Below are 144,179 nucleotides of genomic sequence, written 5' to 3'. Positions count from 1 at the left end.
TAAATATAAAAATTGATAAACATAAATTATATTAAAATAAATAAAATAAAGATAAATTATATTTATTAATTTATATTTCATTTTAATATTTTTTCAATTATTTTTGAAAGTAAATTTATTAATTTATTAATTTTTTATTCATGTATGTTTGAAATATTATTTTGTCAACTTATATATTTAAAATTTTAAAAATTACATTATAAAAAATAATATCAATAAGTTTATTTATATTTAATATTATGTTTTCTAAATTATATATTATAATTATCGTTTGTAAGCTTGGATGATTATTAAATAACATTAATGTTAAAGAGGGGTATTTTAGTCCAAAATATCTAATTTAATGGTTAATTAACTGTTAGATAGAAATGGAATCTTTGAAATAGCGGGGAAGTATGTGTTATGTAAATTTTTATTTAAAAAAAGGTTTATATAAGTTTTAAAAATAAAAGGGAGGTTTCTATAGTTAAGGTAAAATAAAGAGGAGGTTAGTATATTGTTTAACAGTTACAAGGAAAAGCTTTAAACATATCAATTTACATTAATTACGCGAAACTTTCCCACCTAATCAAGTGAACAAGAAATAAAAAGCCATCCATTAAAATGATTTTCAAATTGCAAAATTTATTCACAGCATGTGAACCCTACAAAATAATGACTTGTTTAATATTTGTCCACATTACAGCGAAGGCTTTGAAGTCAAGTAAGAAAGAGCCACCTAGTTTCGTTAATTTTTTCTGTCATTATTTTCCTTAACGTCATTTCTGAGTCATTCATATGTGAAGAAAATTCAACATGACCCTTCTTCAGAAAAGAAAAAAAAAATCCGTCTTCAAATATTTAGTTATATGAATGCTTCCATCCTTACTTTTCTTTGTTCTTCAAACACACAAGCGTGCATTTTAGAAATAGAAAAGAAGTTTAATTCTATAACAATTAATTTTAATAAAATTGAAAAAAGGTCAATATATATATATATATATGTCATTCATATTTAATAACAGTAAGTCAATAACATAAATATATATATATATATATATATCATTCATATTTAATTACAGTAAGTCAATAACATAATAGATAATCAAATCATTGATTAAGTTGATGATAAAAAAAATCTGATCAGGAGCATCTTTTAACAAATTGCAGACAAAACATAGCCACCATTAATTTGCTCAACTTAATTAAAAAAACAGTAATCATATTATAAGGAGCAATCTTCCTTTAAACATGGATTACGCGCACCAAATTAAATATTTTCCCAGTCAACTAAAAAAGAAATTGAAGTCATTCATTTTATGTATTTGATATTTATGTTAATAGAGAGTAAAAAAGAACCAATCACCCAGTTTCGTTCATTATTTTTTCTCCAGCAATTATTTTCTTTTATGGGTCAAGTTAATTATATTGCATGGGGTCCAAACTGAGCACATGCACGTTATTTCCGCATATGTACGTTATTTCCCTTCATGCGTGTTTGTCGGACGCTCGGACCCAAGGAGACAAGTTTTTATCACCATTTACCAAACGTCTTGTTGGCAAAAAAAATAAAAAATAAAAAGAAATCTACCCAACGTCTTGCCAGTTTTCTAATAAAAAGAAGAATATTTCAAAAAATCCATATTCGAAATTTAGTAAATTATATGGTGTATGAACATCAACTGACAATTAACATGTATGTGTTTGTTTTATATATATATATATATATATTTACTTTGATGTGAATTATCAATTGGCAAGGAGTTAACAAAATTAAGAAGCATAATAAATCAAAATTTTAATTAAAAAATTAGTTTCCCTTGAGCCACAGATATGTCAGAATTTCTGGGTGTTTTGTTATGAACCTCAAATGTGAATCCTAAGTTAAATCACTTTATTGCCACATTTTGGCTTAAAAACATGACTGACATATACAAGAACTTGCTTTAGATTATGTAAATATGTCTTTTATTTCATCAAGATCCTAGTCTTTACTCTTTTTTTTTAATGTAAAGTTCATTTTTTTATTTAAAACAATGTCACATGATACCCAAAGTCTCATTAAATTCTGATGAATTCAAGTTAATTCTTTAATATTGGCAAAAAAAAGTTAATTGTTTGATGGTAACGATGGTTGGTAACTTTCAGAAATAGCTTGTTATTAGAACAAATACCTATTTATTTTAAACACATTTTTGTATTGATACCAACTTAAACTCATATCATTGCTGGTAAACTTAAACTTGTATCATTGTTTTTAAATGAAAGGTAATTTCTTGTTCTCTTCAAAACACGATATATATAGAGAATCTTCTAAAAATTCAGTTTGGCCTAAAACATTGGACATTTTGTAGTTTTTATAATTTTTTTCATATATATTTTTAATTCATTCATTTTTTTAAAAAACATGAATTAGATTTTCAATTATCATTACCTAAACATTAACATAAGATATTTAATGAGATGAAATTTTGTAAGTGATTAAGGTTTCGCTTGATTTTTTCAAGACCGTGAAATAGTTATCAATACCTTATTAATGAAACATTTTACAATACTTTTTTTTTCTTTTTTTTTTTTTGCGTTTGATTCAAATTGAAAGACCTTGGCTTAATTATAAAGTCACATTATAAATGGAACCTTCGTCTATGCATAAAAAATATGAAAATATTTCATTTTTTTGTCTATTTAATGAATATATATATATATATATATATAGGGGAGGAGAGAGAGAATTATAAATGACTTAACATCCAACCTTGCTCTTAAAGCAGTGAGTGTATCCATCGGTCTAAGGCACTATGAAAATACGTGCTCATTATCAACCACCATCATATTGTGTAACTTGGTGGATGATGAGAAGAAGTCATTTTTTGATCTTGTTTTGATGTAATCTTTTTAAGATTTTGAATTCATTTTTCATTCAAAAAAATTTAAAAATAAAGGTCAATAACAGCTAGGTCTCAAAAATTGAATAAATGACTCTAAAAAAATTAATTGTGAGTATTAGTTCAAATAATTACAAATAAAAATCTTATTTTAATTTAAGAGTTACATTTAATACTTAAATCCTTATCTATAATTGATATTCCTATATTTATAATTATCTAGATTGATATTTTTAACTTCTTTTTTAAAAAAATTTGTCCAAAACTTAACTGTCATTAATTTAATATTTTGAGACCTGCTTCCTCCATCTCCATATATAAGAAATCTTTTAAAAGATTTTTATCCCTAAATATAAGAGGTTGATTGCATATTTTTTAATAAATGGATTATTATACTCTTATTAAATTAAAAAAAGATAAGTACTTAATATTAACTTACCTTAAAAAAAGAGATTCATTTTTTATTTATAATAATTAGGGACAAAATTAAAATATTTTTATACTTTTAATTAGATAACTAATTGTTATTAATTTATGTGATTCAGTTAAAAACATGTTATATATAAGGACGGAGGAAGTAATTGTCAATTACCCTGAAAATAAAGTTAAAAATGCTTCATTGTATGGAGACTATAGTAATATATTTGCTTTAATGGTATCGTTAGTAATTAATTTATGATACCTCACCTTCCATTATACTCTCTCTGTTTTTATTTATAAAAGAAAAAAAATTATATTATGTAGTTTAAAAAAATTAGTTAAACATATTAATTATGTCTGAAAATAAAAAATTAGACTAAAATACCTTTAATTAATTATGTTAATTAAGTTTTTTTAATTATTTTTTATGACTGTAGATGATAAAATTATGAGGGGGTAATTTAGAAAAATTTATAATAAATGCTTATTAAAAATTGTGATTTTACTTATTTAAAAAAATAAATTAAAAGTGATAATTTTTTTTTATAAACAAAAACTGAGGCAGTGCCTTATATTACAATCACACAGATATGAAAGCTCAAATCTCCCTCCCTCCCTATATAATTATACTATATATGATATGACTCTTGAATACTCCCAAAAGCGGGATTTCTCGAGCATTGATAAAGTATACTCTTTTTTATTTTATTTATAAGGTTGAGAAAAAATTTTTTGTTATATTTATAAATTATATCATTAAATTTTTATTATAAATTTTTTTTAATCTTTATTAAATATTAGAGAGAAAAAATATATTATTAAAATGTGTATTTTTAATGAGGACAACGTTAAAAACTTATTAAATTTTAAAATAAAATTAATAAATTTTAAAATTTTTATTTAATATTTATAAATTATGTTAAAAGTGATTTATAAATAAAATGAGAAGAGTAATAAATATTTTTCTCTGGCTCGATTCATTGGCGGCCAGAAACCGGCGGTTTCAACAATCAATCAAAGGGAGCTCTCAATTCTCAGTCCTTTTATTTCATTGAAACTTTAAAATGAAAATAGAAACCTTTCGAATTCCGAGTACATTCATCATTAGATAGTACTCATGAAGTGGAAGCCCGATCAACGTAAAGTTCCCAATACGCATACTCCCAGGAATCGATGAGCGTAAGATTACATTACACTAAATACTAATTAATAGAGATTGACAAATGGATCCCTGTGCCCTCCTTTAGGATGCATAACATACCTTATAAATATGACAAAGAAATCATTCTTTTTACCTTGTAATTAGAACTGGAACGGTATAGGAAATGTTAGTGTAGTTGACTACTTTCTCAGGTACTAATTACAAGGCAAAATTAACTAATTTCACGGTTCTTAAGAAATATTAGAGTTATTAATATCCCTAAACTTATAATAAAATATGTCTACTATTTAAGAATTAAATGTTTGCCAACAACTTGACTCAATTAAGGAGCGGCAAATTGTGAAAAAATATTAACAACTATATTTTTGTCCTGTAATTACTACCAAAAAGTAGGATTTTAAAACTTCACCTATAGGTAGGAATGGCAGGACATGTGTATATAACTTCACCTATAGGAATGGTAGGAGTATAAACTAATTCTCATTTTTTTATTTTTTATTGCTGGTTGTAGTTGGCCTTTCTCGGCCTGTCTATATTTGAGAGAATTATATATTGTCAAGTCCCTTATAATGATTTCAAATATCATAAAATCTCACTAAATGCACAAATTATTGTCAAGTCCCAAACCTCTTAATTGTTAATAAGTTTACGGATTTATTAATATTTTGAACAGGCGGTAGTAATAAAAAAGTCATCAAGTAGTGTCAGTTGAAGCACATGAATAACAGGATGGAAGTAATAAAAATGACAAGGACCGACAGAATATTTTAATCAAATAAAGTTCATTATTAGAAAAACTGAGTAATTATATTGATGAAGGAAACATATGCAAAGCCGAGTATTAAACTTAAAATTATAATTTTTAAAAAATAAATTATAAATATAAAATGCATTGATAAATAAAAAACCTTAAGATTTAAAAAGACAGAATTAAATAATAAAATTGAAAATATTCAATTATAAAAAGCTAAAATAAATTCGTAAGTCTTGATAGTACTCATCTCCCAATATTTTTTTTTTCCCGAATGAACCCAATATTAAATTTTTATTGCAATTCTTCGTAGGAGCACTTTACGTTCCGGGCATTTATCTCAACCCACCTATTTATCTATCCATCTATCTCTGTCTCTGACTTTACTCGCAGCCCTTTCCATGTGCTTTGCAATGAGCTATTTGAGTTTGAACCCCAAACATAGCTTTGGCCATATCTCCGTCAAGCTCTCCGTCAACTTCGACGGAACAAACAGTGGCAGCAACCCCAGACGGTGTTGTATTAATTTTTATCCATCATGATATTAATGGGACAATGGACTTCTTACCTTCCAAGTTAGGTTTAGACCACCCCAAGTAAACCAAACAGGGCCATGTATAATCAATTAGCATGTGGAGGTGCAGAAAAAATTAAGAGAAAATTACATATAAGTCTGGTGGAGTAGACTTATTTATAAATAAATTCCATGAAATTCAGAAACTACAACTAAACCTCTTGAAACCTGAGTGTAATTTGAAACTAAAATAAAAAGACAATAATGCCTCTATTAAATATATATACATTACATCAATCAAATAATTTATAACTACTTCATCAATAATTTACAATTATAACTTCAACTTTTTATAATTGTAACTTCATATATCTAATAATTAAATTGATTATTTTAAATATGAAATATGTGAAGTTACAGTTGTAAAAAGTTAAAATTATAATTGTAAATTACTGATGAAATAGTTGTAAACATTTTAAAAAGATGTTAAACTTTGTTAATAATACATGATTGTTTAACTATTGAATATGTTAAGTTACAATTATATTAAATGGGAGAGGATCCATTATATTTATAAATCCTATTCTATTTGTAAGGTTTCTCGACATGAGACTTATAATGCCATCTCATTCAAGAGCTAACGTCTCTGACAATATTCTATGACACTTCACCCATCATTCTCATACTAGTTAATAGGCTGGTTTTTTTTTTTTTCTCTTTTCAGATAAGCTCTCATTTTAGATTTGTGCTCATAATAACAGTGTGAATGAGTTGTGAATATGAAATTCATTCCTTCCAAGAAAAAAATGAACACGGATTTACACAATCTTCTTATTTGTGCGCAGAATGAAAACTTACAGATTGAACTCAATTATATTGGCACTCATAATATACGAGAAAGTTATCTGAATCTGATCTCTCCAATCACATGATGGTGCAACTACCATTGTCAACAGGGTATTCACAAATAACGTAGGGGGGGCAAGGGGGACATGGAGGCCAATAATAACAGCAAGGCAATTCTTGAGGCTTCTCTTCTTTCCTTTCTTCTTTCTTCTCTTTCACTTCTTCCACACTTTCAATGGTGGCATGGCCGAACTTCTTCCTCAAATCCTTAGCCAAACACACCGAATCCACATCTTCTCCGACCACCACCACTCGATCCCTATCTGCTCCTTCTAGCGCCACCGAATTCACCCGACCTGCATGCATAATGTTCACAAATGATTCTAAACAATAAGTCTGTCCAGCTGAATATACATACCAGATATACAAGTACAATGTTTATGAAAACTCAAAAAGAACTAGATTTTTCCTACCATGTCATGCATGAATTATTATATGCCAATTGATAATCCTAGATCGAACTGAAAAGAATTTACTTCATCCATGCAAGAATCACCTGTAGCCTTTGACGCGATTTTCAGGGCCTTGCTTCTGCAACTCTCACAGCTCAGGGGCACCTGTATAACTATCTTCCGCTGCAATGTATTAAAACTCAAAGTTCAGTTATTTATGCACCTCTCGTTTGACGAATACAAAACTATAAACACACATACACAAAATTATCATTGGTCTCACCTTCATGCTTGATAAAGCGTTGATGCTGCTTGGCACAAGCAAAACTTATAATCAAGCCCGTCTTGGTTGGGCTTTGTGCTTGACTATAAAGTGTTCGATGGGTTTCACACACACACACACACTATATTTATACGTGCGCCGTGCGCGGTTGGAATATAAATTTGTCATTTAATTGGTCCACAGTTGGTAAATTAATGTGGACGTGCCAGCCCGCCAGACACGGAAGCCATGTATTTATTATAAGACTCATTGAATCAAGCTACTTGCTCTGTTTAAAAAAAAAATCAAGCTAAACTTGCTAGTGTATATATATTTATCAACGTCAACCACGATAAAAACTTCCATGTATTTATACATTAATAATTAATAATAACCAGTTCCCAGGAATTAAAAGGAGTTTAAAAATGAGTTAATCCATTTATCTACGACTTAATTAGAGTTAATTTTGTCATAATATGTGTTTCAATATATATATATAATGTGTCGGTTGATAAACTATCCTTTTAAGTTTTGTCAACTTCTTTAGGGGAGAGTCAATGAATTACTCTTCCTAAACACTATTAATTAGATTTAGATCCGTCTTGCAATTTCAAGTACAAACACTTAAAGTCAGTAACTTGAGGCTAGATCATATAGTAAGGATGAGGTGTGGTATGGATAGAAAGAAAACAAAATTAGCCTTTCAATTATAATTTTTCAAAGTAACTAAAGTTATAAAATTAAAAGAAAAATTAAAATTTGAATATTTTAAATAAAATATTATTGTTTATGAATATTTTACATTAAATATTAAAAATCTAAATTCTTACTTCTTAATTTTTTGACAATACATTTTACCTATTCAGTTATATTAATTTGTTATAATATAAAGTAGACTTGCTAATATCCTAACACAACTTGTCTCGTGAATTTATTAATGGAACTTGTTAACAATATCTTTTACATATTTAATATTGTTAGCTTGTTAAAACATGAAATGTATTTGTTAAAATTCTAACATAACTTGCTAAAAAAGGGAAGGGTATTTTAGTCATTTCCTATCAAAATATATTTTCAATGAATTTCTTCGTTTAAAATTAAATCCTTACATAACTCCATTATTGAAATTCTCTGTTTTATTTACTTTTCGTGTACCAGGACGTGCGAGAAATATTTCATGAAAAAACTAAACCCATACGCTTCAGGTTTAATAGACGCACACATATATCATAATTGATTTATTTGAAAAATCAAATTTTGCACTCTAGTGGTAAGAAAGATCCCCTCAAGGTCTGGTCAAATTTGTGGTGCGTTATTGTATATATACAGTTCACTAGTCTACTAGCTAGCCATAAGACATTTGAAACAAGTTCGTAGAATTAATATAATATATATTGGAAAATCAGCATTCACAAACGGTGTGATTTGTTTTATATTTTATATTTCAAATTAAATATTACTAATATTAATATTAAGATTAATATAATTTGGTCAAAAGGGAAAGGCCCATAATTTAATGGCATGTGGGTACTTATTGCCAGTCTCAAGCTCCATATTGCTCACCTGGTAATTTCTAGGCTTCATCATAGCATGGAAAAAATGTCAAAATGATTAAAATATATTCCTTCCCATCGTATTACAAGCTAGTCAGGTCTAATTAATCACCTTACTATAATTATATAAAAGTGGATAATTTATTAATTGGAAAAATAATAATAATTTTTTGAATTATATAAATGACATTTTGGTCCCTCAAAATACTATAAATTCTTAAGAATTTTTGTGTCATTAAAGAATTAATTTAAATGACCAAATTTTTCTTAATTCAAATATCAATTGCTATTTTCAATTTTTGTTCTAAGATCTACTATTTTTTTTATTAAAATCACAAGAATTCAATAGCAATTCACAAGTTTACACTTGAAATTTTGATATTCTTAAGTATTGCAAATATCAATTAGCATTCACAAGTTTTGTTTTAAAATTCATGACTTTTCTTTTTAAAACCGTAAGAATTCAACAGCAATTCATAAATTTAAATTAAGAGCAATTTGGTCATTTATATTAATTTTTTAATGACAAAAAAGTTTTTAAAAACTTCACGGGAATTATGATATTTTGAGATACTAAAATGTCATTTACATAATTTAAAGAGATTTTATTATTATTTTTTCTTATTAATTTTGTCCTGAAAATAAATTTTTTATTTCACCCATATTCAAATGGAAAAAATTTAAATTTGCTTAACATTTTCTAATTAATGACTTTAAACAAGTGTAATATTAAAAAAAATACTTAATTATAATAAATGTCATCTAACTCTTCTAGAAAAGAGAAATTCTTAGATAAACTCGGTGCATCACGTCACTTATAGGCAGGTGGTGAGAGGGCTTATGAAGAATAGCAGAGAAATGGTGAGTGAAGGCAGAGAAATTCATGTGACATACCAAACTTCATATCCATTCTGTGTGAGGAAAATAGAGGAGATAGCCGCGGAAGTTGGATTTGTGTTTGGTTAAGGAAGTGCCATCCTATGAACGGGATTATCAAGCTTACTCTAAATAAGAAAGCCTCTGGAACTAACTGCGATGATACCTTCTTGCTTCCTCCAGGTTATTAATTAATTATAAACACTGGATTTTACACTTGAAATTTGAAATTTACGAAAAAGCTAATTAACAACTTAATGTTTTCTTTTTGTTGTTACCCGAGAAGACTGAGAATTGTCTGCAGATCCAGGATCTTCTAGTCTTGGCATAAATGTCTGGTTTGCATCAGTAGATGGCCAACCCTTATGAAGATTTAAATAATTATTTACTCACAGGGCTTTGTTGAATGAATGTTCTGGCTTGTTAACCAGTTGTAATTATAATAGCTAATAAATAATAATGAATGTATTTTCCAGTTTACGTTGCTGGCCTCAATAGTAGTCTTCCATTGATATCTTAATGCAACCAATAGTCTTGATATCAGAGTTTTTAATAAGCCACCGATGAGACTTTGCCCAATTTGTTTGAAATCGTATGACTTTTACAGTGGCCTTATTTATTCCGAAAAAAAAAAATGCAAGCAAGCGTTTAAAGGGGCACCTTAATGGATAAAAATTTAGGGTAATTAAATAATTGAGTAGTTATTCTTTCATATAATAAAATTCATGTAATTTATTTTATTTTAATAAAGCCCTTATAGTTTGATGTACTAAATATGTTAATCATTACAGTTAAAAACTAATAATAAATTATTAAATTTTAAAATAAAAATAATCTTAGAGTTTTAAAAAAATTTAATTTAATAATTTTATTAAAAATAAAAAATATTTATTCCATGTGTTGTTTGAATTTTTATTAATTTTTTATGAAAATTCTATTAATATAAAAAATATTTAAAAAAATTTAATTGTATAAATTTTAAGTTATAAAGATTATGTAATTAATTATAAAGTTATAAAATCATTTAATAAAAATATGAGGTTGGTAATTTTTTTAAAAATAATAAGTGAGGATTTTAATTTTTAGGGATTGAAAAATTTAACAGATCAAAATATAAGGACTCAATTAAAATAAAATAAATCACAAAAACTTAATAATTGAAGAAAACAATAAGAACTTGCAGATATATTTTTCTTAATATTTACTCCTATCGCTCTTCAAAATAAAGTGAAGTTAATCAACTTTGTGTTGATTAATAAATATTATTTTTTCATTTTACTAAAAATATATTATATTTTTTATTATTCAACCTTAAGAAATGCATTATATTTTAACACGAGTTAAGTGGCAAGTAATAATAGGTTTTCTTATCACGTTAAATATTAATTTTTTTCTTATTAAGATGCAACCAAGAGGAGTTGGGAACAAGGAGAAACTCTGTCAATTGTCAACCTCAAGCTCTAGTGTTTTATCATGGTGTAATAATTAGATTGCCAAAACACCCCTCTTTCAATCGGGATTCCATATATAATAGTAGTTTAAAAAAATTATCTTTTAAATATTATAAATATTTTAACCCCTCTCATTATTTTTAATAAGGTAATTAAAATTAAAGTAAATTAATGAGTTAAAGTGTTTTTTTTCATGTACTTTCCTTTTAGGATTGATGGGCACCCTATACCAATATAAGTAAGACATTTCTCCCATCTTTTAGTGATAGATATGTTAACGGAGTCTGAAAAATAGTTTAGAAAAAAAAATGCGCCTCACTCATTTGTACAAGTTATCTAGCGCTTCTCAAGGAATGTACATGAAAAAAAATGCATTTAACCTTAAGCCAAAAATAGACCGATCATTAAAGATATATGATCATGTTCCCAATAAAACCAACCCTAGCGAATACATTCCAAAAGAATATATCATGGCAATTTGTCTTTTAAAACTAGAGTTTTAAAGGAAAAACATTACTAAGACAATAAAAGTAATTTTTCTACCCTATAAAAAAGAAGACGTGTGAAATTTTATTTTAACAAATTCCAAAAAAGACAAAGTATTATGAGTTACTTTTGATAGCTACAAAATCCATCACGATTATTCATAAAGAAAAAAATGAAATTGTTTATAGCCAAATAAAAATTCACAAAATATTAACTACAACTATTTGAAGTTATTCTCTGTACACAACCAAAAGTTTTTCATAGATTATTATGGCCACATATACAATTATTTTGATTTCAAAGAAGTTTAGTATACTACTCAGTTTTATAAAAATTATGAACATTCTTAGTTTATCTAATTCAATTGATAATGCTCAAATGATTTTTTAAAATAATTTTTTCAATGGTTTTATATCTCCAAACTAAAGAAAATATATACTGCCACTAGCAATTGCTAAGAGGTACGGATCTTTTTAAAGAAAAAGTCAATTTTAAGGATACCAAATAATCATTTGATTTCTTTTATGGGTAAAGTGCATTTTTTCTCCAAACATTTATTCAAAGAGTGCTGGATACCCTGTACTAATAAATGAAAAATTTTCTTCCTAAACTATTTTTCAGATGAGTAAAAATATCTCTCCATTAATGATCCGTTAAAGGAGAAAGATTTTTGCTCTTTTAAAAAATAGTTTAAAGGAAAAAATATCTTATTATTAATATAGGATGCTCAAAGCACTCCTTGAAAGAAAGTATAGGAAGATAAATACATATTAACACCAACTTAAATATATAAAAGGAGGGACTACTTTGACTCAACTTAATAGAAAGGGTAGAAACCATGTTAGAACTAAGGTCCCGTTTAGTATGATGGAATAATTTTTAATAAAATTGAAATTGAAATTGAAATATAATTGAGTTATAAAAATATGTTTAGTATGAAAATGGAATCTTAATATAATTTTAATAGGTGCATATATTGAAAATAAAAAAGACCTCCTCTATCCCTTTCAGCATCCCTCTCATTTCTAATCATTGAACACCATGCAAAACCAATCCTCCTCGTTTGTTGAACAAAATCAATTATGGCCATTAAACCCACCACAACCTTCTTTCATTATCACACAAAACTAGCATCAACCATTCAAATAAATTAATTATGCCTCTAATGTTTCACAAAGCCACTTCAAATTTTAATACAAGCCACTTCCAATTTTAATACTTTAACCTACTTGCTGTGCAGGATAAATATCGAAGTAATGGCTAAAAGAGACTGACAATGGAGATTGGAGATAAATCATTGCCTAGCACTTGATCCCACGGCAACCCATGACAAATAAAATAGAAGAAGAAGAAGAAGACAAAAGAGAGGAGTTGCAGAAAAATCAAAACCTGTCACCCATGAAATGCCTTGTTGATGGCATGGAAGAGATGAGGTGATGGTGGGCAACAAAAGTGGAGGCAATAGTTGTAGATCGCACAACAATGGTTGCAAATCAATTGTGGAGTCTGATGACAATGGATCATGAGGTGCTTTCATCCTTTACCTTTGTCACCAACAAAGCGGTGAAATTGGGGAGCCAGTGTAGTTTGATAGCAGTTGATCAAAGAGCTGAAGGGTAAAAGAGAAATAAGGTTGAATTCTAAGGAGTCTAGCTCAATTCCATAGAAGTAAGGGGAGAATCTGATTTTGCCTTTTTTCTTAAAATCAGAATTTTTGAGATACCAAATATCACTCTATCTAAATTCCTATCCCTAATTCTATTTTCATGTTTAGGATTCTAGCCTATCAAACATGACCTTATTATATTTGAAGTTTGAAACTTAAATATAAAAAAATATATTTGCCTATCCTATTTAGTCATTTGTATAATTGAATTCAGCAATGTGATTTTTTTTTTTAATTTCTTATGAACTTAACGTTCCACGTACAAACTCATCATTGGTGCCTACCACTCATCTTTGGTGCCGTACGTTTAATAACTTACAAGGATGACGATGACGACTGCTAGCTTCGACATGCATGACATCGTAGAAAAAGAACACAATTACTTTAATAGAAAAAATATATTTTTTGTTGCTGGTCAATGAAAACAATTAGACTCGGTCTTTCCCAGTCTGGCCGGAGAGAAAATAAAAAACTTATGATTTTATTTTCTGGAAAACATCGTCATTGGTGCCTATAATTTTATTTTTAATTCCTGTAATTTTTTAAATTTTCATAGTTATTGTAATTTAATATTATTAAGGATTTGAGAAATAAACATTACCTAATTTAATTTATTGAAATTATAGGAATTAAAAACACTGAAAAAATTATAAAGACTAAAAGTAAAGTCCAATAAAACTAAAGGGACTAATAATTATATTTTTCTTACATTTATAAACTACATAAGCTTAACGCACCAACTCACCATTCGGCATTGGGTAATGAACAATGAAGATGATTATAATACGACAATGAACTTTGAACAAATTTCCATTCTAATATTTTATGCCATTGCTTTACATTTTAATATATATTATTGAGAATGAAACATTTTTTATTTAATTTAATTTTTTGAATTCTTATGTATCTTTTTATTCAATGCAATTGTGGATCTATGGAGATATATAAAATTTTGTTATATTTTTTTTATTTAGGGCTTGTTTGGTTTTTATTTTCAAAAATAATTTTCATTTTAAATATAAAAATAAAAATAAAAAATCTTATTTCGATAAATATTTTGAATAAAATTATTTCCAAATATGTTATCATTTTTTAAAAAAACAAAAAAATTAAAATATCTTAAAGTTGTTTTCATTTTCTTTTTCTTATTTTCAAAATACATAAAGATAATTATAATAAGATGCCAACATTAATCATCAGTGACCATCATTATTAGCCAATTTTTTAATTTTAAAACTGTTTTCAAATTAATGCAATTAAACATATTTTTTATTTTATTTTTAAAAAATAATTTTAAAACTATATTAAAGAAAAAATTTAAAAATTAAAATTAAAAATAGAAATTAAACATGCCCTTAATTTTCTTACGTGATTTCTATTTTAATTCTAATTCTAAATTTTAAATGTCATTTTTCCTTGTCTCCAACTCGCGGTAGATGTTTTGTCCTCTTTTTTTTTTTTTGGAGGGGGTGAAAGATGGTATTGTTACTTAATCTCAACTTTTGGGCCCTATTAGCCCAACAAAAGCACAAGCCCAATAAACTGGTGTAACATTATTTTATTAAAATATCTTTATTTATCAGCAAAGGTTGGTCCAATTGGTAAAAATTTAACTAATAACTCATAAAGTTATATAATCAAATCGTGCTGCTAATGTGAGGGCTTTATTGATGAAAAATTTATAAATATATTTGTAAGCATTCTTTAAGTCTGAAAACATATCCTGAACCTTGGTTAGCTTTTGGGACATAATTCACTTAACTTTTTTGTAACAAATATATATATATATGTATATATATGTGTCGTTATTTACTAGGGTGATGGGTAAATACTTCACATTTGTTGAAGGATAAAATTGTCAAAAAATTAATTAATGCTTTCTTGAAAACCAAAGTGACAATTTGTTTAAAAAAAGTAAAATCTCCAAAGTGATGATAATTACTAGTATTCGAGAACAGAGTACTATTATATCATCATGAAATTCCTTCCAAGCATTTTTTTTTTTAAATATAGCTGCATCCAAGGTGCAATAGACATGGAATTTAAAATAAAAATAATATTTTGACTATTACTTTTATAAAAAATAAATTTATCATTTTAAAAATCTTTAAAAGAACATAATTGCTTTTTAATTAGAAGGTATTTGTTTTTTGGTTGCCAATTGAATTGGGTGATTGCTTGAACGAGAGAATAATGAATAATATGAATATCCAAATATATTAAAAATCTTTTAATTTCGACCATACCGTTCCAATTAGATAAACAGTACACTCGAGCTTTACAATGTCAATGTCAAATCTTCCTAAACCCTGTGCTTGAGAAGCAGTGGAGGCACAGCGCACCACAATTTTTTAATCTTTACTGGACCTAAATCATGGTAACAACATTGACAAGTTAAAAAAAATAAATTAACTTAATTTAAATACTAAATAAGAAATCAAGTTGTACCTTGTGTATTCCAAGTATATTTATCAAATTAATTATGAAGCGGAAGCGCCACAGTTCCCAAAATACATCCAATTGAACTTACCCAAAAATTAATTAAATAATTATCTAATCGATCGCAGCGCGCTTCCATGTCTCTGTGTGTGTGTGTGTCATTTTCCCTCGTTCTGCAATTACAGTGAGTTTAGTTTTTTAATTTAATAAAACCCAGTGCTTGAGAAGCAGACGAGGCACAACGGACCAAATTAAACTTTTCACCTAGACATCCGTAAATCATAACAATGATATGTTAAAACAAAAACTATAAATAAGTAATCAAAATATGCCTAGTTCCAATAATATTTATCATCAAATTAATCATGAAAAGAAAGCACCACAGTTCCCAAAATGCATCCAATTGAACTTATCCAAAACTCAAATTGCTGAGTATGATGCACTAAATAATTATCCAATCGATCCCGGTGCCCTTTCATGTCTCTGGGCGTGTGTGTATATACATGCATGCATATCATCTTCCTTGACAGTTTGATTCTACAATTACAGTAAGTTTAATTTAATGTTAAGTGTGGAAGCATAAATGGAGGAGAAAACGATAAAGCATTACAGCAGCAAGCATAAGATACTGCTGGTGGGAGAGGGAGATTTCTCATTCTCACTGTGCTTGGCTAAGGCCTTCGGCTCTGCCTCTAACATGGTCGCCACATCTCTCGACTCTAAAGGTGTATTATATATATTCCTCTCATTAGTATTGTATTTTTAGATTCTTGAATAGTATTGAAATACTTATAAACCAGACAATTGTTGTGGATTATTTGTATCAGGTGAGTTGATCATGAACTACTATTCAAGAGCCCTTGACAACTTGCTTGAGCTGAAGAAGCTGGGCTGCACCATTCTACACAATGGGGATGCACACACAATGAACAAACATCCTTCTCCAGCAGACCAGCTTTTTGATCGAATCGTCTTCAACTTTCCCCACGCCGTGGAAGTTGGATTGTGTTTGGCTAAGGAAGTGCCATTCTATAGATGCGATTATCAAGGTTACTCTAATAAGAAAGGTTCTGGAAGTAACTGCAATGATACCTTCCCTGTTGGACGGTGCAGCACTTTCATTTTCATCAAACACCACCCTTCTAGCTGCCTCCTCCAGGTTATTAACAAGAACCTGATCATAATTTGAAATTTGAAAAGCTAATTACTATTTAATGTTTTCTTTTTGTTACAGGAGAAGACTGAGAATTATTGTCTGCAGACCCAGGATCTAGTCTCATCATGAATGTCCTAAGGTCTGATTACTGCAGAAAGTTTGTGTGCATGGCCCGTTAACTAGTTATAATTGTTAATGAATAAAGAATGTATTTTCCGGTTTTCATTGTTGGCCTCAACATTAGTTCAATTGACGTCTCAATGGAAGCAAGCGTTCAGAGGGATTACAACATTAATACTACGGTGAATAATTGAGCGTGGTTATTCTTGTGTTAATTTTTAGAATATATCAGTTTAAATTTTACTTATCATATTAAATGGAAAAAAAAAGTCCGTTATATTAATGTCAAAAAAAATGAATCACAAAAATTACCGTATAGTCACATGCAAAAAAGGTATATAGAATGATTTCCATGTTGCTTTTGCCTGTTAATCATCTCGTGCATCATAATTTGTACGTTAGCATTGCTCTCGCTAGCGCACATTTACACTCAGGCATATATATTACACAGGTGAAAAAGTTGTTGAAACCATCGATGAAATGGATGAGTGATAATTAATAATCAAGTTTAGGGTCAACGTCGATCTTAATTTTTTCACTGTGGAAATTCTCATGTTCATGTGACCACAAACACATTATCTAAAGTCTTACATTACGATCTTTCATGTTTTGTAAATCTATCTTGATGCACCATATACAGTTGATTTTCTAAAGTTAACACTCCATTTATGGGTGGATGAGCTTTACAGCCATGTCCATGTGCCAATGATTCTATTCTCTTAGAAAAGCTATTTGATTGAATCGTCGTCAAGTAAATATATACATCATCAGGCTGCTGGTTTCAATAATCAAATGGAGTTCACTTTCAGTCATTTTATTTCATTGAACTTTAAATAAATGAAAATACCTTTTGAATTTCCAGAATAATCATCATTAGATTGTAGTAATAGAGTGGAAATTAAACTAGAGATCCACAATATAGTTCCCAAAATAGTACATGCATATGAAATTAGACTTACAATATTTAGAAATTAGGGAGGATCTTGATTATATAAGCGAATACGTCTTAATAGGTTAACCTTAGCTTCTTTGCATGAGTTTCAACATTTGTTTGCTTATTAGCATCATCAAATTAATTGAGCATTCCGGCATTGACGAGAAAAGGAAGCAACGCAAATGACATAAAAGTTACCTATTTCAGCTGTTCTTTAGCAGGAATTATGTCAGGAAAATTTGCTTACCTCTGCTTCTTTGCATCATCGAGAGATGCTTCATCAAGAGTTTCAACATTTGTCTGCTTATTTGCATCATCAAATTGATTGAGCACTCTAACATTGACCAGAAAAGGATAAGGAGGAGGCTGGTGTCGTGGATGAGGGTGAGGGTAAGCTTGGATGATCGGAGAACAAGAAAAGAAGCAACCAGCGGGACATCCAGAAATCTTGCCGGTGAGGTGGTCGGACGACAAAAATTCTCTTCTCGTAGGGATAGAGGCAGGGATTTTCTTTGAAAGCTCCCATCACCAGAGAGTATGCTGGAGTGTACGAAGGGGGATAGTTGGAAATGAGGCACCAAGCCACTAACGCTTTTCTGTTTCTTTCTCTCTTTTGATAACCGAGGAGAACTTTCTACTGTGAGTGATAAGATTTAGACCATTCAGATTTTTATTTGAAAATTTAGATTGTCCATTTTTAAAGTATTATTTTATTTTATATTTTTATTAAATAAAATAAAATAAAAATGTACTTCTTAATTGCTGAAAGGCTAATTAATTGCGGAAAAGCTAATTAACATTTAATGTTTTTCTTTTTGTTGCAGGAGAAGACTGAGAATTACGGTCTACAGATCCAGGATCTAGTCTCAGCATGAATGTCCTATGGTCTGATTATTGCAGAAAGTTTACTTGCACGGCCAATCGTTATGAAGATTTACATCTGTGGTCATGTACAAGACGGTTAACTAGTTATAACAGTTAATAAATAAAGAATGTATTTTCCATTTTTCGTTGCTGGCCTCAACAGTAGTTCAATTGCTATCTCAATGGAAGCAAAGCGACATATATGACAACATTAATAGAACAAATCTACGGTGAATAATTGAGCGTGGTTATTCTTGATTTCTTGTGCTAATTTGTAAAATATATCAGTTTAAATTTTATACTTATCATATCAAGTGAAAAAAAAAACTCCATTATATTAATGTCAAAAAAATGAAACACAAAAACATTACCGTATATAGTTGCATACAAAAAGATATTCTCTCTGTTCAAAATGTAAAGTATTTTTATCTGAATTTTACCTTTCAATAAAGTAATTACTTATATTTAAATTAACTTTATCTTTTTATATGTACCTCTACTTAGTAAGATATTTTATCCTAAAATAAATATAAAGTAATTCATTCAATAGGTATTTTTAAAAAAATAAAAAAATAATAATTACATCCCTAACCTAAAAAATTTAAAAATATTTTAAATTTTTTAATATTTAACTCTTTAAAAAATGACTTATATTTTTTTTACAGAGGGAGTATATAAGAATGATTTCCATGGTGCTTTTGCCTGTTAATCATCTCGTGCATCATAATTTGTACGTTAGCATTGTCCTAGCGCACATTTACACGCGCGCGCGTGTTACACTGGTGAAAAAGTTGTTGAAACCATCGACGAAATGGGTGGGTGATTATAATCAAGTATAGGGTGAACGTTGATCTTAATTCTTTTTTCCCCGCCGTGGAAATTGTCAGTTTCATTTGAACACAAACACATTATGTTAAGTCTTTATGTTATGATCTCTCATGTTTTGTAAATCTACCTTAATGGCGCCACATACGGTTGATTTTGTGAAGTTGACACTCCATTTTGTCAGAGTCACAAAATGAATGCAAGAAAGTAATGGATTCAAAAGTAGTCGAGTCTTATTATTGGTTACAGCTCTTCTGCATAACGGAAAACGCAGCATAACAGAAAAGGAAAAGCATGATAACAGAAATATGCTCAGAAGGAGAGAGAGTGTCAGACGAAGATTTCTCAAATCAGTAACATAACGTCTCCATCCTCCAGCCATTGCCTTTTAAGCTTCTTCAAGTGCCAAGTCGCGAATCTTCCTTGTGGATCGTCTTCTACGTGTGGTCCTCCTTGGCCCAACTATCGTGCTGGCTGCGGGCACTGGGCCTCTAGAATTGGAGCCCAATAGATCATTGTGCATTTCTGTGGACTGAACACTAACGTTGCCCGCCTCTTTAGAATTGACCTTGTGCTTGAGGTCAAAATGAGAAATTATTATGGTAATTTTATTTTGAGGTTAAGTGTATGCTAATTATATATTTAAGTATAAGGGATATTATACATATAATGACCTATACGTAATTTTTTATTTTTTTATTATAACAAAACATAAAGTAATATGGGAGAATTTTATTAAATTTTTACATAAAAAAATTAATTATTATCAGGTTTATTGACAATTGATTGTGTTGTTAATATAGTTTAGTTCAATTATTAATTTATTTTATAATAATTAATTTTTTTGTGTGAGATATGGTAGTAATTCTCCCAAATAATATTCTCTTTTTACAAAATATCTACAAAATATTTTTTCATACACCGTATGCGTAACATATGTTCTGCAAATGCACCGTGCTACCGTCCGAGTCGACTTACATATCTTGTCCAAATACAAAATATTAATAATAAATAAATGCTTACTCTGGCGTCGCAAATCTAGTTCATGCGATCACTACGTCTTTAATTAAAATTGATTGCGACACAATCGCACTTGATGAGGACAAAATTGATTTATTTTTTTGAAAGGAAAAACATATTTTTTAATTTCTATACTTTACTTATATTTTACTTTTAGTTCTTGTATTTTTTTACAATATGTTAAGTCTATATATTTTTATTTTTTATTATTTTAGATCCTTACACTTTATTTATAAAAAAACTTAAAGTAATAAAAATTAAAAGTGTAGGAACTTAAAACATAAAAAAAAATATAAAAACTAAAAATTTATATTTATTTTTTTTAAAAAAATTAATTTTGTTTTTATAATAAAAAATACGATAGCAAAAACATAAAACTCTTCTTTTAATTTTCGTATTTTGGTAATTATTCCACAAAAGAAATCTGACAGCACACAGAACAGTTGTTTCTCTTTTTAAAAAAAAAATAAAAGTTTTTGTTGTCAAGTAAAAGAGAAATGATTGAGACCAACCGTTGGCTGAGAAATAAGAGTCAGCCTCATAGGGTTTTTTTTTTTTTTTAATCGTGTAATTGCTTTTAACTTTCCCGTACATATTATATAGTATATAGTTTTATTTAATGAAATTTCTTTCCACTAAAAAAAAAAAGAAATAAAGTCAGCCCAATCAACATATTAGCTCTAATAGATATAGTAAACATACAATTTAAATTAAAATTAATAATTTAAGTCAAACTTGCTGAGGATCCAACCCAATCCAATCAAAAAAAGTTAGAGGCATGTCCAAAAATATTATTATTTAACACCTATTCAAATAAGCCCAAATACCAAATAAAAAATAATATTTTAAAAAAATATATATAATATAATAAATATTAATTAAATCTTTATGTTTTATGTCATTCTATAATAAAATGCCATATATTTGATTGCATTATTATAGTTATTTTTTTAAAAAAATTTAAAATATTTATATCTTCATTTTTTATTATTTTTAATTTATAAAATATCTCAAAATAATATTAAAAATATATTTTAATATTAATTTTTATATTTTAAGACCCAATTATTGTTTTAAAATTTTTTTTTGAGTTTTATACATCATTTGAGTATCCAAAAAAATATATTTTATATTTTTTATAAAACAAGATAATTAATTTTAAAGTAAAAATTAAATTTAAAATGTTTTTAAAAATAAAATTCAGGCATATATAAATTCTCAGTTCTATTACTAGATAAACATAATAAATAGAATAATATTTATAGATAATTATTTGATTCTCATCCATGCCAAACTTGATTAAAAATTAAAAATAAATTAGAGTAAATACTCCTTACATATAGGGGTTAAACAATACAACAAGTTAAAGAAGAACAATTATAAAAAATAGTATTTTACTTATAATTAAATAATATTATTTTATGTAATATAATAATAGTTATTTTATGTAATATAATGATAGAAATAAAAAATTAGGTCATATCAGAAAACATTAGGTCTCTGCATCCTAAGAAAGGGTTATCGTCGATGATAATATCAAAATTATTTCTAGATGCCTAATAAATAAGGAGAACCAGTCAGATTTTTAAAATGTTAGTTTTTATTATTGGATACTTTAAAAAAATATTGATTCTTGTCATAAATTATTTGATGCGGTATTAATTAATTTTTTTTTCATATTACCTCTCTTTAAAGTCATTAACTACAAGAAATAATATGAAATAATTAGAAAAATTTTCAATCAAAAAATTTGGAAAAAAAATATTTCACTTTGAGACAAAATTTAATGATTTTTATCATGTTTAATGGTTTTAATGAGATAGCTAGAGTTTCCTTGTAATATGAATTAAAAATAATCATTTTCAATTTTTAGAATACTATTGAAATGCATAGAATAGATTGAACAAAAATAAAACAAAAAATACTCCATTTAATTCTTATTATAAGATACTTGGCCTTCAACTATTTTACTAAAATGAGGATGAAGAGAAATATATAATGAGCTATGAAATTAAATTTATAGAGTAATGAAGATAAAATTAACAAATAATGATAAATAACCTTGCACGTACATTATATTAAAAACTAAAAATTCCTTAATCTAGAAAGTGCCTGGACTAGGGGGAATGGCTATTAACTCAAGTGAGAATAAGAAGATAAACCCTCTTTGTCTTAACGGTTATAAGAAACAGTAAATATAACCCCTAACATGTCACAGTACTTTTTACATAAGCCTATCCTCTCTGCCACCTTCTCGTCTTGGCCTTTCCCGCACTACACCCTATCGCTAATGATGTTGGTAATCACACCATAGCCTAGCACTCTACGTGCAGACGTGTCAACAGCAGAATGCATCCACCTGTTGATGATCACGTCGTGGCATGATAGCTTATGTGCATTGGAAATCCCCTTTCATTTATGTCTCTCTATGTCAATTAATCTTCATGATTCTTCTTATGTGAATTTTAAAATATGCAATTTCCCATGACATTTTCCAATAACATTTTCCCATTTTCCCATTACAGTATATCTCATAATTTTTCTGGCCCCTTATGAGATTTTCAACATTTATATTTACATCAACGAAAATTCCCTTTCATTTATGTTTTTGTGTATCAATTAATCTTTGTAATTCTTCCCATCTAATTTTTTCTGTATGCAATTTCCCATGACAATTTTCCATTTCCCATTACAGCATATCTCATAATTTTCTTGGTACCTTACCAGATTACATCAATTTCAATTACTTCCTTCCAATGCATTTTCATTTCCAATACCAATTTTTTCTTAAAATATTAATAAAAAAGAAATAAGAAAGTTCACGAATTATCTGACTCTTGACTTCCTATAATTCCTACAATTCTATCCTAATATAAAAGTAACCTATTCACATGTTGGAAGTATGTGTTTTGGTAAAAAATATTTTTTGATCTGTATTCTACCTTTCTTGGCTATATCTGTCTTAATGGCATCTGATATGACATTTGATGAATATGACTTGGTAGAAAATATCAACGACTCTTAAGAAACTTGGTGCATTGCAGTGAGGGTACTTAGGAAGTGGCCTTTATTCCAAAGAAAACCTCCACACAGCACTTGGAACATGTCCTTCATATTGATTGATGAGAAGGTATTCTGTATTACTTTTCCTTTTGTTGGTGCATAGTTACTTGAGTAATCAACAATACAGACACTCATGTTCCATAGTGATATTTATTGTATTATTTTCCTGATCTGTATAGGGAAGCTAGATTCAAGCTTTATTACAATCCAAATATCTTCTTAAACAATTTGAAAGTGAACTTGCTGAAGGAAGTGTTTACTTCATTGAGAATTTTAGGGTTGTTCCAAATACAAAAAACAAGGCTGTCACTCATCCTTGGAAGATTAACTTTCATGCAAACACATTTGTCCAAAAGCATCAGGCTAACATTCCTACCTATGGCTTCAACTTTATCCCTATTCATGAGATTATTAGTAAAGCTGACACTAAAAAATCCAAAACAAATATTGATCATTTAGTTGGTATTTCCCACTTTAATCATGTTCTACATTTGATGAATGTTGATATGGTACTATTATTGACTTTCATAATTTTCAATCACATTTTTTGTTACTGTTTCAGATGTTATTGGTTTTTTACAAGGATTTGGACACATTCAAGAACATAAGTTTGGACTAGAACAGAAGTCTAGGATTTTATTCACAATTGCTGATGAATAGTAATTTTTAGTACTTTTATTATATAATTTTAGAATTTCATTCACAATTATATTAATAATTTTAATAGTCATATTATCATCTGTATCACATCAAAGGTTCTTTTTTTTTAACTACTAATTCCCCAGGGAGAGGTCTATCAATGTTACATTATTTGGTGATTGTGCATATAAAGCTTATGAAGCAAGAACATCTGCTATTGAATCTCTAATAGTTGTTGTTATTCAACTTTATGCTGTTGGTTTCTATAAAGGTGAACTTAATTATGGCTTTTCAAAATTTGCCACCGAATTTATCTATACATTGCAAAGTAACTAGATTTATTGTTTTTTTCATTTATTCAGCTCAACTTCAACTCAGTAATAGTGGTCATGCTACTCGTGTCCTTTTCAATCCTCCTATTATGGAGGTTGATAAACTCTTGAAAATGTAGTCCCTCAACTGCTTTAATTCTATTAAACATCTTTTTTCACTTCATGCAATTATGATATTCTCTTTAATTTTTATTAGTGTTAGTAATTCTAAGGAACTTTCACAAGCCTTCTCCAATGTTTCTACTAAGAAAGTTGATTATTTCAGTCCTAATTATCTCCTTACCTTTCTAATAAGGATTCCTATATGCAACTTAGGCTTACTTGAAAAGGTTGTTGTTTTATTGTAATATCTTTTACACTGTCATGTATTTTTTATATTCAACTTTGAAACTTAATTCAATATCATCTAATTCTTTATTTCTCTGCTATAATGGGAAAAAAAGCAAAGCGAAGTTGTTATAAAGTGCAAAATTTTAAAGATGGAGACTGTAGATAGATGGTATTATGATGGTTGTCGTCCTTGTGATGTAAAACCAAGAAAAGATGAGAATGACCAATCTTTCTGTTGCACCTGTAAATTAAAGAACCCAATTTTAGAACCAAAGTAAGAAGAAGTGAACAGACTGACATATACCATTATTCCTTCATTTTGAAGTTTATTTGTGTACAAACTAATTAGATGACTGGTGCTTCTTCACATTTGTTAGGTTTAAAGTTCATTACACTGTAAGTGACTTCTCTGGACATTGCTCAGTAGAATTTTTCAATCGTCTTGCTGTGGAGCATTTTGAAAAAACTGCTTCTGATCTCCTTACTATGCAAAAAAAGGTTAGAACATAGAAGTATATGTGTTTACTTGTAATTGATAAAATTTTTATCCCAAACATTATAATGGAGTAGAATTATTAGACCTCCTTTATTTCCAACAAATTTGTTAGTTGTAGGTGATGCTGGAGATATGATATTGTGTCTTAAAATTGGAAATGTTGAAGGAATCATAGTTTTGTCTTATGTGTAGACCATCTTAATCTTTATGCAATAATAAAAAATGAATTTTAATATTACAGGAAAGACCATCTTCATTTCCAAGAATTCTCAACAAGTTAGTTGGCAAGGAAATGGTATTAATGCTTAAGGTCACTGATTACAATATTCGAAACCATTTTACTGGTATTAGTATCTCCCAACAGTCTGTAGATGAAGAAATTGTTAATAGTTTTACATATACACAAACTCAGGTACATTTCTATCAGTTTTAAGATTATATTTTATGAATATTACTTTCATCAAATTAATTACTGATTACTCTATTATGTGATATCCATGTATTAAAAAGTTGGTTAATCTAAGTGAAGATGACCAAATTCAGGTTAGTCAATTTGTTACATTTGTTCTCATTCTAAATTTTTATGAGTTCAATTGTAATCTCTCAAGGATCTTATGATTTCTTTTCATTAAATTACAGCTTACTCCTTCTCCATATCCTATATCTAATGGCATCATCTTTACTCCTTCTGAGTCATCTAGATCGAAGAAACTTCTTTAGCATTCTAAGCTGGATAATGAAGAAGAGTTTTCAACTCCTGAGATAGCCAATCCTTTTGACACCAAAATGCAAAAAAAAGGTTGAACATCGTGCATATGTCCTCAGAAGAAGTTGGTGTAAGGATTGGTGCCATATCCACACCCAATTTTAGCTCCACTAAAAATCCTCATTTATCAAGAAAGAAAAGTGACTTATTCTGTAGTTTGATAGGATTTATCTCCTGTCATCATTTTGTTTTATTTTGATGTCCTTAATTTCATTTAGTTTGTCATTTCAGTTATGTTGTTCTCACTTAAGACTTTATTCCTTTGTTAGAACCATCAATTTGCTTGGTCTTTTCAATTATGTGCTTTCAGTTTAGTCTTTGTTCCTTTGACAGAACCATATGTGTGTTCAACAGATACACCTTGTCCATCTTTCAACCTCCTTTGCCATATTTTGAATGTTATATGTTGCCGTTATTACTTAAATGCTCTTTCAGTTGAAGTTTTAAATTCCATAACATACACTCATTACAAAAATCATACAATTGGAATGTTCCATGAGATGAGATGTTTGACAGATTACCCAACACCAAATAAGAAACAAAAATCATTCCATTTAACAATTTGCATTATTTTAAACATTAATTTGCTTACATAGAATTAAACATGCAAGATAATCACACGTTAATATAAAAAGATTATTCATTTTAAGGACAAGACTTTTAAAGTCCATACTTTTTAAATTATTATGTTTCTTATTAATAAAATTAATTAATAAAAGTAAGTCATAGAGCATGGATTACAACTCCTGGTACAACAATGAAAAAAAAAATCATTCATATATCAGATTTTGTATAAAGGATTTCTTTACATTCACTTTTTTAATTCCTTAAACTTTAATTCCTTGCTAATATCCAGGATTCGTAATTTAATTTATTTTAAAGGATTTCTGTACATTCATTTTTTAATTCCTTGATTATTTATATTTGTAATTTGTAATTTAAACAAAAACATTCATATATCAGATTTTGTATAAAGGATTTCTTTACATTGATTTTTTAAATTCCTTTAACTTTAATTCCTTACTAATATCCAAGATTCATAATTTAATTCATTTTAAAGGATTTCTTTACATTCATTTTTTAATTTTTTTAATTCCTTGATTGTTTATATTTGTAATTTGTAATTTAATTTTTTTACATTAGTTTTTAAACGATAACCAATTCCCTATGCTGTTTGTTGTAGTGGTTAATTAATACTATCACAGTTAATCATGATAGTTGTTAAGATGCTTTAAGGTATAATTAGAAAATAGGTTAGATAATTCGAAAACTAATGCTACATTCTTTTTCAATAAAATGTTGTGATTTATATTATATATTATTTTCAATACCTCTCACATTCCCTAGATCATTTATCTAATGCAGCAAGTCCATTTAGTGTATTGAAATTATATTATCTCTTAATATCTCACATGTATTAGGTATATGTTTTTAATGTCTTACATTAATGATATTAGAAAAAGCGTGCTCTTTGGTAATCTGATTTAAAGTCAACCAATTATTTAAAAAATTTAATGATTAAATATATAGAATTAAAGGGAAAATAGAACAAATCCTTGCACAAACCAGCTTTCTGTTAAGTGAATAGTTTGTTTATTACATTCCATACATCTGGATGATGAACAAAAGCCATAAACAACTCTCTTTGTGGCATTCATCTGTTCTATCATTCAAACAATCTTCTCTTGATCAAATCTCATATTCTTCCTTCTTCTCACAATGAGTAGCAAACAAGAATGGAACAATTCAGGTGGTTTTTATCCCTTTCTCTTTTGTCTCCTCTGTTTCCTTATATACTTTCATTCAGATTTATGCTTCACTTTGAAACTTATAATTTAGTATTATATTTAGTCTACTATCATAATATCATGATGATTATTTTTTATCTCTTCCTTGACTGAATGAATTTTATCATTTTATTTGATATGAAAGTCTGTAAATCCTTCCAAGAGAGCAGTTAGGTTGTCATCAGCATGTGTTGATATGAATGATGTGCACAAACCTTCTCACAGTAAAATTTTAAGTTTTCAACTATAGTTCATTCAGATAGTAATATATGATATCTTTAAACTACAAGATGTATTAATTACATCCAATATTCTTCAATTTTTGCCTTAAGTTGATAAAAGTGATGAGAATGAATCAAATATGGAGTCAATCCTTCAAAAGAGGAAAGCAGGGGTTATTTCAAAAACTATTAAAGCAAATGTTAGTCATCAGAATATTGCTACTGACAATGGTAACATATCTATTTGAGAAATAGATGTTATACTTATTTTTCAAGCCTTATGATTGTATTATTTTTTATTCATGTCATGGTTTATGCCTTCTTCAAGACCTCTCACTATAAGGAAGGGTTATGCAGAAAATCAATTTACAAGTCCCTTTGTCTCAACACTGACATTCCAGACACCTTATGCAGCTTCTACTCAAGAAATGACAAAATATTTGATTAGAACTCCATTTAAAGAGATACCAAATGGTGATAATATTTTTCTTATAAATTACTTGATAACTTCTCAATAACATAAAGATTAAATCCACTAGATGTTAAGTTTAAATTTTAATTACATAAAATTAAATATTTTTGTATTCAGCTACTGCACAACTAATGAAAGTTAAAGGTAGAAACTCAGTCATTCAAATGAGGAAAGCAGTTAGGTTGATGAAATCTTTAGATTAAAGAATTATTTATAAGCAACTTAATGATGCTGACGAAGGTAAAACATCCTCAACTAATATTAGTATTGTCCTTAATTCCATAGCCTAAATATTTTTTTATTCTAAGTTCTTAACAAGATTTCTTTGTCTTTTAGATTCTCAGTCTACTAAGAACCAATATGCAGAAGTTCTAAATGTCATAAGATCAGATCCATTTGTTAATCAACTTGCAAGTTCGATCAGCTTAACAATATCATTCCATAGTCCTACTGTCCCTTTCCACTTTCTGTCACCAATAATGAGTAGAATACCATTAAAAGTGATACATAATGGTTAATATTCTGTCCATATATCTATTTTATATGGAATGATATTTTTACAAATCATGAAATTAATATCAATATCAATATTAATCATATATCTTGTATTTGTCTTTGTCCACATAGAATCTGATTGCAATACAAGTAAGAGCAAATCAAATTTCCAACATTCAGTAGGGTCTTCCTTCAAATTAAAACACATTAATCCTAATACTTTCCATTATCCAATTACTTCATATCCACATAAAGAGAATTCAAATCCTATTGTTCAGAACCGTGTCATCAGTAAAAATACTATCATTAATCAAAATCTGCAATCCACGTATAACTCCAGAGCACATATTCCATGCCCAGTTAGAGCTATTTCAACTAATCTTAATGAAAGTTTAAATATTGCCTACTTACTAGGTTTGGATTTCGTTTATTTCTTTTCTTTTACATACTTTAATATCCAAGAAAATGATATTTATCCTTGATAAATATAATAATGGATGTTAAACAATGCTATAATATTTTTAGTATTCTTATCAATTCCATTTTGATAGTGAATTCTTTTGCAGTTACTGAAGACATTACTGTTGTTGAAGAATTGTATGAACAAAATCCTGACCCTCGCACAAATCAGATTTCAAGCAATTATATATTCAATTTTTACCCATTTTAGATTGTCATAATTATGTAGGGTATTTTAAGATGATTTCTATCTCACTAATCCAAATTCCACTTGTGTTAGTATACTTGGATGACGGAGATGCTATATATCAATATGAACATTGCAAAGCAAAAATATGGTTTCCTGAGCGACTAAAGCGTGCATCAACTAAATCCAATTCTATCTTTTCAATGTGCTACTGTCATGGTAAAGTTCAAGTTCAAAACTTTAAAGACACACCAATAGAGCTACAGAAGCTTTGGTTTAACAAAGATTTTCCATATTTCAAATCCTTTCATAAGAATATCAGATCATATAACAATATGTTTTGTTTCACTTCAATGAGGGGTCAGATTAATCATGATTTAAACAATGGTGGAGGACCTTACACTTTTGTTCTTACTGGCCAAAATTACCATCGTCTAGGAAGTCTTGTACCCTTACTTGGTGCTTCTCCAGTTTATTCACAGCTGTATATCTATGATACAGATAATGAAATTACAAATAGAATTAATACTGTGAGGTATTATGCTATACAATTATTTCTTACTCATTAATCTCTTTAACTTACAAACTCTTCTTAATTAAATGCATTGTTTCCTGCAGTAAAAATTCAAGACAGGATAAACTCGATCCATTCATAGTTTCTTACATCAAACAAATTTTAGATTCAAAAAATGCTTTGGTTAAGAAGTACAGAATGGCAAGAGATGTATTGAAAGATTTTCTGGAAGCTGAAGTTAAAATAGCATTAATAAGACAAGACAATATACAAGCAAGGAATTACTCATTGCCAGTTACTTCAAAAGTTGCAGCTCTTGTAGTTGGAGACTTTGATGAGAACAACAAGAAACATGATATAATAGTTGAAAAATATGGGCAATTGAAAAGAATAGATGAGATTCATAAGTCCTATCTCCCTTTATTGTTTCCTTTTGGAGATAATGGCTATAGTCCTCACATTCAACGTAGTGAAGAAAACGTAGCAAACACTTTAAAGAAAAAGACTCTCTCAATAAGAGAGTATTTGTGCTATAGACTGATGGACAGAGACAATGAAATTTCACTGCTACTTCATGGTGGGAAGCTCTTACAATAGTTTATAGTTGATGGATATGCTATGATGGAGAGTCAACGTTTAGATTTTATTCGTATGCATCAACATGAACTAAGGGTTGACTTGTATCAAGGTCTTTTAGATGCACTAATTAGAGGGGAAATTGCAGCTGCTGCAACTGGTAAAAGAATTATTCTTCCCTCCTCTTTTACAGGAGGAGCTAGATACATGATAAACAACTATCATGATGCAATGGCAATATGTAGATGGGTTGGATATCTAGATATTTTCATCACATTTACTTGTAATCTAGTATGGCCAGAAATTAAAAGATATTGTGAGAAGGAGAATTTATCGCCAAGTGATCGTCCAGATTTGTTGAGCAGAATCTTCCAATTCAAATTGAACAAACTAATAAAGGTTATTAAGGACAAAAAGATTTTTGGTTCTATCAAAGCAAGTAGTTTAACTATCTTAAGTTATTAGGAAACTTAATGTTTTGTCTCATTATTTTTTTTACTATGGTAATCATTTGATTCTAATTTCATCCTCATTTATTTCTAAATGATATAAAAGTTTATACAATTGAGTTTTAAAAGTATAGACTACCATATGCTCATATCATTTTATTTTTGGAAGATAAGGACAAATTAAAGAATCCTGAAGAGGTAGATAAATTAATCTCAATAGAAATTCCAGATAAGGATCAAGATCCAATGTTATATGAATTAGTATGCAACTACATGACTCATGGACCATATGGTCGATCAAATCCAACATCTGCATGTATGAAAGATGGTAAATGTACAAAGTACTTTCCTATAAAATTTGTTGATGAACTGTTATTGATGAGAAAGGTTATCCAACTTATTGTAAGAGGAATGATAGAAGGAGGATCATTAAGAAAGGGGTAGTTTTAAACAATCATTTTATTATACCTTACAATCCTAAGTTATTACTTCTGTTTCAAGCCCATATAAATGTTGAGAAGACCAATCAGTCTACATCAATAAAGTATTTATTCAAGTATGTTAGCAAGGGGGATGATAGGGTTATAGTAGGATTGTACAATAATAATAACGATAGCAATTCTGAGATAGTTTTTGATAAGATTGCAAATTATTTAAATTGCAAATATATATCTGTATGTGAAGGTTCTTGGAGGATTTTTGGATTTGATATCCATCATAGGTTTCCATTAGTTGAAAGATTAAGTTACCATCTTCCTAATAGACAATCAATAATATACAAAGCAAAAGATAATGTGTCAAGCTTGATGGATAGAGCTACTATAAAAGAATCCATGTTTACAGCTTGGATGAAAAGAATGTTGATGAAAAAGATGATGTTACAAGAACTCTCACATATGCAGAATTTCCTACTCATTATGTTTTTGACAAGAAAACTAAGATCTGGAAATCACGTAAGAGAGGGTTCTCAATTGGAAGAATTGCACATGCATTCCCTTCTCAGGGAGAAAGTTACTATCTGAGATGTTTATTAACTAAGGTAAAGGGTCCGAAGTCATATGAAGAGTTGAAGACTGTTAATAACGTTGCCTTTCCAACTTTTAGATCAGCATGCTATGCTCTAGGACTTTTAGATGATGATCAAGAGTATATAGATGCCATTAAAGAGGCTTCCGTTTGGGCATCTGGCTTATACGTTAGAAGATTCTTTTCAATCATGTTGATGAATAACTATCTTAGCCAGCCTGAACATGTTTGGAGTGAAGTATTAAGTCTAATTTATGAAGATATTTTTTATAGTCCACATGTAGACCAGCATACTTCTAGTATGTGTCTTTTTAATGAAATAACTTATATTTCCACGCATATTGATATTGTTGTTTGTTTTCTTATAACCACATGCAAATTAGTTTCTATTTTTCATAGTTGACCTTATCTTTATTGCAGGTAATATTTTTTTAGACAAAGATAAGGAAAATGCTTCTCTTACAGAGATTAATAAAATGTTAATGCAAAATAGAAGGTCACTTGATGATTTCCGAATGATGCCAAAGCCTGAATGTAGCATTAACTATGATAATGTCAACAACTTGATGATGGAAGAATTAAGTTTTGATACTGAGTTGTACATTTTTGAGAGATACAGATTTGAGTGATAGTTAACAGTAGAACAAATAGAGATTTATGAAAAAATCCTGTCTACAATGAACTCAAAAGAAGGTTCATTCTTTTTTGTTTATGGTTTTGGAGGGACTGGGAAGACTTTTTTATGGAATGCTCTCACTGCATTCATAAGGTCCCAAAAAAGGATTGTCTTGAATGTTGCTCCCAGTGGGATTGCAGCAACATTACTACCTTCTGAAAGAACAGCCCACTCTTAGTTTTGTATTCCCATAAATGTAACTAAAGACTCTACTTGCAATATTGTGCATGGATCAGCTATTGCAATACTTATACAAAATACTGATTTAATTGTGTGGGATGAAGCTCCTATGGTCAAGAAGCATTGTGTTGAAGCATTTGATAGAACTATAAAAGATATAATGTGTGATGACAGAATTTTTGGAGGAAAGGTTGTGGTCTTTGGAGGTGATTTCCGCCAAATACTCCCTATACTGCCTGGGGGTGACAGAGAAGATGTTGTTAATGCATCTTTAAACTCATCATATCTTTGGTATCAATGCAAGATATTTAAGCTCACAAAAAATATGAGGTTATATACTACAACATCAAGTTGTGAAATGGATAAAATAACTAAGTTTTCAAAATGGCTTCTTAGTGTTGGGGATAGAGATCACAGTAGTTCATCTAATGGTAAATATGATATCACTATTCCAGAAGAGTTGTTAATTACTAACTTCTTTAATCCATTGCAGGCTATTGTTGACTCCATTTATCCAAAGCTATGTGAAAAATACAATAAGCCATAATTCTTCACAGAAAGAGCAATTCTTGCTCCAACTTGGAAATAGTAGATCAGTTAAATAATTTCTTTTACTCACAGTTCCTAGGTGAGGCTATTACATACTTCAGTTCAGATTCAATATGTAAGACTGACTACAGCTCAAATTCATTTGATGACATCTATGACACTGAATTCCTCAACACAATTGAACCTTCAGGATTGGCTCCTCACAAATTGACTTTTAAAGTAGGAGTTCCTATCATGCTAATATGAAATATTAATCAAGCTAATGGACTATGTAATGGAACAAGGCTTCGTGTTACTTTGTTGGGAGACCACTTTATAAAAGGAATCATACTTAATGGATCAAAGTCTGGGGAAGAAGCCTACATTCATCAAATGGATTTGAATCTTTCTGAATGCAATCTACCATTTCAAATGAAAAGGAGACAGTTTCTATGCGTTCTATCATTTGCAATGACAATAAATAAGAGTTAAGGATAATCTTTGTCAAATGTTGGTATTTATTTACCTAAGCCTGTTTTCTCTTATGGCCAGCTTTATGTTGCTTTTTCCAGGCTCAGATCAATGGATGGACTTAAAATACTTATACATGATGAAGATTTCAAACCGAAGACTGTCACAATAAATGTTATTTTTAAGGAAGTTTTCTAAAATCTCCAGTGAATTCATTTTTTTTTGAAAGAATCAAATGAGATTGTATTTATACTGAGACTGTCATTGCCTATTCAGTGGTAATATACATTTCAATGATTATAGAATTCTTTAGTCTACCATGGTTTGTTTATTGTCATTATAATCTATTGCTTCAATAGGAGTTGCAATCCTCATTAATTAGAATCTCCTACTTTGACTTGATGTTTCATTGCCTTAACAACATCTTTCACATTAAATTAAATTAAATTTATATTAAAACCTGTGTAAGAATTAAAATTTTAAAAGTTTATATTTTCTAACATCTATTTATATAAATAATTTATATAGGTCATGCCCGTACAATGCACGGGATTAGAGACTAGTTGTATTTGTAGTTACGAAAACAAGTCAAAGTGGACCAAGTCAACTTCACAGTTGCGGCAATTGGAGTGATCCCTTTAGTTAACGGTGAGTACTCCTTCTCATTCTTAATATAAAAATTCAAGCGCTTGATATTATTTTCATTTTATTATTCGTGTTTTATAGAATATATTTTCACAAAAAATTTTTTACATTTTTTATTCTCTAAAATAATAATCCAGTTAAAAGATATTTTTTTTTGTTTTTATTTTTAAAAATAATGTTTAATTTTTTTCAAAACATTTGTAAAAAATATTATTAAACATATTTTTTTAATTTTTTTATTTTGGAAAACATAAAACTATTTCTGGAATATGGTGTAAAATACTCCTTCCAATTTCATTTATGAGATAGGTTCTATAAGATTTATTTGATGTCATTTATAAGTCATAGTGCAATTTATTAGATAATATTTAAAATGTATTTTTAAAATTATCCTTCACAAGAGAGAAAAAATAACATAACATTATTTTTTAAATTTATTATATAAGAACATATTAAAATTTTATACACTTTTATTTTTTTATCTTTTTTTACATTAATATTAATAAAATCAATAGAAATGACTTGTAAAAATTACTAGATGAGTACACCCTAACCTTTCCCTTATAATAAGGACCATAGTCCTTACTGTGTGAGTTGAATGGGTCCTTGGCTGGAGTACTTTTTATTAGCAGCACAGGGCCATTCTCGAGGGTCACAATAAGCATTTGTTTTGTCTCATTCAGTCATAAAGCAATAACCCCAAGCATATGGACCATTTAGTGCTTTTAGCCACCCTCCTCCTCCTAAACACAACACACCAATTTAATTATATATATCCATACACGAATATCAAACACAGACCACGTATTATACATATTTACATATACATGAATTTGTAGTTTTGTGAGACGTCTGAGCCAAGAAAGCAGTGAACTCCCTCTTGCAAAGTGGTATTGTTGCTGGTTGTGCCGAAGCCATCGAAGGATCAAGCTACGGTGATGAAAGCGTCGTAGGTGTAGAAGCCTTTGTGGGAGCAGCGAGGCTGTGAGGATAGACAGCTTTAACACTTCCCCTGCTCTTACAATATCTTCTATAAGGGAAAGAGACATGGAAGAGAGTTTCACCAAGTCTCCTTTTCTATGCACTCCTTTTGCTTGCCTTACTCGGGCACTCAACCTTAGGGCAAGCGGGTGAACTCTGATCCCAACTCAATGATAGATATATCAGATAAGGGAGAAATCCTCGTCTGGCCTAACTAGTTGAACCTATAGGAATACAAGTTAAAGAGGAACTTGATGGACTAAGGGTCTTATGGCCAATTTTAGGCCAAGCCCAAAATACCCATGTCTCTTTGATTTACAGTTCAATATTCAATTTGTTATGCTAATAACATATCATTAAAGTTTCTAATTCATGGCTGTGACAATATATGTGTATGTAATTAGTGATATTTGTAACCTAATTTATCATATTGTATTACATATTACTTTATAAACTATAGCTTTGACTCATCTTTCTTGATATTCTAAACATACCAAATCATCAATAGTGTGACGTAGTAGGTAAATAATTTCAAATGCAAATCATAGAAAATGTATCTATAAGATATTTTCATAAAATAAATTTAAAAATGCAATATTTACTAGCGCTTTAACAACGATGACAAATGAAAATGACAAGGAGGATTTCAAAGCCAAATAAGAATGGAATAATGTTATATGCTTGATTAGCTATTATGGTCGGTGTCACGAGTCCCATATTGGGGAACCTCACAAGTATTGTAGGATTTATAAGTGTGAGGGGCTCTCCCACCCAACAGGCTAGTCTTTTGGGATGGGCTCTTCCTTTAAACTTGTACTCATCACATTGGTACTTTCATTGAAAGTCTGGTGTCACAAAAAGGGCTATCCACGGAGGGTTTTGACCAACAAAAGGCTGAGCCTAACAAGTTAGTCTTTTCGAATGGGTTTTCCCTTTGGGCTTGTGCTCGTCACATTGGTGCTTTCATTAAGAGTCTAGTGTCACAGAAAGGGTTACCCATAAAGGGTTTTGACCGGCAGAAAGCCAAGTGAAGTGCCATGGAGTGAAGCCGTCAGGGATATCGGCTCTTAACGGGGTGGCATTATCACCATTCACATTGGAAGCCTCACAAGTATTGTGGGGTTTATAAGTGTAAGGGGCTCTCCCATCCAACAGGCTAGTATTTTGGGATGGGCTCTCCCTTTGGACTTGTGCTCGTCACACTGGTGCTTTCCTTGAGAGTTTGGTGTCATAGAAAGAGCTACCCACAGAGGGTTCTGATCCGCAAAAGGCTAGTGAAGTGCCATGGAGTGAAGCCGTCAAGGATGTTGGCTCTCGATGGGGTGACATTGTCACGAGTCCTACATCGAGGAGCCTCATAAATATTGTGGGATTTATAAGTGTGAGGGGTTCTCCTGCCCAACAAGCTAGTCTTTTAGGATGGGTTCTCTTTTTAGGATTGTGCCTATCACATTGATGCTTTCATTGATAGTTTAGTATTATGGAAAGGGCTACCTATGAAAGGTTCTGACCGGTAGAAGGCTGAGTGAAGTGCCATGAAGTGAAGCCATCGAGGACATCAGCTCTTGATGGGGTGGCATTGTCACGAGTCCCACATCAAAAAGCCTAATAAGTATTGTGGGGTTTATAAGTGTCAGGGACTCTCTCACCTAACATGCTAGTATTTTGAGATAGGCTCTTCCTTTAGACTTGTGCTCATCATAGTCGACTTGATTGAAAACCAAACTAGTATTGTCTTTAGGTCATCCTTTTTTAAACCATCAGTTCGTCATAATCCATTCCTTGCCAATATTCTAAGAATATAATATTTATGAAATTATAATGACGAGAAAGCTCCACAGTTTCAAAGATACAATACATCGAATTTGAATTTGTACCTGCCCAAAAAATTGGTGAGTACTACAAGTATTATGCATCATTTAAGTAGATACAAGTAATATTTAATCGATCCCAGTACCCTCCCATGTCTATTTATGTCCTTTGCCCTTTTCTTTTTCATTATAACCCTTACCAAGCTTTGAAATTTAATTACAGTTAACTCATTAGAGCGTTGAAAATGGGAGAGAGAATGATAACCCACTACAGCAACAAACATAAGATATTGCTAGTTAGAGAAGGTGATTTCTCCTTCTCACTATGTTTGGCTAGCTAAGGCTTTTGGCTCTACTTTCAACATGGTTGCCACCTCTCTTGAGTCTAAAGGTATGTTATTAGTTTAATGCCTAAAGCTAAAAACCAATTTTGAGATACAGGGTCATGATCAGTCTATTGAAAATATGATATGATTAATATTGATTTCAGATCAGTTGAGCTTTACATACTAAACAAGAGCATTAGTTAACTTGGAAGAGCTCCAAGACCTTGGTTGCACCTTATTACATGGAGTGGACACTTTCACCATGAGCCGACATTCTTTTCTTCAAGAAATGCATTTTGGTCGAATAGTCTTTAATTTCCCTCAGGCTTGCCCTCTCGAATCAGGTGCATCTCACAAGCAAATCAAGCATATATGTTCAATCCTAATCCCTTGGTTTCATTTAAAACTTGGCTTATGATGATATATATATATATATATTGTAAGAGGAACCAAAAGCTTTATCTAAAGTTAAAAGTTCAGCTTCAAGCATAGATATCCAGACAGTTACTTTTCGTAACCATCAAGAAACCATCCATTCTTATCGAGCACCACAAAGGCAAATTGATGCCCATTTGCGTGATTCTACAAAATGCAGAGTCTCGAGTTGATTTTAATGACATTCCCACTAGGGGCCTGCCATTTTCCAATTACAATTTTCAATACAAATAACTTTATTCATTCGAACCATGCCTTTTCCCAGTCACACAGCTCCTACCTAAGAAAAGTAATAGCAGTCCTTTTATTTAAAGAATGATACAGGAATTATTATGAAAAATTATGAATTATAATAATCAAAATACATTCATTCCCTATTCCCAAAATATTCATCATCAAATTAATTATAGAGAGAAAGCTCTATGGTTTCCAAAATATGCATTTATGAAATTAGAATTATCTGGAAAATAGATGTGTACGAAGCAATTAATGAACATCAGCATCAGCTTTCATGCCTATAGAATTATTACCTCAGACTCATTTTCCTGTGTCATTCTTCTCTTGAATCTGAGATAATTAAAATGGAAGAGAAAATGATAAAGCACTATAGTAGTAAACACAAGATACTACTGGTGGGAGAGGGAGATTTCTCCTTCTCACTCTACTTGGCCAACTGTGAATATTGTATTCTGTCCGGGCATATAAAAATAATAATAAATTTAATTCAATATATATATATATATATATGTATGTATGTATGTATGTATTTATTTATTTATTTAAAAATACAAAAATAAAATATTTCTTAAGATTATATTTTCAAAATTTTTTTTAATAGAACTTAACCTTATAACTAGGATTTTATCTCTTCTAGTTTACTAAAATAACTAAATATATATATATATATATAAAGGCAAAAATGAAATTTGCCCCTTTTTTTAGGATTATACTCCTTTCAAAAAAAATTAATTTAATTAAATTTGTGAGAGTTAACTTAAGAAGAAGAGGGGTTCTTGTTTAATTCAAAATTAAATTCTTTTTCTTTTCTCAATCTTAAATTAAAAGAATAATAATAAATAAATAAATAAAGAATATAAGGGGAGTAAAATGCTGCACTCTGCAGCATTTCACCCCCTTTTATCTCTGCATTCAGTCTGGCCGAGGAGAACAGAGAAAATGTGACTTCGATCAGCGCATACGGAGAGAGGAGGGAAATGAGAGAGAGAGCGGGAGAGAGAGCCATTTTAGATTAGGCTTTTCAGCCAAGAGCATAATAGAGCTAGCTACACACGAAAGAAAAACTCAGGACGAAAAGCTAGAGCAGAGCAGAATAAGCAGCACACGGCAGAAACGTACATGCATGACAATCACGCACGAAGAAAGGAAGAGGAAATTGAAGCAAAGACTAAAAGAGAGGGAATCGGATGCAGAGCACTTCAACTACCCTTGAGCACTTTCGGCCAAATGCAGAAGAAAAGCACGAACACGGATGAAAACTTGGCAAAAGGGACAGAGATGATAATTTGATAGGGAAATGTGTAACGGTAAGTGATCGTTTATCCTCTATATAAAGTCTAAGATTGAGGGCTGAGGGAACGAGGTTGAATTTCTAAAAAAAGGAGAGAGACCGATAGTTTAAACTAAACTGTTGAGAGGATTTCTAGGACGAGGCTAGATGAACTTCTGAAAAGAGGAAATTAGGCAAGAAGGAACTGAACCTCTGTCTATTTTTCTAGAGAAAGGGGACCGAAAAGAACTGAAAGAGACCACGGTTGAATCTGGAAATGATTTGAGTCTCTAAAGGTGGGAGGAGTTTGGAAATTCTCATCTGCTGTAATAGGTTTGAAATTCATGAATCCAAATTACTCTAACTTTGATCAAGTAGCTTATGTTGTCTGATTGATTATTCACCTCTTATTCTTTCTAACTGTGATTTGGTGTTGGGAATCTGGAGCTGAAATTAGAAAGATTTTTTTCTTTTATGTGTTCTCTTTATTTGGTTAATTGGCAGGAAGATCTGGGTTTAGCACCATATATGTGTATGTTGAACTAATGAATCTAGGATTAGCTCAATGTATGCATATATTGGATGAATGATATGGGCTCATCTCAATACATTTAAGTGTTAAACGAATGATCCTAGTTTAGCTCCATATATGTATGTGCTAGATGAATGTTTGAAATTATCTTTGCATCTATATGGTTAGACGAGTATATAAGAGTGTGGTTATGGGTTTGAAGCATATTTTTTTATTTTTTTCATGCCCGTTAGTGATCAAATCATGTTTGCTTATTAATTATGAAAATTTATTAATTAATTATGAGATTTTATGGTGACCCTTCTAGGTATGGTTGGATCATACTATTAATCCTTATTTTTTTGATTTATTGGTCATGTGAGATTTTTAAGAAATCTGCATAGGTATTTAAAATGATAATCTATCACGAAAATTAATAAGGTTTCACAGGTGGATAGATCCAACTTGTATATATAATGATATGGATTTCAATGATCCTCCATAATAATTAATTTTACTTATTTATTATTTTTTTAACTTAAATCAATAAAATATCTAAATTTGTTTTTGTGTAAAAATTCAAGGAATTTTTAGAGAGATTTAAAATAATTGCATTATCATAATAAATCCTCACAGACAATGTGATTATCAATTTATATATAAATTTGTGTAAATAAAATAAAATAATAAATGTTTTGTTATAAAATAAATTAATTAAATTAATATATTTATGAAACGACCTCCAAATCTTTTGGCTATATGAGATTTTTGAATCTCTATAAATTACTAAAATAATCATTTTGTCACGGGTTGATAAGACTCTATTGTTATGATGATTATGAGTTTTTACCATATTATGTGAGTGATAAAAGCTCCCATTGGCATATCAAATAAATTTTTAATATATAAAAGAACATATATGAAACAAAATATTTTATAAATAATCTAAGGTTGCATACAGTGACAATATGGAATTTTAAAAGGTAATAAGGTCATTTGAATTATTTGAATGTTCATGAGTAACAATAAATCTTTGTAGACATATTAGGGTTGTTTAAAAAAAAGAAATATATTTAACAATAATACTTTCCTATATTAACAAATTGAATTTTCAAAGAATAAAGAAAAAGTATAATAGAGAAAATAGTTTCAAACATAAAAATTGGAATAAGAAAATTATCTTTACAAATTAAATCTTGTCAATTCGTAGGTTATAAAAATTGTTTTGTTTGCGATTGATAAGTTATTGTTATTTCTCTTTTATGAAAATTTTAAATAAAGAAAACCATAGATAAAATTCTAAGCTTGAACTACATGGATTTTGATCCCTATCACACGGTACATAGGCCTCAGCGTCTAATTCTAAGTGAAATCCTTCCTCGTAAATAAATAAATATTTTTCACTTAATTCTTATCATTTTTATATCAAACACATGAATATAAAAGGGATAATTAAAATAATTTTAAAACCATATTTATATACAAACGGGCGTTATGGGGTGCTTAATACCTTCCCCACACTCAATCGACTCCCAAACCTATTTTCTATTTTCGCAAACCACCTTTATTCTCCTTAAATCAGTTTTTCAAGATTTTTCTCAAAATTTTGGTGGCGACTCCCATTTCTTTAGTCTTCTTTTCAAAGGCCGAAACCTCCATTCTCGTGCCATCTGCGTCGCATTTTTCAGGTGCAACACCAATGCTTTTGGCTCTACCTCTAACATGGTTGCCACATCTCTTGAATCCAAACATACCTCTTTTCTCTTATGTATGTCTCAGTACGCAATAAATCGTTGCCTCTTAATGATGCATGAAAGTGAAAAGGAGCGAGAATTGTTTCAGGTTCATTGAAGAGGAATTATTCAAGGGCAATGATGAACTTAAAAGAGCTGAAAAACCTAGGATGCACTCTCATTCATGGACTCGATGCTCTAACTATGAACCAACATCCTCTATTTTGCAAAATGATTTTCCCTGTGCTGGATTCATCGGTCCCGAGACTGAATTCAATCAAATTAAGTAAGTTCAATCAATCCTAGTCCTTTTGCATCACTGAGAATTTACTTACTCGTTTAGTTACGTTACATTATATGCAGGAGGCACCAGAAGGTGGTGAGAGGGTTTTTGAGAAATACAAGAGAAATGTTGGAAGAAGATGGAGAGATTCACGTGATTCACAAGACAAGTTACCCTTACAGTGAGTAGGAAATAAAGATAATAGCAAGAAGATCAGCTAGACTGTGTTTGAAAGAAAGAGCGCCATTTTCTGATTGGGACTATATAGGTTGTGACAACAAGAGAGGACATAGAGATAGATGCAACCAAAGCTTCTATGTGGGAGAGTGCTCCACTTTAAAGTTCATTAAAGACGATGCTAACATAAAACTCTCACTCGCAACATAAGATCTCATACATAAGGGTGAGACTTGCATCCATTATTTTAAAGGGTACATGTACGTACTTTGCAAGTGGGCATATAGCAGAAGTTTAATCTAGCAAAGCTGAGAGACCTGCCTTCCTCATAGCAAAGGGCAGTACCTTGCTAATGCACGCAAAGATTTGATCTCTCTTGGATTTTTATTGTGAGGGTAATTAGTACCCACATAGTGGGCACAATACAATTTAATAATTTTCTCTTTTCATCATTACGTAAATCAAGCTTTTAATTTGGGGTTAGATTATGTCATTTCATTTTGTTTTGCACTGTTTTGACGTCTTAGTGGTTTAGTTCGTCTCTAGTGTTTGGTTATCGCGCACTTGTATTGCTACTCTCAAGAAATATTTGAATTTTAACTATGACTTTTTTAGGGTTTAGAACTTTCTATGTTTCATATATCACTTGAAACAACTGTGTTACAAATGAGTATTAGAAATAAATAAATAATTGTTGGGACTAATAAATTAACTACTAGTTTGAACTTTGATGAAGTCCAATTAAACAACCAGAAGGTGAAATGATTTCACCATTCACAATCTAATTATATCACTCTGATAAGAAGTTTCACCCTAAGCAATTACATTTATCATATTTTTATTTTTTTAATTAATAAATGGACTTGTTAGACTTGGAGGAAAATTATACAAAAAAATTGGGGGCCGACATAATGAAAATATTTTGCTGATAGTTAGAAAAAAGAAAAGGATATCTATTCTTCGGTCATCTAAGATTTCAAGCCAAGCCCATTGGACCTAGATATTTAAACGCCTAATTAATTATTTGAAATAAATTAACAAGATTTTTATTTGGGTTGAATAGATTAATGACATTGAGATCCTTAAGCTTGTGGTGTATTTTCCTCATGAGAAAGTAACTTTGTTTTGTTTAATTACTTTGGGATATTGGCATTTTGACAGTAATTTATTTACTAGATTTGGGCTCTAAATTTCTTCATCGTCTGTTCGTACATTGAACCTTTTTATGTTCCCTCAGTGAACTTTTAAATTAATAGCTTTTCACTTTATAACATTACTGGTCATTGGTAAACTTTTTTTTATGACCGCTCTAGTTATTGCTCAACTTACAAGCTTAAGTTAGTGCCCGGTTGGTTCACTGAATTATAGGGAATGGAATGGAATGTAATGATGATTACATGTGTTTGTTTGGTATGTTATAAGATGAATATATTTTTTTAAGAAAAAAATACCAAAAGAATGATGAAATGTCTTTTCTACCTCTAACTATAAAAACAATTCCACCCATTTTCCTCCTTTTCCTGGTGATGGCTATCTGACAATATCACCTTCAATCTAGAAAATCAATACCTCATACTAGTACAGACCACATAAAGAAATATAATCAAACCTAAAAACCCACCATCTAGAAAATTAACTCAAAGATAATGAGGAATGGTAGAAGATGCAAATGAGGAGATGAGATTTAAGAATGGTGGCGTGAGAGGGTGGCGGCGAGGTAGGCTTCGGACTAGCAGCGCCAAGGTGGGCTTGGGATAGATGATCTATCTTTAACGCAGCAATCGTTAACGATGGCAGGCCTAAGTCGTAGCGGCAATGATGAAGTGATGCAATTTGAAGGTGGACGACAGTAATAACGTGGATGATTAGGAAGGTCTTGCTGGTGGTGAAGGAAAGGAGCATGGCAGCATATCTGATAGTAGATGATAGAGGCTAAGGTTTCTTCTTCCTCTTGCTTCTTGTTTGAGAAGTTTATTCAACAAAGGGAGATGGCAAGCGATCGTGTATTTTTCAAGGGCGATAGTGTCTTTTCTCTATCCTATAATCCTCATTCATATGGTCCAGTGATGTAATCTAAATGCTGTCATTTAAGGGAATCAGGATTACATGATATAATCCCTTTTACATTACCAAGTCCAACCAAACACTTGAAATAGGCTAGCTGCATCATGATTACATGTAATTGATATCCATGGAATTGAGCCAAACGAGCCATTAGCATTTTAAACACATCTAAATATCACATGCATGTAGAATATACATACATACATGTGTGTGTATTTGTAATTATTTATTTTTATATAAAATTTAGGAAAAATAACAATTAGAGAGTCATATGAACATTAATGATAATTACAAACCTTGAAGTATTATTGAAATCTTAATAACGGATCATAATTCTTACTTGCAATTAAACAATGTAAACGGTCAGTTGATAAATCAACAAAAAATACTTGGATTATTTGTAATGTTAATTAAAAATTTAGAAAAATTAGTTGTAAATCTTGAATTTTTGTTATCAATGTACAAATAAACCACTTGAAAAATCAATAAAATACACTTGTAGTGTGTGTGGATTAATGAGGATTTAGAGTTCAATCAAATCACTCAATTGAATACACAAAAAATTATGAATTTAGAGTTCAAATTTAAATTCATTTTAAATTATACTTCTTCCGTTCAAAAATATAAGGCATTTTTAACTGAATCTCACTTTCAATAAAGCAGCTACCTACTTTTAAACTAACCCTATCTTTTTATATTTATCCCTATTAAACACCTTATAAAGTCATTCATCAAAAGACTAAAAATGCCTTATATTTTTAAACATTTAACTCATCAAAAAATATCTTATATTTTTAAATAGAAGGAGTAATTCCTTTATAATTTCAAATCCCTCTACTCCCTAGTCCTTAGAAATTCTAATTATTTCAAATATTTTATTTTTTCATATTTTTACTATTGATACGCTTATGACTCTAGTATCTTTCCCCCTCTCTTGTCAATTTTAAAATATAAATAAACTTGTTATTTTTAATTTTTAATTTTCATTTCAAATCTCAGTTTATATCTCCTTTTCACTTGAAATTTTGTAAGCAACTCAAATAGAGAATTTTAAATATATGGATTTGAATTGTGAGAGTTGAAATGAAAGATTTTAATTCTAAAATTTAAATCTAAATGTTACCTTCAGATTATTTGTAACGGTAGTTAAAAATTTACGATAGTCAATTGTGAATTGCAAGTCTATCACTTATGATTTTTTTCTATCAATAAATTGATAAATCACTTATAATTTTTCTTGAAACTATTTATAATATTAGTCAATAATTTATGAGAGTCAGTTGTGATTTTTTATCATTGCTTGAGAAATCGATAAAAAGATATTTGAAAATTTTTGCTGCGTTAGTTGACAATATATGAAAGTTCATTGTAAATCTCAAGTCAATCAAAAAAAATAATAATTTATTGTAAGTAAGGATGATAATGTGTTATTAAGATTTCAATAATTCATGATCTGCAATTATCATTTTTCCAAAAATTTATATTATATATAAAATTTTATTTTGTATAATATAGATACACAGATGTCAACTTATCATATTACTTTTTTGTGACTAACTAAAATAGTCATGTTGTATATACTTTTTCCATTAAAAAATATAAGACATTTTTTGCGGAGTTGAATGTTAAAAAATGTAAAATATTTTTAGTCTTTTGATATGTAATTATTATTTTTTTTAAAGTGCCCCTATTGATAGTGACTTCATATTTATTATAGAATATTTAATAAAGATAAATATGAAAAAATAGAATTAGTTTAAAAGTAATAACTATTTTATTGAGAGGTGAGATTTAATTAAAAATATTTTATATTTTAAAATTGAGGGAGTATAAGTCATCATGAGTTTTGTTTTTTCAATCTATTTACTATGAGTTTTGTCTTAAATATGGCTGCTATAATATAATTTTTACACTGGAGTGATTAAAATAAATTTGAAACGGTGCAAAGTCCATAAATGTCCATTCATGTGAAGAATACGTGTCGAGCATTGGTTACTCGAGGGCACATGCGCGCATGGGGTCGTCGGTGGATCAATATAGCGTGTGTTTGGATTGAGGAGAAACGTGCGTTTTCAGCCTCATAATTGATTTTTTGAACAAAATATCCAAACAACAGAAAAATACAAAAATCAATTAAAAACACAAAACGCGCGTTTTTTGTTAAGCTCCTTCCACCAGATTTTTGCAAAAAATTTATCAAAAATGTTAGGAAAAATTACAAAGAAAGGCCCAAGAAAAAATTAAAAAAAAGCACATAATTTAATAAAAATAAAATTAAACTATCTTCTTTTCCCTTTTTTTTTCTTAACAAAATTTAAACTTTGTATATTCAAAAAATTAATATTTGATATTTAAAAATTAAATTATATAATAATTTATATAGTTAAAAATTAATTCTGATTAAATTATTCAAACAACTTCAATTCTGTTAAAATCAATTTTAAAAAAACAGTATACAAACAGATTGCATTATAATATAATCAATTATGATTAAATCTACTACTTAATCAATTATTTTCATAATCTATTATACCAAACTGAAATCCAAACGGATCCATAACTGGCAGTTTTGGAATTATATATGACTATGAATGATGATTGATAAGACTTTGATTTTATTGGCTTAGTTTTGTATGTACGTTGTGGAAGGGTCACGCGAGTGCCTTTTATTAATCATGTTGTCAAATCCATACATGAGGCTGAAAGGGACGTGAATTAAATTGCTGGAAGAGCAAGAAAATATCAGAGTTTCTTAGCATTGAACCCAGGCAATGTGTTAGATGGGAGGATGTGAAAGGGTGAAGCTGATGTTGGAGGACAAAGAAAAGAAGATGCAATTTGGTACGGGATATTGGGGATAGGGCTTACGTATGTCTAATGATATAATCTGCAATATATATCATTTCATGTATTTCACCTTTAAAAAATAAAAATTTTTAATTAAATCTTATTTTATAATAAAATAATTATTTATTTTTAAATTAATTTTAATTTTTTATATTTATTTTTATTAAACATCTTATAATAAATATAAATTTATTTAAAATAATAATAATAATTACATTTTAAAAAATTAAAATATTTTATATTTTTTAATATTTAATTTTTTAAAAAATATATTTAATTTTTAAATGAAGGGAGTAATTTCTTTTACATTACAGTAGACCAATCAATTAGTTATTAATTTGAATGTGAAAAATGTATCAGGATCATGTGACTCTCTTATAGATAATCGAACTGAACGACCCATTAAATGGTCAGTCTGGAAAAATGAAATGGGGATCAGTACACATTAATAATTATTTTTAATTTAAAAAGTTGTTTGTTAAAGATTAAGAATTTTATTAATGTTTCTCAAAATCATTCCTGGTGCATGATGATGTTATATATATATATATATATATATATATATTTACCATATAAATGATAATTTATTTTTTAAAAAATGATAATAATTGAAATTTATAAAAAATATTTATATACGATATTACATTTATATATATATATATATACATATATATAAAACAAAGAAAAACAATAAGTGCATGCGAATGAGCAACAGTGAGATACACACACACAATCTACCGTTAAGAATATTTCATTTAAGATTCAAAAATATTTTATTGTACTAATTAAAATCTGTGAAAAAATTTAAATAATTAATTTGCCCTCATAATCTAACATCTTCTTTTCCTCCTATTTTAAAGAATATTATAGTTATATTTATATTAATGTTTTTAAAAAATATAAAAATTGATAAACACAAATTATATTAAAATTAATAAAAATAAAAATAAATTATATTGATTAATTTATATTTCATTGTAATAGTTTTTCAATTATTTTTGGAAGTAAATTTATTAATTTATTAATTTTTTATTCATGTATGTTTGAAATATTATTTTGTCAACTTATATATTTAAAATTTTAAAAAAATTAAATTATAAAAATAATATAAATAAGTTTATTTATATTTAGTATTATGTTTTCTAAATTATATATTATAATTATCGTTTGTAAGCTTGGATGATTATTAAATAACATTAATGTTAAAGAGGGGTATTTTAGTCCAAAATATCTAATTTGATGGTTAATTAACTGTTAGGTAGAAATGGAATCTTTGAAATAGGGGGGAAGTAATTTTTATTTTAAAAAAGGTTTATATAAGTTTTAAAAATAAAAGGAAGGTTTCTATAATTACACGAAAAGCTAGTATATTGTTTAACAGTTATAAGGAAAAGCTTTAAACATATCAATTTACATTAATTACACGAAACTTTCCTACCTAATCAAGTGAAGAAGAAATAAAAGCCATCCATTAAAATGACTTTCAAATTGCAAAATTTATTCACAGTATGTGAACCCTACAAAATAATGACTTGTTTAATATTTGTCCACATTACAGCGAAGGCTTTGAAGTCAAGTAAGAAAGAGCCACCCAGTTTCGTTAATTTTTTCTGTCATTATTTTCCTTAACGTCATTTCTGAGTCATTCATATGTGAAGAAAATTCAACATGACCCTTCTTCAGAAAAGAAAAAAGAAATCCGTCTTCAAATATTTAGTTATATGAATACTTCCATCCTTACTTTTCTTTGTTCTTCAAACATACAAGCGTGCATTTTAGAAATAGTAAAGAAGTTTAATTCTATAACAATTAATTTTAGTAGAGTTGAAAAAAGGTCAATATATTTATATATCAATATAATAACAGTAAGTCAATAACATAATAGATAATCAAATCGTTGATTAAGTTGAAGATAAAAAAAAAAATCTGATCAGGATCATCTTTTAACAAATTGTAGAAAAAACATAGCCACCATTAATTTGCTCAACTTAATTAAAAAAACAGTAATCATATTATAAGGAGCAATCTTCCTTTAAACATGGATTACGCGCACCAAATTAAATATTTTCCCAGTCAACTAAAAAAGAAATTGAAGTCATTCATTTTTTGTATTTGATATTTATGTTAATAGAGAGTAAAAAAGAACCAATCACCCAGTTTCGTTCATTATTTTTTCTCCAGCAATTATTTTCTTTTATGGGTCAAGTTAATTATATTGCATGGGGTTCAAACTGAGCATATGTTCGTTATTTCCCTTCATGCGTGTTTGTCGGACACTCGGACCCAAGGAGACAAGTTTTTATCACCATTTACCTAACGTCTTGTCGGCAAAAAAAAAAAAAAAAATCTACCCAACGTCTTGCCAGTTTTCTAATAAAAAGAAGAATATTTCAAAAAATCCATATTCGAAATTTAGTAAATTATATGGTATATGAACATCAACTAACAATTAACATGTATGTGTTTGTTATATATCTATATGTACATATATTTACTTTGATGTAAATTATCAATTGGCAAGGAGTTAACAAAATTAAGAAACATAATAAATCAAAATTTTAATTAAAAAATTAGTTTTCCTTGGGCCACAGATATGTCAGAATTTCTGGGTGTTTTGTTATGAACCTCAAATGTGAATCCTAAGTTAAATCAATTTATTGCCACATTTTGGCTTAAAAACATGACTGATATATTTCATCAAGATCCTAGTCTTTACTCTTTTTCTTTTTTAATGTAAAGTTCTTTTTTTTAATTTAAAATAATGTCACATGATACCCAAAATCTCATTAAATTCTGATTAATTCAAGTTAATTCTTTAATATTGGCAAACAAAAAGTTAATTGTTTGACGGTAACGATGGTTGGTAACTTTCAGAAATAGCTTGTTATTAGAACAAATACCTATTTATTTTAAACACATTTTTGTATTGATACCAACTTAAACTCATATCATTGCTGGTAAACTTAAACTTGTATCATTGTTTTTAAATGAAAGGTAATTTCTTATTCTCTTCAAAACACGATATATATAGAAAATCTTCTAAACATTCAGTTTGGCCTAAAACATTGGACATTATATAGTTTTTATAATTGTTTTTTATATATATATTTTTAATTCATTCATTTTTTTAAAAAACATATGAATTAGATTTTCAATTATCATTACTTAAACATTCACATAAGATATTTAATGAGATGAAATTTTGTAAGTGATTAAGGTTTCGTTTGATTTTTTCATAGACCGTTAAATTATTATCAATACCTTACTTTTGAAACATTTTACAACACTTTTTTTCTTTTTTCTTTTCTATTTTTTTTTTCTTTTGATTCAAATCGAAAGACCTTGGCTTAATTATAAAGTCACATTATAAATGGAACCTTCGTCTCTGCATAAAAAATATGAAAATATTTCCTTTTTTTTGTCTATTTAATATATATATATATATATATATCTAGGGGGGATAGAGAGAATTATAAATGACTTAACATCCAATCTTGCTTTTAAAGCATTGAGTGTATCAATCGGTCTAAGGCACTGTGAAAATACCTGGTCATCATCAACCATCATCATATCGTGTAAGGTGGTGGATGACAAGAAAAAGTCATGTTTTAATCTTGTTTTGATGTAATCTTTTTAAGATTTTGAATTCACTTTTCATTCAAAAAAATTTAAAAATAAGGGTCAATAACAGCTAGGTCTCAAAAATTGAATAAATGACTCTAAATAAATTAATTGTGAGTATCAATTTAAATAATTACAAACAAAAATCTTATTATAATATAAGAGTTATATTTAATACTTAAATCCTTATCTATAATTGAAATTCCTATATTTATAATTATCTGGATTATTTTTTAACTTATTTTTTAAAAAAATTTGTTAAAAACTTAACAATCATTAATTCAATATTTTGAGACCTACTTTCTCCGTCTCCATATATAAGAAGTTTTTTAAAATTTTTTTATCTCCAAATATAAAAGGTTGATAGCATATGTTTTAATGAATGGACTATTATACCTTTATTAAATTAAAAAGAAAAGATAAGTACTTAATATTAATTTATCTTGAAAAAAGAGATTTATTTTTTATTTACAATAATTAGGGATAAAATTAAAATATTTTTATACTTTTAATCAGATAATCAATTTTCATTAATTTATGTGATTCAGTTAAAAAATGTTATATATAAGGATGGAGGAGGTAATTGTCAATTACCCTGAAAATAAAGTTAAAAATGCTTCATGGAGTATATATTTGCTTTAATGGTATAGTTAGTAATTAATTTATGATACCTTACCTTACATTATACTCTCTCTGTTTTTATTTATAAGAGAAAAAAATTATGTCACATAGTTTAAAAAAATTAGTTAATCATATTAATTATGTTTGAAAATAAAAAATTGAACCAAAATACCTTTCATTAATTATGTTAATCAAGTCTTTATTAATTATTTTTTATGACTGTAAATGATAAAATTATGAGGGTGATTTAAAATTTTTTATAATAAATGCTTATTAAAAATTATGATTTTACTTATATAAAAAATAAATTAAAAGTGATAATGTTTTTTTATAAACAAAAGCTGAGGGAGTACCTTGTATTACAATCACACACATATGAAAGCTCAAATCTCCCTCCCTCCCTATATAATTATACTATATATGATATAACTCTTGAATAGTCCCAAAAGCGGGAATTTCTCGAGCACTGATAAAGTATACTCTTTTTGATTTTATTTATAGGGCAGAAAAATTTTTTTTTATCCTATTTATAAATTATATTATTAAAGTTTCATTATAAATTTTTTTTTAATCTTCATTAAATGTTAGAGAGAGAAAATATATTATTAAAATGTGTGTATTTAATAAGGACAAAATTAAGAACTTATTAAATTTTAAAATAGAGTTAATAAATTTTAAAATTTTTGTTTAATATCTATGAAACATGTTAAAAGTGATTTATAAATAAAATGAGAAGAGTAATAAATATTTTTCTCTGGCTCGATTCATTAGCGCCCAGAAACTGGCGGTTTCAACAATCAATCAAAGGAAGCTCAATTCCCAGTCCTTTTATTTCATTGAAACTTTAAAATGAAAATGGAAACCTTTCGAATTCCGAGTACCTTCATCATTAGATAGTACTCATTAAGTGGAAGCCCGATCAACGTAAAGTTCCCAATACGCTTACTCCTGGGAATCGATGAGCGTAAGATTACATTACACTAAATACTAATTAATAGAGATTGACAAATGGATCCCTGTGCCCTCCTTTAGGATGCATAACATACCTTATAAATATGATAAAGAAATCATTCTTTTTACCTTATAATTAGAACTGGAACGGTATAGGAAATGTTAGTGTATTTGACTACATTCTCAGGTACTAATTACAAGGTAAAATTAACTAATTTCACAGTTCTTAAGAAATATTAGAGTTATTAATATCCCTAAACTTATAATAAAATATGTCTACTATCTAAGAATTAAAAGTTTACCAACAACTTGACTCAATTAAGGAGCGGCAAATTGTGAAAAAATATTAACAACTATATTTTTGTCCTGTAATTAGTACCAAAAAGTAGGATTTTAAAACTTCACCTATAGGTAGGAATGGCAGGACGTGTGTATATAACTTTACCTATAGGAATGGTCGGAGTATAAACTAATCCTCATTTTTTTCTTTTTCATTGCTGGTTGTAGTTGGCCTTTCTCGGCCTGTCTATATTTGAGAGAATTATATATTGTCAACTCCCTTACAATGATTTCAAATATCTTAAAATCTCATTAAATATATAAATTATTGTCAAGTCCCAAACCTCTTAATTGTTAATAAGTTTACGGACTTATTAATATTTTGAACAGTTGGTAGTAATAAAAAAGTCATCAAATAGTGTCTGTTGAAGCACATGAATAACAGGATGGAAGTGATAAAAATGACAAGGACTGACAGAATATTTTAATCAAATAAAGTTCATTATTAGAAAAACTGAGTAATTATATTGATGAAGGAAACATTCGCAAAGCCGAGTATTAAACTTAAAATTATAATTTTTAAAAAATAAATTATAAATATAAAATGCATTGATAAATAAAAAACCTTAAGATTTAAAAAGACAGAATTAAATAATAAAATTGAAAATATTCAATTATAAAAAGCTAAAATAAATTCGTAAGTCTTGATAGTACTCATCTCCCAATATTATATTTTTTTTTCCGAATGAACCCAATATTAAATTTTTATTGCAATTCTTCGTAGGAGCACTTTACGTTCCGGGCATTTATCTCCACCCACCTATTTATCTATCCATCTATCTCTGTCTCTGACTTTACTCGCAGCCCTTTCCATGTGCTTTGCAATGAGCTATTTGAGTTTGAACCCCAAACATAGCTTTGGCCATATCTCCGTCAAGCTCTCCGTCAACTTCGGCGGAACAAACAGTGACAGCAACCCCAGACGGCATCCACCGCTACCTCCACGGATTATGATGGCAGCAAGTGCAGACACAGGAGGCGACAACAACGTGCGTTTTGGCTCTACCGCTCTTCTACCCATTTTTTCCCGTCATGATATTAATGGGACAATGGACTTCTTACCTTCCAAGTTAGGTTTAGACCACCCCAAGTAAACCAAACAGGGCCATGTATAATCAATTAGCATGTGGAGGTGCAGAAAAAATTAAGAGAAAATTACACATAAATCTTGTGGAGTAGATTTATTTATAAATAATTTTCATGAAATTCAGAAATTACAATGAAACCTCTTGGAACTTAAGTATAATTTAAAATTAAAATAAAAAGATAATAATGCTCCTATTAAACATATATACATTACATCAATCAAATAATTTATAACTACTTCATTAATAATTTACAACTATAATTTCAACTTTTTATAACTGTAATTTCATATATTTAATAATTAAATTAATTACTTTAAATATGAAATATGTGAAGTTACAATTGTAAAAAGTTAAAATTATAATTACAAATTACTGATGAAATAGTTGTAAATATTTTAAAAAAATGTTAAACTTTGTTAGTAACATATGATTGTTTAACTATTGGATTTGTAAAATTATAGTTATATTAAATGGGAGAGACTTCATTATATTTATAAATCTTATTCTACTTGTGAGGTTTCTCAACATAAGACTTATAATGCCATCTCATTTGAGAGCTAACGTTTCTAGCAATATTCTACAGCATTCTTATGCTAGTTAATAGGCTAGTTTTTTTTTTTTTCCTTTCCAGATGAACTCTCATTTTAGACTTATGCTCATAATAACAGTGTGTATGAGTTGTGAATATGAAATTCATTCCTTCCAAGAAAAAAATGAACACGGATTCATACAATCTTATTATTTGTGCGCAGAATGAAAACTTACAGATTGGACTCAATTACGTTGACACTCATAATATAAGAGAAAGTTATCTGAATCTGATCTCTCCAATCACATGACGGTGCAACTACTATTGTCAATAGGGTATTCACAAACAACGTAGGGGGGGCAAGGGGGACAAGGAGGCCTATAATAACAGCAAGGCAATTCCTGAGGCTTCTTCTCTTCCTTCTCTTCTTCTTCTCTTCTTTTTTTCTTCTTTCTTCTCTTTCACTTCTTCTACACTTACAATGGTGGCATGGCCGAACTTCTTCCTCAAATCCTTAGCCAAACACACCGAATCCACATCTTCTCCGACCACCACCACTCGATCCCTATCTGCTCCTTCTAGCGCCACCGAATTCACCCGACCTGCATGCATAATGTTCACAAATGATTCTAAACAATAAGTCTGTCCAGCTGAATATACATACCAGATATACAAGTACAATGTTTACGAAAACTCAAGAAAGAACTAGATTTTTTGTGCCATGTCTTGCATGAATTATTATATACCAATTGATAATCCTAGATCGAACTGAAAAGAATTTACTTCATCCATGCAAGAATCACCTGTAGCCTTTGACGCGATTTTCAGGGCCTTGCTTCTGCAACTCTCACAGCTCAGGGGCACCTGTATAACTATCTTCCGCTGCAATGTATTAAAACTCAAAGTTCAGTTATTTATGCACCTCTCGTTTGACGAATACAAAACTATAAACAAACATACACAAAATTATCATTGGTCTCACCTTCATGCTTGATAAAGCGTTGATGCTGCTTGGCACAAGCAAAACTTATAATCAAGCCCGTCTTGGTTGGGCTTTGTGCTTGACTATAAAGTGTTCGATGGGTTTCACACACACACACACACACACACACACATTTATACGTGCGCCGTGCGCGGTTGGAATATAAATTTGTCATTTACACACATATTTATACGTGCGCCGTGCGCGGTTGGAATATAAATTTGTCATTTAATTGGTCCACAGTTGGTAAATTAATGTGGACGTGCCAGCGCGCCAGACACGGAAGCCATGTATTTATTATAAGACTCATTGAATCAAGCTACTTGCTCTGTTTTTTAAAAAAAAAAATCAAGCTAAACTTGCTAGTGTATATATATTTATCAACGTCAACCACGATAAAAACTTCCATGTATTTATACATTAATAATTAATAATAACCAGTTCCCAGGAATTAAAAGGAGTTTAAAAATGAGTTAATCCATTTATCTACGACTTAATTAGAGTTAATTTTGTCATAATATATGTTTCAATATATATATATTTATATATAATGTGTCGGTTGACAAACTATCCTTTTAAGTTTTGTCAACTTCTTTAGGGGAGAGTCAACGAATTACTCTTCCTAAACAATATTAATTAGATTTAGATCCGTCTTGCAATTTCAAGTACAAACACTTAAAGTCAGTAACTTGAGGCTAGATCATATAGTAAGGATGAGGTGTGGTATGGATAGAAAGAAAACAAAATTAGCCTTTCAATTATAATTTTTCAAAGTAACTAAAGTTATAAAATTAAAAGAAAAATTAAAATTTGAATATTTTAAATAAAATATTATTTTTTATGAATATTTTACACTAAATATTAAAAATCTAAATTCTTACTTCTTAATTTTTTGACAATACATTTTACCTATTCAGTTATATTAATTTGTTATAATATAAAGCAGACTTGCTAATATCCTAACACAACTTGTCTTGTGAATTTATTAATGGAACTTGTTATCAATATCTTTTACATATTTAATATCGTTAGTTTGTTAAAACATGAAATGTATTTGTTAAAATCCTAACATAACTTGCTAAAAAAGGGAAGGGCATTTTAGTCATTTCCTATTAAAATATATTTTCAATGAATTTCTTCGTTTAAAATTAAATCCTTACATAACTCCATTATTGAAATTCTCTGTTTTATTTACTTTTCGTGTACCAGGACGAGCGAGAAATATTTCATGAAAAAACTAAACCCATACGCTTCAGTTTGTAATAGACGCACACATATATCATAATTGATTTATTTGAAAAATTAAATTTTGCACTCTAGTGGTGAGAAAGATCCCCTCAAGGTCTGGTCAAATTTGTGGTGCGTTATTGTATATATACAGTTCACTAGTCTACTAGCTAGCCATAAGACATATGTAACAAGTTCGTAGAATTAATATAATATATATTGGAAAATCAGCATTCACAAACGGTGTGATTTGTTTTATATTTTATATTTCAAATTAAATATTACTAATATTAATATTAAGATTAATATAATTTGGTCAAAAGGGAAAGGCCCATAATTTAATGGCATGTGGGTACTTAATGCCAGCCCCAAGCTCCATATTGCTCACCTAGTAATTTCTAGGCTTCATCATAGCATGGAAAAAATGCCAAAATGATTAAAATATATTCCTTCCCATCGTATTACAAGCTAGTCAGGTCTAATTAATCACCTTACTATAATTATATAAAAGTGGATAATTTATTAATTGAAAAAATAATAATAATTTTTTTTGAATTATATAAATGACATTTTGGTCCCTCAAAATGCTATCATTCACCTGAAATTCTTAGGAATTTTTATGTCATTAAAGAATTAATTTAAATGACCAAATTTCTCTTAATTCAAATATCAATTGCTATTTTCAATTTTTGTTCTAAGATCCACTATTTTTTTTATTAAAATCACAAGAATTCAATAGCAATTCACAAGTTTGCACTTGAAATTTTGATATTCTTAATTGTTAAATATCAATTACCATTCACAAGTTTTGTTTCAAAATTCATGACTTTTCTTTTTAAAACTGTAAGAATTCAACAGCAATTCATAAATTTAAATTAAGAACAATTTGATCATTTATATTAATTTTTTAATGACAAAAAAGTTTCTAAGAACTTCACGGGAATTATGATATTTTGAGATACTAAAATGTCATTTATATAATTTAAAGAGATTTTATTATTATTTTTTCTTATTAATTTTATCCTGAAAATAAATTTTTTATTTCACCCATATTCAAATGAAAAAAATTTAAATTTGCTTAACATTTTCTAATTAATGACTTTAAAAAAGTGTAATATTAAAAAAATACTTAATTATAATAAATGTCATCTAACTCTTCTAAAAAAGAGAAATTCTTAGATAAACTCGGTGCATCACGTCACTTATAGGCAGGTGGTGAGAGGGCTTATGAAGAATAGCAAAGAAATGGTGAGTGAAGGCAGAGAACTTCATGTGACATACCAAACTTCATATCCATTCTGTGTGAGGAAAATAGAGGAGATAGCCGCGGAAGTTGGATTGTGTTTGGTTAAGGAAGTGCCATCCTATGAATGGGATTATCAAGGTTACTCTAAATAAGAAAGCCTCTGGAACTAACTGCGATGGTACCTTCCTGCTTCCTCTAGGTTATTAATTAATTATAAACACAGGATTTTACGCTTGAAATTTGAAATTTACAAAAAAGCTAATTAACAACTTAATGTTTTCTTTTTGTTGTTACAGGAGAAGATTGAGAATTGTCTGCAGATCCAGGATCTTCTAGTCTTGGCATAAATGTCTGCTTTGCATAAGTAGATGGCCAACCCTTATGAAGATTTAAGTAATTATTTACTCATAGGGCTTTGTTGAATGAATGTTCTCGCTTGTTAACTAGTTGTAATTATAATAGCTAATAAATAATAATGAATGTATTTTCTAGTTTACGTTGTTGGCCTCAATAGTAGTTCTTCCATTGATATCTTAATGCAACCAATCATCTTGATATCAGAATTTTTAATAAGCCACCGATGAGACTTTGCGTATTTTGTTTTTAATCGTATGACTTTTACAGTGGCCTTATTTATTCCCAAAAATAAAAAAAAAGGCAAGCAAGAGTTTAAAGGGGCACCTTAATTGATCAAAATTTAGGGTAATTAAATAATTGAGTAGTTATTCTTTCATATAATTAATTATTTCAAAATTTTATTTTTTTCACCCGTGTTAGTTTTTTTAAATATGTCAATTTAAATTTTATACTTATCATATTAAATGGAAAAAAAATCGTTATATAAAAAAAAAGACAAACAAAAAAAGCAAAACCATGTAGTCGATCGTACATGTAAAAAAATAAATAAATAAATAAAGCATAGGAAGAAATTCATGGTTTTGGTTTTGGTTGCCTATGAATTACTCCTAACTTCCCAAATTATAAAGTATTTTTAGATAAAATTTTATATATTAATAAAATTTATTAAATATATTTTATAATATTATTTTTTAAAAAATAAAAATATAAAATTTTAAAAATACTATTGATTTAATACTCTTTTTATAAAATAATATTAAAGAAAAAAGTATATGAGAATGATAATATTAAAAATATGTTATTAATAAAAATTTATTTTTATTAAAAAAAATTATATTTTAAAATGCTAAATCTTTTTTTTTAAATGTCTTCTAATTTAAAATGAAAGGATTATCTCCTGCTTTTTTTATTAGTTGGCAACTTTGACATTGCCTTAGCACGTGCTTACTTCTTTTCATCCGTAAAGCATATATGATTATTTATATCTTAAAATGGAATAAATTTTATTTTACCCTTATTTCAATGAATTTTTTTAATTATATTATTTTTTTTATAGTTAATGAATTTAAATAGCAGAAATTTTGAGTTGGAAAAAAATGTAATTAATGCTTGTCATTAAGCGTCTTATATTAAAAACTAAAAAAAAAAAATTTATGGTACCTTACCTTATCATATAGTACCTTATATTACACACATATGAAAGCTCAAATTGAATTCATTAACGAAATGGGTGGGTTGCTAAATCTCCTGATCAAGTTGAAATGAGCCGTAATAAATATTTTCCTCAGCCTGGATTCATTGGCGCCCACTGGCGGTTTCAACAATCAATCAAATGGAGCTCAATTCCCAGTCCTTTTATTTCGTTGAAACTTTAAAACGAATATAAATACCTTTCGAATTCCGAGTACTTTCATCATTAGATAGTACTCATCATGTGGAAGCTCGATCGACGTAAAGTTCCCAATTTGCATACTCCTGGGAATTGATGAGCGTAAGATTACCTTACACTAGATTCTAATCAAAATAGAGATTGACAAATGGATCCCTGTTCCCTCCTTTAGGATAAGTACACTGCCTCGGCCTCACTTTCGAACGACATATTGACGGGATTGAGTGTGAAGAAATGGAAGAGAAAACGAAAAGCACTACAGTAGCAAACACAAGTTACTGCTGGTGGGAGAGGGAGATTTCTTCTTCTCACTGTGCTTGGCTAAGGCTTTTGGCTCTGCATCCAAGATGGTTGCCACATCTCCTGAGTCCAGAGGTATATTGTTATTAACTTGATGCTGATGGGATCGAAGACAAGAAATCATTTTTGAGATGATGGGTCTTGACCACTGATCAATCAGTCTATTGAAAACGATGATAATTAATATTGATTTCAGGTTCGTTGAGTCTTAGATACTCAACAAGAGCATTGGTTAACCCGGAAGAGCACCAAGATCTTGGTTACACCCTGGTGCATGGAGCGGACGCTTTCATCATGAGCCGACATCCTCTTCTCCCGGAAATGCGTTTCGATCCAGTTGTCTTCAATTTCCCACAGGCTCTCTCTCTCTCTCCCATCAGACACGCCTCTCAAGCAAATCAAGTATATATGTTCAATCCTAATCCCTTGGTTTCATTTAAAACTTGGTTTGTGTTGATATACATATATATATATATATATATATTTTAGGAGGAAAGAGATGCTGGTAATGGGGTTTATGAGGTTTCAAAATCTAGTTATGAGGAACATGAGCTGGTAATGGGGTTTCAGGATTGCAAATCTTGCACCCCACAAAGGCAAAATCGATGACATTCCCGCCAGGGTCCTGCCATTTGCGATAGCACAGTTCCTGCTGCTCAACACTTTTCGATGAGCAACATTATATTCATTCGAACACAGATTTGAAACCTCCGAAGCTTGAGATCTGTAAGTTTCAGTGAAGTCTACTTTTTAAAGAAAGGAAAAAATATCCTATATTTTATAAAAAATAAAATAACTATAAAAAGATGACTTTACAAAAATAATTAATTCCAGGTCAATTTCAGAGAATGCAAATTAATTCCCTTTCAAACCTACAAGTTGCCTTTACCCAGTCACTCAGTAGAAAAATAATTTCCCTTCTGTCCCTCACCTCGGAAAAGTAATAGCAGTCTTAATAATTTGTATTTAACGAATGCTACGGGAATTATAATGAAATTATAAATTATAAATTATAAATTATAATAAGGGAAATACATTCGCTCCTGTTCCCAGAATATAATATTCATCATCAAATTAATTATAAAGAGGAAGCTCCACCGTTCCCAAAATATGCACATGGAGTTAGAATTATCTGGAAAATAGATGATCAAAAATAATTAATATAATTAATGAGGATTATCTCCCTTCCATGCCTATAGAATTATTGCATGTGACTAATTTTCTGAGTATCAGATAAGTTACTAAAATGGAAGAGAGAACGATAGAGCACTACAGTAGCAAACACAACATCCTACGATCTCGCTCTGCTTGGCTCTGCCTCTAACATGGTCGCCACATCTCTCGACTCCAAAAGTAGGTTCTTTTGTCTTATGTATCACTCAGAACTAAATCGTCGCCTCTTGATAATACATGAAAGTGAAAAGGGCGAGAATGGTTTCAGGTTCATTGAAGAGGAATTACTCGAGAGCAATGACGAACTTACCCAGCAGGTGGTGAAAGGGTTTCTGAGAAATGCTAAAGAAATGTTGGAAGAAGAAGGAGAGATTCATGTGACACAAAAGACAAAGTACCCTTATAGTGGTTGGGGAATAGAGATGATAGCAATGAGGACTGGACTGTGGGAAAGGGAAAGCTGTATTGTTTGAGTGGGATTATGCAGGTTAGTGGAGCAAGAGAGGACATGGAGTCATGGAGATAGATGCAACCAAAGCTTCTATGTTGGAGAGCGCTGCACTTTCAAGTTCATCAAAGAAGACGTCGACGTCAGATCTCTCACTTAAGGTTTCAAATTTGAAGACCGGTGAAGTGAGTGTCTTATAAGAAGTATAATTTGATGAAACAGCTTCATGAAGGAGAACTCTTGGTGTCTCACATGGTGAGAGAGGAGTTATACCCTTCTTCGTATCTAGTGAGTTGCAGAGGATTGATCGCACATGAACGTGAGGCTTGCGTGTCGCCTTTATTGTGAGGCGTACATAAACGTGCTCTGCAAGGGGTGGCAGAGGTTTGATCCCGCAAAGCTGTTGACATGCCTTCCTCATTGTGAGGGGCGGTACTTTGCTGATGGACGCTAAGATTTGATCTCTTGTGGATTTGATTGTGAGGGTTAGCACCCACATAATGGGCAATACAATTTACCAATTTTCTCTCTTCAGCATTACTTAAATCAAGCCTTTTATTTTGGGGTTAGATTATGTCATTTCATTTGTTTTACACTGTTTTGGCGTCCTAGGTAGTAGTTTTGTTCGTCTCTAGTGTTTGGTTATGCCGCACTTGTATTGCATGCTCTCGAGAAACATTTGAATTTTAACTATGATTTGTTTTAGGGTTTAGTGCTCTATATGTTTCATACATCACTCGACACAAATACGTTACAAATTATTATTAGAATTTGATAAATAATTGTAGGAACTAATAAATTAACAGCTATTTTGAACTTTGAAGTCCGATTGAACAACCAGAAAGTGAAGAATTGAAATCAATAGAACAATGAATCATAAAATAAATATTAGACACAATTTTTATTCTCTTAAGTCTTGACAATCGTCTAATACCTTAATATTTTTGGGGAAATGATTTTGTCATTCGTGGTTGTTAAGTTGTTCAAATGTGAGTGGACATAAGATGATATGGGAAGTCGTACATCGGATAAAATTAGGCTAAATAACTAGTATCTAATAAAGAGGAAAGACATCATAAACTTGAGTTTTAAAGTTTTGAGGTAAGATGTGGTGTTTTTCTGTTGCCCTTGCTTGTCTCTCCTTTCCTCCCGTTCCTGAGTGGTCGTTCCTCATTTCTAACAAGTGTTATCAGAATCAGGTTTCGTTTAAGACCTATAAGCTCGTTATTGTGCACTTGTTTGAGTCCAAAAATAAGACTAGCCTTGATTGCAATAAAGACTTGTGTGTGCCATATCATTTGAAGTCCAAAAAATGGGCTGACCCCTAAAAAATAAGAACTTAGTGTTTAAAGTATCTTTGATATGGAAAGTTTGTGGACTCATCTTGAGAGAAAAATTGTTAGGTTATTCAAATATGAATGAATATAAGACAACATGGAAAATCCTACATCGGATAAAATTGAACTCAATAACTAATATATAATAAAGAGTAAGAACCCATAAACTTGAGTCTTGATATTTTGAATTAAAATGTGACACCCTTCCGCTGTTATTGCCCGTCTTTTCTCTCCCTGAATTCTCGAGCATTGCTCCTCGTTCCTAACAACAGTCAATAAATTATATCACTCTAATAAGGAATATTACCCCTAAACAAGTATGTTTATCATATTTAAATTTTTTAAAAAAATTAATACTTTCTCTGGATGACAATATATGAAATTATGGATTAATTCATGATTTATAAAGATTATTAGTTGAAATCTTAATTTTATAAAAATATTTACGTGTTTTCATTTATGTCTTACAGGTGCATAATTTTAAATATGAATAGTTTAAAGACAATGAATAAAATAAAAAAAAAAAGCAAAGGCATAAATGCAAAAGAAAACATAAAATTTATCCAATGCTTTATATATGAGACCAAGGGATACTTTTGGAAGGAGATTTACATTGTTGGGAAAAAGTAGACGGACTTGTTAATTGTTAGACTAAGAGGAAAGTCATACAACAAACAGTTGGGGGCGTACATTTGAGTCGGGATAAAGAAAGGTACATCTGTTGTTGGGTTGTCTAAGCTTTCAGGCCAAGCCCATTGGACCTAGATATTTAAACGCCTAATTAATTATATGGAACAAATGAATAGCGTGATTTTTATTTGGGCTGAAGAAATTAATGACATTGAGATCCTGATGCTCATGGTGCTTTTCTCCCATGCATCTCTTCCGTCTTGTTGTATTATATTTTCTTTATGAGAAAGTAACTTTATTTTGTTTAGTTACATTGGGATGTTGACATTTGACAGTAATTAACTTCATCACATTACCTTTTTGTGACTAATTAAAGTTATCATATTGTGTGTGTATATATAAGTCATTATGAGTGAGGGGGAGTTATATTTTTGGATTTGAAAATAGTAACTTTTTCAACCTATACTTTTTTTCCATTCATAAAATTTTGGGCCCTTACTCTTGATACATCTATTGTGAGTTTTGTTTCAAATATATTAAATAAAAAATTTTCCAAGATCATCATTGGTTTTGTCCTCGGATAACTATTTTTGTAACCATGTTCCTTTTACTGGGAAAGAAGAGTGAGGGGGAGAGAAATTATTTTGATCTTGCAACCTTTTGGTACGGATAATCACTTTTTATCCAAACAAAAAAAAAATCATCATCTGCCTACGTAGTTACATGTGACGTTGACATCCACAACGAAACATACATACAACTTAATCAATGATAATTAGATAGAAAATATTGGATTCACTTTGTGGACGACTAATTTTGAATTTAAGGCGTAATAAAATATTTTTTTAAAAAAAATCATGTTGTGACTTATGAGCTAGATGCCTAAAAAGTATCTACTCCAGTGAATTGAAAAGAAGCACTCTTCTCAGTCTTTTTTAATGTCAAATTAATAGGTGATGTCAAGAGCTAGATGATTATAAAAAGAGACATGCAAATTGAATTTTAATTACTTAGAGTCGGAGCTAAAGCGAGAATTGTCATGGTATAATTTCCAGACTTGCATGACTAAAATTTCAAACTGTCCAAGTCTATATATGTCCATTAATGTGAAAAACATGTGTCGATTACTGGTCACTCAAGTGCACATAATTGCTCAGGGTCATGGATGGATCAATACAGCTGGCAGTTTTGGAATTATATATGAGTATGATTGTGCACATGGATGCATGGGGTCATGGATGGAGCAATAAAAGTGGCTGTTTTGAAACTATATATGTCACTGATATGATTGATTAGACTTTGATTTGATTGTGCACATGCATGGGGTCACGCAAAAGTGGCTTTTGTTAATGTGAAAATCCCGTGTCAAAATAATTAATCATAAATAAAAATCAACAACAAATTTCATTTTAAAAAAAATTATATTTTTATTTTAATAATAATCTATTTTATATTAATTTTTATTTGTGGGTATTTCCTTTGAGAAGACTGGATGTGATTTTTTTTTATTAATTAGGGTGAATTTCACTTAAAAACTTCAGATGAAACTTGATTACTTTTAAAAAATTTTAAAATTTTAGTTCAGTTTAAAAAAAAATCAAAATAATTTTAATAGTAAAAAAATTAAAATATCCTTAACTAGTCATATAAAATTATTTATTGTTAATTTTCTTACTTCACTTGTTAATTTATTAATATTACTTGTAAATTACATTCGTCTGTCAAATAATTAGTAATATTAGTTATTAATTTGTTAACTTTACTTATTAATTTATTAATATCCGTTGTAAATTAAAAGACTTGTTAGTAATTTACAATTGATGTTAGTAGATTAATAAGTAAAGTTAGCAATTTAACAGCTAATGTTGCTACCTATAATTGAACAACTGATATCAAATCTTGTGTAATTAACATATTAACTCATATTAATAAATTAAAGAGTGAAGTAAAAAAAACTATTAATAATTATGCATAATAAGTTAAAAGTATTTTGATTTTTTTCACCGTTAAAATTATTTTAACTTTTCTCTCTTAAACTAAACTGAAGTTTTGAGATTTTTTAAGATTCGCCAGTAATCAAGTATCTTCTGTAATCTTTAACTAAAATTCTCCATATTAATTTTCTTATCAAATCCATATTTATGAAGTTGGAAAGAATATGGGTTAGACCTCTCCATTTTCTCATTTTCATTTTCCCTTCACTTTTTTAATTATAATCATTTGTTAGATTTATGGCTAAAACAAATTCACTTAATCCAGTAATATCAACAGTTATTATTAAAAAATAAAAAAATGAAGAGGTTCTGGCTTCAAGAAGTTAGAATAATTCACTGTCGAGTTCTAATATGTTTAATTATCCCCCGCTTGCCTTTTTATTTTTAATGTACGTTTACAGTATTTTTTTTTAAAAAAAAAAGCAGATAGGGCCAGAGGTTTCAGCAGTAATTTTTTTAACCTATTGTTTGATAATTCAGCTCTAGTAATTTAATATTATAAGTAAAGGTGGGAATCAGAGTAAGCCCAACCCTTAAAGACTCAGTCCTTATAAACCCAACCTTTAAAAACTTAGACCCTAAAACCTAATTACTCAAAATTTGACTTAATTTTGAGGCCCGACCCTTATTTATAGAGCTCAAGGCCAAGCCCTTAAATCCTTTTCTCCAAAACAATCTAGCATTTTAATTTAAATAGAATCTTTTAAAATTCAATATAAAATAAATTAAAATCTCACATAAAATTCAACAAAAATTTAAAATTTTGAATTTGAAATGAAGATTTAAATATTCATCAATGTAAATTTAAATCATCGTCATCATCCTTTAAAAATAAAATATTAAATCTCTTATATGTAAGTCCACTTGTTAAAGATAGAAGTGGATATTTAATGTCAATTATTTTTTAACTTCTTCTTCACCACTTGCATTAAATATTAATTTAATTGTATCATTATTAGTCAAATATATGTATGTGTATGTTTGTGTATATAAGATAATCCAGCTTATCAAGACTTAAAAGACAGCCCGAGCTTGAGTCTTTTTTCACAGGACTTATCAAAGTCAGGCTCCTAAAATCAATTGTTTTTTAAAAAATAATTTTTAAAACCTAAACCTTTATTTAAATAGGGTTTTTAGGCCCGACTCTTTCCACCCGACTTTTATTCTCAATTTTAATCATTAGTATGTACAGACATATTCTATCAGCTTTAAAATATTGACAATTTTTAACCATTCTATATAGTTCAATAAAGTTGATTAATATTAATAATTATGTTTGAAATTAAAAATTTTGGACTAAATTAAAATATTTTTATCATTAACGTTTACTTTTTCTCTAATTTAATAATGCTACTCATTTACGAGGGGCAATTTAAAAAAATAAAAATATAATAAATGTTTTTTTAATTTGTAATTTTGCTTATAAAAATAAGTAAACCTATGTTAATTTCTCTATTTTCTTGTTGGCGCAACATGTTGTCTCTTGTTAGAAAATGCTTCATCCATATACTTTATAAATTTCTAAATTTATGTAATGAGGATTACATGAATTTATTTAGTACTATATTTAAGGATTTGGGAATCAAATTTAATATTTATATTTTATTAAATTAACATAAAAATAAAAAGACGCAAATACCCTCCCACAAAAATTCTTTCCCCTTCTCCCGTGCTCACTATCGTTGGCTTGTTCCATCACTCTGCAATGTTTTTTAAGTATTTCTTTCGACTACGGGTATCTCACAAATTGAGGGCCTTTGACGCACCTCTTGTGTTCAGAGCAATCAAGAAAACAAAACTCGCCGACAATATCATCGTCTTTCATGAACTTCCACTGGTTATGAAATAATTGTATGGTCATTAAATTAAGTGGATCGTCAAATTGATATTCTGCCTGATCCTGTATAGAGGTCTCTTTCAATATATTTCATTGAAATTAATAAAAACCTTAAATTTTATTACCAATATCCTAAAATTTAATAATTTTTCTCATCTACCTCTATTAAGGATAAAAATTATCATTTTAATAATTTTTTAATATTAAATAAGGATATAAAAATAAAAATAAATATAACAAATATTAAAGTGTTTTATAAATAAAATTAAAATTAATTTTTTCTCTTCACTTTATAAATGAGATAAAAAGAATATATGAGAATAGGGATGAATGATTGAATTGAAAGAAAATTTGTTGACTAGCTAGTGTCAACGTCAGTGAGGAAAATTTGCAGATATTAAACTTTTTTACCTCCATCCACTTGGGTCCGAGAGCGACCTTGACTTTTGATACATCTTATCCTCTTTTTTTTTTTTTGGGGTTTGATTCAAATTGAAAGACCTTGACTTAATTATAAACTCACACTATAAACGGAACCCACGTCTATGCATAAAAAATATAAAAATATTTCATTTTTTGACTATTTGAAATGCTCCAAGTCTGTTCAATGGCACAGCTTACACGTCTTCGTGTATAGCTGTAGCATATACACGTAATATAACAATAGAGACAAGTTAATTTTTTGGCAGAGAAAATCAGAAAACAGACTAGTTACTAGTTATAATTTGCTCATGCATTTGTATGCACTGTTTTAAGAACCGGATTTGGATCAAATATCCGTTTTCTCTATAATTAAACTGGGTTGGGTCGAAATTAACGGTCTGTTTAGCTTTTGTTCTCATTTTTTATTTTTAAAAACTGTTTTGTAGTGCAACTTTTAGAATTGTTTTTCATAACAAAAACAAAATAAAAATCTGTTTCGTTATATTAATTTAAAAACAGTTTTAGAATTAAAAAAATAAGCTGATAGTGATAATTATGTGTGGTTAATGATGGTGATTTATGATAAAAATTGATTAACATAATTCTAATTTTTAATAATTAAATGTAGTATATTTTTTAAAAAAATAAAAATAACTTGAAATTGTTTCTATTTTTTTATTTTAAGAACAAAAAAATGAAAACAGTTTTGCAAACAAGTATATAGAAAATACTTAACCAAACACGTTTTTTAATTTTTCTGTTTTCAAAAACAAAAAACAGTATTTAAAAATAGAAAATAAACAGGCTCTAAGTTGCCATTGAGCCAAGAACTAGAGTTAAGTCGGGACCGAAACATTTTTAAAAAAATCAGACAAGTCTAAATATAATATAAAAAAGCTTAAAAATTTTTAAAAATAAGAAAAATTTTAAAATTAGACTATACTAAGAACCAATTTCATTTTTGAACCCTTGACATGCATATAATATGATGTGAGGCTATTTTTCTAGATGTTGACAGCTATAAATCCAAATGTAAATACATTTGAATCTTCGTTTATTTGATTCAACCAATATCTACTTACATTTGACAAATTATATAAAAATAGAATTTATAATATGGTTTATTTATATAGTAATGTTATATTATTTTATTAAACAAGACATACTGTGAATTTACTCCATAAATATATTATATATATGTATTTAATGTCATTTTTACTTAATTATCATGTCTCCAAATTGACCGTTGGTCTAACATGTTAGATCACAAAAATTGAGACCTGCTGACCCTTTTGATTTAACATCTGGTCCAACTTTAATTTTAAAATATTGATTGTATTGATCCGTTTAAGAAACCATAAAACGCTGAGAAGGTAGGTCTATCGAGGGAATTATACATTCTCATCTTTGGTGCATGATTTTCAAAGTGCGTTAGATTATTCATTTTGATTTAATGATCAACCACCACCTTAAATAAGGTGGTGAATAATGAGAGAAAGTCTTTTTTTTAATCCTTTTTTATTTTAAATTCACTTTTCATTCAAAAATATCTAAAAATATTACTTTCTTTAATCCTATTTTTATTCTAAAGTCACTTTCAAAATTTTTATCAGAATTAAAGAAAATATTAAATCTCATTAATTTTATCTAAAAATTTAATAAGTCTCTAACTTTTCTCCTATTAAATATAACTACTTTAAAATGAAATACTCTAACATTTAATAAACTTCTCTTCATTTAATAGGAACAAAATGATAATGATAAACATAATAAAAGTGCTTTATAAATATAAAACTAAAATAGACACTCTTTCTCTACCCTATAAATAGGATTAGAAGAGTATACATAAGTAGATTATAGTAATATATTTGATTTAATGGTATAGCTAGCAGTTAATTTTCCACCATTAAATCAAATGATAATCACTAAATGAAGGGAGGAAATTTATGAAATGAGGCATCAACCTATAAAATATAAAAAAAAAAAAACGAAGAAAAGGATCAACTTCCGTGTATGAAGTCAATTAAATAAGACAATTTTCATAAAGAATGTTTTGTATTGACATGAATCAATCGGCTGGCCTAAAGAAAAAAAGTTACATGTCACGTCACATGATATATATAGTACTAAAAATGTGAATTATCCGTGTAGTTTGGAATATTAATCTAATTTTAGTTTTATAATTGTCATTAATTATCTCACCATGTCTTCAACTCCAAATCTTAAAACCACTTCATCTCACTAATTAATGCACTAAATAACATGACAAGAAAGCAACGCTATCAAAGAAATTAAAAGAGCCGGTAGATGCCAGTGCCTAGTTATCTCTAGGATTTGAACCACACACATTGGTGCGTGTTACATGAAAAAAAGTTTAAAAAGAAAATTTATCTTAAAAAACTAGCTTGTTAGATAAAAAAGTCCATCTCGTCTGAAAGCCAAAACATTACCAGCAGTCCAACTCCACCACATTTCACTCATCAGCCTCATGCCGGTCAATAAGTTAGTTTTTTCTCAGGCTCTCCTTTATACTTGCCCATAGTAGCAGTGTGTATGAGTTGTAAAAATATGAAATTGATTCCTTATAAGAAAAAAAATGAACACGGATACATACAATCTTTTTATTTGTGCGCAGAATGAAAACGTACAGACTGGACTCGATTACATTGGCACTCATAATATACGAGAAAATTATCTGAATCTGATTTGTCCAATCACATGACGACGCAAATACTATTGTCAACAACAGGGTATTCACAAACAACGTAGGGGGGCCAAGGAGGACAAGGAGGCCTGTAATCACAGCAAGGCAATTTCTCAAGCTTCTTTTCTTTCTTCTCTTCTTTCTTTTCTTCTTTCTTCTCTTCTTTCTTCTCTTTCACTTCTTCCACACTCACAATGTTGGCATGGCAGAACTTCTTCCTGAAATCCTTAGCCAAACTCACCGTATCCACATCTTCTCCAATCACCACCACTCGATCCCTATCTGCTCCTTCTAGCGCCACCGAATTCACCCGACCTGCATACACGTTCACATACAAGTTATACAAGTACATTGTTAATGAAAACTCAAAAAAGAACTAGACTTTTCTGCCATGTCACGCATGAATTATTATATACCAATTGACAATCCTAGATCGAATTGAAAAGAATTTACTTCAAGCATGCAAGAATCACCTGTAGCCTTTGATGCGATTTTCAGGGCCTTCTTTCTGCAACTCTCACAGCGCATGGGCACCTGTATAACTATCTTTTGCTGCAATACATTAAAACTCAAAATTAAGTTATTTATCTACCTAGCTTGATGAATGCTAAACAATAAACACACATACACAAAAATTATCATTGGTCTCACCTTCATGCTTGATAAAGCGTTGATGCTGCTTCGTACACAAAACTTATAATTAAGACCGTCTTGGGTGGATTATGTGCTTGATTAGAAAGTGTTCGATGGGTTTCATATATATATATATATATATAAGTGCGTGGTTGGAATATTAATTAATTTGTTATTTAGTTGGTGGTCCACAATTGGTAAACGTCAACGCGCCAGCCCGCCGTGACAGTAAACCATGTATGTGTAATATATTCAGAGACTCATGCAATCTTACCTACTTGCTAGTTATCAACGTCAACCATGACAAAAAGTAAAAACTTCCACATTTATACATCAATAATAACCAGTTCCTAGGAATTGAACGGAGTTTAAAAATGAGTTTGTCCATTATCTATGACTTAATGAGTTAGTTTTCTCATAATATATGCCTCGAGATATATATATATATATATAAAATTTAGATCCCTCTTTCAATTTCAAGAACAAACAATTAAAGTTCAAAACGCTATATATTTTTAAATTTTCGTTTTAATATTTTTCTCATAAGAAATAAAGGGTAAGAATAGTATTTAAATTAGTAACTTGAGGCTAGATCATATAGGAAGGATAAGGTGTGGTGTGGTTAGAAAGAAAACAAAAATAGCCTTTCAATTATAATTTTTCAAAGCAAATAAAGTTATAAAATTTTAAAAAAATAAAATTCTTCAAAATTCATAACTTGTTAATTTATTAACGAATTTTTTTAAAAATATATTTTACCTATACAATCATGTTGATTTGATACAATATAAAGTAAACTTGTTATTGTCCTAATATAATTTATTATTTTAGTAATGCGCATTTATAAATTTACTAGGTGAATTTGTTAACAATATAATTTTCTACATATTTAATGTACATTGTTAACTTGTTAACATATGAAATATATTTGTTAAAATCTTAACATAACTTGTTAAAAAAAAAATAGGTGTTTTGATCATTTTGCTATCAAAACCTATTTTCAATAATTTTTTTGGTCCTCCAGATTATATTGGTCTTGATTTAAAATTAAATCCTTCCGCAAGTCCATTATTGTCTCTTCAGTTTATAATGCGCGCACTCTAGTGGGAAGATCCCTCCACGAGGTCGGATCAATTCATGCTTCTCATTTCAGTTTGGTTTGTGGATTGTGGTGCATGCATACAGTTACTTGTTTTATATTTTATATTTCAAATTAAATATTATTAACATTAATATTAAAATTAATATAATTTGGTCAAAAGGGAAGACCAATAATTTAATGACATGTGGGGACTTATTGCCAGTCCCAAATTAATATAATGTAGTTTTTAGGCTTTCATCATAGCATGGAAAAAGAACAAAATGTCGAAATGATTAGGCAAAATATATTCATTATTGGTCCTTATTACAAATCACCTATAATTAATCACCTTACTAGAGTTAAATAAAGATGGATGATTTATTAATTTTATCCAAAAATGGTATAATTTTTTTGTTTTACTTGTATTCATATGAAAAAAAATAAATTTATATTACATTTGCTCTCATAATTAATGATTCCAAGCAAGTGTAATATTAAAAAAAAACTTAATTGATATCATTTATGATAAAGATCATCTATCTATTCAAAAAAAATCTTTTTATATAAAAATATCATACTTCTTTGTCTCCAATCATTCGTCAAAAGGAATTCATTGTACTTTTGTAATAAAATGAATTTAATACACTGAATATTGTTTTGAATTAAGCTTTACTAAGTGATCTGATCTTTTATACACATTTATTTTGTCAATATTATAAGTATGCATAAATGTTTCAACCAAAATTAAAATTACATGTAGTTAATATTGTATCATAAGTATAGCAAGGCCATCAAATAATTGAAAAGGTTCAATATCAATGACCTTTGGACAAAAAAAAATATCTATAACCTATTGATGATTAATTTTGTGTGTGTGTGTGTGTGTGTGTTAGCTTTTTAAAATGACATTGTATCCAAATCCTTTTAGCAAAAAAAAAAAAAATCCAGCTCTAATAATTTCTTTCAAATTGATCGAAGATGTGTTTTTTCTAAATATTATTTCTAGATAATAATATTAATTATCAATTTATCTAATATTTTTTTGGATAATCTCGATGTAAAATTTAAATTTTTTTCACCGCCAACAGATTTTATTCGAGCTTACTATTTTTTTGGGGACAAATATCCAGCTTAGTATTGATATATAGCACAATGACAGGTTTTACGTCACACATTACTGATGATTCGGCATGTGTGTTTAGAATATGAATATCTAGCATGATAGAGGTCAGAGGTGCGATTTAGACGAAGAAGTATAAATAAACGGATCAAGATATAAGTTATATGGTGAAATAAAATATAACACAGTAAGATAATAAATCAAGTTAAAAATATCATTACATACACCCATATATTGTCACACATGAATTACAAACTTCAATGATATGTAAGTGCAGCAAATACCGAACTTAAAAATGAAGCGCACACATTACGTACACACGAGTTCACTGCGATAGCCCAAAACAAAAACATTATTTGTAGGTTCTAGAAATTCAGCGAACAACAATCCATGAAATGTACTCAGTGCCGATCGACATTTATTTGGGTTCATGCATGTTCTTCTGACGCTCCAGAAATCTGACAACAGAAGCCGTGAATTAACTATATTTATATAAATAAATAAATTGAAAGTAAAAAAAAAACTTGATGTCAATACTTGATAATGTTTGAAGATATTAAAAAAATTATTTGGAAGCATGATGTTTGGACTATATGTAAGTTTCTTCAAACTGAGATAGACCCAAACAAAGCAAGAAGCATAAAATGGATATTATTTTGACTCCGAACCATTCCCTTTTCTCTCTCCATCTTTTTTACTTTAAAGACACACACATCACATACTTTACAGTTTATAAATTGAGAATTTATTAGCAATTGTAATATGATCACTTTAACAACCACGCGATTATAAAAATACAACAGCAAAATTAATTGAGACAATCAGATTCCATAACTCACTTTCAATGTCTCAATTTTCTGTGTGTGTGTGGGGGTGTTAACTTAGTTAAACAAAAAGAATGAATAATTAAAACTATATACTACCATACCAAGAAAATTAAAAAAGAAACTAAAAATGTATTAAAGGGTAACGCAAGAGGATGAGCATGCACTTACCAGTTGACACAACACATCAAGGATAAATACAAAGATTGTGGCCATCATCCATGGAATAAGTCACCGATGACAAGTGGCTGAATTTGTAATAACCTTCTTCTTGTTGCATATTTGTCACAATGTCTCTTGACATATCTTCAAGATGAAGAAATTTGAGAGATCTTAGGTTTGAATATCACTGGGCACCTTTTCCATCTGATGGCAAGACCCAAGTTGTAGATGTTCCAGCGAAGACATTGCTGCGGACTCTATTCTTAACCTCCTAAGCCTCTGCATGCCACGTAATTCCAAAACCTTAAGCTTCTTAAACCATCCACTTTTGAAGTGTAACTCCTCGCCATCGTATGCTGATTTCAATAACTGAAGATCCACCAAATCTGTTAAGTCCTTGAGAGCAAGCATTGGGTCTTCTTCTATTCCTGACCAAGCCAGTCGGAGCTTCACTAGCCGGCCAAGTCTGGGAATCCAATTTGCTAATTTCTCTAAGCGGCCAACCAAGTAAAGACGTTTCAAGTCCTCAGGAGGGTTGTTTATGGAACCCAAACTAAGAACTTCACTGATCCCACCGGCATATGGTGCTGCAATACTTAATGAGCAAACAAGCTGCATATTCTCTATTGCAGTACATAGCAGTCTCCCGTGTTGCCTCCTTATGTTAATAATGCCCAGCCTCCTCATTTCCTTCATGTCAATCAATTCCTCGATGACACCATCCTCACCATTAGATGCATCAACTTTTGCTAGCTTCTGCAGAGCCTTTAAACTCTTGATGCCTTTCTTTAGTATTACTCCATGAGAAGATGAATATGCTATGAGATGACGCAACTTGACAAGCCGGTAAATATATGGTGGCAGCTCTGTTACTAGAGTATGCTTTAGGTTCAGAATCTCTAGATTAAGAAGCTTACAAATAAACTTAGGAATGGTTGTGATCCGCGTGTTCCTTAGATTCAGATACTGTAGATGCAGCAAAGTCCCGACGGCTTTAGGAAGATGATCGAGAGGAGCATCTTCAAAGTCCAGGGTTTTCAAGAACTTGAAGCTGGATAGAAATGATTGCACCAGAGGCTTTTGCAACTCTTGTAAGTTAAAACAAAAGCAAGACCTCACTCTCTTGTGATTTGCAGCCCTTGTAATATCATCATGAATGCTATTTGTGAGGATCGACAGCCGCCTGGTCCATGGATGAAACTGAAACTGCCCACTTTTTATGACTTGGCCAAAGTCCAGATCCTCACACTTCTTGAGAAGAAATTCGTGCATTAAATCATGGATGTGACATCTTCGAACTCTGCCATCAGGATCCCTTTCCGATACTTTAACCAAGCTGCGATTAATTAGTTCACACAAGTAACTTTCCGCTACTTCCTCAGTCCTTACTTGATCACCATCATCATGATTTAGGCAACCCTCTTCTGTCCACAAATTGATGAGTCGAGTGGAACTAATGGCATAACCTTCCGGAAAAAGACCAAAGTACAAGAGGCATGACTTGAGGTGGTGATCAAGATCGTCGTAACTCTCTGATAACACTTGGAAATAACTTCTTAAATGGGGATTATTTATGAATTTTAAGTTTAGACTCCAGCGCACCTTTTCCCATTCTGAGACATCTTCCTTTTTAGTTGATAAGAGACTCGCGAGAGCTACAATTGCTAATGGCACTCCATTACACTTGCTCACGAAATCTTCAGACAATTTTTTCAGCTCTTGATCGTCACAACCTTTAGAATCAAAGACCTCACTGTAAAAGAGCTTTAAAGCAACTTTTGGATCTAAGGGTTTTAGCTCATGAATGTGATGGTCAGCCCTGCGAACTCTGCAATTTTCTGCAACGTCTATATTTCTTGCTGTAATTATTACCCTGCTGTCTTTGCCTTTATCTGCCTCTGGTAATGCATTAAGAAAATTTCCCCAAAAGTTGATGTCCCGTACATCATCAAAAACAATCATATACTTCTTTGTTTGCAAGTATTGTTTAAGTTTCTCAGTCAACTCATGTTGTTCCATGTCGTCTTCAATTTTCATGGTAGCATTTTTGTCGAAATCACGGATCATAGTTCTTAATAGTCCTTTGGCTTCGAGTGAGTGAGAGACATTGATCCAAGCGTAACAGTCAAAATATCTTTCGTCTTTTTGCTTCTTATACAAGTTACTCACAATAGTGGTTTTTCCTGGCAGGAAAAAAGGAATTAGTTTATATATATATATATATATATCTATATATGTATGTGCGAATGTGTCTTGATAGAAATATAAGTTTGTAGTTCGTCATTCTTACCTAATCCCCCTTCGCCGACCACTGAAATTACTGCTGTGCGTCCATTTTGTTTTCTTAGCCAACCCATGAGCATTTCCCTAGTCTCGTCAACACCCACAAGTTCAGCTTCATCCATGAACCGAGCACTCTTTCGAAGGCCATGTCCGGCAGTTGCAGACATCTCTGCTCTCCGTCCTGACGATGACGTGTCTAATCCGAAAGAATCTTTTAATTTATCGAGTCTTTCTCGTGTTTTTTTGATGTCCCGAATCTCCGCTTGTATCTTAAGACGGACTTTGACAGTTTTGAGAACGTTACCAGTTTTAGCAACAAAGCGAACAAGTCGTTGCTTTTGGTCATGCTTTTTCACTTTCAACAAGAATTCATCGATCACATCTTCCATGCGAAAAGCAACTTCTCTCACTTGCTTCACCCACTCTTTTAATTCATCTTTTCTATCCCGTGTCTCATCCTGAAAAAAAGATCAAAATTGAATTTTAGTCTTGTGTCTTGTCTCGAAAGTTATCTCGTCTTGTTAGGAATCGAGACGAGACCGAAACAAGATTGGGACGTCCAGTCATTTTGATAAATCAGACAATGTCAAAAAAATATCTGAATAATAAAATTTATTAAAATTTTAAATCATATAATTTATTAAGTTTAAAATTAAAACAATACAAATACATAAATCACAATAACTTAAAGGTCAACTATTGAACTACATCAATCATAACTACACATTATGATGACAATTATAAGTGATTTCTAGGTTATAAGAGCAGCAACAATAAGCAAGCCAAGTACAATATCAAATCATTATTCTTCTACTTTAGTTGAGTGTGCTAAACTAATTACTCTTTCAAAAATAAAACAACAAATACAATATAAATAAAATTTATTAAATAGATAGATATAAGAATAAATTGTATTAATATAATTAATATACTATAAAGAAAGATATCGTCATGTTTACTCTATGTCATTAAAATTATCAATATAAAAAATTTTAGTTTTATATAAGAATTGTGAGTATTAAAATTATAATTGATATAATTAATATAATTATAAATTATATTAATATACTTAAATATTTAATGTATATTTTTAAAATAAAAAATATATATATAATATTTGAGACGGAACGAAACGTCCTGATGGTAATCTCATGTCCCGTCCCATCTCGAACTCCTTTCTTATCTTGTCCTGATTATTTTTAGGCCAGGACAAGACTTATCTCAATATGATCGGGATGATATTAGGTCAATTAGGATGGGTACAAGTTAAACACCTCTAATCAATTCTATGTAGTCAACACATCATGATACATTTTATAAAGCTTCCTTTTTCGGAACATTTACAAGCCCAACAAAGACTTGTCTTCTAATTTATTTTTTCAAAGAAAAACGTGTCATGAGTTGTTAAACACTTGAATTGAAGGTTAAATTTAATTTGTTTGATTTATAAATATTTAAAAAAAAACATACAAAATTTTATTCCATAACCACCAAAAAGTCACAAGAAAAGTTCACTACAGCAATAGAGGACTATTTTTTGAAGATGTTGGTAGTTATAGGCCTAAATGTATATACTTTTAAAGCTACTTATGATTTAATTAAGATCCATATATTGATAAGTTATAGAATTATGATTTATAATATTGTTTATTTATAGTGATGTTGTGTTATTTTATCGATAACTAAAGATATTGTGAATTTATTTCTCATATATATATATATAATGCATTTTAAATTATTTTTATTTAATTATTAAGTCATTGGTTGAATCATTAATCTAATTAGCTAAACCATGAAAATTGAAACTCTTTGACCTTTCTATTTTAATATTCAGTCTGAATTTTAAAACAATGTCATCTACCCTCCCTTCTAATTTGGTATTTCAAAGGGGATGGGAGTTTTTGATTTTAAAAATCGCAAACTATCTTGATATTAAAAAATTGTGCATTATCTTTCTCTCTCTCTTCAAATAAAAATAATTTTTATTACCTTATAAAATTCAATATATAATTTTTAGTGTAAAATGTATCAAAATCGCCTCTATTTTATACCTTAATTACATAGACCTATATAAATCTCTCTGAAAATTAAAATTTACATAAGCCATATCTCTTCTCTATTTTAAATGTTTTTCAAGAGTTATTAAATATAGAAATGTTTAACTTGTTGTAAGTTGATTCTTGTATAATTTTGACTCTGTTGTAACTCAATCAATAAATTTTAAATCTTGCAACTTAGTTTTTATAGTTTTAACTATTAAAAATATTGGTCCCTCTATCATAAAAAAATAAAATTATAAATATTAAAAAAAATTAAAATTTAGAACTAATATTTCAAGTTACTAAACCCTTTTAATGTTTATAATTTTATATTTTAAAATATAGGGACCTATATTTTGTATGACTAAAACTAAAGGGATTGAGTTGCAAAATTTAAATTTTAGAGACTAAATTACAACAGAGTCAAAACTATAGATACAAAATGATTAATTTTTTCTTAAATATACTTATTTGTACAGTATATAAGTTTAAGAGTTGCTTATATAAACTTATTTATATAGTAATTTTTAAATTTTAAATATATAAGTCGACAAAAAATAATATTTCTGACATATATGAATAAAATTTTAGTAAATTAGAAAATTTATTTTCAAAAAAAGGATTTAGGAATTTAATATAACAAAATATAAATTAATTAAGATGCTTTCTATTTATTTTACTATTTTTTAATAAAATTTATGTTTATTAATTTCAATAATTCGTAAAATGTTTATGAAAATATAACCATAATATTCTTTAAAATTAGGGGGGAGAAAAATATTGTGAGGTCAGATTAATAATTTTAATTTTTTTCACTGATTTCAATTAATATAATAATGTATTTTAGAATCTTAAACGGTGTATCCCTAACCATGTTAATAAATGAACTAAAAGTGTATATGTTTTGAAAACAGAGAGGAGGTCTTTAAAATTTTAAAAAATTTGAAGGAGTTCATTGCATTTTACTCTAATTTTTAAGAATTCGTAACCTATGAATCAAATGCTTATTAATTAAACTACCTTTTATTTGTTTTATTGTTATAATTGCGAAGGGTTTAAATGCACTGTTGGGGCGGGCTTATGAGCTGGTAAAGCTCCACATAGATGTGTTGGTGGGCTGGCCAGGCCACCAATGATTTCTTTGAATTTTCCCCATATTTTATAAGCTTTATGTTATGGATACCACATTGAGGTGAGAAAAATTAGCAGCAAAAATCTCCATGAAATCTCCCGCAATCATTTAAATACCTAAAGATCCCATCAAATTCAAAAATATCTATTAGTTCCCTAGAGACCTAGGAGTGAATAGTTTTTAAATCACAATGACCAAAATACCCATATTATAAGAATGCCTAATTGACAATTTGACAATAATAGCCATTCATTACAGGAAAAAGGCTATTAACAAATGAGAGACATCTTATGATTTGAATTTTTTGAAACTATTGTCATTTCAATTTTATTTATCCTTAAGTCCCTAGAAATTTAACAGTTATTTAGAGATTTTATAATACATTTGGATATCTTGAATGGTTGTGGCCTTGTGGGCACTTGACGGCGAATTTTCCAAATCTATATATTGGACAGTATGCTGGGTGAATTAATACTTACGCATGACAAATAAATCATGAGGAAGTTATCTTCTTACATACTGTAGTCATCAAAACCAGCAACATATACCCAATATATACATACATACATACATACATACATATATATATATATATATATCAAAACCAACAAACCCTTAGTACAGTAAGTAATACTAATACACGAAGATGTCAATAATCACACAAATTCCTGGTCCCCAAATTTGGCAGGTAAACATGCAAGCCCTTCTGGGAGTACCCGTTTTATCGACTTTTTACACTGCTGTTAACTCTACATATTTTTCAGATCTTTTTTCATAATATGTTTATGATACTATCATTGTAATTAATGAAGGCTTAAAGCTCATTCATTGATTTTGTCTCAAAATAAAATGCTATTCAATTTTGCTCTAATTTAAATATATATGATGTAATTTTGGTAGAGTAAACTAACAATAATCAACAAGGACGATATTAAAAAGATAAATATGTATATATAAGATTTCCTGTACAGTACCTCATGAAGAGAATTTAAAATAATCTTAGTATGTTTTACCAAAAAAGACCGGACGAGTATGGGTTTAATCAATTAAACAAGTGCTATTCAAAGTCAATCCAAGACATCATAAAAACTTTAAAAGAAAAAAATCATGGCCTAAACTGGCAACGATTTTATAAATCCGCACCTTGAAGCCAAGCAATTAATAGAAGCTAAGAACTATCGTCTCACAAGCCCGCAGAAGCCAAGTATGCCCTTTAGGGAAAGATGAAGGTTCCTTTTGAATCAGAAGCAAGACGATGGCTTGAATTTATATGGGGAAAAAAACGCTCCATAATTATAAACAAAATTGAATATAATTAGTAAAATTAATTGAAGTGCGTGGACCGAGACCAAGACTGGGTCACATGGCCGCCATCCCTTTCTCTCAAAGCATTTGAATTTAGTTGCCCACGTCATGTGTTATGTTATTGCATATCGATACATAGAGTTTCACGTTAGACTGACTTATGATAATGCCGGTGTGTTTAAAATATCTAGCAAGGCACAAATATGAGTCAAATTAAAGCCGCAATTTAGATCAAGAAATATAGACGGATCGATACAATGGTGATATAAAATCTAACCCAATATGATAAATCAGGTTCCAAATACCATAATCATCAACAAAATCGAATATCAGTAAAATTAATTAAAGTGCGTGGGCGAAGACCAAGCCTTTCCACTCAAAATGAAAAGGAAAAAGAAAATAACCAAAAAAACAAAAAAAGGACCGAGACTTTAGGCCGACAGTGTCACGTGGCTATCCTCCCTCTCCCTCTCTCTCTCTCAAATTCAATATTTGTCCATGCATTTAATGTTATGGCATTGCATGGAGCCGGAAAACTAGTTGAGGTCACGACCCAGTCTGTTTAACTTTCCAAATCTGACAGGTTTGATAGAATAAATTAACTTGTCCTTTAAAATGAATTGGGCTAATTCAACCTCAAATTGACCGACTGAAACGAGCTGCGAGTTAATATATTTTTTAAAAAATAATTTTTTTATTTTTTAATTATATTATATTTTTTGTAAATTTATAATAGTGATAATATTTTTTAAATACATAATTTGTGACTCTCAAATATATTCTTTATATTTAAAAGATAATGTAAATCTTTTTTATAACTTACAAATAAAATTTTTATTATAGTTTGTAAATTAATGATCTATTAGTTTTCATAAAAATACTTTAAATATATATTATTTATTAATCTCCTAACATTTATTGATTGAAATTATAAATATGAACTCATTGAGAAAAATAATATAAATTTATAATTAAATTTTCTTTTTTAATGAGCAAGATAACACATCTAAATGAGAAGATAATTAATAATAAAAATTTAGTAAAATAAATTTACTTAATTAAATTTTATATTTATTTTATTTATTTACAAGTTCTTTAATTATTAATTTACCTTAAAATATAAAATATATATATATATATATTATATAAATTTTAAATTGTTAAAAAAATTCTGATAAATTTTTACAAGCCAACCCTCTGAAAAATAAGTTTGGATTAGGTTGAATTTTTCACTCTATTTTATGTGATAGACTGACTTAGTTCAATTCATAAAAATATCAGCTTGTATGGACTAACTCACCAGCTGGCCCATAGCTCATTTGCTCATAATTGCAAGTCCATATGTGGAGTTTTTGCGTCGGACTTTTACTGATGATAATTCTCAGTGTGTTTGAAATATTTGACAAGCACATGAGTGGTCAAATCAAAGCTACAATTTAGATTAAAAAAAAAATATGGACGAATCGATACTATGGTGATATAAAATCTAACCCAATATGACAAATCAGGTTAGAAACACCATTACAAACATGATCAAATTAGGGGCCACATGTAAAAATTAGGGTAAAACATAACCTGCTCCCAAAATTTCACTCAATAATTTACAATTTAATTCTTCTACTTTACTTGGTACATTAATCCGGTCTTTATGGTTTCAAAATGTCAAATTAGTAAATGGTTCGTACTTGAATAGTTGGAATATTAATTTGTTATTTATTTAGTCCACAATTGGTAAACGTCGTGCCCACCCGTCAAGTATAGGTAAATTATATATTTCTTCTATTTAAAACTATAAGACAATTTTTTTATCAAAAAAATATAAAATATTTTTTAAAAAAAAGATGTTAAAAAATATAATACATACGGGACAGGACTATTCTTTGATTCAAGTTTCCTTTGGATGGCATGTGTATGAATCCAATTTTTTCCGCACACTGTTTGATACGTTTTCCACACATATTTCCACACGCTCTTTCTAATTGAATATGTGTTATTTTTAAAAAATATTATTTCAGTTAATGGTATTAATTATCAATTTATCTGATAATTTTTTTTGGATAATCTTGATTTAAAATTTAAATTATATGTACACGGGGACGCCAAGAACCAGAAGATTATCAAAAGGAAACAAGCAAATTGAATTTTAATAATCGACATAAGAGTGAAAGCCACATATGATACAGTAAAATTTCCAAGTTGGCGTTACTGAAATTTGAGAAGATAACGACTAGCAGTGCTAATAACGTTTAATTAGAAAGAAATTGACTTTATGAATAAGAAATGAACAATAAATTGTGTTTGAAATAAAAAGATCCAACTCTACTCATGTTATATTGTGTGGACTGTGGAGGGACGATGGCCAGCAAGATCTGGCAAATTATTTGATTATAATTGATAAAATCTTATACACTCTTTCTTTCTTTTTTTTTTTGGTCAATCTTTACGTGTGATTTGTGTTCTGCGACACTAAAATCAGTAGGATATGGGATTAATTTTCCCACGCATCAAGTTTGTAGAGAATTTGATGGCAAAATGAACACTTGGAATCCATTAAAAAATCCCACCAATGATCTATCAGAAAGTTAATAATGCCATCTCATACGCCAGAATCCCACCAATGATCTATCAGAAGCCCACGTGAACAACCAGAAGGTTTTGATTAGGCCATGTTTGCTTTAGGTTTTTAAGACTTTTTTCTGTTTTTTTTTTTTTAAAAATTCAATAACTTGTTTGAGTAAGTGTTTTGGTTCAAATTTTTTTGAAACTGTTCTCAATTTTTTATTTTTATTTTCTCAGAATTGTTTTTGTTTACTTTTTTTGGTTTTAAAATCACACTATATTTAATTATTATAAATTATCTTTGATCATAATTAACCACTACCATAGACAACTGCTATTGGTCATTTGCAAACACCAATACCAGCCAATTTTTTAATTTTAAAATTTATATAATTAAACATATTTCATTTTTATTTTATTTTAAAAAATAAATTTAAAAAATTTATTTACAAAATAAGTCTTAAAAACAAAAATAGAACAAAACCAAACAAGTTCTTAGACACACCCTTTCAACAATATTTTTCCTTAACTCAATATTAGGGGGAATGATTTCACCGTTCGCGATAAATTTTTTATCACTCTGATCAAGAATTTCCCCCCTAAAAAGTTACGTTTATGTGCATCAAAAAATAATAATTAACAAACGGACTTGTTAGTCGAAAATTATACAAAAAAGAATAACTATTACAATTAAGTGAGACAACAATATATTGCTATCAGTGGGGGAAATGAAAAGAATATCTCTTGTTGGGACGCTTAAGATTTCCTGCCAGGCCCATTGGACTCAGATATTTAAACGCCCACTGATGATAGAGTTGTCGTCCTAGTATCTTCTTTCTTGCTATGTTATATTTTCTTCAATCATTATGAGAAAGTAACTTCGTGTTGTTTAATTAGTCTGGGATGGATTAGCGAAAGAAATTAAAGAGATTAAACTTAATTTTGTCCTCAAACTTCTCATGGAGAGTCTGCAGATGTTTTGAACTCAATTTAAAGTCATTTTTATTCTTGAATTGCTAAAATTTAACATACCATTATCTCGTTGTTCGCGTACTGCTTGATGATTGTTAATTGCTCATGTGAACATATTTTGTTGATTTCTTTTTTAGTTATGTGGCATCCAAATGGATGCATTTCAAGATGATTCTTGTTAGGTTTTTTAAATTTCAAGGAAAAAATGATCATAAAAATTGAGTTTAAAACATTAGGTATTTTTAAGTCAATACTTTAAGAACAAAAGTGATCATGTTAAGTTCTAATTGGGCATCCATTTGAATGCCATGTGACTCAAAAAAAGTCAATAAAACTTAACCAACTTGATAAATAATAATCAACAAATAACACATGAATGATAAGATAATGAAGAACTGAATTTTAAAAATTCAACAGCAAAAATAACCCAAAATCGAATGTAGGATGCCGGCCCGTATAGACCACGTGTGAAATGTTTGAGAATAAAAATGGCCCTTTAACCCAAATTGAAAATCACTTGGGATGTTGACATTGACATCAGTACACAAACTAAAAGCACGACCTACCTACAAGTATCCACATTAAATTATTAACTTGCCTGGCACCGTATTTCTTCGTCCGCAGTCCGCACATTGAGCTTGTTTGTAACCCCCCGGAATTAAACTCCTAAATTAGAAGTCTTCGTCCTTTTATTAGTCAATCTCAAAGTTTACATTAACATTTTCAATCAGACCAAAAAAAAAAAATTAACAATTTCAACGCATCTAAACATCAGTTGTCGAATATATATGTATATATTTATTTTATTTTATTTTTCATCTTTGTTTATTTTATCGAGTAAATCATGCATATATTTGAATCTGGGATGTGGAGCGTGTGCTTTTTATGGATAGAGTCTGTTGAGCTCCACTGATTCATGATTTGTGAATTGTGTGGTTTCATATCAAATTTATGTCATATATAAAAATTGAATTTTGCATAATATAGATATATGGATGTGAAATTATCCTATTGTATTATTGTGACGAAAATTATCATATTGTAAGTCGTTATAAGGATAAGGTTTGAACCCATAGCCTTAATTATTTCAATGGCATCGTGTTATGTACTTAAGTATTAGGTTTAAAGAGGATAACTCTTTCAATCTCATTTTTTTCCATTCATATAATTTGGGAAAAACATAACTATTGGTTCCTCTAGTTTTGTTGTGTTTATTATTGATCCCCATATTTTTTTTAATGTTATAGATCTCTATAGTTTTTCCATCTATATTGTTAATCCCTCCATTTTTGAACACGCACAAAAGGATGATGATGTAGTGCTAATAGTTTTAAATTAGAGCATTTGCTGCATAAAATAAAAAGCTTGACCCACAATGATAGGAAATTACTTTGCAACACTGGCAAGTGCTATTATCATAATAGTCTTTGTTATAAAGAAACAGTTCTTTTTTTACTTTATGCTAATTTTAACTCATTATATTTTAAACATGTTATATAAGAATTTTTATATGACGGGGTATTGAACTGCCATATATGATCAATACTATATGATAAAAATATAACCGTCATACATATAAAGCGGGTTTATAAATGATAGTTCTTATTTGTCATATATAGGAAAAAACAACATTATTTATGTTTTTTTTTTTTGCAGTCCATCTACTTTCTTGGCAATATGTTCTCTGTAACATCTTGAAAAATTTAACTTAAGGTTAATTGGATTATTAATGATAAATTAGATAATTGAAAGTTAACTTGGATTAAAGGATAATGTACGGATGACTAATGATTCTATCAAATCTTAATTAGTGCCTAAAATTAGACCCTAAGTGGTATTGGATCATATTTAGGCACAATTAAATGGATTATGTTTGGACCCTAAATTTTTGGCCTTTGACCGTAGTCAAAAGTTCCTTGGCTAAAACCAAAACTAAATTTTTAAGCCTCTAAATTCACATTTCAATTCAAAAAATTAGAGGATTGAGTATGAGTCTAAAGGTGAACAAAGAGGGTTCTGCCAGGGTTTGTTGCGAGCATTTAATTAAATCTATTTGGGGCTTTTAATCACTTAGATAAGTGCTTGCAACCTCTTCTTTTCCTCTCTTGTACATTTTTATCATTGTTTTTAAGTAATTCTTTGAGAATTCAAAAATGGGTTGTTATTTTGCTTAGAATTCTGACTTCAAAGAGATTAATGGGTGTTTATTTAAATATCTAATATTTGATTATGTTGCTAATAGAGTTTTAGGATTTGAAAGTGAGGTTTGAAGTAAGCCCTAGAGCTAATTAGTTGAGTTGGGAAGGTTATGAGTTATTAATGGTGTTGATTAGACTAATGAAAGTCTAAGTGAACTCATAAAACCTAAAAATAGATTTGGTTGTGGGTAAATGACCACAAGAAAATTTTTAAATTTAGGCCTTGATTAGGGTTAATTAAAGATAATTAATCATTAATGAGTATTGATATGTTTGATTATAGATTGACCATTGTTAATATTATTGAGCTTATTGGAGGCTCTATTTGATATTCATGGGTACTCTTGGTTAGTAAACCAAGAGTTAAGATAACTAAAAATTTAAGTATAGTATATCATTGTATTTTCACTTACACTTTAAGCATTATTATGGATGGCTTGAAATGAGCTTATGGATGAATATGTTAATTTTAAACTTTTACCTAAATATAAAACATGACTCATTTGTGATGAAGTGTTTGGTAATTATATTTATATAGATGTTATTTAGTATTTGAAATATAAATTGTGATCTTTAATTGACCATGAGTTGATTATATAATGGGCTATTGTAAACTATAATGTGGTATAAACTGTAATAAGCACGCAAGTTCGAAAAATTATAATAATGAATTACTATGATATGCATGAGTTTGAATTCACATATGCTAATTGAACTTTTATGATCATAATGGATGAGAGTTCACCCTAGTATAGTAGAGCAATTATGATAGAAAATTCACATAGTGTAACCTTCACTGAGTTTGCGCACAGTGGTTGGCATATTTTATTATTATATATACTAAATATTGCCGACAACTTACAGGTGCGGCATGGGTTAAGCACGATGCTTAGTATCACCGATTCTAGATTGAACGGTGTGGGTCAAGCACTTATGACACCTCAAAATTTGAATAGGGAGAATCCATGGTCTAAGAGTGAGTGTGGGAGTTTTTTGTCGAGTGACTCTTTACAGTTGGAGATTGGGGCTAGTCCAGTCATATGGGCTAGACCTATATGAGATAATAGCTAGCCCATAGATTCGGTCAAATGATATAAGGAGTGCTATAAGGTGGTTGTATTTGATTATATAAATTACATTATAAAGATGCATTGTGAATAATGTTTATTTGCCATATGTGATGTTAAATACTTAATTGTTGTGATTGCTACACTTTAATATATTTGATTAAATTACTTGGTCATTGAAATGTTTATCTCACTCCCGTAATTTAATGTTTACAGGTAAGGATTAAGCTAAGAGCAAAGGAAAAGCCTATGAAGCTAGAGACTAAGTAATCAATTGTAATATCTCTAATTTTATCTTTTATATGTAATTTGAATACAATACTTGCCAGCTAGGGGTCTTTCATATTAACTTATGTTTGTTTAAAATCTACTTGCATTTGTAGTCTTAAATATCGAATTTAGTCATTTTAAAATTTTCTTAGCCATAGAAGGTTCCAAACCCCTAATCTGACCATGGTAGTTTGCCAAGATAGTTTGAACAAGTATATCTTGATAAGTTAGATGAGTTTAACATTTTTTGAGTGATCACTTAGCTTGAATGCAAATAATTTCATTTTCACCCCTTTATTATGTGTTTTATGGTGGTTGGATGGTCAACTCTTGTATTAAGAGTTGTTTGATGATTGTAATTGTTCGAACAAGTATATTAAGACTTCTTAAGTGTGGTTCAAGTCTTTGTGTGGGTTAATGGCTTATGGGTTTAAATTTGGGTACTTGGTTGATGATTTAGAGGTAAAAATATGAAATTATGGTTCTGAGTGTCCAAATTCTTCATCTGATATCAGATTGACATGAAACCAAAACCATTGCTAGATTATGAAATTGTTGACGTGTAGGCACTTGAATCACCTAAACTGAAGGCTCAAGTTAAAAGTTATGCACATTGAAAGTTCATAGTTGGGGAGCTGTCATAACAATTGCAATCACATCTTTGGCTGCGACTAATAGATTTTTGACTGTAGCCAAAGGACTTCTCGAGACCATTTGACTGTAGCCAAGAGATAATTGGCCATAGCCAAAAACTTCAAATGGAAGTGTTGGCTGTGACTTAATCTTCTCTAACCGCAGTCAAGTACTCTTATTAAGCAAAAATGACTTTTTTTATTGCATTTTGATTTATTTTTAACTCTAATTATTTTTCATATTTTCCAAACACTTTTTACTTTAATTTATAATGGCTAAATGACATTTTAAATTTAATTTTGATATTTAATTATTTATGAAATCTCATCTTTATGGGATTTTCTTACTTAGCCTTTTTGTGTTTGTATATAATCAAAGTTGATTTTTTTTTTAATGACATCTTTTATTATTAAATTAATTATAAATATCATGATAACTCTACTTTAAAGTTAAGTATGTACTAATTATGTGTTTAAGAATTGGAGATTTTACATTCTCTCGTTAGATAATGGATTATCGATGTTTCTTCTAATTTCTTTTGGTAAAAATGTTCTTTGGCCAGCAAAAAATAAAGTTGTTAACTGTCAACAACATTATATTAATTATTTCATGACAATAATCTGCAGTAGGTTTGGTTAGTTAGGATATAATACCGCTGTCGAGTAAGGAAAAATGAATGATCCACATATGAGAAAAAATTCGATCCTTATATAATTACAACATCGAGTTTTTGTTTAAAATCATGAGTAAATTAGAAAAGTCATTCTTGTAAGTAAGTAATTTCGTGAGATGAATAAAAGAAATGAAAAAAAATTAAAAAAATGAAAGCGATATACAGAGACTCATAAGAAAAAGTTGAAAGCCATGTAATTTCAGAGTTAACAACAGTACATCTAGACAACAAACGGTGGATCTCTATCAAAGGAAAGAAAAAAAGCTATGGATCAAGACATACAGTGACACCCGCGTGGGAGAAACGGAAGGCAATTGCTTCGATATGAAATAAGCAAAAATTACATTTATTTTTTTAATGAAAATTGTAATTGCTCTCCATAAAAAATTAATTTCCCCACACTCTCTTCAGAATTATTAAGTATATATAGATTTAAAAATATTATTTATTCTTATATTTATTATAAAAATAAATTTACAATACAAATGAAATTAAGATATATATTTTTTAATTTCTTATACAATTTATTTACATATTAATTTAATTAAGATTTAGATTATATTTCAATATTTGGTAAAAATATCGCCTCCACTACTAAATTTTCTGGTCCTGTCACTGCATCAATATGAAATTTGGATAGCTGCGTAAATTTTATTTAAGAATTCACATGAAATAATATTTTTTAAATTTTTTTGAAAATCATATTTTAAAGATTAAGGATATTATTGATATTTTTCTTTTTGAAATCATTCTTAGTGGTTTTTATTTCATGATGATAATGTTCTATATGTAAAATTTATTAGCGAAGAACCATTTGGTTGACCCGGCGCCAACATACCCGCTTAATGGGTAGGATGAGGGTTTCTAGCTCACTGTATAAATGATAATTTAAAAAGAAATAAGACTTATGTATTTAGCCTACTAAACATAAGAAAGTGGCCAACCACATGTTTCGAACAAAGATTAATAATGATTTTAATAAGAGGATACTTGTACAAAATAAAAAAAATAAGAAAAACTAAGGAAAACTAATGCAACAGCCAGCGGAATATTAGTATCATATAACAAATCAAGCATGGTTGAGAATTAATAATAAGTCGTTCTAAAAAAAAATAATTAATAATAAGTCAATTTGTTAGTGTCAACATCACTGCAGAAAATTTGCAGATTGAAAGACTTCGACTTATAAACTCGCATCTTCTATGGAACCTTGGTCCATGCATAAAAATACTAGTCAATTACATGACTTGGTCTCTCAACTTTAAGTTTGTCGCATACATGATTTGGTCTCTAAACTTTAATTTAGAGTTAGTGTAACTCAATCTCTATATGTAATCTTAATTCAGTTAAAATTTAATATCTAAATTTTAATTTTGTACAACTTAGTTCTTACAATTTAATTTAGCAATTTAAAATACTAGTTTCTAAAGTTTCAAGAAATAATTTTAGTCTTTACTTTTTTAATCTCATTTATAAATCACTTTCAACGTGCTTTACTGAAATTAAGAAAAAATTTAAAACTGATTAATTATCTAAAAATTTAAAAAGTTTTTAACTTTGCCTCTATCAAATATACATATTTTAGTACCATATTTTCTCTCTTCAACATTTAATAAAGGGTAAAAGAAAAATTTTATCATAAATATTCAATTATATGACTTATAAATAGGACAAAAAAATTCTCTCTCTACCCTATAAAAAGTACCAGAACAAGTATAATTTTATTTTTAAAAAATGGTTAAAATTATAGGATTTGAATTGCATCATATCAAAATTCAAGGATTGAATTTCATTGACTCAGAATTTAAAATTTGATAATTAAATCTAAGCTACAAGACCGACTGGTTTTTTCAAAAATTATAAAATATCTTATTTTGTCTATTTAATGGATACACACACACTGGTGTTAAACTGGGTGAAAACTGGCGCAGTATCATTTTCTTACGGGTCATCTGTATTTGAAATGGTCTTGGTCTGCTCGTGATGGTTTACTACAAAGAAATGGTCCATGTCCGTATTTGAGGGACCTACGGTTTGTCTATAACTGCCAGTCTTCACTACGTACGTGTTGAATCTGGCAATGGCCGAGCTCCAACGTCTTCCATGTAGAACATACACACCACAAAAAAAAGACAAGCTAAAATATCTAAACACATAAATTACATACAAATATTAATTATGGACTTAAAATCATTATTCAATTTTCATAAAAAATGCCCCCACACCCTTATACATGTCAAAGATCAATTATGAACCAAAAACCATAATTTTTAAAATAAAATTTAATTATATGATTTTCGAATTAATTTTTAGGAAAAAGTTTAAATTGAAAAGCATGTAAAATATATAATAGCTTGACATAAGATAACTATAATTTTGGGTTTCTATTTGATTTTAGCATATATAAAAGTATTTGTATCTTTTTAAAAAAAATATGATTTTGGGTTTATATAGCATGTAATTTGAATTGGTTTAGATTTTATACATGTTATACTGATTAATCTTTAGTGGTTATAATATTTGAAGGTTAAAAATGTAGTTCCAATATAACTAATGATCGAAGTTTCTATATCAAGAAAGTGGAAAAAGAATTTTTTATTTATTAATTTTGTGATAATACAATAAACTATTAGCTAGAAAAAATCTAACAATAAACACATTTGAGCTTAAATTGGAGGATAAAATAAAACCAATCTCTATCAATTTCCGTGTATTACCATTGTATACAGGTGAGATTCTTTCCCCTTCCTTTCGTCTTCTCTTCCATTTTTTTCCCTATTTAATTATTAGATCAAAATTTAGATGGTTCAGATTTAATTTCTTAAAAAATTATTATTAAAATTTTATAAAAAATATAAATAATAAAAATTAAACTGCTAAAATTTAAACCTGAAAAATAAAAAATTAGCAATAGGATGGGAAGGAAAGATGAGAAAATATTCTCCTATCATGACACCACATACAAATTTTTTTGATACAGTAATTTAATTGATTGAAGTTCGAGTAGCGGCAACGCAAGAGTTTGAACTAGTTGGAGCATAAATTATATAAGATATAAAAATAATAAAAAAGGTTTTATATGTATAATAAATATTTAGTTTTGTGAAATAATATAGGAAGAGTAAACTAAAATTAAAATGTTGTTTCAAAAAAAAATCTTAATTTAAGTATAATGGATTCAAAAATTTAAAATCTATTGATCTTGAGTGAAATATATAAAAGACTCAAATTTTTTTGAACCCAAATATATTTTAGCCTGGGTCCAATGAACTCAAAACTATCAGGGTAACGGAGATAAATTTTTAAAAATTTCACCTACTAACCCCTATTGTTTGAATATTGTCAAGCACAATTGAGATAGGTCTTTCAAAGGCCTTTTTCCCTTGCAATCACACGAACCTAAACACGAAACCTTGTACTTAAGCATCCCTTCCACCACTAGAACCCAATATACAGTGCGCCATGCACAAATCTAAAATGACTTCATTTCACTTAATGCAATACATAACATGAGATGAAAGTAATACCATGAAATTAATCAACACACAGGTAGAAGTAATTATCTCCCTATTTTTGTTTAGAATGAAAACTTGCAATCCGGACTCAATTATATTGGTACTCATAATACAAACATAGGAATATTGTCTCTTTCTCTCTCTCTCTGCGTCTCCGATCACATGACGGAGCAGCTATTATCAGTAGGGTATTGTTCACAAATATAAGGGGGACAAGGAGGCCCATAGTAACACCAAGCCAATTCCTCAGGCTTCTTCTCTTTCTTCTCCTTCACTTCTTCCACACTTACAATGGTGGCCGACCTGAACTTCTTCCTCAGTTTCTTAGCCAAACACACCGGATCCACGTCTTCTCCGACGACCACCACACGATCCCTATCTTCTCCGTCTAGTGCCACCGAATTCACCCGACCTGCATGCACAATGCATGAAATATCATATACTAATTAATAATACTAGATCGAATTGAAAAAGATTTACTTCATGCATGCAAGAATATAATCACCTTTAGCCATTGATGCGATCTTCATGGCCTTGCTTCTGCAATCCTCACAGCGCATGGGCACACGTTTGACTATCTTTTGCTGCAATAATATATTAGAACTCAAAGTTCAGTTATCAAGCTAGCTAGCGTTTGATGAATACAAAACTATAAACACACACACACACACACACACACAATTATCATTGGTTTCACCTTCATGCTTCATAAAGCGTTGATGTTGCTTGGTACACTAAACTTATAATCAAGCGTCTTGGTTGGGTTATGTGCGTGATCAGAAAGTGTGTGATACTTTGATGGGTTTCACACCCACACACATACAGAGACACACACATATATAGAGAGAGAGAAAGAGAGAGAAGGCGCGCGGTTGGAATATTAACTTCTTGTTTAATTGGTCTACAATTGCTACGTAAACGTCGTGCCAGTCCGCCAAGAAATGTAAAGCTTGTATGTATTAAGAGACTATTCAAACAGGCTACTTGTTACTTGCAATAGAGTCAACGTCAACCATGACAAAAACTTCCACATAATTTGTATATTAACCACCAGTTCCTAGGAATTGAAAAAAAAAAAAAAAGAGGTAATCCATTACCTACGACTTAATTTTAGTAAGCTTAATTTGTTGTTTTGATTTTTTTATATATAATGTGTTGGTTGATAAACTATCCATTTAAATTCTGTCTACTTTATGATTTAATATATGCTGGTATTATCGCATCCAACATTTGAAATTCTAAACGCTGTGTATTTGATGAAGATGGTTTAAATTTTAACCTTTTCATAAGAAACAAAGGATAAGAATAGTATTTTAATTACTCATCACTTGAGACTAGTTCATGCGATAGCCAAACAAAAAGTTGAAAACGTTTTACTGTGAAAAGAAGTACTTCAACGTGATGATTTGGTTCGAGTTCTAGGTAAGCGACCATTCCAGACCTGATGCTCCCCAATCATGGCGATGGGAAAGACGAAAGGGAGAGCAATGAAAATTATAATTACTTCCATTTTTAAAAAATTGCAAAAGTGAAATTAAAAAATGTAAATCAATTTTGTTTCATATTTTACATCCTTTTATAAAAATTTTATACAAAACATTCTATGCATCCACGCTATATATTTTATCAACTCGAGTCGTGAAAACAGGAAGGAAAATAATTACATCAGCAAACATAACTTTTATGTTTCTTAATCTTCAAACATAAGCTAGGCAAACTCAAACTCTAATACACACCAAACCATTAGGAAAAGGCTAAATTGAAAAACTTAAGTATTTGGTCTCTATAGTTTTAATTTAATTATAACTCAATCTTTATAATTTTGATTAAGTTGTAATTCAATACCTAACTTTAATTAGGTACAACTCTGTTTTTACAGTTTTAATCATTTAGAATATGGGTCAATATATTTTAGAAAATAAAATCATCAAAATTGAAATTATGTTAAAATTTATGGACTAATATTTTAAATTATGAAATCTTTTAATCTTTAGAAAGATTATAAAGATTAAAATTTTAAAATAATTTTACTCTTTATAATTTTATTTTTTAAAATAAAGGGACTAATATCTTAAATGATTAAAATAATAGAGACTGACTTATACTGAGTTAAAGTTTAAAGAATGAGTTAAAATTGAATCAAAAATATAGGACCAAATAATTAATTTTTTTCTATGTAATAATATTTCAAATACTTAGTGAGAACTGAGAACGAATCTCACAAAACTGATAAAACAACAACTGAATATGAAAGCCAAGGTAATGATCAAATCTTGCAACATATACACATTGCATACAAGTACTTATCAACTAAGGGCCTGTTTGGTTAGTAGAAAGGATAAGAGTGAAATGGATTAAAAAATATAGCCAACAATGTAGCATTAACAAAATTAGTTCCAAACAGAAGGTATACAGGACATGCAAATATTTACCAAACGATGAATGCATCAGAAGGGTTAAACCCTGATACAAGTCCTTACGAGAAGTCACAAGGCTTATTTCCTTCAATTTTTGGTAGCTCGATCTCTCCTTTCAATGTCAGATTAGTTATTATTTGTGAAGGCATTTCTCAAAGGTGAAACTTTATGAGAATTTTCAAATTTTGGATCTCAGTGGGCACCTCCACCAACTGTGGACACCCCATCAATTGCAAAGTTTCCTGAACAGGCAATGCTCCTTTCTCTATATTTAAGGCCATCAAGTTTTTCAAGCTCTCTAATTCCAAATTCTTCAGCCATTTAAACCATCATTCTTTGAAATGAAGCTCCTCACCTTCATATGATTTCCGAAGTTGAAGTTCCTTCAAACTTGGTAAGTTTTCAAGTACAGAAAGTGGATCTTTCTTTAGTCCTGAGAAACTCAGTCTCAACTTTTCCAGAGATTCAAGTTCAAGAATCTAGTTTGGTAGTCTCTCTATGCGAGCGTCCAAGTAAAGGCGCTGCAACTTCTGAGGAGGTTTATTTAATGGCTCTAGCTCAATAACTTCACGTTCTTCTGCACCACAAATACTCAGTGAACAAAGTTGGCTCATGGTCTCTATTGAATAGCATAGTAGCTTCACTTTGTGTCTTCTTAGCCCTGTAATGGACAACCTTCTCATATTATTCAAAGTCTTCAAATCATTGATCACCACACCCCCATCATCAGCTACATCAATTGCTGTAAGTTTCTCCAGAGCCCTTAAGCACCCAATTCCTTCAGGTACTTTTGCTCCTCTGAAACTTGAGATTGAGCGATTTGTCCCATGCTCCAAATAATTTGTTATCAGAGAACGTAGTTTGATGAGCTTGTAAATCTCTTTAGGCAATTCTCGAACATGAGTATATTTTAGATCCAAATATTCTAGATTTTGAAGCTTCTTAATGAACATGGGAATGGTCTTAATTGTTGTTCTTCTAAGACTTAGATATTTCAGAAGAAGTAAATTTCCAGCTGCTTCGGGAAGATAATCTATACATGAACCTTCAATGTCTAATCCTATTAAGAGATGAAAACTTAAGAGCATTGACTCTAACACAGGATTTGGTAACCTTGCCATGTTAAACACAAGACAAGACCTCACTTTTTTATAATTTCCTGTGCTTTGTGGATCATCAGGGCTGATGTCTTGGATTGATAGACGTCTGGCTGATGCATGGGATTTAAATTCTTCCTCCCTCGTTTTCAAATGACAAAAGTTCATCTCCTGACATGTACTAAGAATAAGGTCATGCATTAAGTAATGGATTCGCCAAATTCGAACTCTACCAGAAGGAGACACATCCAATGCTTTAACCAAACCCTCACATATTAGTTCATCTAAATACTCTTCAGCAACTTCTTGCAATGTTGTTATATCTGCATTGCCATTTTGCATTACTAGACCCTTTGTTATCCATAAATTGATGAGTCTAGCACATCTGATATAGTGATCTTTTGGAAGAAGACCAAAATACAAGAGGCACGATTTCAGGTGGTAGGGAAGATCATTATAACTTTCTAACAAGACCTTATGATAGAAGAGTTTCAAAGCATTGTTCCCATCCAGTGGTTGTAGCTCATGGACGTGAGTTGGGGCAAAACATTGGCAAAATTCTGCAACGCCTTTATCCCTAGCGGTAATTATTACTTGACTACTATTGTTGTAGTATGGTAATGCAGGTTCAACCATTTTCCAGAAGTCTATATCTCTTACGTCATAAAAAACAATCATATATCTCCTTCCACACAGGTATTTTCTGATTTCACTAATCAATTCAACATCCATGAATTCATTAATTTCTACATCACCATTTCTGTTGCTGCCATACACATTTTGGAAGCTTTGCACCATAATCTGTAATAGCTTCCTTCCTTTTAGCGAATGAGAGACAGTGATCCAAGTATGAAAATCGAAAGATCTTTCCTCTTTTTGCTTGTTGTATACATAATTCACAATAGCTGTTTTACCTTGAAACGACAGTAAATACATAGTGATGTTAGAGATATGTAAGTGAAGGCTGTTTTGGTTTATTCAATATTTTTGCATTAATTGTACCACCAGTCAACAAAGAAAACTGTAGAATGAAGGTTTATTGTACTTACCCAATCCACCTTCACCAAACATTGAAAATATTGTGAGCCTATTCTATCTATTCAAGAGCCAGTCGACAAGCCTTTCCTTAGTTTTATCAACGAGCTCATCAACTTCATACATGTAAGGAGTAGTATGTGGAGTGTTACGTCTTGTACTAATCTCTGTTCCAATGAGAATGTCTATTGAACATTGGATGAAGTGTAAAATCTGTCTTGTTTGATCGAGTCTGACTAATAATTCTCTGAGGTCTCTAACCTCATTAATCACAGACACTATTTTCTCAACTGCATCCTGAGGTATTATGGTTCTGACAAAGCGACCGATGCTCCTAACTACTCCGGCGAGTCATAATTTTGCTGGCTCCGTTTTGCCACTTGAACGATTGTTCATCGATCACGTCTTGAAAGCAAAAAGCAATGTTTCTCACTCGATTGACCAATCCTTTGACCAAGTTTCTGGCATCCAATGCCCCTCCTGGCTTTTGGTCGACCTGTCTTAAGAAAGAGTTGATCAAGTTCAAGTGATCTTTGATGAAGGTTACTTTGCCGCGCTGGACTTCCGTCTCTGGGGATTGGTACCAGCAGTCTGTCGATTGCCATTTTTACTGCCCTAGCAATCATCTCTGTTCTACTTCCCATTTAATCTGCCATCTATCAAACTTTGAATGCAATGATGATCTGAATCCAATTGTGGAGAGAAATAATAAGTACGAACGAAAGGTTACGACAAAGCAAATAAGACGGGCAGAGATCGATGAAATTTGAGTTTAGCGAGTGTCGATATATTATTATGATTATTTATTATAATCTTATTATATTAATTTTAATTATATTGATATAATATTATGGATATCATTAAGTGATGGGATATCATACAGATAATAAAATATCCTAGTGTAGTAGCTCGCAAATTAGCTGATTGCATTTAGATTACAATTTATCCAAATCTAAATAATCAAATTAAATATTTCTGGTTCACAAAATAGAGATTAATAGATTGTGTAATATTAAATAAATTGTTTAATTATTTTATGTCAAGATTTCTAAATTATAAATACAAAGGTGGGATGTGTTTCTTAACTAACATTCAATCGTGCGTTTTAAATTATAAAATTAATTATATTTTAAAATGAAAATATAATATACATAAAAATTTGAAACACCTGATCACATAATAAATTGTAAAATTTTATAACTATAAATTAAAAATATATTCATAATAAAATTATGAAGATAATTATTAACAGAAATATAACAGATGCTTCTAAATTTTATCTGTTTTGGTGAACTCTAAATTTTTTTATATTTGAAACTAAAAACACTTATTTGCTCATTTTTAACAAAAATGAGCAAATAACTTACAACCAAACAAGAAGAAAATACGAAGCAACATTTGAAATGGGCCAGAATTCTTAGTTTAGTAAAAAGATATCGGTTTTTACTGGTACATGAAATGGGCCTCCTTCTTATAGGCCCAAAAAATGGGCCTCTAAATTTTTGGTGAATGAACGAAACTCTTTTTAGAAGACTTCCTTACGTTGGGCCGGTCTAAGAAAGTGAATGACCCAACTCTTGTTTCCCATTTTTATATGTTACTGCAGATTGGTGAGAGTTTTTGCAGTGGACTTTATTGATAATTTGGTTTGTTTAAAATATCTAGCAAGAAATGTGTTAAAGCTGCAATTTACATAAATATAAACGGATCAAGGATGTGATGGAATAAAATTAAAGGATAAGTAACTAAAATATTGAATTTAAAACAGAACATACAAATCACACTAGCTTATAACCACGATATATATGAAATCTTGAAATTATAGTTCAATCTTATATTGGAACTTCTGAATTCAGTAAGTAACAGAGATGGAGATTAAATGATATTTATATATAAAAAAAATTAAAGTAAAACACTTGTACTTTGATATAATATTTTTAACATTTCAATTGTTCATTTGGTTATAATGTGTCGGAATATTAATCATAGTTAATTGTTAGCCTAAACCTATATAAAAGGAGAAGAGTTAGGTATTTAGGTAAGAGAGTTTAATCCTACCTAAGAGAGGAAGGTTAACATAATCATCACCTCATGTTAGTCCCCATGTTTAGGATTTGTCCATCACTCAAACTTGTTTTATTTGGTTTGTAATCTTTCAAAGTGAAGGAATGTTGTATTGATTGTAATCATCATTTGAATTCATTAATGGAAGGTTTTCATCAATTTTTTTCTCCACTTTGATTTTTCAACATAGTAGGTTAATATTGTTTCAACATTTCAATGAAATATAAATAACCAAACCGCAGAAAGAATTATTCTAATTGAATAATCAAATAACTAGAGTTCCCAGAATGGTTGGATGGCAAGTAATCAATGACTTTTTTTACGTATCATTTTTACTCCAAATAAAAGTAAAACTAATCTGAAAAGAAAACTATGTCATAACAAATATTGCATTTAGGAGTAAATTTTGAACATTATGTGTTAATCTGAAAATTGAATTGCTCAAGAAATTTTTTTTAATCTCCTTATGCATAGATAATTAAAGAAGGAAAATAAAAACAAAATTAGAGGTTTGAATTAAAAGTAAAATTTAGATGATATTCCGATTTATAAGAATATAGATTCAAATCCTGTTATTCAAGTGAGAAATTTATCATTTTAAATTTTTATTATATTGCAAAAAGAAATATACAAATCATTCATTAGCAAGATCTTTATATCGGCAGCGGATTTAATCTCAAGCAGTTGTCCACGAGATTATTTTATTAATCAATTCTTTTTTCGTAAAAGGAAATTCCTGGTGGAGTTGGCCGACTTCCAGTCGTTTTATCATTCAAATAGATATACCTATACATTATTCATTTTAAAAAAATTCTCATGTTAAAATTCAAATCATCCTGATAAGATAGGAGTAGTATCTTTTCTAATTATAAGAATAAAAAAGTATCTATATTAATTAGACTAATTTTTGTGAGCAAAAAATTAAAACAAACATTTAACTAAATAAATATAAACATTTCTTTTAAAAAGATTAATTATCCATGTGTTACCTCCAAATATTAACTTTAATGTTGTGATTGGTTCGCAGAGAAAAAAAAACAAAGAAGAGAAAATGAAGAGAAGAGAAAAGTGGAGGGTGTAATTTTCTCTCATTATGCTTAGCTAAACAAAAGAAAACAAGAGGGAAAGAAAAATTATTAATTTTATATAAACAATAATAACCTTATTATTTATAAAAATATTTATATAATAAAATTTAATATTTTAACATATTGTATATATTATAATTTTTATCATATATTATTGACTAAACAAAAACATAACTAAAAATTATGTTATCCAACGTGGACAAAAAAATATTTTATCCAATTTTTAATTTTATTTATTAAATTATTTAATATATAATAATCTTAAAATTTAAAAGTACACCCAAATATAAGGTATTTAATTGAAAATTTACATAAAAATTTAGAATTAGCATTTATTTGATTAGTTTAAAAATTAAATATATTAATTGTTTAATAAAAGTTCATGATCAAAATGTAACTATATTACAAAGATCATAATAAAAATAGACGGAAGCAAGAGGTTGCATAAAAAAAAATTAGTGGATAAATTTAAGAATAAAATTTTTCTTCCAAAATCTCCTCATGTTTGGAGAGAAAACTTGGAAGTAAAAATATGTGAGCCCCACATATATTTTTTTTTTTCTTTTCTCTCTTGCCAAGCATAGGATAACATTGCTTCATTTGGGTTTAACCTTTTCAACAAAATAGCTTAATTATTTGATTAGAATTGGTACAGGCTTATACGCTCTTCATTTCTTTGTGTCAGTTTTTATGTGGAATTTGTATTCTCCAACACCAAATTAATAAGTAGAAAATATTATTTTTTGTCTTTAAACTTTTTTAATTATCAATTCAATCTGTAAATGTTAAATTATAACAATTCAATCATCATATATTTTTACCAAAAAATTACATCTAGATCCCACATAGAAAAATTTATTATTAAGATGTCTCATAAAATTTGTAAAATATTTTCAAGTCTTAAGTTATATGTATTTACAGCTTGATTAAAGGTAATGACAACTTGACAACGGCTATTGACAACTTACAAGAAAAATTATAATTGATAATAATAAGTTATAAATTACTATTACTTAATTGTCAATGCTCAATCAAGTTGTAAATGCACAGGAATTGACTTAAAAGTGTTTTATGAATTTTATGGCACTTCTTAATAATAAATTTTCTTATGTAAGAATTAGATGTAGTTTTTTCTATTTTTAATTTGATACAATTTAATTCTTATAATTCATTGACTTAATAAATTTCAAGAATTAAGTGTTACTGACTTAAAATTTAAAATTTAAATTGATAATTAAGACAAAATTTAGGAAAAAAATTGTATTATCTCATCAATAAAATATGATACTAGTTTAACCACACTTTTAATTTAAGAGAGATTGATTATTTAAAAAATGACCGTTATTTTGTTAATAGATTAAATCAAAGTATTTTGAAACATGGTAACCGAGTTCCCCTGTTCCCTCGAAGCTCTGAACTAGAAGTCGCAACTACCAGTCCAAGTTTGAAGTACAAGTGGACAGAGAAACATCGTTGGGTACCAAGTACTTGCCATTATTTCCACCCAACTTGTCCTTCTATTAAGATTTAAATATGATCAATTTTCATGCTAAGAATATAGTATATAATATATATTAATAATTGATAGCGAAATGGACACTTGGAATCCATGTGCGTTGATGGGGAATCAAAGAGGTCACCTTCCTTTTTCTTTTTTCAAAGAAGGGTAAAAAAAAAATACAGTGTATCTATTCCAACCTTTCCAGCTACCATTGTTGACACACTTTCAGCTAAAATGAGGGAAAACAATTTTTTTTATTTTTATTTTTTAACTATAGCCTATGCGATTTAACTTTGAGTTTGATTATTCTTATAATAAAAACTAAGCTCCCAACAAATGTTAGTTTACTTGATAAAGACTTGACTTGTTACCTATAAGATCATTATTTTAAATCCCGCTAGTGATATAAAGATTTTTGTTAATAAATAAATAAATAAATATATATATATATATGTGTGTGCGCGCTTCTATAAATACTCTTTAAATATGAAAGTATGCTTTAATTTTGATGAGTTTTGAGGTTCAACTCATCTAAATATTCATTTATAAAAAAACTGAGCTTACTCATAATAAAATTAAGAATTATACTATTCGTAATTAAAAATCATAAATTTTTTTTATAGATTTTAGAATGAGTTTGGGACAAGGAACATTAGAAGGTTTGTTTGAGAACTAATTTCCCAGAGGCTCTTAATTTGATCAAGGTCGGGAACAATGATGCTCATAATAAAAGCTTAAGCATGGATTCTAATAAAACAATGGAATTTGGCTATGTTTAAAGAGAGGAAAACATGGATGCTAATCAAAACATGCATTTGTGCTGCCTTCACTTCTTACCCGTAGAGTATCTTTGTTGTTTACTTTCTACTCAGTAGAGTAGCAGGGTTTCCCCCCCCCCCCCCTTTTCTTTGTTTATAAATAAAAAAGAGTCATTCTCTTCCAAATATGAAATACAATATTACAAAATCTAATAATCAAAATATTCAACTTTATTGTATGAACCGTCTTAATTAAATATGAATATTTAAAAAAAATTATAAGAGATATTAAAATTTAGATTGTCCAAATGAAATTACAAAAAGGTCATCGGCACAAAAATTATTAATTGCAAACGATGAACTGTAAAACTAATAACCATTAATTGAGGCAATCTAATTGGATAGTGGTTGGCCCTTATAATACTCCTTCCATTCTAATTTATAATATGCTTTTGAAAAAAAAATTAGATTCTAAAATTTAAGACATTTTAATAAAAAAAATTTCATTAATTTTGTGTTTTTTATATTACTCTTTCTATATATTCTCTTTTTTTAATATTCTTTTATAAATAAATTATAAAATGAAGGATATTTTTTAAAATTAATATTTTTTTTAAAAAAAGTAAGACTGTTAAGTGTATTTACTTTATTAAAACATGTGTGAATTTATTTAAAAATATTTTATAAATTAAGATAAAAATAGTAATAAACAATACTCTTGGAGTATAAAAAAGGTTTTTGTCTTCTACTTATGTTCAACTTGCACACCTTCCCTTACATCTTTCAATTTTTTCTGCCTAAAAGATGATGATATATTTGATTTTTTTTTTTTTTTAAGGAAAGGAACAATTGAATCCTGAAGATTCCATTACTTCCAATCAGCTTCATCAACACAGTTTAGGCATGACCCACTATCTGAACTTATTGGAACACTCTTAAGAAGAATCATTTGCTGTCTCTGTTTGCTTGAAGAAATCATGTTGAATAGCTCCCACTTGGATTTTATGGAAAGCAACTTCTTCAAAGCTGTGTTACCTAATAAATATTAATCTTCATTATTTATGTAAACTAGCTTCAACATAAAGCTGGATGAATGGTTGGGTAGGCTAGGACTCTTAATTAACAAAGCATATGATCGTTGGTTGTACATGATAGTTGAAAGTTAGCATTTTTAGGGCTCGTTTGATTTTATTTTTAGTTTTTATGTTTTAAAACAATTTATGGAGTGCTTTTTAAAACAATTTTTTGAAAAAATAAAAAAATATGTTTGAATTATTATTCTAAAAAATATATCTAAAGCGGTGAAATAAAATGTAAAAGAATTATTTATTTTGTTAACATAGTTGTTCTTCATGGAAACATATTTTTTATTTTTTGGAAAAAAATAAATTTTCTATTTTTCAAAGCCCATAAAAAACATATTTTTAAATAGTTTTTTTAAAAAAATTCTGAAAATAAGTAATTAAACAAATCCTTATTTTCCTCTCCTTTTTAACTCTTCCTCCATAAACGGACATGCCACCTATAAAGACTATTTTGTAAAGAGATTTAAAGTTTAGAGACTAACATTTAAACATATATTTAAAAAAAAATTGTGTAGGAATTAACTTAAAAATATTGTAAACTATAAGGATACAAGGATACATCGATAAATTTTGCCACGAAACACTAAAACTCAGTCTTCCACCTTACAGATATTTTGCCTCATAGTTGACTCTTGGATAGGCAAATAGGTTTCCAAGGCAAAATGGTAGGTAAGAAAGAAAGATCTTCTGTGCATGCATGTAATTGACAGAAGGATCTTATTTTAAAATTCTATAAGTAAAAGTTAGCATTGAAATGGTTAAATTCTAAGGAAGTTATAATTTTAAATAGTTTTGTAGCACACTTTTTGAATTTAGTGATAATATTCTCAAAACTTGATATTAAGTACTAGCTATAATCTTCAAACCTAATTATAATTTATAATATTTTTATTTAAAATTTTTAAATTTCAGTTTTCATCTAGCATTTTTATTAGTACAAAAAGAGAAGATGTAAAAAAAAACAGTTTTCATACGCGTTATTATATCAGTATGTTCGATATATTCAAGGGATAGTATCCAAATAATTTTTTTTTTAAAAAAAAAAACTAGAGTAGCTCCTACACTCTACGGACTCATCAGAAAATAGTGCGGCTAATTTCTCAAGTGATTAAAGATTAAACAGCTGAAGCTGGGTACGAAAGGTATTTCCTTGTGATTCTTTAATTACATTGATTTTTTGAGCTTTTGGAATTCCTCCCCCAACAAGAAGCTTCACTTATCTTCATCTTACCTCGAACCAACAAGAGAAAGAAGAGGGGAAAAAAACATTGTTGGCTCACTAATTCTGGAAAACTTCCTGAACTAATAATAACAATCACAACAATCAATACCTCACCTGTTTTATCTGCAGAATCATCGGTGAAACCATAAATACACTTGGCCTTTCTTCATCTTCTTCTCCGTAACTAAGATCAGAAAGAGACGACGAGGATCAGATTGAGGCCAACTAATTATGCAGAAAAGGTCAAGAAAGCAGATAATGTTCAAAACGTGAAGCGTTTTTATTGGTCCACTAGTAAACATCACCATGGAGGAATGGGCACGTACGGTATGAAACTGATTTTCCTGAGTATGGACTGTTCCTCTCTACCCATTTCAGAAGGCAATAAAATACAATACTGCTCACTCCCTGAACAACAGAATAATTCATTGCCTGAAAGTTGAGAGAGAGAGAGAGAGAGAGAGAGAGAGTCAAAGAGAGAAACCCAGAGAGGCAATGGTATTTTGAGAGGTAAAACAAAGTATATTTATTGTTTCCAAAGCCAAAAACAGTGAAGGGTCATTTGGAAATTTCCAAAGGATTGATAGATAGATACTTTGCTTCAAAGCACCAAAAATTAAAATATGCTTTTCCCTTGCAAGCAGGTCCGGCAAGGTCAATACTACAATCCACGTATGCCTCTCGTATTTCCATCAATGAATCAATGGTGCAAGCAATCAATAATCAGCCATATATATCTCTCACCCATCACAATCCCACACCAAAGAAAGTGTTGTGTAAGCCAACAATTCCACCAAATCCTTCTCTTTGGCTCAGTCTCTCTCTCTCTCTCTCTAACTCTCTTTCTTAGCTTTGCATCAAATATATTATTTTCTTCCTCTCTCTCTTCCTGGAAAGGCTCACTATCAATGGAGTAGAAGCAACTCCGAAATCCTTGCGTGCCCGGAACTATTGGGAGAAGTTAAGAAATAATCAAAACCCATATAGGAAATTTTGTGTCTTTCTGGGTTTTGGTGTCTTTAATTGCTACACTTGTACAGTGAGAGAAACAGAGTGAAGAAGAACAGAGTATAATCTTTTTTTATGAATGAGGAGTGAAGGGTTAAGAAGAATTAGTCAACCTGGGAAAGCCCGGAGAATTTCTGTTGGAGGGTATCTTCGATTGCATCCATGAAATTACTGTGGCTCTTGCCTTTTCTGGTAGGATGAGCGATTCTGCTTACAGAGTCGAAACCACGTCGCGCCTCGCCCAATGGAGAATCGAAAACCCTGCTTCCTGCACTTACCGCAAATCTGATCCTTTCAAGATCGGCAAGTGGAACTGGTAAGCCACTCAACCCTCAATTCATGTAAATTATAATTGAGTGTTTGTTAGCTCAGAAAATGAGAGAAAATGAAGGGAAAGTTTCCTACTTGAAATAGACTGAGTTTCTTTCTTTCTTTTAAGTGAAGGCATTTGGCCGTGGAGAAGAACCGGGTTTTATTTATAAAATTATACCCAGAAATTTCGAATATAACCAGAGACAATCCCCCGATTGCATCTTTTATCATTCGGGTCGTTAGTTCTGCCGGGGATCGCAAGGCCTTGACCCATCCAGGTAACCAGAGTTCTGCTTTTTTTTCCCCCTTTCTTTGATAAACTGGATAATTCTAGGAAGGTTGAGGGTTTTCCTTTTTTTTTAAATCATCATCTGTATAAGAGTTTTCTCTTGATGATTAAGAGTTCAGTGAAAATCTTAATAAAGAACTGAAACTCCAGAATGAGCCGAATCTATTTTCTTGTTAATTCATTATTATTTTGGAAAAAAAGGATATGAATTAATGGTATGAAATTTTCTCTGTTCAACACTGCCATATTTGATCCTCTCCTTGCCCGACTTATGTTTTGAAAGTTGAATTGGAGGATAGAAAAGGTGTTATGTATTATCCAATGTATACATATTCAAAATTTCTCAGTAATTTTCCATGGGGAGGAGGTGTAGTGTCCTAAAATTCTTAACAAGATGACATATTTGTCATTTTTTGACTGATTACTACTCTACATGATACAGTCGTGAAAGACAGACTGATCAAGAACAGCGAAGACTTTGTTTGGGCACTCGAGGTTCCAGTAACAGGGAAATTCATTGTTGACGTCGAGTTCCTTGATTTAAAGACTGCATCTCCAAACGTACACTTCCTTGACTTCTATTTTGCCTCACTTTGAGAAAATTATAATCTACTGTAATGATCTAGTCACAACCACTTTATATCAATCCCTTTCACTCAATCTTGATAAATAATAAGTGAGAATGAAGAAGAATCATGCTAATCATATGTTCAATCAAGATAAAGTTTCTGAACAAACTCATTGACCTTAAATAATTACGTACCTCGTTTACAACTTGCTGGTGTAATGCAGGGTGGAGAACCTTCCTCCATCTGGGCTGAAGGACTTACACCGAAGGCATCAAATGCAACGGCTCTTGAAGCTCTTGGTCGAATGCTAGCTGAAGGAATCCACACAGACATACTGATCAATGCATCTGATGGAAGCATTGGAGCTCATCGTGCAGTTCTTGCTGCCCGATCCCCTGTTTTTCGCAGCATGTTCTCGCATAACCTCAAGGAGAAGGAGCTATCAACTATAAACATTGAAGACATGTCCATTGATGCTTGCCAGGCATTCCTCAATTATCTTTATGGTAGCATAAAAACTGAAGAATTTCTCACACACAGGCTTGTCCTTCTTCATGCAGCTGACAAATATGACATATCTGACCTGAAAGAGGCATGCCATGAAAGCCTTTTAGAAGATATTGATACCAAAAATGTTCTTGAGAGGCTTCAAAATGCATCCTTGTACCAATTACCAAAACTGAAGAGTAGTTGTTTACGATATCTAGTAAAATTTGGGAAGATGTACGACATTCGTGATGATTTCAACTCCTTCCTACAGTGTGCAGATAGGGATCTGATTGCTGAAGTCTTCCATGAAATTCTCAATGCCTGGAGAGGGTTCTAAAGATATTCCTATTTGGAAGGAGAGGAAGATATATTAAAACAAAAACAAACTCATAAGATGGGATGCTTGGATTTTTAGTTGCTATTTTTTGGGAAGGACTTGTTTTCAGGAATGCTATTCTTTTCTAGCGATTGGCATTTGTTATGATTTCAATGTACATATTCATGTAATACTCTTGGAATATAGATCAAATTATTCTTGATCACAAGAAAAAATGTATACTGTGTGTGAAGGTAGAAAACAATGATTTCAAGAACCGAATTGGTTCTGATGATATGTCAATTTAGTACTATCTGATTAAATGGAAGATGATTGTATACTGGGAGATATAGAACCAGTATACCATTGTTGATAACAATATCACATGTCTAGTGGCAGATTAAGATCCTGTCTCTCCAATACGTGCAGTGAAAAAAAAGAATCAGACACATACAAATACTATGAATTAAGGAGAACGCAAAGGAAGGTGATGATTTTCAAGTCTATAATCCATAAATTTGAGGCAAAACCGAATTAAATCTAAATAAGTTGTGAAAAGTATTCAAATCTTCATCATTTGCACTACGTTTAGGCAAATTTGTCGCCAAAGAAATTTTCCTAAAGAATGGATTCATCAAGAACACGAAATATAAGGAATCCAAATCATGGAATATGGGTAAACATACCGATACAATCAAGGACAACAACATAATAGGTAAAACCATCAACTTTCTCATCTTATAACAATCTGTTAACATTCCCTTGGAGTTCGAAACTTTCAACTTGGTTGTGCCAAAACTCTCAGGGTTGATATGCAGAGAGAAACCTTGAGATTTCTCATATCCCAAACAAAGATTAAATTGTTATTTTGCACCCAAGTTTCATCATTCTGAAAAACCCTGAATTGTTCTTCGAATCATGGAAAGGACCAAGCTGGTGAGCAGAAAACATCACACATAAAACCAGTAGGGGTCATTACCGATAGATGTGGATCCTCTCACGTTACAATAGCAGTTACGTTGAAAACAGTGAGTCCTTAATTGTCATTTTCCCTATAAAATAACTTCATTGAGTTATATATTTGGCCCTTGTTTTAAGGAACATTTGATTCAACCAATCATACTCCTTAGGATTTAGGGAGCATATTGAAAACTAGGTGAAAAGTGTATTGGACGAAATTTATAATTTAAAATAGATGAATATACGGGAGTTTCCATTGAGCCGTCAGAGTACATAAAAAGACGCAAACGATGGACCAATAAAAAATAAATCTACAAATATTCTCAAACTTTCAATAAGAGGAAAGCGTTGGCTTCCACACGAAAGAGAGAGGGAAAAATCTGAGGGATATAGTCTATGATTCGGAGATAAAGCAGAAGCAAATGTCTCTATATAATGGGACACATAAGGCACATTGATTACTCTGAGTGTCTCCTAGTAACAACTAAACACCTATCAATGGAGATGATAAGAGCCAACTTCGTTCATACAAATGGCGGATTATTTGGCTATCAATGATAGTTCCTTCGCAGACATGGAAACTACAGATTAAAATTAAATGGTCCCCATACACAGAACCCTTCTACATCCACAAAAGTTTTGCATCAAAATCTAAATCATTAAACATAAAATTGGAGACTAGGACCACACCGCGAAGGTGGTCTATTTTGAGAGGGGGGGGGGGACGAAGGTAAAAAAACAGAACCTAGAAAGCTAAATGAACTCACCTTTAGCAAATCTGAATGAGGGGCAATCATCCAAGTGATCTCCAGAAGATGGCATGAAGTTGCAGAGGGATTTGTTGGAGTGAAAATAGAGGAAGCAATGGAGAGCAAGTGCATTGAGAAATACGAATGACGCTTTGGGAAGAAAAGGGAATATTACGAGCACCTTTTTGCTCCCGCTGTGTTGTTATGAGTATGACACTATGATCCAGCCAGCCTGTTATTTGTTGAAGAACATGTGCTTAACAGGCGTATTTTGAAGGCCTTTCCACTTTGAAAATCAAATTTATTCTTTCTTTTCAAGCCTTAACAATTATTAACCATTGATTATCAATAAAATAAAGCGTTTGTTAATATATAACAATCAAAATTAAACTTTGAATAAATTGCTCTTATGTCTCATACAAATAATTTAAATAGCAAAAAGTCCTATAAAATTATTCTAAAATCTTAGGTTATGTTTGGTACATAGTATTAGGAGGGTGGGATTGAGATTGGGATTGGTATTAGGTAATCCCACTTTTCATGTTTGGTATGGGGTAATGAAAAATTTAATCCCAATCCCAATCCCTTCAAAGTGGGATTACTCAATACTATCCACCCCTTAGTATTAGAAAATCAATTTTGGTATTGATTATTTTTTGGTCAAAATGCCCTCCACCCCATCCCTCTCTCGTCTCCCCCTCTACCCTCTAACCTCCACCCTACCTCACAGCAACAACGAGGGCGCCGATGGCTACCACACACAAGCACAATGCTGATGGCAGCCACACATAAGCACAACACCGACGGCAACACACACAGGCACAACACTAACAACAACCACACACAGACATAATGGCGATTGAACGATGTCTCTTAGTTCCCATCTCACTTTGTCGATCTACATCACCAATGAATAAGTGGCCTTCATCCATCGAAAACCAAAAACCCAATTGCGCCGCTGTCACTGGTAAGTAGATCTTTATTACTCCGTTGATCTACATGAAAACCAGAAAAGGAATAGCAAGAAGACAAAGAAGAAGAACAAAATTGAGCGTGGCAGAGAGAGCAAAGGGAATGGCCTTGTGCACTGCCGTGCTCTTTGGAGGAGATGCAGAGAAACTGTAGATGTGCCATCGTGCTCTCTAGGGGGCGTGCTCTCTATGGAAGAAGGGGAGTAATTGCAGACGCGCCGTTGTGCTCTTTGGGGAGGAGGGTAATGCATTAGCTAGGTTAAACTTTTTCTTTTTATTATTTTAAGGGTATTATAGTCTTTTTATGATTTATATTTAATTGTAAAATAAAATATAAGTAAGTATTCCTTATAAATATTACTCCATACCAAACATAATTTTAAAACCTTATTCCCAATCTTAGTCCCAATCCCAATCCCAATCCCAGTTTCAATTCCAATCCTTTTAAATTGAAGCTGTGTACCAAACAAGGCCTTATATCCTTTTGTAAAAAATATAGAGTGATGGGCTGATTTTATTCTTTGTTATTTTTTTTGTTAGGTTCTAGGTGGATTGTATTCTAGGCCTTTTATTGGTTTGTTTTGGTTTCTTTATTTGTTTAGTTTGTTTCTTGTTTTCTAGGCTGTATATAAAGGTTATATTTGAATAGCCCAACTTATGCATTTGTAGCATCACACAATTCGTTATAAAATAATATTTTTCTCTAGAGTTATTTAGCCTATTCATTATTCAACATGGTACCAAAGCAAGACCTACATGTTACTCCCTCATAAAAATCACAAAACAATTCGTTTTATTCTTTTTCATCCAAACCTTAATCTTGCCATTCTTGATTATTTAACAAGGAAGTCTTGTCTCTGTTGTTGTCCTCATCTCATCTCTATCATCCTGCCAAGAACTCAATGGCTTTCGATAGTGAGAAGACTTCAAGTAACGGCAATGAAAGATTGACTGTCGGCGAGAAAAGATTTGATTCGTCCTTCGCTTTTACACTTGACATTACCCACCCTTTGTTCATCCACCCCTCTAACACACAGATCACAACCCTAGTTGCAACTCCCCTTAATTAAATAGAGAATTTTCTTATTAGATTTCCCATTAATGGTATCTAATTTAGCCAAACCAGCACATTCATAATCCTTCAACTAACTTGATGTTTTTCTTTCCCTATAGGTCTATGAGATTATTTTTCCTACAAATCATTTAATATAATGTTGTTATTTGAGGAATTGGTTTAAAGTTGTATAGTGAGAAAAGAGAGGGAGTAAAGGATGAACTTAAGAATAAGATTAATAGGTAAGTTGATTTACTTGATAGTTACTCGCCTAATATATCTTATGCTATGTAGGTCCTTAGTCAATTTGTAAGTTATCTAAGGAAGTCCTATCTAATAGCTACAATGAACATGGTTAAATATATTAAGAAAGATACAAGAAGAGAAGTGTTCTTTCTATCTAAAGGTGATACTAAGGTGATGAGTTTTTGTGACTTTGACTGTGCATCATGTGCTAAAACAAGAAGTTCAATCACAAGATACCTCATAAAAATGGGGGGGTCTTATTTCTTGGAAGTCTAAAAAGCAATTTACTATTTCAAAATCTTTAGGTGAAGCTAAGTATAGGGTCCTAGGTAGTGTTGTATCTAAAATTGTATGGTTAAAAGGGTTATTTGAAGATCTGGGACTATCTGACATTACTCCAATTACTGTGATGTGTGATAATGAGGCTGCTATACAAATAACTTCTAATCCATTTTTCCACGAGCATATGAAACACATTGAGATTGATTGCCATTTCGTACGAGACAAATTGCAAGAAGGGTTAATTTCATTACATCATGTTTCTTCAGAAGAACAAGAAGCTGACATCCTCATTAAGGCTTTGAGAAAAGCTCTTCATTAAAAATTTCTAGACAAGCTTGAAACCTTAAACATTTTCGGTTTTAGCTTGAGGGGGAGTGTAGGAAATATAAAGTAATGGGCTAATTTTATTCTTTGTTATTTTTTGTTAGGTTTTGGGCTTATTGTATTCTAGGCCTTTTATTGGTTTGTTCTGGTTTCTTTATTTGTTTATTTTGTTTCTTTTTTTTTTGGGGCTATACATAAATATTATACCCGGATAGCCTAACTTATGCATTTGTAGCATCTCACAATACATCACAGAATAATATTTTTCTCTAGAGTTATTCAGCTTATTCATTATTCAACACATTTACCAATGTTGTTAATCACACGTTGATAATTATTAATTATTATACCAAGTGACACAATCACTTATTCCCTCTATTAAAAAATGCAAGATATTTTTAATTGAGTTATACCCTTTAATAAAGTATTTAATTGTCTCCCAACTAACGTCATCTTTCATGTTTACCCCTATTTAATTGAGCATTTTTCTTTAAAATAAATTAAAATTACTTATTTATTAGGGCACTTTTGATAAAAGTACAATAATTACACCTCATAATACTAAAAATACTTTATCTTTTTTAACATCCAAACTCTCAAAAAAATATTTTATATTTTTAATAAAAAAGTATTAATTATCAATTTGATGAATTAGCTTATTTCAAAGTCTGGAGTTCAACAGTAAAATCAATCATAACTTTTTTGGTGATATCAAGGATCTTAGATAAAATTTCATCTCCACAAATATATATACTGTGATTAGTTTTTTTAGCCAAATTGAAGCCTAACCCAAGTTAAATCCAAATCAATTAATACATTAAAGTATATTTTTTTAGAAGTACTGAGCATTTTTCTTTTAAACTATTTGTTTAAGGAACAAAATTTTTCTTCCATAAGGGGAGAGGGGGTGTCTCCTTTTCCCTTACTCTCTGTTTTCTTCTTCTCTTCTCATTACTGTTAGATCAAAGTTTTAATGTTTAGATTTAAGATTTAATAAAATTATTATTTTAATTTTAAATAAGATATATAAGAAATTGGAATTATTAAAATTTGATCCAAGCAATTTAAAACTATAATATTTTATTTATATATTTTTTGTAAATCTATAATAATAATTTTATCAAAATTTAAATATAAACTGTTGAAAAGTTATGATCTAACCATGATAAGGAAAAAAAAAAGGTAAATGAAAAGTACAAAAAATAAGGTACCCCTCTCCCCTCCGTGAATTAGCCACGTTATTTGATGATGTGGCAATACAGGTGGGATTTGACCCTCCAATATGGAACCTTTATCTTCAAAAGATGACTCACTTTCATCTTCATCGCTGCTTTCTCCACTGTCTATGGTGATAAGCGTTGTGAAAGTTCCCTCTTGCTCTTGTAAAGCGATTGCCAAGATGAAATCAAAGTTAACTTGCTCAAGTTCAGCGTGCATGGTTTCATGAGAAGACTGTTTGATGGGTGTACTATAAGAATAAGTTGAAAGGATGAACAAGCAGTTTAAAGATGCAGCATTGGAATCTATTAGGGATTGGGTGGGTAACCTAAAGGAAAGTTGCCACCTGATAGGGATGGAGGTAGGGCCCTGCTACCATGGTCTGACACTTTCAATTGGTGATAGGGAGAGAGATGAGAAGGCAAGCTTTGGATAAATGGGAAGGTAAACCTGATGCGTTGCTAGGGTGCCTGGGAATAGAGTCCAATATGCTGGGGCTTGTTTCACGAGTTCATCAAAGATGCGGACATGAGGCCGGAGGTTTTAGGTAGGAGAGTGGAAGACACGTGTTGGCTTTGTCTAAGGGATTTATGGGTGTTTATCATGGAGTCATAGCTACCTCATTAAAAGGCACCTTTTTAATGTTGCCCTCCCTTTGCTTAAAGTTTACCCCCATATTTCCTTAGGGGCAAAAAGTGGGACCTTTTATAGGAGAGGTTATGAGATCAAACCTCAAGGATGCATGTTACACTAAATCCTTGAGAACTCGATCATTAGAAAGGCTTTTGGATGGATGTACTATCAATGTATCCTGTCCTGAGTAAATTAGGTTAAAAAAGGGTCTCACTCTTTACCCTATCAGGAAACTTGAGAAGTAAACTTTGAGAGGAGGAGGGCGAACTTACCTAAGATGAGTATGGCCATCGTCACCATAAGGTAAGTTCATAGTAACGCGAAAATAATCATATACTGCAACCTCTCTTTAAATTTCACAAGAGCTATATAGTATAATCCAACACTAGCTAACGTGTTTGTGCGGTGAATGAGTAGGATGCAGTACCTAATGATGGGTCCAAAGCTAAGCTATTTGAAAGAAAGAGGGTGTGTGGAGTTCTACTCAGTAAAAAACCAAGAAGCTCTTGATGGTATATATTGTTGAGTTAATAAGATCTGATACATAATTGAGAGTAAAATGGGAAGCTTAATTGCCAATTGTTTGTTGCAGCATATGGAAGAGTATATAGACAAAAACCACAAGAACCTTCACAAGCGCTTGCCACCATGGACAATGAAGAAAACAACAATGAAGATGAAAGTGAGTCATCTTTTGAAGATGAAGATGAGCTACATCGGAGAGTTAACAAGGGTTGGATCTTACTGTCAGTGCCACATTATCAGGTAATGTCTGAGTTTAGTGGTAATCTAGAGAAAGGGACTTTTGGTCATCAAGAAAATTGGGGGGTGGGGGGGGGGGTACCCATTTATCAATTAGAATATTCAACACTTCGTGGGGGATAAAAAGAAAATTACATTTTTAACCTTAATTAATAGCATTGTGTATTTGTTATGTAAAAAAAAAAAAAATCTTCATAATGATTCAGTGTAATAGATTTTGCCGAATTATGTGACCACTGACCAGTGATGAATTCACTTCTCTATCACTAGAAGAACTTGATGAATTGCGCACTTTTTCTTTAGATAATTCCTAATATTGAATAATAATTCAAAATTTTACAAGTCAAGTAGTCAGCTTTTCAATTTCGATGGCGGGGTTCAAATGTCAACATATTGGAACACCAAAGAACGACCAATTTGCCTTCTTTGGATAGATGATTATGATTGATACAGTTCGTGCGTAGAATATCAAACCCTTCCTTCCAAAAAAGCAAGCCAGCAAGATGCTTACCTCTTAATCTTTATTAATTAAATAATTATTAACTGGGTATCATTTATTCGTTTTTAAAAAATTTTGGATAGAAATATTAATTTTTTTCATATTCACAAAATCAAATTTAATATGCAGAGACACAGGAATTGTTTAAATTCTATTGAATCTTTTATTATTTGTCTTGTTATGTCAATTAGTTAAAGTAGCATTTGTCATCTTGTACACTTGAGCTTTGATAATGATGCTGTGAAATTTTATTGGGACATGAATTCACTTGATGACATACATTTTATAAATTTTTTAAATTCAATTACAATATTTGATCTCCTGAATCATGAAATAAGACTTAAAGTAGGTGCTTAAATTATTTTAATATAAAACATTGACAAGTATATAAGATTATGTAATGGTATACGTCTCACAGTTATACGAACTGGATAACATGTTATTGAGACATGAAAAATGCATGAATCAAATGGAGAAACAAAAGTATGTATACTACTTATTAATATATATTCATTTGATTCTAGTTGCTACTTATTATGAGGAGGAGGCAATTTCCTATTATGTTTACATTTGTAATAACCACTAATAAGAGCCAAGGTGAGAGCCCAAGTCATGTTAATTTGTACTTGCCATATCCTATTTTTACTTGTGACCAATTATATATTGCTATTTTTTGTGTTCGAAGTCGAGAGAATTTAAAAATATTGGTTCTTTAATTGAGAATGTCATTTTACATATAGAACTTTTATTGTCACTTATAAAAAAGTCTTAGATACTTTGATTTAAAAAATTATAATTTTTTGTTAATATGCTTCCAGTTATATGCATTTGCGCAATATGTTTGGAGTTTTTATCATTTGATTCACTTCAACATGCATAATATTAATGACGATAATTACACAAGCTCACCACATATAGGATGACATGGAAAAAGTGGCTACTACATGTTATTATTTTGGGAAAGATTTTCTACACCTATTTAAAAGTACTATTGTAGACTTTACCAATAATTTTCTAAAGAAAAAGTCAGAATTTTCTTCTTACTGCGGAACAGAATTCAGATTTTTTTTTTTTTTTTTTTGGTTGGGTAAGCCGGCGGTAGATCTTTACGGTGCCAAGACTCTTCTCCCATAAGGTTTTGTCCTTGTGTGCGTCTAAAAGTCCCCATGCAATATATTTTTAACGACGACGATGATGACGACAACGATAGATCTCATATCTTTTCAGCGGAAAGTATGTCTTTTTTTTTAATTGGCCAAAAAAAAAAAAGAATTACTCACAAGTGGCTGAATGGATTAACCTCAGTCAAAAGATTTAGGATATAAAAGACACAAAAAAAAAAAAAACCCATGTCTCTTATCTTCAAATAAACAGAAGATGAATACCGTATTCATCATCACAAATTGCCATATGATCATTTGGCCATGCAATTTCACAGCATAACGTACCTTTCTTTCTTATTTTCTCGTTTTATTCAATGGCTTGGTTCTTGTTGAAACCTTATTTCTTTTTTCCAAGGAAAAAAAATGAAGTTCCTTGTGGAACGAGCTAATCCCAATCCCACTACCATCAAACAATTGAAAAGTAAAAGCCATCAATGGATTTCAACTTATATAAACTGGGGAAAAAGATCAAAAGGCCATTCTACACACCAATTTCTTCAATCACAAAGGAAAACAAAACTAATTGAAGAGATATGATGAGTTTGTCCGTTTTCCACTTTCTTCTATCATCAATCTTTGTTTCCTCAATCCTCCTGCAATACCAACCAGTCCATGCTACTAAGAAGGCAAGCCGTTTTTCCTTCTTGCTCATCTGAATTATTAGATTTGACTGATATTTTAGTTATAGTTCTTCTGAATACAAATAGATTGAATTTTTTTTTTTGTTTTAATTTCGGTGCATATTATTGGATTCCAAGAATGCATGCCAACTGTTTGAATCATGTTCTCTATGGCAGTCTTACATTGTGTACTTAGGATCACATTCTCATGGCCCCAACCCTTCTGTCAGTGATCAAGATTCTGCCACAAACTCTCATTACAGCTTACTAGCCTCTCACTTGGGAAGGTACAGAATCTATTTAATCTAATGAACTCTGAGGAACTCTTAACCAAACTTGATACACACAAGAACTCAATTGTGAATTTAAAAGTTTTTCATGAACTAAAGAGAATTCTTCCTGTAGAATAGAAGGTAAATGAAAAGCTAATAAATTGAACGTGTAATGCTTGTTCATTGTCAGCCATGGGAAGGCCAAGGAAGCAATATTTTATTCATACAAGAAACATATCAATGGCTTCGCTGCGGTGCTGGAGGAGGAAGAAGCAGCGAATATTGCAAGTAAGAGAATCAATATTCCAAAACTTCTCGGCTTAGCTCTGTTTTTAATGAGTGAAGATTGAAAATGAAATCCCTGTAAGTAAGTGTACGAATTGTTGTGATGATTTGGTAGAAAATCCAAAGGTTGTGTCAGTGTTTGCGAACAAAGGGCACAAACTGCAAACCACACGGTCCTGGGAGTTTCTGGGGCTAGAGACAAGTAATGGACAAGTTTCAAAAGACTCAATTTGGGAGAAGGCTAGATATGGTGAAGATGCCATCATTGCTAACATTGATACTGGTGAGATTCTTGTTCCCTCAAGTTAACCTTTCAATCAATCTTAATGATCATCTAATACATGAGCGCAAAATAGAAATAAATAATGTTAAAATGAATAGGTGTGTGGCCAGAATCAGAGAGTTTCAATGATCAAGGAATAGGGCCTGTGGCGGGGGGTTTGTCAACTTGATAATTTTCGTTGCAATAGGTTTGTCCACTTACTTCCCCTTCATTATTAATTATTATCTATGTTTTATATTTGTACTAAAAAAATAATTAATCATTGATCAAAGTCAATTAAACATGATGTAAATGATTAATCGTTCACAATGTGATAATCAAGATTTAAATTCTTGCTTGAAAATATGTCAATTGTTTGGGCCATATTTAATGCTTAACTGGTTTCAAATATTATTATTTTCAATAAGATCTCTAAGTAATTCAAAAAATTATGGATTTATGCTTTAATTTTTACAATAATTTCATATTTTCTATTGTCATCAGGTATCAAGTAACTAATAAAAAACAAGAACTGAATAATATGCTTTTGTAATTTAAAAATAAATCATTTCAACATTTTTATTTTTTATTTTGAAAAATATATATTTTAAAAAAAGATTAATGTATTTATTTTTTATTGTTTTTCTTTTTGTCATTCATGTTTGTTGTGCAGGAAGTTGATAGGTGCCAGATACTTCAGCAACGGTTACGAGTCACAGTTCGGCAAACTCAACGAATCGCTCTACACAGCACGCGACGAGTTGGGCCATGGCACCCCTACTCTCGCCGTTGCCGGAGGCAACTTCGTTCACGGCGCAAGCGTTCTTGGCTTCGGCAATGGCACCGCCAAGGGTGGGTCCCCCCGAGTCCGCGTCGCCGCCTACAAGGCCTGCTGGCTATCTGCCACCGGGATCCAATGCACCGATGCTGACGTCATGGACGCCTTCGACGCTGCGATTAGCGACGGTGTTGATGTGATCTCCTTCTCGTTGGGCAAGCCTGTTCCCCCTGAGTTTTTCCAGGATGGGTTTTCCATTGGAGCCTTTCATGCCATCGCCAATGGCGTCATGGTGGTTGCTGGAGCAGGGAACGAAGGGCCAGGTTTTGGAACCGTAACTAATGTGGCTCCATGGATGTTTACTGTGGCTGCTAGCTCAATAGACAGAGACTTCGCCAATTATGTTGTTCTTGGTGACCAGAAGCATATGATGGTATCATATATTCATGTCAATTGTTTTGAAATTCAATTCTATATCTAAACTGCACAATTACACATTTAACAAGAAAGTGAGAGGAGTACAAATATACACACATGTGGAACCCACTTGTCAAGTTTTCATTGCAAAGGATACAGGTCCCTTCTTTCTTTTTCTTTTTTTTCTGTTTTTTTTTTTGGGGGGGGTGGTGGGGTTAAAACCATCTTTTTCGTTCATTGTGGCTTAGTTTGTGTTTGGATGAAATACTTTTAAGGGGAAAATGATTTCTGGTTATTGATAAAAGAATTGAGTTTATTTAATCATGGAATCTTTTGAAGAAGTTGATTTCCATGAATTTCTAAATTCACCATCCAATCTCGCCCTAGATTATCTGTGCTTCATAAGTTACCGGTTGTTGGTTATGTGCTCATTGTTTTATACGAATCTAAACTTCCAGGGAGCTAGTCTTTCTACAGGCTTACCATCTGAAAAGTTCTACCGCCTGATCAATTCTGTTGATGCTAGAGCTGTTAATGCCACAGTTGAGGACGCGTGAGTGAAATCGCTTTAATAAGAATTACATAATTTTCTCTTGCTTGTTATGTTTGCCTTCAAAGTATGTCATTAATGTGTGTCTCGTGATTTGTGGCAGTCAAGTGTGCAATGCTGGAAGCCTTGATCCTAAGAAGGCTAAGGGTAAAATTCTCGTCTGCCTTGTGACCAATCTAACAGGAGTAGTTTTAGCAGAGCAGGGGGCGGTACTTGCAGGTGCTGTAGGACTGATTTTGGCAAATGATGAGAAACTTGGGAATGATATTATCGCTGCTGTTCATTTACTGCCTGCTTCACACATCAATTTCACAGATGGTGAACATGTTTATTCCTACACAAAACTCGCCAAGTAATTATGTTTCTCTGGAACTCTAGATCATTTTCGTTGTTTGAGTTAAAAACTAGTTCTAGCAACTCATGCTATGAACCTATCTATGTATTGCAGGGCCCCTAGGGCTTATATCACAAGAGCAAAAACACGAGTAGGAATAAAACCAGCTCCTGTAATGGCTTTACTCTCATCTAGGGGACCTAGTATCATCCAGCCAGCAATTCTCAAGGTCTTACCTTTTGTTTTATCATCATTTTTCCAGCTTATTACATGCAGATACATTTTGAATTTTGAGATGTCTTTGCAGTTAACAGTTCTTGTTACCTACTTCAGCCTGATGTCACTGCGCCGGGTGTGGATATTCTTTATGCATACCAGACGGCCTAACTGCAACTGGTGTTGATTCCGATAAACGTCAGTTTCCATTTAATATAGGATCAGGAACTTCTATATCATGCCCTCATGTCTCAGGCATTGTTGGCCTTCTCAAAACAGCCTATCCTTATTGGAGTCCTGCAGCTATCAGATCAGCAATCATGACAACTGGTATTGCATACGCAATTTCCAAGTCTTTTTAAATTCAAAATTTCCAATATACACCCATTGAACAATGTATAGCAGGATCTACTTCTAACATGCTGAAAGCCTAGTTATTTTTGGATAATTAGTTTAGTCTGTAGCATCCTTAGAATCTTTCTGCACAAATTTTAGCATATTACGGTTTTGTTGTTATACTTTATGCCACTTGTTTATTTAGTTTTCCTAACTCTTCGGATCTCCACATTTTCAGCAATGACAATCGATAACAACAACAAACCCATTTTGGAACAGTCCGAGCAAGAAGCAAACCCATTTGCATACGGTGCAGGACACATTCAACCAGACCTTGCAATGGACCCGGGACTTGTTTATGATCTGAATACTGATGATTATTTGAATTTCTTATGCGCTCATGGTTACAACCAAACCCAAATTATGTTGTTTTCCAAGAGCCCTTTTACTTGCCCAGAATATTTCAGTATTTCAGATTTTAACTACCCTTCAATCTCTGTCCCAAATCTTGGGAACCACTCTGTAAGTTTTACTCGCACACTCACAAATGTTGGAGATCCAGGTACCTATAGTGTGAATGTGAAACCTCCTCGTGGAGTTTCAGTGCTGGTTGAGCCAAGTCTTCTGACATTTGAGAAAGTTGCTGAGAAGAAAACATTCAAGGTTATCTTGAGGTGGATTGGAGAAGATGAAGTTTTTGATTATGTATTTGGTGAGATGTGGTGGTCAGATGGAAAGCACAAAGTTAAGAGTCCTATTGTTGTGAAGCATATTTAGGAGTAGTTTGGAGGATTATTGTGCTTGTTGGCCAGAAAAATCATGATTTTTTTTTATTAGAAACTAGAAATGCTGATTTATTGATTTCGGAGTGGTTTGATGCATAAATTAAAATGAACAAAAAAATAAAATAAAATTGTCACTTGAATTTGGTCGCTGATGCTAGAGTATTTCTGAATTTGAAAGTTTGTCTTTCAATATGTTATTAATATGAGTTAAGCAGTTAGCATATTAGCACTGTAATCTTCTAATTCTGATATTATTTTTTGGGATAGGATTTATAAAAGTATTCTTAAAATTTTTCACTCAGCATTTATTTTCTCTAAATTTCGGATTAAAAACACTCTTTTTATCAATTAATACCTCAAAATATGTTTTACAATTCAAGTTTGAAGGTGCACTTACAACTCCGCCTATGTTTATAGCCGGTCCCAAGTCCGGGTAAAGGAGGAGGGTTGTGTTAGGCCATCAACAGTCAATGTAAAAATTTGTTGAATCTATCATGAACATGGACAATAGACGTTATAATGTAAGTTATTTAATGTGATTTTACGGTCCAAGAAAATGCCTGATGAGTGGAGGAGAAGTACATTAATTCCTATTTATAAAAATAAAGGAGATATTCAGAATTGTACTAACTATAGAGGGATTAAACTCATGAGCCACACAATGAAATTGTGGGAGAAAGTAATTGAGCACAGGTTGAGATTGGAGACAAGTATTTCTAAGAATCAATTTGGTTTTATGCCAGGTAGATCAACTACAGAGGCAATTTATCTACTAAGGGGATTAATGGAAAAGTATTGTTGTAAAGATAAAGATCTACACATGGTTTTTATTGATTTGAAAAAAGCTTATGACCGTATACCAAAAGAAGTGCTTTGGAAAGCGTTGGAAAAAAAAGGAGTACGGATTGCTTATATTAAAGCCATACAAGATATGTATGAGGGGGTAAAAACTAGTATAAGAACGCCTAGTGGTCAAACAAAGGATTTTCCTATAAAGATTGGACTACATCAGGGATCATCTCTGAGTCCTTATTTGTTCAACTTGATTTTAAATGTTTTGACGGAACATATTCAAGAGGAAATCCCGAAATGTATGCTCTTCGCGGATGATATAGTTCTTATAGCAGAGACAAGAGAAGAGGTTAATTGCAAACTTGAGTTATGGAGGAGGACATTAGAGTCGAAAGGTTTTCGTCTGAGTAGAAGTAAGACGGAATATTTATATTGTAAATTTGGTAAAGGACTATTCGAAAATAATTTGGAAGTGAAATTGGGAGATCAAATTATACCTCAAGTGGAAAAGTTTAGATATTTGGGAGCCATTATTCAAAATGATGGCGAAATCAGTGGAGATATTTCACATAGAATTCAAGTTGGGTGGTTTAATTGGAGAAAAGCTAAAGGAGTTATTTGTGACCGTAAGGTGCCTAATAAACTTAAAGGAAAGTTTTATCGTACTGCTATCAGACCGGCAATGTTATATAGTAGTGAATGCTGGGCTCTAACGGGACAGCAAGAGCATAAAGTTGGAGTAGCAGAGATGAGAATGTTACGATGGATGTACGGACATACACGTAAAGATAAAATTTGAAATGAGCACATACGTGAAAAAGTGAGGGTGGCACCTATTGAGGAAAAAATGGTAGAAAATCGGTTGAGATGGTTTGGGCATGTACAAAGAAGACCAAGGGAGGCACTAGTGAGAAGAGTGGAACATATAACTTTGAGTCCGATTAAGAGAGGTAGAGAAAGGCCTAAGAGAACACTCTTGGAAGTTGTTGAACGTGATCTCTTAATTAATAATATTTCTAAAAGCTTAATAAATGATAGAGCACAATGGCGTCTTGCAATCCATGTAGCCGACCCCACCTAGTGGGATAAAGGCTTGTTGTTGTTGTTTGTTTGTTGTTTGAAGGTGCACTTACAAACTAAAAGGATGAGAGAGAGAGAGAGAGAGAGGTGTTGTACAGTTTACTCATGTATATTTCTCTTTTTACAATATAGTTAAAATTTAAAATGATAAATTTCTCACCTATTGATAACAGAATTTAAATATATATCCTTATAATATGTAATATCATCCAAATTTTATTTTCAAGTGAAATTCTAATTTTGCTCTCATTTTCCTTTTTTAAATAAAATTCATAATTATCTATGCATAAGAAAATTAAAATTTTTGTCTTGACCAATTCAATTTTCATATTAACACATAATATTCAAATTTTACTCCTAAATGCAATCTTTAGTTACGACACACTTTTCTCTTTTGAAAAATTGCATTTAAATGAAATCTTTATTTTGGTCCAGATTCCCAATTTCTTCTATGAAATCTTTCGTTTTTATGTAATGAAGATCCGAATCCCTCGTTTGGGCAACCAAGTATACTAGAACATGACAAGATACTAATTGAGTAATTTCTCAACTTTGAAGCTTTAAAAAAAATAACAATAAAAGCTTGCAAATAAAAAAATAATGCATTTTTTTTAACAAACATGACCTTAATAATTATAACTCTTTAGTTTTTACATAACATTTCGTAAAAAAATTTTAAGACTTTTTTTTAAAAAAAGATGTATATACATTTTTAAAATATTATAAGAACTAAAAAATGATAGTCTGTTTTTGTTTATTTTATCTAAACAAAACATTTAGCTTGCAACATAACAATTTTTTGAATAGTCACAATCTTTTCAAACAGACTCTGTATGCACATCAGTGCATCTATCAAAAATATATCTGAATGTTGTTATATAAACTTGCTCTTTTTTTCTGACCATGAATATAAACTTGTTCATTCAAACATCACAATGTTCTCCTTTATAATCGTTCCCCAAGTAACTATAAATCAGACCAATACGAAAACAAATAATTTTATTTAAAAATCTTAACCATAATTTGTCAGAATCATCCATTTAACATTAATTGTCATATAAATGATAAGTTATACGCGTAAAATATTTATGAAATTTGAAATTTATAGAAGGAAATATCTTGAATGCAAATAAAACTGACTAAATTAAATATAATTAAAAAATAAGGAGAACAACAAAAAGGTTCCAAAAAAACCAATTAATTCAAGTTTAGGTTTTAAATGTCAAACTTTAAAAATTTATAATTTAATTTGTCAATTTTATAATTGCATTATAATGAATTTGTAATTTCTTTTTAAATTTTAACATTGTTAAAAAATAAAAAAAATTATTTTTTCTGTTAAACTTTAAAATACAAATTACAAATTTATCACAACACAGTTGCAAAATTGAAAGATTGAATTATAAACTTTTAAAATTTAAAATTTGGGACCTAACTTAAATTAACTAGTCATTTTAAGATTTCTCTATCATTCTCCCTAAAAAAATATAAAATACTAATAACAAAAGAAACGCCATAAATCTAGTTCAAAACAAATCCCTATGAATCTGCTATTCCTAACCGGAAAATTCAAATTAATAACTGAAATTGAATGGATATATTTAAAAAAAAAATCACAAACTAAGTACCAAAACTCAATCTTTGGCAAGAAAGAAAGAATCAAGATTCATTCTTTACTGCTTTCTGGGATTCAACGCATCATATATGAAGTTAAAAGTATCGGCAGAATCAAGACTGGATTCTACGTGTTTGTGTTAAATGTTAATATTACTTTTGTAAGTTTTAGCCATTAATGCGAAGATCTCGAGGGACTTTGAAAGGTTAATATGTGATTACTCATTAATTGATTATGCTAAATTAACTCCACTGAATATGTTCTTCATGAATGAATGAATGATTGGAGGAATGAATGATTCTGAAATTCCGTTAATATTGTCCTTCTTTATTACTCTCAGTGCAGTGAAGTTTATAAAAACAACAGAGGAAAACAGTGCCTCCTTGTCTTGCAATTTTGAAAAATAATCTCATATTAGGAGAAGAAGAAATGGTGAAATCCTCTATTGTTCTGTTTCTTCTATCAGTCTCTCTTCTATCCTCTTTTTGCCTGCAACCTATCCATGCCATTAAGAACGTAAGCACTTTTCTTTTCTTCCATTTTTTAAAGGTTTTTCTTCTATCTCTTTAATGGAGTTTTTGAAGTTGACAGTTAAGAGAATGTTTTGGTGTTTTATTTCTTTAAAATAATTATATATTTGTAATCTCTGTTCCAGTCCTACATTGTGTACCTAGGGTCACATTCTCATGGCCCAAGCCCTACTTCTGCTGATCTTGAATCAGCCACAACTTCTCATTACAAGTTGTTGGGATCAATCTTGGGAAGGTAAATAGAATTTGGAAATTTCTCTGAACCCAGATGCTAAATTCTCTGAGAAAGAAACTGACATGCTAAAGCCATGATTTTTTGCAGCCATGTCAGGGCACAAGAATCAATAATTTATTCTTATAATAGAAACATCAATGGCTTTGCTGCTCAACTTGAAGAGGAAGAAGCAGACCAGCTTGGAAGTAGGAAGGATCATTTCTTGGCAACATTCTCTGTTTTTATCACAATTTAACGTTAAAAGCTACTGATTTCTTCTTTGTATGGTGTTTTTGTTGGTGCAGAGAATCCAAATGTGGTCTCTGTGTTCTTGAACAGAAAGCGGGAATTGCACACAACAAGATCATGGGAATTTCTTGGGCTAGATTCTTCTGAAGTGGCAGTGAAGAATAATTCTGCTTGGGCAAAGGCAAGATATGGTGAAGACACAATCATTGCTAACCTTGACACAGGTTTTTTACGAACCTTATATTCATAATTTAATCTTTTTCTGCTATGTCTTTCATTGAAGAATCTGAATGATTTATGGCTTTACTGGGAACTTTTCTTTGGCTTTTCGCAGTTTTTTACTTGTTTATTTTTATACTTGCTTAGAATTTTACTGCTGGTTTTCTAATAAAAAGGAATTCCTCGGAGCCATTGATGCTATGATCTTCTAATATTATTTATCACTGCAGCAAGATTATTTCCAATTAAACTTTAAACAGTAACAAATGAAAAATACAAAGTTTTTAAAATGCACTCCCTCCTTTAATCAAATCTCTCATACCAATAAAAATTTATTGTTTAGTTGAAAACATCTAAAAATACAATAATTTTTCAGTTTTGCTTCTAATAATATCACAATTAATATCATGAAGATGAATAAAACTTATAATTAATATCCCTTCCCTTTTCCAAGACAATAAGAGCAAAATTGTTCAATTATTTAAAATTATCATGGCATCTCTTATATTTAGGAACAAAACAAACTTTTAAAAAACACTTTATATATAGAGAATGAGGGACTGTGATTTATAGGGACAATATTTTTGTTATGATTACCTCTGCTTTGTTTTTATTTCACATCTTTTACTTCCATTGTGACATATGGTGCCTTTAAATACTATCACTTCTCGTATTATGGAGTTTTTCCCGTTGTCATTTACCATTACTAATTGACAATTTCATTACGCACCATCTTCTTAAACAGGTGTTTGGCCAGAATCCAAGAGCTTCAATGATGAAGGAATAGGGCCTATACCATCAAAATGGCATGGCCAATGCCAATTTGGAGATGTTCGTTCAAACAAATCTCTCTGTAACAGGTCAATCCTCTTGATGACATTTTCTTTTCCAACACTCTAAACGCTCAAGTTCACTGATTTCCATTTTCAGTTAAGGAAAACCATGAACTATCATTTAAAAAAAAAAAAATCTTCTTTTCTATCTCTTACTGTTCTTCCATGTGCAGAAAGCTGATAGGAGCAAGATTCTTCATCAAAGGCCTTGAGGCAATTGCAGGCAAACAGAATGCATCAATGTACACCACACGTGACATTGAAGGCCATGGCTCTCACACTTTATCAACTGCTGGTGGAAACTTTGTTCAAGGAGCTAGTGTCTTCGGTAGTGGAACTGGCACTGCCAAAGGTGGATCTCCAATGGCAAGAGTTGCTGCCTACAAGGTTTGCTGGCCTCCTACTCAGGGTCAAGAGTCTGGAGGCTGCTTTGATGCAGATATATTGGCAGGGTTTGATGCTGCCATAAGTGATGGTGTCGATGTGATTTCTGCCTCCATTGGTGGCGATCCTGGAGACTTGTTCAGTGATGCTATAGCGATAGGGTCTTTCCATGCTATTTCAAAGGGAATAGTGGTAGTTAGCTCTGCAGGCAATTCAGGACCAAGACCTGGATCTGTATCTAACGTGGCTCCATGGATCTTCACTGTTGGTGCAAGCACTTTAGATAGGAACTTCATTAACTATATAGCTCTTGGTGACAGGAAGCATCTAACGGTACTGCAACATGTCTCTTTCTTTTTTTGCTTTCAAGTTGGTATAATGGTTGATGAATGAGATTGTGATTTGCTTGTGACTTTCAGGGAGCCACTCTTTCCCCTATGAGCTTGCCATCTCCAAAGTTCTACCCCTTGATTAGTTCCAAGGATGCCAGAGTCGCTGGTGTGCCATCTGTTCTTGCGTGAGTACAAGTCCAAACTGGCTTCAATTCTGAATCTTTTGTTTGGTAGTATGTGATGCAAAATCTTGGATTCTTGCAGTGAGCTCTGTTATAATGGAACCCTTGATTATAAAAAAGTGAAGGGGAAGATATTGGTCTGCCTCAGAGGCGAGAATGCAAGGACAGCGAAAGGCGTGGAAGCTGCTCGTGTAGGAGCTGTAGGGATGATATTGGCTAATGATGCCCTGAGCATGGATAATACAATAGCAGACCCTCATGTTTTGCCTGCCTCAAATATCAATTATGAAGATGGTCAATATCTTTATAAGTACATCAACAAAACCATGTAATGATCTTTCTTGTGCTGCAAGCTACATTTGATTTTGTTGAGTCCCTAAATTAGTTAGTAGCCGTGCATATATCTTGTAGGAAACCTGGGGCTTACATGACTAATGCTAAAACAATAATACCAGCAAAGCCAGCTCCTGTCATGGCCGCATTCTCTTCAAGAGGACCCAACACAATTCTGCATTCAATCCTCAAGGTTTGTGACTCTTTGTTGATTCATCAACCTCACCTTATGGGGATATGATTTTGCTACAACCTTTTGTTTTATTTTTCTTCCTGTCTTGCTTTCTGTTTCAGCCTGACGTTACTGCACCTGGAGTGAACATAATTGCTGCTTACACAGGAGCCATAGGCCCAACCGAACAAGATTTTGATAAACGAAGAGTTCCTTTCAATACAATGTCAGGAACTTCTATGTCTTGCCCTCATATTTCTGGCATTGTAGGCCTTCTCAAAACCTTTCATCCTGATTGGAGTCCTGCAGCCATCAAATCTGCAATCATGACCACTGGTATTATTCATATCACTTTCAACACATTTTAAAAGTAAATCTTTTTAACGAGTCTGATATGTATGGTAGACATGAGCTTCACTGAAAGAGTATGTATAACTTACAATGCCAATGTATAAAAATGTGAAAATTGTAGTATCTCCAACTTGTGTTGGTCTGCTAAGAACTTATTCTATTACAGGAATTATTGGCCTATAACGTGCTTAACTTCTCTGGAACTCATTCTTTTCTTTTCCCCAGCAAGCACTATGGATGACACCAAGAAGTCTATTCGGGACTCATCTATGAAAGATGCAACACCGTTTGCTTATGGAGCAGGGCATGTTCAACCTGACGCAGCAATGGACCCAGGGCTTGTTTACGATCTGACAGTTGATGATTACTTGACCTTCTTATGTGGTTATGGCTACAACAAAACACTTATTGAGCAATTTACCGGAAAGTCCTTCACTTGTCCAAAGTCCATCAACGTACTAGATTTCAACTACCCTTCAATCACAGTGGCTAGTCTGGCGAGAAAGACAGTCAAAGTTACAAGGACAGTGACAAATGTTGGGGGTCCGAGCAAATACTTTGTGGATGTTAAGGTTCCTAAGGGACTTAATGTCTTTGTTGAGCCAAGTCACTTGATATTCAGCAAAGTTGGAGAGAAGAAGAGCTTCCAGGTTCTGATACAAGGAACTGGTCTGCACAGACCTGCAACTTATTCTTTTGCAGAGATGTGGTGGACAAATGGGAAGAACACGGTGAGGAGTCCTATAGTGGTGCACCACAAGTAGGAATCGTCATGGGGATTTTCATTTTATCTAAGTTAAGCTTCATCTTTTAAGGTTGTTTGTTCGTCTGTGTTTTTGGATTTTAGAAATTTGTTAGTGTGGATTATGGATGTTGTGTTGGAGTTTCATAGTAGCCTCCATCTGGCTTTTCCAACTGTCAAAAGATATATCATTGTGTTTTACACCATTTTTTTTTTAATGATCAATTTAAACACGACTCACCCAGGTGTCAAACCAGGATTTGAATCTTGCACCTCACGCTCATAAAAAGGTGGCGTTATCGTTGAAGCAATTGGCATCGTGTCTTATACCATTAATATGCTTAATATACAATTTGTCAAAAAAAACAAAAGGTTTGGGAAAATTACTCCTTTAGTTACAATAATTTTGATCTAATTATAATTTAATTTTTTAGTTTTGAATCGTTGTAACTCAATCTTTATAATTTTAACTTAGTTAGAATTTATTTCCTGAACTTTACCTCTTTTGATTCAATTCTTATAATTTTAACCGTTTAAATATTGATCTTTATATTTTAAAAAAATTATAAAGATAAAAATTATTTTAAAATTTTAATCTTTATAAAAATTAAAAGAGCTTAGTAATTTAAAATACTAGTCCTGAATTTTAAAATAATTTTAATTTTTATAATTTTATTTTTAAAATATAGTGACCAAAGTTTTAAATGTTTAAAACTATAAAGAATGAGTTACAAGAGTCAAAATTGAAGAATTAAGTTACAACTGAATTAAAATTATAAGGATCAAATTAAAATGAGTCAAAATTTGAGAATTGAGTTATAACTAAATTAAAATTATAAGAACTAAATAATTAATTTTTTTAAAAATTTTATTACTTAGAAAGACCCTTTTGACATTTAATTTTTACAAATTAATTTTTTCAAGTAATCATGTCTTTAACAATGTGAATTTTGGTAAGTTTGGATTAAAATTAAATGTTCTTATTATTTGACCATATAAGTAAAGAAGGGTGATTATATTATTTTATTCTAATATTAAAATATAAGCAAACCGTCATCCAAGGCCTAATATTTATATACAAGGAAAATTATTATTGTGGACTAAATTCAGAAATTATTTACCTCTAAGAACCTCTAATAAGGGCGGAGGAAAGCAAGGCATAATGATATATAAATTATGCTTATTTGATTCCTTAGTTTAAAATGTGAACTTAAAATAATTTGTTATGAACCACTGGACTATTGAAGCCTTTTGATATACACACAGAGGTATACATATTCATATACGTGTGTAAAATTTAGTAGTTATTGTCTTAATGATATATGTCTTTCATTTTTATATAAAGTATTTTTAATTAAATCTTGAATATCAATAAAAGTATTATTGAGTTAAAATCACATTAATTTTTTAATTTTTACCCTTAATAATGTCAATTAATATTATGGTAGTAGTGAATAAATTACACAATTAATATATCTTTTTTTTAAGACAAAGACAGAATTATTTAATTAGTCAAAGATGTTATCAAAAGTTCATTATTAAGATGCAATTACACTAAATCACAATAATTTTTTCAATTTTGCCCACCATAATGTCAATCAATATTATAATAGTGTTGGGTAAAGCACATAATTAATATACTTTTATTTTAAAAAAACACATTATACATAGCAACAAGGAGTATGAGGTATTTGTTTGAATTTTATATTTTTTTAAAAATAATTAATGTACGGATATTTTAGTAATTGCATAAAACATTTGGGACTTGTCTAAGCTAGGGCTGTGCAGAAGTTCTTTAATTTTGTTTGACCTAATTTGACCTAAAAACAAAGTATTGAAAACCAAACCAGTCATTGAATCAATCAAGCCAATGAGTTATAGGTCAGTGGTTCAATCGGAGTTGAACCAGATGTCAATTTAGAGGGCAAACCAGTCATGATTAAAATAATATAATTTAAATAAAAAGACACTAATTATAAAAACATTCAACTAAATTCAAGATTAATTTCTAATATAAATACAAATACAATAATGATTATAGAATTATAACTACCTAAAAATCTAACAATAATAAAATCAACTTTCTAAATATTCATTTTTACAACTATAATTTACAACCCTTCAATCATTAAAAAGTTTAAAACTAATAATTACTAACACTAAAATTATCAATAATGACAACCATAATTCATAAAATGCTAGGCAATAATCAAACAAATGAACAACAGTAAATAATGAAAGATTAAAACAATTAAGGCACAATTAACTTAGAAGAATATTGAATCTTCTAAGTTCAAACTTACAATTAAGGCCTTCTATTCGAAGTTCGAACCGCAAAAAATTAAATTCGGTTTAATTGCCTTGCCCTCCGTTATATCACTTTTTAAATTTTTAAACCAATTTTTTTACTTTTTATTTAGTTTTTACTATTTAAAAAAATAAGAAAGTGACCCCGCTAACCCAACAACCTGACCGAGTTAGCTAGGTTATCCCAGGTTGACCCCGGGTTAATTGAGTCACACTAGGTTAGTGGCTGGCCAATTTAGGTGGAAACTCAAATTAGGAAAGAGATTAGGTCACCGAATCATGAGTTGAACTGGCTGGTCCAGATTTCTATACAATGTTTAAGAAGGTTTGATCCTGTTAAAAATTGGTCATTTAAGACTCAAAGGACTAGATTATTTTTTTGAGTTGGATTGGAAAGAAGACTTGGCATCTGAATCATTTGGTCTAATCTAGTTCTATTAATTTTTTTTAATATCATTGTAATTAATTTACTAATTATTTATAATAATAAGTTAAGACTATTAATAATTTAATAAGTCTAGTTCCTTACACATTTTTACACTCAAACTAATAATTTAATAATATGTACCATTTGGACTGTAATTGAAATATTTTTCTAGTTGTTAGAAATTATTTTAAATTTATTATGATTATAAGTATTTTTATTATCTTGATTGAGCTTATTAAATTAAAATGTATTATTGGATCTCATAAAGAAAAGAAAAAAATGCTAAATAAGTATAGGATTAATAAGACCAATATTTTAATTTTATAAACTAAATTTAATTTTATTAATTTTTAAATTATAACTAGAACGGATCGAATTATAAATTACTTAACTCAATTTTTTTATAAAAGAGATCATATTTTAAATTAGGTTAAAGTCTAATTCTGTCTTTTATGTAGCCTTAGTCTGAACATCTGATAGCACTTTGGTGTAATTGAATTTGTTGGATTGGACTTGACAGTGATTTAAAAAAAAAAAACAAAACAAAAAGTGGGTGGGTTCTGACATTGTGAAAGGAGGACCTAAACGGTGTGTTTTGGTGATTACTGTGCCCCGAAACCGGGCCCACAGCATAAGCGAGCCATCATCTGATTGGTTAGAATTCAAATTTGAATCCCAGTCTCAACCACCAGAAAAAAATTAAAAAAAAAAAATTTCGGTTCTCAAGTCTCAACCCTTTTCATCTTGTATCCCCGACACATTCAAAAAGGACAAGCTAAACAGAAAGAAGCTCAGTCACTACAGCGGCGATGATGATGGCGGATGAAGAGATTGAGAGATTGGATCCAGAGACCGAGTTTCTTATGTCGAAGAGAAGGACTGGCAACGAGTGGGAAATGTTCAAAGAAAACGTAAGGCCATTAAAAAGAGGCCGAAATATTAATCTCTTGAACTCCGCTCTCAACACCCACGATGACAATCGACTTAACAAATCTCTTCTTGATAATCGAAGGTCTTCTTGCTTTATCTTTTAAATGCTAGTTTATCCTTGATTTAATTTTTCTTCTTTTTGGAAGAAAATCATCTTCCTTTTGATCGTATTTATGCTTTAGGAGGATGATTGAAGCCATTGATGAATACAAAGGAGACGATCCTCTCCTCCCGTGGCTTGAGTGAGTATCATATTACTTTGCTTCTGTTATAAACTTTTCTCTAAAGACCGACTGCAACTGCTTTCATTTTATTACAAAGGAGACGAGAGTTTGGGAATGCGCTTAAGATCGTTCTTGAAATCTATGCAGTAAAGCCTGTATCTTGGAACATAACCTTCCCCCTATTCAAAGTCATCAAACACAGTTCAGTGCCTGAACCCCTTCACCTTCACTCCGTTCCTGCCCAAAATCACAACACTTTTTCCACACTCAATTGCTTCCTAAAACATGAACAGAGATTAGTGGAAGAAGACCAAATCCTTACCTGATTGGTGATTGCATTGTGAATCCTACGCAGATGCCTAAGGGTTTTGATGATTCTGTGTGTATCCCACAGAGCTTCTTCCAGTTTAATATTCTCTGCGTTAGCTTCAGTGATTCCTGAATCTAAAGCCCGAAAAGCGTTAACAAGATCAGGGATGGATCATGCTTTATAGAAGAATGAAGAAAAAGATCGTGCAGGAAGAGTGAAAGAACACCATTTTCAGAAATGTAGATATTATGACTGCCATACTCGTCCTTCATGAAATTCAATAGCTTCTCTAGCCCCATCGGGTAGATATATATGAACCGCTTCCTTTAGCCTACAGAGTAAAGAGGAACAAGACTGTTTGTTAATTACAGAGAGGTTTACATTCTTTATAATCTGATTCCTAGTCTTGCAATATGTGCATGTAACTTCTTACATGAGGGCCAATAGGAACTCGATTCCTCTCCACTAACAAAGAGAGGGAAAATGTCAAATTGTATGCATAAATCGTAAATTTGGTTTCAAAAGATTTGGATAAACCTAACTGTTCATGAACATACGCGTGTAAATTTATGGGCTATGGTTTTAGGCGTATAAATATATGGGATATGCTTTTAGGCGACATGCTTTAATTTTTATCCATATTTCACTTGATATAGCAAAGTATTTCGCGGCTAGAAGCCTAGAACGCCTATGAAAAAAATATTTACCTTGTTCTTCAGTTAAACTGTCAGTCATGTAGTGTGGTGGTGCTTTGGGATAAGGTGGGACACTTACATATCTTGAAGTATAGTAATTGATTCCAATAAAATCAAAGGACCCTTTAACCAAGTTCTTTTCTTCTTGGGTGCAAGAGGGCAGCCTATGCTTGACCAAATCCCTTTTGCTTTTTGGATAATCTCCAAACACCAGGGGCTCCATAAACCTGATCAGAACGAGTAGTAATGAATCAAGAGTTAATTTCTTCTGCAAGAGTTATGCCATTCATAAGTGTACTTTGTTAGCACTGACAAACCGGCCAAGGCTGAAGTCCATTGCTCTTCTGGCTGCAGCTTTATACTCTGCATTCTGTTAACGCTGACCATGTTAATTGATTTTCCGCAACTAATCTTGGCTTTAATTTCGAAGGTGTATCAAGTGGGTTCAGGAGTCATTTCCCGCCGGTGGAGACTGCTCTGGACTAGTTGTGATATACGAACAGTGCGTTCGAACTTTTTGGCGTTCAGAACGCTATAAGGATGATCTTCGCTACTTGAAAGTGTGGCTGGAATATGTTGGTTCTTCCCATCCTGATTCACATTTTAAACTTAATTGTCATAGATATTAGCGTCTAAACCAATATTTAATATGCAGGCAGATAATTGCATAGATGCGGATGTTGTATATAGTTTTCTGGATGAAAACGGAATTGGACGAACGCATTCCTTATTATACATATCATATGCTCTCTACATGGAATCTAAGAATAAGATCAAAGCTGCAAACGAGATATTCGATCTTGGCATATCAAGGTATGGTACCCTGACTCTGTTCTGACTTCTGAGGGTTGTTATCGTGCCCTTTAATTGCTCAAGCTTATGTCCTTGTGATTTATACAAATTTGGAAACTCAAAAGTCTGATATCTTCAATGTGGAGAGGGGTCCTACTTGGAACATTTAAGCGTGTCCCCATTCCGCAAATATTTCTGTCTTCGTTGCCCTTGCTTTTGGAGTTTGTGTTTCAATGGTTAATTGGTTATCGTGCGGGTTACGTATGGTCAATGGTGGTCTGTTTTCAAACTACGGGCAAATCATATTTGTGCGCAAATGTGTAAAACCATCCATATATATGTATAAATGTATGTATTTGTTAATATAAATCTTAACAAGCTGTACTATTGATGCGCCATGTCAGACTCCTTAAAACGCGCAGCAGACCAACAACTGTTGAAAAGAATAGGACAATCCAAAAACAAAAGGCTCAACTAGCATTTTAATCTTTTCGAATTATTGAGTCCTTTATTTTTTTTCCCGCAATTTCATCCTTCAAATTCTTGATGTTGTAAAATCCACATGTTGGTTTCTGACGTGATCCCGTGCTTTACCCACTCAAGTCAAAATATTTTCAGTTATTTGTTTGCTGCCCTCTTTGTCCAACGGATATTGATATCCGTCAGACTTAGATCTATACATATAAGCTCTGAAACAACTCCAAAAGGAGTATAAATAATGAACCGAACAGCATTTCCAAATAAGGAGCTATAAAGTTCGGAGCATTTGTAAGTTATAGATTTGGGGCTGGTAAAAGTCATTTGGACTATGTTTTTAGCAAACTGATCTTCTGGTGCTTTCATGATAGTAATATCACTTTGTCAATGAAACAACGCTTCGTGCATATGAATTTTTCATCTTAAATAAAAGTAAGATACAGAGTAAAAACAATTATATGTATTTACATTTTTAAAAAAATATTAAAAATAATATATATATATATATATATTTAGGCATAATGAACTATTAATGGTCTAAATTTAATTTAAAGGATACAAGATTATTGATGGTTTTGTGGCAAATTGAGGGACAAAAATTGATGAGAAAGAAAAGGGAGAAGAAAAAAATTAACAGCGCACATTCAAGATTTCATCTCTCTTCCTTGGGGGGTAGTTTCTTCTTCATGGGCAAGCAAGTCTGATGAGTAAAAAGATTTAGGGGGAAAAGACAAAGCCACATAAGAATGCCTCAAGGATATCCGGTTTAACAATTCTTTTGGGGGAAATGTCATAGAAATGCCTTATTAGATTCATTTTACAGGAATGCTCAACCAATGGCTAAACTGAAGGATGCTTACAGAAAATTTCTTGCACGCTCAATGAGAAGACCAAAAGTTACAGAGGTATGTAATTTCTGGTTGAAAACTTTTAATACAATTGTTCCATTCATTATCTGTTATATTGTTCTGCTACTTAGGAGGACTCAACGGAGAAGCAGTTACCTGTGCGTAGCTTTGGAACTGTCCTTGCCAGCGGAGAAAATCGTGAGTCCTCTTGCTCGATGTTACTTTGTCTCGTAATCTATGAATTCTACAAGTTTTGCCAATGTTGCAGGTATTCGACTTCCCATGAGCGAGCTCTCTACGAAGAATTTAAAGCCAGAAAAGTAAGGATAGTGTTCTTTCTTTGGCTCTATTCTGTTGGGCAAAATAAGTCTGCAGCTCAGAGCCTATGGGCATTGAGAAAAATGAATAGATTTGAGTCTGGGAAATTTGAAACTCAGTCAAAAAGCATATTCCTCCGTTTCTTGACCAATGCTTATTTTACGAGCGGTTTGGTACTCGGTTGCGAAATATTGCCGGGCATGATTTTATTTCCAGTTAGTAATATATTTTCATGCCATTTGTTTTTTCTCCATTTTTGTAGGACTGGAGCAGTTGCACTTACTATTTATAAAGATTCAACTGTCACTGATGACAACTGTCCTCAACAGCCGGACGTGTCAAAGAGAGAGTTGCACTCTTTGCACATGCTTGGAGCTCGAGCTGAAAGGAATAAAGAAAATCATGCAATCGCTGGCAAGTGGACGACCTACAAGGTATCTTGCAATCATAGTGCACGTCTCATGGGTTTGTTTTATATAATCTAGCACCCAAAGTTATTGGATATTTCAGATTCCCCAGCGACCTGGGATTAGAACTGGAGCGGCAACTACAAGTGCTTGTATTCCAGTATTTGTTGATGAGGATAGTGATGAGTAAGTCTATGAGATGCTTTTCAAGTTTGAAATATGTTCTCTGTTTTCTGATTTTTGTTGGTTAACTTTACTACTTGGGTTTTAGTGCACGAGAAGTGAAAACCGGGGGACATAATTCCTCAAGTTTGTTGAATAGGCATGAGGCCGACCAAGACTTGAAAAGGTAATCTCGATTCATCCGCCTTCTATTGTTCACCTGACTGACTTGAGCAAGATTTATGACTTAACGCATATCTATTGTTCTCTTTAGGAAAACAGAGATACTAAGGAAGAAACCATTGCTCAACTTTCCACAAAATAGACTGCCCAGGTGATTGAAAGTTGAAACCGTGCTTGTGGCACGTTGTTTTGAAGATATTTTATGTCAGGCAAGCTTTTCTCTCTAAAGCTGGACCCGGCTTGGTCTGTTTCTTCATAGTTTGTACTTGAACCTGTTATCTTTTTTAACATTGAATGGCCTTTGGCCATGAACAAGAGGTGCAATGCAATAGTTGATTTGATATTTGAACTATTTGGATTCCCGCATTTCCTTACATGCTGTTGTAGTTTTGCTCTGATTCCAGTGGGGAAAAATCCTATGGAGATGAGGAAATATCATATACTAAATAAGTTCATTTTTTTGTTGGCAAGATCAGATTCTTTGTTGCGAGTTTTGAGACGAACCCTCACCCAAAAAAAATTGCAGTAGTCAAAGTTTATTATATATTTTGACTAAATATAAAATGATTATAAAAAAGATAACCCTTCACCTGTACTTAACAGTTACGATTCAATATTTTGAGGCAATACTATTCCAGCTTTAAATTCAAGTAATAAGCTCTAGAAGTATTTACAAAGATTATCCTGGTAGTGACTGAATAAAGGTAAACAAGAAGAAAAGGGTTAAAATTTAAAATTCAGCATATCATCCTACGCTTGTTTGGAAACACAGATTGTTTATTCCAAACCTGTTTTCTTGTCCAGGTGAACATCACATGCTTCAACTTAACCATAAATTAGTCTATCCAATTGAATCAAACAGTTTCTTAGCAACACGAGACATCAACCTGCTATGCAATTCCATTTTTATAAAACAATTGTAATGAATGCTGAAACAGAAGCAAAAATATTACTTGCAGTCGCAGTAAACTAATGGATTCTAAAAACCCCCAAACAGAAACCCAGCAGCCTGTTCCTCATTGCCATTGAATAATTTAAGAGCTTGTATCACTGCTTCTCTTCCAAACCCTAACTCCACCAGCTTTGCAATTTTTGCTTCAAAATCACTCTCCTGCAATCACAGTGAAAAAACTCTGACTATATTGACAGAATCTGGAACCACTAGCTTTCACACCAATCACATCTAAAATTGCTTTAAGGCTTGGATTGGATGGAGAGAAAAATGAGGAAAATTCTTGTTAAAAAACGTGAGGAAAATAGGGGTAAGGTCAAAGAACGAGAGAAAACTTCCAAAAATAGCTTTTTTTAAAAAAAAATTCTTATATTTGGAAGTTTTCCTTAATAGTTTTCTTTCCTCTCTATTTTTCTCTCTATCCAAACCAAGTATAACATTGAAATGGTTCTTGGCTGCTAACTTACCTGAGAAGTGCTACCAGAAGCTCCTCCTAGAAACCAAAAGATCATTTAACTATAAATATCAGTATGGTAAATGCAAAATTTGACATGGAGAAATAACTTGTGTGTGTGGATTTATACAACTGCAAAACTTCCATGTACCAGAATATCAGTATTAACATGTTTGTTAGTCAGATATTAGCAGAAGTCTAAATCAAAACATAAAGAAAATCAAAATCTGGTACTAACCTGAAGACTGGCCTCCTTTCGGTGTACTACCACTCCTATCTGTTGTTCCTGTTGCCTGAAGGTTAATTAAAAGTTGTCAATATAAAATCACTGAGCAAAGCAAAAATAAAACGAAAATGCAAAATAAAAAATTAAAGTCATTCACTTTATTAAATTCAACTGAAAACGAGTATACTTACCAGACCACCTGAGCTGGATGCTTCCTTGGCGTGCCTTTCTTCATCCAGAAACCGAGATGGTATGTCTTTTTCTGAGCATAGCACACAAGAATGTTAACCAAATCTGAGTTTGAAAGAGAGCTATGCAAACACAAGCAGGAAAAATGGTCATGAATATGATTCCTGTCCACACATTAACAAGGCCGACCTTGCAAAAATGGCACAGAAACTTCTCCCCCACCAACTCGCAAAACATTTTCTTTTAAATCTATAATACACTGCAGACACGAGAAAAAATTCATAAAAACCACAAATCAGTGTGTAATTACTAAAAGTGAGGATATCTGATTTCACAAATGAGGATCTTACCTGGTGCTTTCGGAGCATATCAAGCCCAAAAAGGAATTCCATGTTAGGAGAATCCAGCACCAAGAATGAGCAAGGGTAGAATATATTCCCAATCTACAGGAAGAATGACATACAAAGAGAAAGTTGGACATGAGATGCATCTAATAGAGAGAAATATAAGAGAATGGTCTGTCATTTGAGTAAAAATGACAGACCCTTCTCTTTAATTGAAATGTTAAAAATAGATTTTGCCAAAACTATAATGCACAAACATTAACTCTATTAGAGACATAAAAGATGCAGGATCGTGTACTATTTTCTTTTATCTCTTGATAAAATCTTTTTTACCTGTAAATGGAAATGGTACAAAAGAGTGGTCGAGCTTGAAGGAGGTCACAACTCACTACAAACCTTGATATTAAATAAACAAACTACAAGAAAAATCCTTCTCAGTAGAATATTCACATATTTTAACTCAGTAGGAGCAGATAAAAGCTTTAGCAACCTGTTAATTTTGTCCCCTAAAGTCAAAAGAAAACCAGAACACAAGTTATGTTTGATCATGAAATTAGACATCTATGCTAATCCGTTCAGCATACAACCATAATCTCCCAGATAGCAACAGACACTAAGATAGACATAACCTCATCTGCCTAAAAATCCTCACCACAAGAATTGTTAGAAAATTACCTTGATTGGAGCTACATGTATTCGGCCTAATATCTCTGATTGGCCAACTCCCTGAGCAATTCCCTTGTAACGCTGATCTAGAAGTCTTAACAATCTGAAAGATAGCATGAATATTTAAAAAAGAATCCTCTGGTTTCAAAATCTAGCACGCTATTGAACACTAGTATCTACAAATACAAGTAAAGATAATCATTAAGAAATTTTGTGATGATGCATTACAGAGGAATTTAACAGAAGATGAGATGGTCATAAATTATCAAGAACAGGGAAAGGACAAGGGTCAAAGAATGCAAAATCAAGACAGAAATGCCCTCTGCATAATCAAGATACTGTCATCAGAGCGCCATCAGAAGAAATAATTCTTACTTTAAGAGCAAGTAAGGATATCAAGGCAAGATATACAATAAAAGAAAGAAGCCTTAATATCTAATTTCCAAATTCTCAAAGCGATCAAGGGAGATTATAAGCTAAAGAAAATCCTCTGGAAAGATAATCAGATCAAGGAAGCTTATAAACAATAGCAAATCTAACATTTTTATATCATTCAATATCCTTTCATAATGAGTGAAACAAGATCATGCTTATTAAGTATGGAAAGCACATATTTCCATTACAGGAATCTTTAGTTATCTCATTGCCTAATCCATCAGCTCTAAAAATCCCTTGAAATCATTTACAGACATATCTTCCTCCAATGACCAGCAATTCTCATTTCATGATACACCAGCTTAACAAATGTCAAAGTCAGTCCTAAAATCATAATTCAAGCCCCAATGCCGTATATAGAAAATGTATGATCATATATACTATGCTCCTTATATATGCCTCCTGTTTTCTTTCTTCTTTCTTCTATCTGAACCGAGTTATTGTAAGACCACTTAGCACAAATGATGAATCATATTTCGTCAAATGTTTGAGACAGCTAGCTATGGTGTAGAGTACATTCATAGGCATGCAAATTTGTTATCATAACAAAAATTTAATGACATTAAAGCATTTATAAATGCCAAGGAAGTGAATTCCAGTTCAACAAATGTTAATAACACATACCCACAGCGCTCAGCACAGCTTTTTGATATAATTGTAGACTGGGCTCCACTATCAACAAATGCCTGAAAAAAGACGAAACAAAAATTAATTCAACACAAATTCCATTCAGTATCCCCCTTCCATTGAAGAGGAAAATGAGAACAATAATACATAGCATGTCTACCAAAATAACTCTATGATATGCATTAATAGGCCCCCATTACAAAATATGGTTTTCTTATTTTCAAAGCAGATCTTAATCCTGAATTTGACAAAGAATACACTCACTGTGACCATCCACTAACCTTCAGTGGAACACCATTAACCTCCATGTCAACATACAACATGACCTGAAGAATTACATAAAAATCATTTCATCTGTGATGAAAAACAAAGATATTAGCAATGGATACAGAAGTCAGAAACTCATACATACCACTCTTGCAAAAGCTTCAGGATTATGTTCTAGTGCAGCTGCCCAGTTTTCATCAATTCCTTTCTGTAAAGAATGCCAAAATTATGTCATCCAAAGTAAAGTAATACTCCTTTCGTTTAAAAATATAAGGCATTTTTAACAGAATCTCACCCCCTAATAAAGTAATTACTTGTCTTCAAACTAACACTCTCTTTTCATATTTACGCATATTTAATAGGGTGTTTTACTCTAAATAAATATAAAGTGATTTATTCATTAGGGGCACTTTTAGAAAAAAGACAAATAATTACGCCTTAAAATACTAAAAAGGCATTACATTTTTCAATGGTGGGGGGCACAATTTATGCTTTAGAAAGGGAAAAAAAGGAGATTAACATGGCACCATCATAAATTAATATGGGCAATGAATATAGAGTATCAAAGCAAGTAATAGGCTACATGTGATGGGTTTAACTGATGACAAATTTTAGAATAAATAAATTTTTTTGTAGTCTGCACCAAAAAGCCCAAAACTTTCCAGATTTTTAATATCTACATGAAAGTCATCTAATAAAGTAACACTATAGTTTACTTAAGCAGAGAAATTATCAAGGACAATCCACAAAGCTATTAGAAAATTAGTGGGATAATGGAGACTAAATTTAATAATGATTCTTCTTCTAAGGAACAGATAAATCTTGAAACAGATATTGATGTTTTAGTTCCCTACAAAATATAATTAAGCATAGAATATGTTATTTGACTTGTTGAATCATTGCATGCCATATACACTCAATATGTCCACTTAATCACATAAGACTAATCATACTTCACAGAAACAGAGTAAATAGGTAATTATAAAGTGATAAATAACAACAAATAATTCATTAAAAGCACAGCCTGAGAAATCCCAAGGTCTAATAGAATATGTCTTCTCAGTCTAGATGGGATGTATGATGAGTTTTAAAGGGAAGACCCGTTATAAAACTCTTTAAGAGTAATAAAAATTATAGTTTTGCAACAGATTTAGCAAATAAGATATAAATAAACTCACCTGACGAATAGCAGCTTCAATCTTCTTTTGTGCTTCAACATCAAAAGGATCTGCATAAAGAAGAGCCTAAAGGGGAAAAAAGTCAAACAAATTGGCATATGTAACTATCAATATGTTCAGGTCTGATAAACAATTTCATAACGATATAGAGCCAATCTTTTTTTTTTTTAATGAAGATATCAGTCACGTCAACAAACAGAATCTATAACATCAATGTGATCACATCTCTTCCAAATAAATTAGGCATAATATATACACACACTATACAGAATAACATATCAAGGCAGATGGAAGAAGATAAAAAGTTCCCAATCAGAATTTAAGCTTCTTATAATAAAATTTAAATCAGTAGCCTCGCTAGTTTGAAGGAAGAAAAGGTCACTGCAGAGCCTGCTTACAAGTTCCTCCTCTTTTTGGCGCTGCAATTCAGCTCTCTGTTGATGACGCATTCGTAAA

At 30.6% G+C, this 144,179-nt stretch overlaps 12 protein-coding genes, 1 long non-coding RNA gene and 1 pseudogene across 14 annotated transcripts in view; 5 read left to right on the top strand and 9 right to left on the bottom strand.

Annotated features, from left to right (window-relative positions):
- Positions 1 to 6,496: 6,496 nt before the first annotated feature.
- On the bottom strand, positions 6,497 to 7,389 carry LOC129319004 (disease resistance protein Pik-1-like). The gene is made up of 3 exons (XM_054964038.1): positions 7,293 to 7,389; positions 7,114 to 7,192; positions 6,497 to 6,913 (listed from the first exon to the last, which is right to left on the bottom strand). The coding sequence occupies exons 1-3, from the start codon at positions 7,296 to 7,298 to the stop codon at positions 6,636 to 6,638; spliced, it is 363 nt and encodes a 120-aa protein (XP_054820013.1). The 5' UTR covers positions 7,299 to 7,389; the 3' UTR covers positions 6,497 to 6,635.
- Positions 7,390 to 16,325: 8,936 nt separating this feature from the next.
- On the top strand, positions 16,326 to 18,827 carry LOC129318369 (heavy metal-associated isoprenylated plant protein 41-like). The gene is made up of 4 exons (XM_054963092.1): positions 16,326 to 16,467; positions 16,570 to 16,849; positions 18,174 to 18,411; positions 18,777 to 18,827. Exons 1-4 carry the CDS (start codon positions 16,326 to 16,328, stop codon positions 18,825 to 18,827), a joined length of 711 nt encoding a protein of 236 aa, XP_054819067.1.
- Positions 18,828 to 28,435: 9,608 nt separating this feature from the next.
- LOC129318368 (uncharacterized) lies at positions 28,436 to 31,019 on the top strand. Its single transcript, XM_054963091.1, has 5 exons — positions 28,436 to 28,526; positions 29,104 to 29,181; positions 29,829 to 29,900; positions 30,002 to 30,443; positions 30,527 to 31,019. The coding sequence occupies exons 1-5, from the start codon at positions 28,436 to 28,438 to the stop codon at positions 31,017 to 31,019; spliced, it is 1,176 nt and encodes a 391-aa protein (XP_054819066.1).
- Positions 31,020 to 55,241: 24,222 nt separating this feature from the next.
- On the bottom strand, positions 55,242 to 55,876 carry LOC129318367 (disease resistance protein Pik-1-like; the record flags this gene model as incomplete). The annotated part of the gene is made up of 3 exons (XM_054963090.1): positions 55,780 to 55,876; positions 55,601 to 55,679; positions 55,242 to 55,399 (listed from the first exon to the last, which is right to left on the bottom strand). Coding segments are annotated over exons 1-3 (243 nt in total), but the record flags the coding sequence as incomplete, so codon positions are not given.
- A 14,818-nt stretch (positions 55,877 to 70,694) lies between these two features.
- LOC129317635 (heavy metal-associated isoprenylated plant protein 47-like) lies at positions 70,695 to 71,574 on the bottom strand. The gene is made up of 3 exons (XM_054961971.1): positions 71,497 to 71,574; positions 71,319 to 71,397; positions 70,695 to 71,160 (listed from the first exon to the last, which is right to left on the bottom strand). The coding sequence occupies exons 1-3, from the start codon at positions 71,500 to 71,502 to the stop codon at positions 70,856 to 70,858; spliced, it is 390 nt and encodes a 129-aa protein (XP_054817946.1). The 5' UTR covers positions 71,503 to 71,574; the 3' UTR covers positions 70,695 to 70,855.
- Positions 71,575 to 74,795: 3,221 nt separating this feature from the next.
- On the bottom strand, positions 74,796 to 77,515 carry LOC129318366 (disease resistance protein RPM1-like). Its single transcript, XM_054963089.1, has 3 exons — positions 77,489 to 77,515; positions 76,956 to 77,406; positions 74,796 to 76,848 (listed from the first exon to the last, which is right to left on the bottom strand). The coding sequence occupies exons 1-3, from the start codon at positions 77,513 to 77,515 to the stop codon at positions 74,837 to 74,839; spliced, it is 2,490 nt and encodes an 829-aa protein (XP_054819064.1). The 3' UTR covers positions 74,796 to 74,836.
- Positions 77,516 to 93,305: 15,790 nt separating this feature from the next.
- Positions 93,306 to 94,108, bottom strand: LOC129317722 (heavy metal-associated isoprenylated plant protein 41-like). Its single transcript, XM_054962091.1, has 3 exons — positions 94,009 to 94,108; positions 93,817 to 93,895; positions 93,306 to 93,723 (listed from the first exon to the last, which is right to left on the bottom strand). Exons 1-3 carry the CDS (start codon positions 94,012 to 94,014, stop codon positions 93,470 to 93,472), a joined length of 339 nt encoding a protein of 112 aa, XP_054818066.1. The 5' UTR covers positions 94,015 to 94,108; the 3' UTR covers positions 93,306 to 93,469.
- A 1,679-nt stretch (positions 94,109 to 95,787) lies between these two features.
- Positions 95,788 to 98,504, bottom strand: LOC129318365 (disease resistance protein RPM1-like; annotated as a pseudogene).
- Positions 98,505 to 105,442: 6,938 nt separating this feature from the next.
- On the bottom strand, positions 105,443 to 110,458 carry LOC129318560 (uncharacterized). Its single transcript, XR_008595259.1, has 2 exons — positions 110,289 to 110,458; positions 105,443 to 108,339 (listed from the first exon to the last, which is right to left on the bottom strand). It is a non-coding gene; the product is annotated as an uncharacterized LOC129318560 (long non-coding RNA).
- LOC129318559 (BTB/POZ domain-containing protein At1g55760-like) lies at positions 106,768 to 108,858 on the top strand. The gene is made up of 4 exons (XM_054963403.1): positions 106,768 to 106,902; positions 107,031 to 107,176; positions 107,630 to 107,748; positions 107,980 to 108,858. Exons 1-4 carry the CDS (start codon positions 106,784 to 106,786, stop codon positions 108,580 to 108,582), a joined length of 987 nt encoding a protein of 328 aa, XP_054819378.1. The 5' UTR covers positions 106,768 to 106,783; the 3' UTR covers positions 108,583 to 108,858.
- A 7,246-nt stretch (positions 110,459 to 117,704) lies between the features above and the next one.
- LOC129318364 (uncharacterized) lies at positions 117,705 to 130,473 on the top strand. Its single transcript, XM_054963088.1, is given in 24 exon segments — positions 117,705 to 118,048; positions 118,220 to 118,329; positions 118,505 to 118,602; positions 118,715 to 118,882; positions 118,981 to 119,026; positions 119,028 to 119,069; positions 119,535 to 120,072; positions 120,515 to 120,609; positions 120,710 to 120,958; positions 121,055 to 121,169; positions 121,274 to 121,322; positions 121,325 to 121,486; positions 121,731 to 122,266; positions 126,131 to 126,280; positions 126,420 to 126,529; positions 126,617 to 126,714; positions 126,814 to 126,981; positions 127,722 to 127,836; positions 127,983 to 128,526; positions 128,613 to 128,710; positions 128,790 to 129,035; positions 129,119 to 129,233; positions 129,335 to 129,548; positions 129,789 to 130,473. Coding segments are annotated over 24 exon segments (4,698 nt in total). The 5' UTR covers positions 117,705 to 117,955; the 3' UTR covers positions 130,328 to 130,473.
- Positions 130,474 to 133,778: 3,305 nt separating this feature from the next.
- On the top strand, positions 133,779 to 138,737 carry LOC129317940 (mitotic spindle checkpoint protein BUBR1). Its single transcript, XM_054962371.1, has 11 exons — positions 133,779 to 134,051; positions 134,152 to 134,211; positions 135,629 to 135,773; positions 135,854 to 136,011; positions 137,291 to 137,372; positions 137,447 to 137,513; positions 137,584 to 137,635; positions 137,896 to 138,067; positions 138,144 to 138,226; positions 138,312 to 138,389; positions 138,477 to 138,737. Exons 1-11 carry the CDS (start codon positions 133,849 to 133,851, stop codon positions 138,538 to 138,540), a joined length of 1,164 nt encoding a protein of 387 aa, XP_054818346.1. The 5' UTR covers positions 133,779 to 133,848; the 3' UTR covers positions 138,541 to 138,737.
- Positions 134,250 to 135,757, bottom strand: LOC129317941 (uncharacterized). Of its 2 annotated transcripts, XM_054962372.1 has the most exons (5): positions 135,516 to 135,757; positions 135,278 to 135,425; positions 134,765 to 134,834; positions 134,516 to 134,637; positions 134,250 to 134,430 (listed from the first exon to the last, which is right to left on the bottom strand). In XM_054962372.1, exons 1-5 carry the CDS (start codon positions 135,583 to 135,585, stop codon positions 134,397 to 134,399), a joined length of 444 nt encoding a protein of 147 aa, XP_054818347.1. In that variant the 5' UTR covers positions 135,586 to 135,757; the 3' UTR covers positions 134,250 to 134,396. The 2 variants fall into 2 exon arrangements, 1 of the variants encoding a protein (XP_054818347.1); XR_008595105.1 differs by lacking the exon at positions 134,250 to 134,430 and having other exon boundaries at positions 134,480 to 134,637; positions 134,730 to 134,834; positions 135,211 to 135,425.
- A 353-nt stretch (positions 138,738 to 139,090) lies between the features above and the next one.
- The window catches only part of LOC129318812 (protein DNA-DAMAGE INDUCIBLE 1), a 6,986-nt gene continuing 1,897 nt past the window's right edge, over positions 139,091 to 144,179 (bottom strand). The window contains exons 5-16 of the mRNA XM_054963775.1: positions 144,122 to 144,179; positions 143,724 to 143,789; positions 142,691 to 142,753; positions 142,560 to 142,604; positions 142,276 to 142,337; positions 141,226 to 141,319; positions 140,557 to 140,649; positions 140,396 to 140,465; positions 140,209 to 140,279; positions 140,030 to 140,084; positions 139,805 to 139,830; positions 139,091 to 139,496 (exon numbers count right to left, since the gene is read on the bottom strand). The exon at positions 144,122 to 144,179 is cut by the window's right edge and continues 59 nt beyond it. Of these exons, the coding sequence (XP_054819750.1) occupies positions 139,365 to 139,496; positions 139,805 to 139,830; positions 140,030 to 140,084; positions 140,209 to 140,279; positions 140,396 to 140,465; positions 140,557 to 140,649; positions 141,226 to 141,319; positions 142,276 to 142,337; positions 142,560 to 142,604; positions 142,691 to 142,753; positions 143,724 to 143,789; positions 144,122 to 144,179 (835 nt within the window). The 3' untranslated portion in view covers positions 139,091 to 139,364. The remainder of the gene's footprint in view (positions 139,497 to 139,804; positions 139,831 to 140,029; positions 140,085 to 140,208; positions 140,280 to 140,395; positions 140,466 to 140,556; positions 140,650 to 141,225; positions 141,320 to 142,275; positions 142,338 to 142,559; positions 142,605 to 142,690; positions 142,754 to 143,723; positions 143,790 to 144,121) is intronic.

The sequence above is a fragment of the Prosopis cineraria genome, unplaced genomic scaffold (assembly GCF_029017545.1).
Source record: "Prosopis cineraria cultivar Desert tree isolate PC_DT_omini unplaced genomic scaffold, ASM2901754v1 PC8, whole genome shotgun sequence".
In the NCBI taxonomy this organism is placed as follows: Eukaryota; Viridiplantae; Streptophyta; class Magnoliopsida; order Fabales; family Fabaceae; genus Prosopis; species Prosopis cineraria.
Note: the sequence above shows the minus strand (reverse complement) of the source record. Positions and strands in the feature narration are given on the sequence as shown.

What these genes read in the sequence shown, in the direction of transcription:
- LOC129317941 (XM_054962372.1), bottom strand. Translation starts at nt 135,585, where the DNA reads ATGGTCAGCGTTAACAGAATGCAGAGTATAAAGCTGCAGCCAGAAGAG. An exon ending in TTGAATTTCATGAAGGACGA is followed by an intron (nt 134,638 to 134,764) that starts GTATGGCAGTCA and finishes TTCGGGCTTTAG; the next exon opens with ATTCAGGAATCACTGAAGCT. An exon ending in ACAATGCAATCACCAATCAG is followed by an intron (nt 134,431 to 134,515) that starts GTAAGGATTTGG and finishes GATTTTGGGCAG; the next exon opens with GAACGGAGTGAAGGTGAAGG.
- LOC129317635 (XM_054961971.1), bottom strand. An exon ending in AATCGCATCAAAGGCTACAG is followed by an intron (nt 71,161 to 71,318) that starts GTGATTCTTGCA and finishes ACGTGTATGCAG; the next exon opens with GTCGGGTGAATTCGGTGGCG.
- LOC129317940 (XM_054962371.1), top strand. Translation starts at nt 133,849, where the DNA reads ATGATGATGGCGGATGAAGAGATTGAGAGATTGGATCCAGAGACCGAG. An exon ending in TTCGATCTTGGCATATCAAG is followed by an intron (nt 136,012 to 137,290) that starts GTATGGTACCCT and finishes TTCATTTTACAG; the next exon opens with GAATGCTCAACCAATGGCTA. An exon ending in GCCGACCAAGACTTGAAAAG is followed by an intron (nt 138,390 to 138,476) that starts GTAATCTCGATT and finishes TGTTCTCTTTAG; the next exon opens with GAAAACAGAGATACTAAGGA.
- LOC129318369 (XM_054963092.1), top strand. Translation starts at nt 16,326, where the DNA reads ATGGAGGAGAAAACGATAAAGCATTACAGCAGCAAGCATAAGATACTG. An exon ending in GATACCTTCCCTGTTGGACG is followed by an intron (nt 16,850 to 18,173) that starts GTGCAGCACTTT and finishes GTTCTTTAGCAG; the next exon opens with GAATTATGTCAGGAAAATTT. An exon ending in CCAGAAATCTTGCCGGTGAG is followed by an intron (nt 18,412 to 18,776) that starts GTGGTCGGACGA and finishes TTTTTGTTGCAG; the next exon opens with GAGAAGACTGAGAATTACGG.
- LOC129319004 (XM_054964038.1), bottom strand. An exon ending in AATCGCGTCAAAGGCTACAG is followed by an intron (nt 6,914 to 7,113) that starts GTGATTCTTGCA and finishes TTATGCATGCAG; the next exon opens with GTCGGGTGAATTCGGTGGCG.
- LOC129318368 (XM_054963091.1), top strand. Translation starts at nt 28,436, where the DNA reads ATGGAGTCAATCCTTCAAAAGAGGAAAGCAGGGGTTATTTCAAAAACT. An exon ending in ATTTGTTAATCAACTTGCAA is followed by an intron (nt 29,182 to 29,828) that starts GTTCGATCAGCT and finishes ATTCTTTTGCAG; the next exon opens with TTACTGAAGACATTACTGTT. An exon ending in TCGCACAAATCAGATTTCAA is followed by an intron (nt 29,901 to 30,001) that starts GCAATTATATAT and finishes CACTTGTGTTAG; the next exon opens with TATACTTGGATGACGGAGAT.
- LOC129317722 (XM_054962091.1), bottom strand. An exon ending in GATCGCATCAATGGCTAAAG is followed by an intron (nt 93,724 to 93,816) that starts GTGATTATATTC and finishes TTGTGCATGCAG; the next exon opens with GTCGGGTGAATTCGGTGGCA.
- LOC129318366 (XM_054963089.1), bottom strand. Translation starts at nt 77,515, where the DNA reads ATGACTGGACGTCCCAATCTTGTTTCG. An exon ending in GACGTCCCAATCTTGTTTCG is followed by an intron (nt 77,407 to 77,488) that starts GTCTCGTCTCGA and finishes TCTTTTTTTCAG; the next exon opens with GATGAGACACGGGATAGAAA. An exon ending in GGTCGGCGAAGGGGGATTAG is followed by an intron (nt 76,849 to 76,955) that starts GTAAGAATGACG and finishes TTTTCCTGCCAG; the next exon opens with GAAAAACCACTATTGTGAGT.
- LOC129318559 (XM_054963403.1), top strand. Translation starts at nt 106,784, where the DNA reads ATGAGCGATTCTGCTTACAGAGTCGAAACCACGTCGCGCCTCGCCCAA. An exon ending in AAGATCGGCAAGTGGAACTG is followed by an intron (nt 106,903 to 107,030) that starts GTAAGCCACTCA and finishes TTTTAAGTGAAG; the next exon opens with GCATTTGGCCGTGGAGAAGA. An exon ending in TAAAGACTGCATCTCCAAAC is followed by an intron (nt 107,749 to 107,979) that starts GTACACTTCCTT and finishes GGTGTAATGCAG; the next exon opens with GGTGGAGAACCTTCCTCCAT.